At 44.4% G+C, this 144,179-nt stretch overlaps 1 protein-coding gene across 1 annotated transcript; it reads left to right on the top strand.

Moving 5' to 3' along the window:
- Positions 1 to 46,701: 46,701 nt before the first annotated feature.
- Positions 46,702 to 138,961, top strand: SERPINF2 (serpin family F member 2). Its single transcript, XM_073616623.1, has 8 exons — positions 46,702 to 46,798; positions 46,881 to 46,938; positions 89,739 to 90,138; positions 96,406 to 96,549; positions 100,298 to 100,501; positions 113,415 to 113,557; positions 115,425 to 115,629; positions 138,287 to 138,961. Exons 1-8 carry the CDS (start codon positions 46,749 to 46,751, stop codon positions 138,610 to 138,612), a joined length of 1,530 nt encoding a protein of 509 aa, XP_073472724.1. The 5' UTR covers positions 46,702 to 46,748; the 3' UTR covers positions 138,613 to 138,961.
- The last annotated feature ends 5,218 nt before the right edge of the window (positions 138,962 to 144,179 follow it).

The following is a 144,179-nucleotide window of genomic DNA, read 5'->3' as shown; positions in this document are numbered from 1 at the left end:
TTAGACACGCCCGGACTCAGTCCGAGAGAACTAGTCATGACAAGACTCTTACAGGGTCCTTAGATAAATAATATAAATGAATATGGAAAGGAGATACAATACATGCGAATTGGAAGAAGGATGGGTGTCAATTATATTTCTAAACATGGTATAATGGAAAATAGAAGGCTGTGTAGTAGCAATATAAGAACCTATGCTCTACATTGTATGATTATAACACTGAAATGTAGAAAATTGTACACCGGAAGATGTATTTATTTAAAATGTTCAATAAAAACCTTTTTGATTTAAAAAAAAAAAAAAAAAAAAAAAAAAAAAGAGGGGCTAAATACAAATGCAGGCCACAGTTTTCAGATATTTATTTGTTGAAAACCATTTTTCATTTATCAATTATGTGCAACTTTGTGGTAATCTACCACATAAAATTCCAATGAAATACATTTACGTTTTTGGTTGTAACATGACAAAATGTGGGAAATTTCAAGGGGTACGAATACTTTTTCAAGGCACTGTAAGTATTAGGGGAGGTTAGGAGCAAAATCAATGCTTAAACATTTTTTACCTTAATGAAAGGAATGCATTAAGGTAAAAAATGTTTAGGCTTTAGAACTACTTTAAGGAGCAATGTCCTTAACAACCAGTGAATAGCTGATTGTTAAGGAACCAGCGCATGCCGTCTTCTTTAACAATTAGCGGGTATGTAAACAGTGCCCTCCTGTCCCCTTGGGGCTCACTAGTAGCTTGGCCTGACCTTCCCCTGCCCTCTCCACTCAGATTCTGGTAGCCGATGCTCCCTGCTGTTCTGCCCACTGGCTCTCCGCCTCCTCCCCCCTCTGATGGTAGCATTGCTCCTGAGCTGGAGCATACAGACTAAGTGGAGGCATTATCACTGGCTGTTAAGGATGCCATTGGGTTCTGGTTCCTTAACGACCCCACTGTACTTTGCCCTCCTCACAACCTGCACTGTGCCCTGTGCTTTCCTGACCACCTGTACTGTACCATGCATGCTCCTGACCCCACCCCGTACTTCACCCTGGTGACCCCTGGCCTCTGCCCTACTGACCCATGTCCTTTGCCCTGTTGGTCCCGGTCCCCTGGCCTACTGACCCCTATCCACTGCCCTGCTGATTCCCAGACCTCTGCCCTGCTAATTCCCAGTCATTTGCTTTGCTGATGCCCAGTCCTCTGTCCTGCTGATGCCTACATACTACTGACCACAGTACACTACCCTAAATACTACGGTCGGCCCTCTGGACACTGCTCTACATACTACTGACCCCCCCTGTACACTGTCCTACATGCTACTGACCTCTGTACACTGCCGTACATGCTACTGACCTCTGTACACTGCCCTACATGCTACTGACCTCTGTACACTGCTCTATATACTACTGACCTCTGTACACTGCTGTACATACTACTGACCTCTGGACATTGCCCTACATAGCACTGACATCTGTACACTGCCCCACATACCACTTTTCTCCATACACTGTTCTACACACTACTGACTGTGGCCCTGAAATGATGGCCCAAAATTAGCCTGCCCAGCACCCTGCAGGGCACTGTGGCAGGCTAGACAAGAGAGCCTGATGTGCTAGCCTGCCCAGTGTCTACTGCTCTGTCCTGCTCCTGCTTGTCACTCTGCAGCGGCAGGACAGAGCACTGTAGCAGGCTGGGGGGGATGTCCCATGCCGATGCGCTAGCCTGCAAGCATGCATTTGGGGGGGGTGAAACCATGTTTTAGTGCACCAGGCGACTGAACCCCAGCCAAGAGGACTGCATGGAGGATGACTGATCACTGGGAGGGAAGGAAGAGGCTGAGTCTACATAGGGACCACTTTAAGCCCCGCATCCTATAGTAATGCCCTCCTAGTTCTATCCATGTATTACACTGAGCCATGGTACATATACGGACACTATGTATACAGCTACATTATAGATGTCTTATTGTTATACAGCTGTGCTCATAACTTTACATACCCTGGCAGAATGTATTATTTCTTGGCCATTTTCAGAGACTATGAATGATAACACAAAAACATTTCTTTCCCTCATGGTTGGGTTTGACTGAAGCCATTTATTATCAATCAACTGTGTTTACTCTTTTTAAATAATAATGGCAACAGAAACTACCCAAATGACCCTGTTAAAAAGTTTACATACCATAGTGATTTTGGCCTGATAACATGCACACAAGTTGACACAAAGGGGTTTGAATGGCTATTAAAGGTAACCGTCCTCACCTGTGATCTGTTTGCTTGTAATTAGTGTCCTGTGTATAAAAGGTCAATGAGTTTCTGGACTCCTGACAGACCCTTGCATCTTTCATCCAGTGCTGCACCGACGTTTCTGGATTCTGATTCATGGGGAAAGCAAAATAATTGTCAAAGGATCTGCGGGAAAGGGTAGTTGAACTGTATAAAACAGGAAAGGGATATAAAGAGATATCCAAGGAATTGAGAATGCCAATCAGCAGTGTTCAAACTCTAATCAAGAAGTGGAAAATGAGGGGTTCTGTTGAAGCCAAACCGCGGTTAGCTAGGCCAACTAAAATTTCAGCCACAAGTGCCAGGAAAATTGTTTGGGATGCAAAGAAAAACCCACAAATAACGTCAGGTGAAATACAGAACTCTCTGAAAACATGTGGTGTAGCCGTTTCAAGAGGCACTTAAGATGGGCTGCATGGTCGAGTCACCAGAAGAAAGCCATTACTACACAAATGCCACAAATTATCCTTACAATACGCCAAACAGCACAGAGACAAGCATCAAACCTTCTGGCAAAAAGTCATTTGGAGTGATGGGACCAAAATTGAGCTTTTTTGGCCACAACCATAAGCCTTACATTTGGAGAGGAGTCAACAAGGCGTATAATGAAAGGTACACCATTCCTACTGTGAAACACGGAGGTGGATCGCTGATGTTTTGGGGATATGTGAGCTACAAAGGCACAAGAAATTTGGTCAAAATTGATGGCAAGATGAATGCAGTATGTTATCAAAAAATACTGGAGGAACATTTGCATTCATCAGCCAGGAAGCTGCGCATGGGATGTACTTGGACATTCCAACATGACAATGATCCAAAACACAAGGCCAAGTCGACCTGTCATTGGCTACAGCAGAATAAAGTGAAGGTTCTGGAGTGGCCATCTCAGTTTCCTGACCTCTATCATTGAACTACTCTTGGGAGATCTCAAATGTGCAGTTCATGCAAGACAGCCCAAGAATTTACTGGAACTGGAGGCTTTTTGTCAAGAGGAATTGGCAGCTTTACCATCTGAGAAGATAAAGAGCCTCATCCACAAATACCACAAAAGACTTCAAGCTGTCATTGATGTTAAAGGGGGCAATACACGGTATTAAGAACTGGGGTATGTAAACTTTTGATCAGGGTAATTTGGGTGGTTTCTGTTGTGATTATGATTTAACCCCTTCCCAACCAGCCGTCGCAGTTATACTGCAGCAGTATGGCTCCCCTGCGCGAGCCGTTGTAGCTGTACTTCGGCTCTTTAAGCTGCTTTTGCAGGCGTGCGCACGCCTGCAGTGTTTCCCCGGAGCCGATGCGCGTCCCGGTGGGCGCAATGACCGTCGGGCACCCACGATTGCTCTTGACAGAACAAGAACTGGGATCTGTGAGAATCCAGGTTTTCTCAGGGCAGAGGACACAGATCGTGTGCTCCTACTAAGTAGGAACACCGATCGGTCTCCTCCCCTAGTCAGTCCCACCCCCCCCACAGCTAGAACACACTGAGGGAACACAGTTAACCCCTTGATCGCCCCCTAGTGTTAACCCCTTCTAATTACATTTATACAGTAATCAGTGGCTATTTTTAGGTCCGATCGCTGTATAAATATCAATGGTCCCAAAAGTGTCTGATCTGTCCGCCGCAATGTCCCAGTCATGATAAAAATCCATGATCACCCCCATTACTAGTAAAAAATAAATAAAATAATAAAAATGCCATAAATCTATCTCCTATTTTGTAGACGCTATAACGTTTGCGCAAACTAATCAATATACGCTTATTGTGTTTTTGTTTACCAAAAATATGTAGAAGAATACATATTAGCCTAAACTGATAAAGAAATTTTTATTTATTTTTTTAAATTTGGGGATATTTATTATAGAAAAATGTACAAAATATTGTGTTTTTTTTTCAAAATTGTCGTTCTTTTTTTGTTTATAGCGCAAAAAATAAAAACCGCAGAGGTGATCAAATACCACCAAAAGAAAGCTCTATTTGTGGGCAAAAAAGGAAATCAATTTTGTTTGGGTAAAACGTTGCACGACCACGCAATTGTCAGTCATTGTCACGAGTAAAAGAAAAGTTTTATGCCCTGTACACAATGAAAATGTGTGATAGAACCTTGTTGTCGGAAATTCCGACTGTGTATGGGCTCCATCACACATTTTCCATCGGAATTTCCGACACACAACGTTTGAGAGCTTGCTATAAAATTTTCCGACAACAAAATCCGTTGCCAGAAATTCCGATCGTGTGTACACAAATCCGACGCACAAAGTGCCACGCATGCTCAGAATAAATTAAGAGACGAAAGCTACTGGCTACTGCCCCGTTTATAGTCCCGACGTACGTGTTTTACGTCACGGCGTTTAGAACAATCGGATTTTCCGACAACTTTGTGTGACCGTGTGTATGCAAGACAAGTCTGAGCCAACATCCGTCAGAAAAAATCGATGGATTTTGTTGTCGGAATGTCCGATCAATGTTCCGACTGTGTGTACAGGGCATAAGTGTTATCATTCATATTCTCTGAAAAATGACCAAGAAATCATAAATTCTGCCATAAGTAAACTTATGAACACAACTGTATATATGATATATACCTATGTTATGTATTACTGGTTTGTATGAGCTTTATCACATTATGAGGAACAATGTACAATAATGGGGCAAATATACTCCACTGTATGCTACAATTTATATAGGACTTTTATAGTCCCTACATGTAATAATGACCTGCATTATATTCTTTAATCATAACCCTCCCTGTTACATGATGTTACCCATGTTATTACCTTTCCATAGACCCCCCATTATACTCTGTGACACCCCTGTGTCTTTTTTTCGCTTATTGTACACACTCAAACATAGGGGGGTCTTTTGATGGGCGTGAATTTTTTTTTCAGGGGGGGCAGCATTTTATTCTTGGGCCAGCCCTGCCCCAGTGTAATGAGACATTCTTCCCACTGACCATCAAACTAAGGATTCATAGGACCAACCTCCAATGACCCACATAGTAATGGGGAATCCTTCCAACTGACCATCAATTGAAGGGTGAACCTAGAACCAAAATTTCTACCTTGGGGAATTCCCACCACATGTGTAAAAATTTACCACGATGGACAAAAGCAGAAGCATGAAAATCCCACTGATTATCATTTCCAAAATATAATGAAAACATTTTTTGAACATTTTCAAGTGGTTTGCAAAAAAAAAGTTGGAATGGGACCTTAAAATGGATGTAAACCCGATTCATGAAATTTGAGTTGGGCACATCTATCTGCAGTGTTTTCTTATCTCTCTTTAAAGCACTGAGTCCCCTAGCTTTCTTCTGCTCAGTTCCTCTGTTATCAGCCTGATAACTTCTGACAAGTTCTCTGAGACGGCAGCCTGAAGTGTGTGTCGGGGGAGGTTGCTATAAATAGATTAGCAGGCAGCTTGCCGTCTCGGAGCAGAGCTCTGCACATTCCTTTCTTCCTTTGCCAATGTTGAGTGGGGTTGTGTGCGCCTTTCCTCCAATCAGCTGTCTTGGCTGTATGCCAAAAATCCACTCTCAGTGGTGACCAGGAAGAGAAAATCTCGAACACAATATGCACTTTCCAAAGAATATATAAAGATAAAGACAGCAGATATATAAACTTATGTAGGAAGATTTGTTTCAACCCTGTGTGTCATCTTAGGCTGTTCACTCCATTGGGTATATTTGGGGGTATACATCCACTTTAACCACTTGCCGCCCGCCATATAGCAAATTGAGGGTGGCAAAGTGGTTGCGATATCCTGACCGGACATCATATGACGTCGACCAGGATATCAAGCCGCTGTGCGCACCCGGGGGTATGCCACCCATGGCCACCAGGGATAACAATCAGTGCCCACAATGGATGCCAATCAGTGCCCACAATGGTTGCCAATCAGTGCCCACAATGCCTGCCAATCTGTGATGCCCATCAGTACCATCCATTAGTGTACATCAGTGCCACCTATCAGTGCCCATCCATGCCCAAACGTGCCAACTATCAGTGCCCATCTGTGCCACCTATCAGTGCCCATCCGTGCCACCTATCAGTGCCCATCAGTGCCGCTTTTCAGTCCCGCCTATGTGTACCCATCAGTGCTGCATACCAGTGCCCTCTATCAGTGCCCCATCAATACCACTAATTGGTGCCCATCAGTGCAGCCCCATCAGTGAAGGAGAAAACTTACTTATTTACAAAGTTTTGGAACAGAAACAAAAAAAAAATGTTTTTTTTTCAAAATTTTCGGTCTTTTTTTAATTTTATTTTTATTTATCTAATACCACTAAAAGAAAGCTCTATTTGTGGGAACAAAATGATAAAAATTTAGCTTGAGTACAGTGTAGCATCACCGCACAATTGTCATTCAAATTGCGACAGCACTGAAAGCTGAAAATTGGTCTGGGCAGGAAGGTGTATAAGTGCCTGGTATTGAAGTGGTTAACATATGTAGTAACAGCCTCGTACACACAGGGACTGATTTGTGGGGAGGACTACTGTGTCTATTTTTCATTTTTGCCTGCACATGTTTAAAGTGTTTAGAGTGAACACCTTACCTGAATTCACAATATTGTAAATCTGGAGCTAGAGTGTTTTCTCAGACACGACAAGAGCAATTAATAATACTTAACCGATTGCTTTATTCCTAACATTCCACTTACTGTATTCTACTAATTAACAAAATAATCAGCACATCATATTTTATTATTTCCATGTTGTAAAGTTCCCTATTTCCTCGTCATTATGTTTATTAACAATAACATGCTTAATTAGACCGCAGCAAAGTAATTAAACTAAAGCACATAATTAAAGAGCAGATCACCAATCATCATCACTTGTATAAAAGTGTCTGAAGGAAAGTGCGTAGCCTTGATCAACAAAATGATTCCTGTTCTTTTTTGTAGCCTGCACTAGAAAATGGATTTGTTTATGCAGGCAACATGTACACTTTCCTTTCAGCCACTTTTTTTGCTCAATATGTCCCAATTTGGAACAATATGAATATTGAACTACCTTACTGCATCCATACTGCTCCTTTAAAAAAAGGTCACCTATAAAGTACAGCAGTTTTTTTTTTTCATCTCAGTGCTGCTGACCACCCGCAGCCTCTTTGTAGTCACTTCACATCTACACACATGCGCTTCTGCCATAGCTGCATGGCATTTCTCAGAGCAGGCTTCCTGCTGCTGAAAACAATGCACCATGCCTGCCTACTGTTTCTTCAAATGGCTCCTTGCAGTCTTCATTAAATGCCCCTGTGGCAGGGTGACAATGCAGAACCATAATTGAGAGACGAGGACAAAATATTGGCACCCTATAACAGGAAGGGCCTGAGCAGGAACCTTCACAGCAGACTGACCAGTATTATTTTAATGAAATTTGGAGGTATGAAAATATTAATGTATGTTTGAAAGGTCGTTTTATATATGTTAAAGGATACTTGGACTTACATATACTTTGGTACATGACGAGATATACACAAGAGGAACAACTCTTCAACATGGGTGCAAAAAGCAGAAAAACAAAATGGCAGGAGCAATGCTCTGCTTTTGCTTACTAAGGCTCTGTTCACACTTGGTCGCTTAGGAATCTTGGGAAGAATTAGCGTGATTCCAAATTGCGACAATGCATGTTTGTGTACCATTGATCTTGAATGGCATCCCAAACGTGGTGCGATTTTGCAGCAACAGTCAGAGCTGTAAGCAACACCACTGGATTTTGCGTTTAGGGGATAAAGGCCTGTATTAAGAGACATTGACAAATCCAACAGTTCTCAGAACTAAAAGTGTTAAAGTGACCAGGCAGATGGCGGCATCATAGAACAATCACATTAATCGTCCTTATTAAGTGAGCTTTACAACAAATTTGCAATATAAAAATGCAACTTAACTTTTTGGGCCTATTCATGGTCCCCTTCATCAGGCATAGAAAACATTTAGAATCACACATATTGAGATGGTAGAAGAGGTGCTGCCACGAATGTTTAAGAGTTCCATATGATGCACGACTGGTGTGCATTGTGAAGGGAGGTGTGATGTATTAATTAGCACACTAATTTTTTTTAAGGCGGTTGTAAACCGTTTTTTTTTACCTGCAAGGTAAAGCCATAATGTGCTAGAATGCATCGCATACTAGCACATCCTGTGAAACTTACCTGCAAATAAGTCATTCCAGCAATGCAATGTCATCGCTGGAGGGCTGCTTTCATCTTAACCCATCTTGCTTCCGGGTTCGCAGACTTTGGCTCTGTGACTGGTCGGAGCCACAATGACATCACTCTCACACATGCGCATGGGAGCCACTGGTCACAGCAGAGGACTATGAATGAACGGCACGGCTGGCCGTTCCTTCTGAGCGCATGCGCCAATGAAGTCACTAGCTGCTTATACAGTAAATATCTCCTAAACGGTGCATGTTTAAGAGATATTTACACTGTAGGTAAGCCTTGCTATAGGCTTACCTATAGGTAAAATTGAATGTTGGAAGTTTACTTCCACTTTAACTTTATTGAAATGTCACAAAAAGCGTGTGAACAGGGCATAAAGAAAACAATTGGAGTTGCTTTATTTATATATTAAAAATAATGTTGATAATTCTTGTCAAAGTGGGCTTTTTTAGGTGCTCAGTGATCATTCTTATCTGACTTGTGTTTGGCCCCTTTTAGATGGGCCAATTCAATTGTGTGCATATGTCTGTTTCCCAGGTGGACCTGATCGGACCCCCCATTCTCCTATATGGGCAGTCGGATGTAAATGGACTTGTGTCCGTTTACGCTCGGCTACATCCGATCTGATCCAAGCCAGCAAAAACAAACAGAAGGGGGATCCGTTCCTTTCTGTCTGATCAGATTGAAGGACAGTCGTGTGTAAATGGACACCCTGTCTGGTTCACATCTGACTGCCCATAGAGCGAAGCGAGCTGTGTTTATGTCCGCTCTGCATAAGCACAGAGAGCAGGGGCCTGTTATCCAGCAGCTCTGCTCAGCTCAGCAGGAGATCAGTGGACAGATCCCCTGCTGAGAAAGACTGGATTTGGCCCATGTGAAATGCAGGTGGGCTTTTTTCAGGTTAGCTGGTATTAAGAAACATTTTCTAATAAACAACAAGCATGATGCAAGTTGGGTCACAGTAAAGTCCAAACTTCTCATCTGCATAATTCTGAAGGTACTGAAACCAGTGCATCAACTTGACTACTAGGCAACTATCATTTTTAGAAGGAATTTGGGAGGGGTAGCTGTTTTTTTCATACATGACAAGCGTACATTGAGCAACAGATAAAAGTGTGTATAAGGGCACTCTAAGTAACAGACCAAGCAGATATCAGTCTATGTAGAAATAGAAGAGAGTCTTCATGCACTTCTGGAAGTACTTGAAGAGAGAAGCAAACTCTGTGCAGAAGCAAAACTTTATTTTTCCCAAAAGGATTAAAAACACTTACAAAAGGGTGGATGGGTAGGAGCACATCATATTAGTAATATGGCAGGTGGTCCGGCGTTCTGGTAGTCCCAAGGAGTCTCAGGGATATCCAGAGGTGTAATTCTATGGTAGCATATTCTGAAGTGGCCGGCAGATGGAAGCCACAACTTGCCTGGATACTGGGAAGACAGCTAGGCTGTTTGAGACAGCATGGAAGCCAAATCCAGGAAGTGATGTCAACAGGAAGGGACCAACAACCAGCGTGGACAGCAAACCGGAAGTGAAGTCATCTACATGCAACGCGTTTCGGAGCAGCAGCACACTAACAAGCATGAACCAGCATAACAACCAGGCAATTATCATTTTTAGAAGGACTTCGGCAAGAGCAGCCTCTTATTTATCACATGACAGGTGTACATTGAGCAATACTACTTGGTCAATGACTCACTGCAGCCTGTAATTGGACAATAATCAACAGCACACTAACACAATGGATTAGCATGACAACCAGACAACCAAACAGCTAGCAAAGGTCAGCAGATGTAGCCATGTTCCTTTCAGTAAAGGTTTTCTTTAACTTGCTAAGTGACGTTTTTGCTTTTGTCCTGAAACCCACTGCAAAAAGTACTCCCTGAAGGTACAAATTAGTTACACAGAAGTTTTGAGAACTTTTTTTTAATAATCAGAAACCCACTGCACGTAATGCTTCTAAATGGTCTCTCAGAAAGGTAATCAACACACAATAACGTAGGCAGATTAATATACACTTTAGAGATTTATAGTGTATATTTTTCTGCTGACGTTCAATGCATTTTTCTCCCCGAGCGCTATGCCACAGATGAATAGGCTGCTGATTAGGTGCAGTTATTTAATTATACTTTGTGATCCAGATGTGTTCCACACTGCACAGAACCTTTAGTACTCTATAATATTAGACAGAAACTGCTATTAGCACAGGAGAGCATATGATTTTTGGTAGTGTGATTAGAGACATGAGACATTTCATAGTCTGGAACTTTCTACTGTAAACCAAAGATGGTTTAAATCTTTTTACACAGCTGACTAGACTGAAGAAAGTCTTCATCAAGACCAACGTCTCACAAAGGTGATCAGCTTTAATTCAGAAGAAGGTAACTAAAGCTGGAATACACATGAAAGATTTTAAAAATAAATCTAAGCAACTCCCCTATTCACACTATATATCACATGTAACGATACCCCGAAGGAGCTGCGTAAGTCTGTTCAATCCGTTACTCTGCCTCTCATCCCCAAGAAGCGTCTCAGCCCCTACTGCCACACCTAGCAATATGTAAATAGGATAGTAGATTAATGACACACAGACAGAGTTCAGCTCTCTCAAGTTTATTTGGTCAAGAGAAGAGGTTTAAAATGATATTAGTCAGCCAAGTCCTGTATAAGTAGCCAAGACTTGGTTGAAACAATTTCTATTAAAGCAATAATTGGCAATTAGCAACAACAAAAATAACACCAGTGTGTACAGTGTTAAACAGTAATAAACAAACACACTGCCCCCACCAAAGAACCTTTGGTCCTCCAAAGGAGGTAAAGAGTCTGTGACCTGTTACATGCTTTGTATATACATGCGGAGGAAAAGCAGGTTAATGTACATAGGAAAACAAACCATTTGCATAAGAACCTGGCAGAGGAACCTCCCACCAATGAGCATAAAAAGGAAGGTTGTCCTGCCTACAGGCCACCTGAATTGGTATGGCCCAGCTAGATGTGCCAGGGGGTGAGTTGAGGTTGTCCTCCACCAAACATGTGGTGGAAGAACCAGGCGCCTCAAGAGTCTTTTTTGAAGTGATAATAGCTTCCTAAGAGCTTTCACCCAGATTATCATAGGTCAGTGTCTTTGGTGGGTGAATAGCTCTTCGCTCTCTCTGTTCTTTAGGCTCTGGAGTTGCAGACACACTGATCTCTTCTTCATCCACAGCTTTTTCTTCTTCCTGCATATCAGCCTCAGCTTCCTCTTCAATGAAGGATGGGAAGTCTTCAGGGTCTGCTGTCAGCAAGGAAGATTGAGGGTCTTCCAACCCTTCAGAAGATGGACTTTGAGGCACAAACTCAGGAGCCTCTGGCCTATAAATCCCTTTGTCAGTCACTTTGGGAGGAGATGAGGGGGGGGATGCCAGGCCCTGGCATTTGAGATGGCCACAGCCAATCCATTCCAATTTCTTTATCCTCACTATTCTCATCCTCTTCAGCAAGGGGCACAGAGAGCTCTAGTCACTGGTTGGGATCTCAGAGAGGTCGTGGGTGTGGACTGTGAATCTGGCTGTGGTGGCAAACGAACTGCTTCTGACAGAGGCAATAGATGGTTGCAGTGCCAAGTCTTCAGCGTGTCTGTGCTCCCTTCTGGCTGGATGACATAGGGCTGCAACTTCCAGCGGTCAGCCAACTTGTGCTTTCCAGGGACACCCAGGTTTCTCAGCAGTACCTTGTCACCCAGTTGTAAGTCCTGCACCCGCGCCCTGAGGTCAAAGTTTCTTTTGTTTCTCTGTCCTCAGGCATCTGAGGCAGCTTGGGCCTTGTCATAGGCAGTCTTCAGACTTTTCCCAAAGTGGTCCACATACCCTCTGTGGGAGGTTGCTGAGGTATGGTCCGAGGACGTGCCAAAGGCCAAGTCTACTGGCAGACAGGCCTCCCGTCCGAACATCAGACGATAGGGAGAGTATCCTGTGGCATCATTTGCGTTGCTGTTATAAGCATGCACAGTAGCAGCTATATGCTTGCTCCAGTGCTGCTTTTGTTCTGAAGTCAGACTCCCAAGCATATTTAGGAGGGTTCGGTTGAATCTCTCTGGCTGAGGATCCCCTTGAGGATGGTATGGCGTGGTTCTGGACTTCTTAGTGCCCATCAGGTCTAAAAGTCTCTTCATGAGGCTGCTCTCAAAATCTCTCCCTTGATCAAAGTGGATACGTTGGGGCAGGCCATAATGCACAAAGAACTTCTCCACTAAAAGCTTGGCCAACGTGGATGCTTGTTGGTCCCTCATGGGAAATGCCTGGGCATACCGAGTGAAGTGGTCAGTCACTACCAGGATATTCCCTTGTCTGTTCAGATCAGGCTCCAAGCACAGAAAGTCAATGTACACCAGCTCCATGGGTCCTTGGCTCTGAAGATGGCCCATTGAGGCAGCTCGGTGAGGCAGAGTCTTCCTTTGGATGCACCTGATGCAGGAGTGGCAATAACCCTTGAATTCAGCCCTCATGCAAGGCCAGTAGAACTAGTCCCTCACCAGGTGAAAAGTCATCTTGGACCCTATGTGGCCATGGTTGTTGTGTAGGGCGGTTAATACTGTGTCTCTATGTTTTTCTGTCAGAAATAGCTGCCATCTCTCTTCGGGATCATCAGAGGGGCCCTTTCAGTAGATCACCCCTTGATGCAGATGAAATAGATCCCACTCTCAGTACAGTAGGTGAGCTTCCTTTGGGGAATCAGTAAGGAGCAGGTCAGGGTGTTGGCTCTCCAAAGCCTTTAATGCCAAACCACATAAGGGGTATTCCAACTGGTCCCGTAGCAAGTCTTTCTTCGAAAGCTTTGGCAGACCTTCATCCCTGACCTGGGTGACATTGCATTAACTTCTGGGGACACCAGCGGCTGATACTCCAATGTCTTCGGCCCTGGATCCACCTCCAGCTTGACGTTCTGCTCCTTGACATAAGGCTTGTACCCCTTCAGGTGTCAGATGGGCCCATTCTTCTGGAGGGTCTCTGGAGCAATGGAGCCTTCTTGGCAGAGCCTCCGCATCTTTTTTCCCAACCCTGGTCGATACTTCAGGCTGAAAGTTAACCCCAATAGGACAGCCAACCATCTGTGACCCGTGGCATCCAACTTGCCAGTAGTGAGGATGTAGGTGAGGGAATTTCTGTCAGTCTTGATCACAAACTCTGCTCCATACAGGAAATCCCTCAACTTATCCACCACTGCCCACTTCAAGGCCAGGAACTAAAGTTTGTGCGTGGGATAGTTCTTCTTGGCGGATGCCAAGCTCTGACTCACATAGGCAACAGGCTGTAGGTGGCCATCATGTTCCTGATACAGCACCCTGCCTAACCCATCTCGACTGGCATCAACATGTAGTTCAAATGGCTTGGTTGGATCTGCATAGGCCAGGACTGGAGCGGTTGTTAAGCTCCATTTCAGCTGCCTAAAGGCCTCTTCCCATTGGGCAGTCCATTGTTCCTGAATGGACTCTCTGGGTTTTCTGGGCCCTCCAGCTGGTCTGACGGCTTAGTCAGATCTGGATTGTCGTCTTCCTCTTTGCTTTTCAGTAGTTCATTGAGTGGGTGAGCTATTTTAGCAAATCCTTCAACTAATCTTCTGGAATAGGAACAGAATCCCAGAAATGACCTGAGCTTGGTCACATTAGTGAACTTCGGCCAGGAGGTGACCGCTTCCAGCTTTTGGGGGTCAGTGGCTACCCTGTCGGCAGACACGATGTGACCAAGGTAGGGTTGATAAAACTGGCACTTCTCCAGGGACAGCTTCAACCCCTCGTCATGGGGTCCAGCACGCTGAACCATTTTGCCCCTGACAGGCTCTGCAAGGAGTCTTCTATCCGTGGGGTGGTGTACTGTGGGAATGGTCCTTCTGTTCAGCATTCTGTAGTCGATACACAGCCTCAGCAACCCATTCTTCTTCTGAACCACCACTATCGGAGAAGCGTATGGACTTTGGGACTCTCAGGTGATACCTGCTCTCTTCAATTCTGCCAGTTGTTCACACAGGTCTTCCAAGTCCCCTAAAGAAATCTGTCGGACTCTTTCTCTGAACGGATTATCTTCTTGTAGACGGATCTGGTGTTGGGGCGCTCTTTGCACACCCCACATTGAATTCACTCTTCAAGAATGCAGCCTGCCATCTCAGGAGCTGAGTCTTGGCTCTTTCTTTCCATTTGGGTGAGAGAGGAGAGTTCTTCGGATAGAACTCCTTGACGCGGATCCCATCCTTTTCTCCCCCCCACCAAATCAGATGGTGAGACTGGGGTAGCTAGATTCACTTGTCCCAGCAACTTCCAAGCCAGGATCTTCACTGGCGAGGCTGTTTTGTTGTGGACACTGACCAAGATCCTCCCGTGACTTCTTTGCAATGCTTTGGTTGAAACCACTTCGGGAATCATCTCCACTCTCATGTCTTCTCTCTGTCCGCTTCAAGGACAATGAAAGAACCTGGTTGTTTCCAATTTAGTTTGACAGATGCCCGTAAACAGGCCACTTCACTAGGTTGTAACACTTTCTCACTCTGGTCCAAGCACCAGATCTTTCCCACTCCTTCAGGTGGGGCGATCAGGGTATTTTATGGACATAACACAGGCAGAGGTCTTCAGCTGAAGCCAGACTGGGGCAGAGCGTAAGGCCTCCTTTAGGATTTGCTGTATTCTGGCCTGGTCTATGGCAGAAGGCATCATCCCCTTTTTTTAGCACAATCTGGTATAGCATCTTGTTCAGCCGTCTGATGTATTCAGACAGGCGTTCCCCTTGGCATTGAAGAGCATGTTCAAATTGATAGATCAGGTCAGCTGCTTTCTCTGTCCACCCAAACTCCTCCTGTAACATGGGCAGGTAATCATAAGCCTTACAGGTCGTGTTACTAAATCTCAAGTTCCTGATAGTCTCAGCAGCGGCTTCCCATAAACTCTCACTGATGCGTTGCTTCTTTTGGGCCTCTGGCAGGTCCCAATCTTCTAGGGCCTGCATTGCCTGTTTCATCCAAACTGCATACGCTACTTGTCCAGTGGGCACGGGCTTCTTTCCTGAGAAGATCCTCAACTTCCAGGATCCAGCCCCAGAACACACTGGATTGCCCTTCTGGCATTTTGATACAAATTCCATTTCACCATGCTCGACTCTGAGCGGGCGCCTTCTTCCTCACACCACCGGATCGCAGCGGCAAAGTCCATCCTGGCGCTTGTAGGGATGCGAGGGAGTTGATTGCAGAGTAGCAGAAAGCCCCGGACAAGCCCCCACATATATACCACCAATGGCGCTGCTTAAGTTTGTTCAATCCGTTACTCTCAACCCCAAGAACCGTCTCTGCCCCTACTGGCAAACCTAGCAATATGGTAAATAGGATAGTAGGGTAATAACACACAGACACAGTTCAGCTCTCTCAAGTTTAAGTTTAGGTTTGTGTAGCAAGGTCCCAGGCCTCCTTCAGTCTAATGAGAACCTCCAGGGCCAGAGATAGCTGACATCCTTCTGAATATGGTGGGATGCAAGGCATAGTGGGTATAATGTAAGGTAGATTCATGGGCACCAGTCACTTCTTGAATGCCAAAGAGATTTTATTTCTCTTAACAGAACTTTGGGAGAGAAGGTTGAGGCCAGGATACCCTTAGGAAGCTGCAATGTCAATTAGCAAACTCCGAGACTTCTACAGGAGGACAGCCATGCAGGGAAAGGCATTCAGCAAGATGCCACATCTGCATGTCTAATGCCCCGTATACACGATCGGACATTGATCGGACATTCCGACAACAAAATCCATGGATTTTTCCCGATGGATGTTGGCTCAAACTTGTCTTGCATACACACGGTCACACAAAGTTGTCGGAAAATCCGATCGTTCTAAAACACGTACGTCGGGACTATAAACGGGGCAGTAGCCAATAGCTTTCGTCTCTTAATTTATTCTGAGCATGCATGGCACTTTGTGCGTCGGATTTGTGTACACACGATGGGAATTTAACCGATCGTATTTTGTTGTCGGAAAATTTTATAGCCTGCTCTCAAACTTCGTGTGTCGGAAATTCCGACGGAAAAAGTCCCACGGAGCCCACACACGATCGGAATTTCCGACAACACAATCTGATCGCACTTTTTCCGTCTGAAAATCTGACCGTGTGTACAAGGCATAAGAATGCTGTCTGCTATGGCAACAGACTTTAACAGTTTCTAACCCAACAGTTCCTTCACTTCCACTACAATTACTTCTTGTATTTCTTCAGCCCACTGAGCTCCCAGTCTCTCTCACTAGACTAGATGATTCACTGCCACTGAATCCCTTGAGCTCCTCCAATCTTCACTGTAGTATCTTCCTCAAGTGTCACCCCCGCTTCTCTGCTGGGTCCCTAGCTTCTTGGCACTCCAGATACTTCTCAAGCTTCACCCCACTGGCCTGCTCAGTCCTTGGGTTAACACACAAGGCTGCTCTGCAGGCATCATCTCCGCTGGCTGGGTCCCTGGCTTGATACCAGCTGAAGTTTCCTGATTCTTCACCATCCCTGGTTGGTGAGAATTCTGCTCCGGTACTTGCTTCAAGCTACTCACTGTGGTCCCTGGTAATAAGGTGGTTGGTCCCTTAGTGGCAACAGCTTCCCCTCTACCTCCGACCTCGGCAGGTTCTCCGACTGGCAGAACCGTCAATTCTGGTTAGACTGCAAGCTGCAATTTCAACCCTGCACTGCTCTCTTGTTTCTGGATAGGCCCTCAGACAGCCTAGCAGCCAAATGTGCTCGGGCTAGGCCCAAACTCCAGCCTAGCAGCCTGGACAATACAACCCACTTCCACCCAGACAGCCATCCAAGTGACACAGAACAGTGATCACCTACCTCCAGCCAAATATATAGGCTCTCCACGCAGGCCAAGAGATTTAAGAAAACCCCTGCCCATTGGCTGAGACACCCCATATACCCATAATCTGACCTTGCAGTGCCCTTGTCTTATCTAATGCCACCAAGTGCCGGCCACCTAGCGACAAGAGAGAATTGCAGCAATTACAGACTTAGAGTGAAATCAATTGATTCTCAACAATTAGCCAAGGTAGCTATAACTGGCAAGTCAATTTAGGAGCAACCCTGCTCATGGCCGGTGCAAGGATTTTTGACACCCTAGGCGAAAGCTAATTTTGTCGCCCCCCCCCCCCCCTGGCTCCACCCCTGACTCCACCCCCCTTTGCCCTGCCTATGTATTCTCCAACTTTTTAATGAAGTGCCCATCAAATGCAGCCTCACCAGCATCCAACAAATGCAGCCTCACCAGCGCCCATCAAATGCAGCCTACCAGTGCCCATCAATGAATGTTTGCTTGCTTCCATTTATTCAGGGGTCGGGACACAGTCCTCTGCCGCCACTGCGCCTCTGACACTATGTGCGAATGGAGCAGCGGCTGCCTGCTGATGCTGAGACCTAGTTGCTTGCTGCAGAGAGAAGAGAGTAGGAACACCAGTGGCTGGGCGCCCTAGGCAGCAGTGCGCCCTAGGCGGCTGCCTAATTTGCCTAGTGGTAGGCCCTGACCCTGCCTAAACACCAGGGTGCTACACTTGGTCAAGAGAAGAGGTTTAAAATGATATTAGTCAGCCAAGTCCTGTAGCCAAGACTTGGTTGAAACAATTTCTATTAAAGCTATAATTGGCAATTAGCAACAACAAAAGTAACACCAGTGTGTACAATGTTAAACAGTAATAAACAAATCTTTAAGAAAGCTAATGATAATTGTAGATATTAATATTACTAAAAGGGAACCCCAGGCCATCCTATCATACCTCAAGGTCTATTGAGAATAATACACTATAGGTATCAGTAGCGTGTCCCCTTTAAGAATGACAACAATAATGTTCTAAAAGCAAGGCTTTTAATTTTTTTATTTTTAATATTCTATATTTTTTTCTATATTCTCTTCACCAGCATATTGGAGCTCTATGGACAAGGCTCCCTCAATGTAACAGAGTGATGAGGAGCAATGTAAAATAGCTGGTGCTGTGATATAGCACTCCTCTATGTGATCCGGATAACAGGTGTCTGTGCACAGTGTTCAAGTGTGGTATTTATGAAAGGCAATAGGATTCCTGGGCAAAGCCCCCTCATCAATCCTGTACGCATTCAGCAGTCTTCCAAAGAGCGATCATATGATTCTCCTGGCTGCAGACGTGTCGCAATGGCTTTCAGTCTGCTGACCCGGTGAACCGGCCGATTCTGTGATGTGGCTACAGAGCGCCCTTCTGGAAGCAGGTGACCTTCTGAGGCTCTTAAAAGTCAGTGAGCAGTTTTGTGCTGGGACTTCATATTCCAGACTCCTTTTCAGCTGCTGTTTGTTAAAGCCCCATTGATTGGTTCCTGTAACTGCTCCTTTAATTGGCTTTCTTCTTCCTGCCAATAGGGACACAGGGGAGGCTGCAAAGTGAACAACTCTGTGCGAGTCAGCTCCTATTACATTAGATTCAGTCAGTCAATGAATCAGGAAGAAGGAGGGGGGAAGAAATTCCCCACAGACATGACAGTCAGCTCTCTCCCTCTTTCAGGCTGAAAAGCCTGTGTACATCGTGGCAGCAAGCTTGGCATGGTCACAGATGACCGAATGAGGCACCTGCTACACACAGATGGACAAATCTGACAGTTGGCCTCGACAGCTTCGAAATACCCAAACAGTGCCTAATGCGTGAAAACACAGGAGCACAATTTGGAAACACTTGCTACCCCATAATGGTAAGTGCCTGAACAGGAACCCTCATGACAGGATCACCAGGGTTCTTTTAAAGTAGGATTCCAGACTCAACCTAACTAGTCAGTCAGTCATGCCAGTGACAGCTGCAAGGGAAAGGAAAGGGCGCTCGACAATGGGTGAGAATACCTGGGAGCGATGATGTTACCCATAGGCCCCCATGGACCATCAGTCCCTTCTCTCCCCTGCAGCCGCCACTTGTAGGCAGGTTAAAATGTGTGTACTTAGTTCAGCAGCTGGCCCAGGCTGGAGAAGGGGTTAAACATTTTGACTTCCTTTTTGGTTCTGGCAGGTCCACCTGTGATATATAAAGAAGGGGACCACTTAGACCGGGGTCGGAGTGGAAAACATCATTGCGCACCTGTGAGTGCTATGATTGCGCTAAAGATACCGAGAGCCATGGACAGCATCCAAGTCATGAATAATGCTTACATGGACTCTTACCTTACGAAGGTATGCTTGGGCCACTATGTTACTTTAGTTAGATTTATGAACAGGAAGTTATTCCTTTTGTATTGCCATGATGTCTTTCTACAGTAAAGTTATATTAACCGCTCTAAGCCTGGTCTAAAGTAATTCAAAGGGGTGCATGTTGGTTCTGTCGTATTCCAAAGCACCTGGGTCTGGAATTGCACTACTGGTTATGAAGTTACACTACTACAAAGTGTTAACTCATCAAGACAAGGAAGAGAAGTGTAGTTGCTATGGGTAACCAAGAGAAGGAACAAGCTATAGTAACCAATCCAAAAGTGGCTGGTAAGGTGATAGGTCCACCGGTAATCTGGTTTACGTGTTCTTTTAGGGTTCCTTTACACCACAGCACATGCAATAAAATATATTAAAAGAGAAGTTTGGATTAAAAAAAAAACAAAACATTTATACTCACCTAGGTGGATGCAGCATTCATTCCCTGCCGGCTCTAAGAACAAGAACTGAGCTATTAAACACCCCTGGTCACTCAGTTCTTCAGGCTGCAGAGAGCTGGTGACTGTCAAATACATTGTTAATGTATTCAAATCTGCTAATACATTTAACAATACCCATTACAAGTGTTTTTGGCTCCATAGATCTCAATAGAAACGCCTGACTTGAGCAGAAAAACGCTTGTAAAACGCTCAAACAGCAGCTCTCCGCCTCTAAATCCCTCTCCCTCTTCTCCCCCTAGTGCTTTCTATTGGCTAAACAAAAATGCCTGAAGATGTAAAACATTTGTAATACACTTCTAAAACACTTTGAAAAAGCTTGTAAAAAGCTGCAAATAAAGCTTAAAAAAACGCCCGAAAAACGCCAGTAAATCAATACACTCAGGTGTGAATGGAACCTTAAAAAAAGCTAATTTCTCTCCATTCAGGAATTTTCCATTGAAAAGAAGTTCATGTACTTTTTTGAGCAACAGGCATTTTACTACAGGTGACAAAATGCCCAAACGTGAACAGAGACCGTTGAAATGAATGGGATTTTGCTTGTTGAGCGTTTTTAAATGTTTCTGAGCGTCAATGCTCAAATGTAAACAGGGTCTTAGGTTTGGTTCACATATATGCAAATTGGATGCGTTTTGAACCCTTCTCCAAATAAGCACAATGTATCGCCATTTCCAAAGGCTTGCCACCTGATATTGTCAGATGCAGTGGCGGCCGCTACATCAGAGGCGCAGGGGCGCCGCCCCCCTAATCCATGCGCCCGGCCCCTAATCTACATTCAGGGTGCCGGACCCATGGATTTCAACCCATGGATTTATACCCCGGCATTCCTGCAAAGGTAGAGTCCATGTATGATGAACAGGATCCATTAGTGGCATTTCCCAGTGCTGGAATCTTCGGGGACGGGCCCCAGGTCCTGATGACCTTCTACATTACGGTCGTACTAGCGGTGGGCAACATTCTTTCACGCCTCGCGAGTGCAGTTCTCTGGGCCCCGGGCCTCTTAGGGGACTCTCTTTCTTCTCCATTTGTGGGCTCCGAACCACTGTCCCCCTTTTATAACACAGGACCAGTGAGTCAGACCCAAAGAAAACCCGCCAAAACCAAAGAACCAGAAAAGGCATTAACTCTCACCCTCCCATCTAACTAGCGTAACTTCAACCCATTTACACTCTCACCCCAAAGTTTATAAAACTTATTAGGACGCCCACGGGTTTCATAAGTGATTCTATAAAGAGTAAGCATCTTCTTCACCACACCTTTCAAAGCGTTAATATATATAACTTCAACAGATGTATGAAGCACCAGACCTTCCATTGCATGTTTTTTTTCTGGTAACCTGCTGGGGTACCCACTGTTGTGAGCAGCCTAACCTAAGCCAGTGAGCTCTTCAAATGTTTTTTTCCTCTCACAACTTTGAACTCGCATTAAAGTCCCAGTGCCTCTTGGATGTTTTTTTTTTTTTATTTTTTATCTTTATCTTTATGTTCACAATTCTGACAAAACAGTAAAAAAAAAAAAAAAAAAAAAAAAAACGATAGCAGTCAAGTAGCAGACATTAAAAAAAGAGAGAAAGCAAAGCAACCCAAGGGGGATTTTGAACATAACATGAGGACCGATTGACCATTCAACATAGAGAGTGTTAGAGACCATTAGTTTGTCTCCTGCCCTACTATCAAACTTAGCAGTAGTAATGAGTAAACACCACTGATTTGGGCAGAAAAACTAGAGCCCAGAGGGCAGACAGATATAGGGAACATGAAACATTAAAACCAAACAAAAAAGAAGAAAAGAAAAGAAGCAATCTATTAAGATGTACGAGCAGTCATATATCAAATACCTCAGAGGATCAAGTCATGTCTAAAACATCTGACAGTTAAACTTCACCCACAGAAACGGTACCCGTTGGTTGTGTGTTTGTGTGGGCCTCGTCTGCATAATGAATCCAAGTGGCCCAAATCCCATACCATTTATCGTGTCTGTCCTTACATGTCGCCATCCACTTCTCTGCAGCCCTAATCTTGCTTGGAACTTGGCTTCTTTTCCAGTAGATGGGGACCAATCTCCTAGCCGCATTCGGGAGGTGGGTCAATACCGACTTTCAATAGAGGCTGAAAGGGATAGTGGTGACATGAAGGAGGAAACCCATTGGAGAATCAGGAAGGTCTATATTCAAGATGAGGTTTATTTGGGTTCTAATGTCCTGCCAATACGGCTGTAACTTAGGGCAATCCTAACCCCTATGACCCTGCAGTCCCGCCAGCAAGCATCCGAGGAAGCTGGGTATATTTTAGCAAGTTTGGTGGGGACCCTATACCATCTAGCTAATACCTTGAACCCATTATCCTGCATTTTCGTGTCAACAGAACTAGAATGAGTAAGGCGGTATAAGTGGTCAAGTTGCAGCTCAGTAAACTCATGTTGCAGGTCTCTTTCCCAGTCTCAAATGTATATTGGCTTCCCCTTGGGTCCCAGCCCTAGTAGCATCTCATACAGGACAGATATGGAGTGCGGGATTGCATTGGCTGACATGTACAGCTTCTCAAAAGGAGTGGAGGAGGCGAAGAAGTGTATGGCTTGAGGTAAACCACGTGTAAAATGTTGAAGTTGTCTATATCTCCAATTGTATAAGGGGAATCTACCATATTGAGCTCTGAGTTCCTTCAATGGGATTATTCCCTGGTCTTGGAAGAATCTACCACACCTCACCTTGCCATCTGAAGTCCAAGTACGGAAGAAAGATGGGTGTTCCCCTGGGCAAACCAGGGGAAGCCTCCCAGGGGATCTAGGGGGGAGAACCGGGGGCAAGCTGTCCTGACCTGTTTAGGGCATCCCATTGATGTAAAGCGTGAACAGTAGCTGTAGAAACAGATGATGACAGACCTCTATGTGCCTGGGGTAGACATGGGGCATGGGATAAGTTGCGGCCAGCCAGAAATTTTTCTAAAGATACCCACACCTTAGTGTAAACCCCATGGTGCCAGTCCAATATCTGCAGAGCGATCGCCTCATAATATTTGCGTATATCTTGGACGCCCAGGCCTCCCAGCCGCTCAGGTCTTTGTAGGGTGCGAAGAGCCAACCGAGGGCTTCGCCCTTGGGGGCCAGATATATTTTAGCAGAATGTAAATGGGGGTATGGCGCTACCTTGTGGGGGGTATATAAGTGGTTACAGTAAATACTGATATGGATATTATAATGAATAGTATATTGACTAGTATATACCATACGCAAAAAGTGAGAAAGTGCAATAGCTCATAAATGGATTAATACCATAAGTATATACCATACGCAAAGATTGAAAAAGTGCAAACTCATAGATGGATTAATACCATAAAAAATAGTGAGTCCAAAAAAATGTGATGAAAACACCCCATACACATATAATACATTCACATATAATAACAAGTGTGAGATATTGGTCAGTTGCAAGTGATGACCACTAGGTGCTACTACTATATATAAACTGTGCAACTCTTCTGATGAGTCCAACGTGTTCCAGAAGTAAATGACAAATGCAATCCAATCGGAAAGATAAAGGAAAAAATAATAAAAAATAATAAATAATAATAAAAAAATATATTAACCACTTGCTGACCGCCTAACGTATATATACGTCGGCAGAATGGCACGGGCAGGCAGAATCACGTACCTGTACGTGATCTGCCTCCCGCGGGCGGGGGGTCCCATCGGACCCCCCCCCGGTGCCAGCGGCGGTCGGCATCTGACTGGGAGCGTCGGGAGGCGAGGGGGAGACCATCCGATCGTGGCCCCCCCCCTCGCGATCGCTCCCAGCCAATGGGAATCCTCCTCTGCCTGTGTGTAGTTTCACACAGGCAGAGGATGTGATGTCATCTCTCCTCGGTCTGGCAGTTTCCGTCCAGCGCCGAGGAGAGAAGACATGTAAGTGCACACAACACAAACACACACAGTAGAACATGCCAGGCATACTTTACACCCCCGATCCCCCCCCCCCCGATCCCCCCCCAATCACCCCCCCCCCCTGTCACAAACTGACACCAAGCAGTATTTTTTTTTCTGATTACTGCATAGTGTCAGTTTGTGACAGTTACAGTGTTAGGGCAGTGAGTATTACCCCCCTTTAGGTCTAGGATACCCCCCTAACCCCCCCTAATAAAGTTTTAACCCCTTGATCACCCCCTGTCACCAGTGTCACTAAGCGATCATTTTTCTGATCGCTGTATTAGTGTCGCTGGTGACGCTAGTTAGGGACGTAAATATTTAGGTTCGCCGTCAGCGTTTTATAGCGACAGGGACCCCCATATACTATCTAATAAATGTTTTAACCCCTTGATTGCCCCCTAGTTAACCCTTTCACCACTGATCACCGTATAACCGTTACGGGTGACGCTGGTTAGTTCGTTTATTTTTTATAGTGTCAGGGCACCCGCCGTTTATTACCGAATAAAGGTTTAGCCCCCTGATCGCCCGGCGGTGATATGCATCGCCCCAGGCAGCGTCAGATTAGCGCCAGTACCGCTAACACCCACGCACGCAGCATACGCCTCCCTTAGTGGTATAGTATCTGTACGGATCAATATCTGATCCAATCAGATCTATACTAGCGTCCCCAGCAGTTTAGGGTTCCCGAAAACGCAGTGTTAGCGGGATCAGCCCAGATACCTGCTAGCACCTGCGTTTTGCCCCTCCGCCCGGCCCACCCAAGTGCAGTATCAATCGAACACTGTCACTTACAAAACACTAAACGCATAACTGCAGCGTTCGCATAGTCAGGCCTGATCCCTGCGATCGCTAACAGTTTTTTTGGTAGCGTTTTGGTGAACTGGCAAGCACCAGCCCCAGGCAGCGTCAGGTTAGCGCCAGTACCGCTAACACCCACGCACGTACCATACACCTCCCTTAGTGGTATAGTATCTGATCGGATCAATATCTGATCCGATCAGATCTATACTAGCGTCCCCAGCAGTTTAGGGTTCCCACAAACGCAGTGTTAGCGGGATCAGCCCAGATACCTGCTAGCACCTGCGTTTTGCCCCTCCCCCCGGCCCAGCCCAGCCCACCCAAGTGCAGTATCGATCGATCACTGACACTTACAAAACACTAAACACATAACTGCAGCGTTTGCAGAGTCAGGCCTGATTCCTGCGATCGCTAACAGTTCTTTTGGTAGCGTTTTGGTGAACTGGCAAGCACCAGCCCCAGGCAGCGTCAGGTTAGCGCCAGTACCGCTAACACCCACGCATGCACCGTACACCTCCCTTAGTGGTATAGTATCTGAACGGATCAATATCTGATCTGATCCGATCAGATCTATACTAGCGTCCCCAGCAGTTTAGGGTTCCCACAAACGCAGTGTTAGTGGAATCAGCCCAGATACCTGCTAGCACCTGCGTTTTGCCCCTCCGCCCGGCCCAGCCCAGCCCACCCAAGTGCAGTATCGATCGATCACTGACACTTACAAAACACTAAACACATAACTGCAGCGTTCGCAGAGTCAGGCCTGATCCTTGCGATCGCTAACAGTTTTTTTGGTAGCGTTTTGGTGAAGTGCCAAGCACCAGCGGCCTAGTACACCCCGGTCGTAGTCAAACCAGCACTGCAGTAACACTTGGTGACGTGGCGAGTCCCATAAGTGCAGTTCAAGCTGGTGAGGTGGCAAGCACAAGTAGTGTCCCGCTGCCACCAAAAAGACAAACACAGGCCCGTCGTGCCCATAATGCCCTTTCTGCTGCATTCGCCAATCCTAATTGGGAACCCACCGCTTCTGCAGCGCCCGTACTTCCCCCATTCACATCCCCAACCAAATGCAGTCGGCTGCATGAGAGGCATTTTCTTTATGTCCTCCCGAGTACCCCTACCCAACGAACCCCCAAAAAAGATGTCGTGTCTGCAGCAAGCGCGGATATAGACGTGACACCCGCTATTATTGTCCCTCCTGTCCTGACAATCCTGGTCTTTGCATTGGTGAATGTTTTGAACGCTACCATGCACTAGTTGAGTATTAGCGTAGGGTACAGCATTGCACAGACTAGGCACACTTTCACAGGGTCTCCCAAGATGCCATCGCATTTTGAGAGACCCGAACCTGGAACCGGTTACAGTTATAAAAGTTAGTTACAAAAAAAAGTGTAAAAAAAAAAAAAAAAAAAAACACATACAAAAATATAAAATAAAAAAAAAAAGTTGTCGTTTTATTGTTCTCTCTCTCTCTATTCTCTCTCTATTGTTCTGCTCTTTTTTACTGTATTCTATTCTGCAATGTTTTATTGTTATTATGTTTTATCATGTTTACTTTTCAGGTATGCAATTTTTTATACCTTACCGTTTACTGTGCTTTATTGTTAACCATTTTTTTGTCTTCAGGTACGCCATTCACGACTTTGAGTGGTTATACCAGAATGATGCCTGCAGGTTTAGGTATCATCTTGGTATCATTCTTTTCAGCCAGCGGTCGGCTTTCATGTAAAAGCAATCCTAGCGGCTAATTAGCCTCTAGACTGCTTTTACAAGCAGTGGGAGGGAATGCCCCTCCCCCCCAACGTCTTCCGTGTTTTTCTCTGGCTCTCCTGTCTCAACAGGGAACCTGAAAATGCAGCCGGTGATTCAGCCAGCTGACCATAGAGCTGATCAGAGACCAGAGTGGCTCCAAACATCTCTATGGCCTAAGAAACCGGAAGCTACGAGCATTTTATGACTTAGATTTCGCCGGATGTAAACAGCGCCATTGGGAAATTGGGAAAGCATTTTATCACACCGATCTTGGTGTGGTCAGATGCTTTGAGGGCAGAGGAGAAATTTAGGGTCTAATAGACCCCAATTTTTGCAAAAAAGAGTACCTGTCACTACCTATTGCTATGATAGGGGATATTTACATTCCCTGAGATAACAATAAAAATGATTAAAAAAAAAAAAAATGAAAGGAACAGTTTAAAAATAAGATAAAAAAATAATAATAATAAAGAAAAAAAAAAAAAAAAAAAAAAAAAGCACCCCTGTCCCCCCTGCTCTCGCGCTAAGGCGAACGCAAGCGTCGGTCTGGCGTCAAATGTAAACAGCAATTGCACCATGCATGTGAGGTATCGCCGCGAAGGTCAGATCGAGGGCAGTAAGTTTAGCAGTAGACCTCCTCTGTAAATCTAAAATGGTAACCTGTAAAGGCTTTTAAAGGCTTTTAAAAATGTATTTAGTTTGTCGCCACTGCACGTTTGTGCGCAATTTTAAAGCATGTCATGTTTGGTATCCATGTACTCGGCCTAAGATGATCTTTTTTATTTCATCAAACATTTGGGCAATATAGTGTGTTTTAGTGCATTAAAATGTAAAAAAGTGTGTTTTTTCCCCAAAAAATGCGTTTGAAAAATCGCTGCGCAAATACTGTGTGAAAAAAAAAAAATGAAACACCCACCATTTTAATCTGTAGGGCACTTGCTTTAAAAAAAATATATAATGTTTGGGGGTTCAAAGTAATTTTCTTGCAAAAAAAAATTATTTTTTTATGTAAACAATAAGTGTCAGAAAGGGCTTTGTCTTCAAGTGGTTAGAAGAGTGGGTGATGTGTGACATAAGCTTCTAGATGTTGTGCATAAAATGCCAGGACAGTTCAAAACCCCCCCAAATGACCCCATTTTGGAAAGTAGTGCCACCTGGGCATTCCATGGCCTCCGAAACTGTGATAGGCAGTGAGGAGTAAAATCAAAAATGTACGCCCTTAGAAATCCTGAAGGCAGTGATTGGTTTTCGGGGTCCCGTACGCGGCTAGGCTCCCAAAAAGTCCCACACATGTGGTATCCCCATACTCAGGAGAAGCAGCTAAATGTATTTTGGGGTGCAATTCCACATATGCCCATGGCCTGTGTGAGCAATATATCATTTAGTGACAACTTTTTGTAATTTTTTTTTTTTTTGTCATTATTCAATCACTTGGGACAAAAAAAATGAATATTCAATGGGCTCAACATGCCTCTCAGCAAATTCCTTGGGGTGTCTACTTTCCAAAATGGGGTCATTTGTGGGGGTTTTGTACTGCCCTGCCATTTTAGCACCTCAAGAAACGACATAGGCAGTCATAAATTAAAGGCTGTGTAAATTCCAGAAAATGTACCCTAGTTTGTAGACGCTATAACTTTTGCGCAAACCAATAAATATACACTTATTGACATTTTTTTTTACCAAAGACATGTGGCCGAATACATTTTGGCCTAAATGTATGACTAAAATTGAGTTTATTGGATTTTTTTTAGAACAAAAAGTAGAAAATATCATTTTTTTTCAAAATTTTCGGTCTTTTTCCGTGTATAGCGCAAAAAATAAAAACGGCAGAGGTGATCAAATACTATCAAAAGAAAGCTCTATTTGTGGGAAGAAAAGGACGCAAATTTCGTTTGGGTACAGCATTGCATGACCGCGCAATTAGCAGTTAAAGCGACGCAGTGCCGAATTGTAAAAAGTGCTCTGGTCAGGAAGGGGGTAAAACCTTCCGGGGCTGAAGTGGTTAAGTAAAAATCCAATTGAAGTGAAAAGACAAGATGCAAAAAGTCTATTCAAAAGTGATATATTCCCAAAATGTAAATATCATGACAAAGTTCCAAGAGCTTTAGTGACTGTAGTGCCCACAAAGGAGAATATCCGTGACTTCTGTGCTCCCCCTTTTGGCTCCCCACTCACCGGCTCCCAATACCCCTGCAGGGGTGACAGACACTTTAAAATCCCAATGCCGTCCTCTTGGTAGGTATCCCGTGGTTGCTGAGATATGGTATCCTCTCTCCCAGGATTTCCAGGTCACTCCTCCATACCACCTTATTACCTTACTCCACGTCCAAGAAGGGGAATCGCCAGAGGAATCCTGTCTCCATGTGTTAATTTCTAGAGCTATTTTGGGAATATATCACTTTTGAATAGACTTTTTGCATCTTGTCTTTTCACTTCAATTGGATTTTTACTTAATATATTTTTTTTTATTATTTATTATTTTTTATTATTTTTTCCTTTATCTTTCCGATTGGATTGCATTTGTCATTTACTTCTGGAACACGTTGGACTCATCACAAGAGTTGCACAGTTTATATATAGTAGTAGCACCTAGTGGTCATCACTTGCAACTGACCAATATCTCACACTTGTTATTATATGTGAATGTATTATATGTGTATGGGGTGTTTTCATCACATTTTTTTGGACTCACAATTTTTTATGGTATTAATCCATCTATGAGTTTGCACTTTTTCAATCTTTGCGTATGGTATATACTTATGGTATTAATCCATTTATGAGTTATTGCACTTTCTCACTTTTTGCGTATGGTATATACTAGTCAATATACTATTCATTATAATATCCATATCAGTATTTACTGTAACCACTTATATACCCCCCACAAGGTAGCGCCATACCCCCATTTACATTCTGGTACATACGTTAGCCCTCTTTGAGGACTTAACTAGGGGAGGCAGCACACCTTCTCCTTAGCTATTTCTCTCTTTTCTTGCTATCTCTCCTTACTGACCTCTTTTCCCTCATCTTTTCTCTCTCTTTAGTGGGCTTTACACCCCCTTGTTTCTTTCATCCCCACCTCTCCTCCCCCCCCCCCCCCCGACCTCTTTCTTCTTCTTCTTTTTCTTCTTCTTCTCTCTCCTTTGTTTTCTGTCCTAAGCGCAGAGATTTTGTGGCTTTCAGATATATTTTAGGACCGTACTGTTAAGGATCGAAAAGAAAGACTTGGGTAAAGAGATAGGCACCATTTGGAGATAGAACAGGATTTGAGGTAGCACATTCATTTTTAACACACTGACTCAGCCCATCTACGAGAAGGTCTCTCTGTCTCAACTGTGTAAGTCTGCTTTTATAGTGGAGAGTAGCGGGGCGCAATTACTGTTATAAAGCTAGGAGCAGAGGGGGGTAAGATAGACACCCAGATATTTAAGGTGAATGTGGCACCAGGTGAAGGAGAAAGAGGATTGCAACCGTGTACGCAAGCTCAATGCGATATTCAAGGATAGAATTTCAGAATTATTATAATTGATTTTGAAATGTGAGAATAAGCTGAAATTCTGTAATTCATCCATGATGTTGGGGAGAGAAATCAAGGGATCAGCCACATAGAACAGGACATCGTCTGCAAAAGCTGAAAAATTATGCTCCCTTGGCCCAACGCCAAAGCCCTTGACATTTGGATTTAAGCGGATCCTATTGAGCAATGGTTCCAGGCTGAGGGCAAAAATAAGGGGGGGAAGTGAGCAGCCCTGCCTAGTTCCGTTTAGGATAGGGAAGGTGTCCAAGTCCCAATCTGGTCAATACAGCTCGAAGGTGTACCCAGTCCACCCTGTCAAACACCTTTTCAGCGTCAGTAGAGAGCAGGAGACAGGGTGGTTGGCCGGTCTGTGTTTGTGCCCAGTGGATCAATTGAACCGCCCAGTTAGAATTGTCCCTAGCTTCCCTTCCAGTAATAAACCCCGTCTGATCTGGATGTATGATAGATGGCATTATGGGATTAAGATGGTTTGCTAAAATCTTTGCTAATATTTTTATATCGGTGTTGAGAAGTGATATTGGTCTGTAGCTACTAGGGACAGTGTGGTCTTTCCCTTCTTTGGGGAGCACCGTATTATGGGTCAGTAGTCCCTCTTTGGGTATAGCGGTACCCAAAGCCAAAGCATTAAAGTAGGCACACATTGGGTTAGACAATAAAGGGAGGAAGGTACTGTAATAGGAGTTTGTATATCCGTCCGGACCTGGGCTTTTCCCTTTCGGGAGCTCTTTTACCACTGTTTCCAGTCTCCGTTCTGCCAGATACTCCAGTATATGGCCCTGCTTCTAATCTGCCATCGAGCCAGGCAGTGTAGCAGGGAAATGGTAGAGCTGGGCATAGTAGTCCCGAAAGGCCGCCGCAATCTTAGAGGAGTGAACTACTGGGGAACCCGTCGTAGTATGGAGTTTATGTACATGGCCCGAGGCCTGTTGTCTCCTTAGGGCCCTGGTTAGCAGTTGCCCGCATTTTTTCCCATACTTATAAAATTTGCGAGAGGTGTAACGTAGGCGTACCCGTATCCAGGTATCAAGCAGGTTGGCAAGCTCCAAGCGGAGGGACTGGAGTTCTGCTGCCAGCTCCGTGATCAGACAACCTTTATGTTTGACTTCCGCAGAATCAATTTTCTTTAGAAGGTTTTGGAGATCCCCTTCACATGCTTTTTTTTAATCTTGAGCCCTGTGATATGAACTCCTCCCTGACCACTGCCTTATGCCCTTCCCATATGGACGCCAGCCCTACATCATCCGTTGAATTCTCGGCAAAGTACAGGGAAATAGACTCTGATATGCTCTTTGATGACACTACATCATCCAAGATGTTCTCATTCAAGCGCCAAGTCCATGACTTAGCGTCGGAGGACAGCAGATGTAAAGAGAGGGATACCCGGGCGTGATCCAAGAGGGTGATAGAATCGACTGATGCACTAGATAGGGTCTCCAGAGAGAACTGATCCATCAGTAACAGACCTATTTGAGTATACACGGTATGAGTGGCCGAGTAGTAGCTGAAATCTTTGTCGGTGGGGTGGAGTACCCTCCAGCAATCGACAAGATGGTGGGAGTGCAGATATTTTCTGAAGTGCTTGAGGAAAGCGAAAGAGTGGGTAGAACGCTCCGTAGATTTGTCCATCCGTGGGTCTGGGCTGACGTTGAAGTCTCCCCCCAAGATCAGTTGGCCCACTCTAAAGGTGGAGAAGGAGTCTAGGAATTAGAGCTGTTGAGTGTTCGGTGCATACACGGTTGCAAAGGTAAATTTATGACCTAGAATGGTGCCTTTAAAGTAAAACGTATCTACCATTAGCGTCAGTAAGCTGGTCCATCAGGACAAAAGGACATTGTTTATGTATAGCTATAGCAACCCCGCTCGATTTAGATCGCGGAGAGTTGCTGAAAAACCATTGATTTTACAGGTGGGTGGGGAGGCAGGGGACCAAGTCAGTGTGAAAGTGTGTCTCCTGTAATAAAAGAATCTGTGCCCCCAAGCATTTGGTTTCGAGCCACAACTTACTGCGTTTATTAGGCAATCCTAGGCCACGGACATTGTACGATACAACTTTCAGGGAAGCCATGATGTACGGAAATCGTGGAAGTATCCCAAGTCCCCGTCAGGAGGGAGAAGAGACCTGCAAGCAACTGATCCATGAATCAAGGCGTTCTGAGAAAATAGAAAACAAAAAGTAAAAACCTAGAAAACAGAAAACCGTCAAGACATACAATACATACCAACCACTACTAGTCAAGAATCTCCACTCGGCCTTCTGGCCAAAAATAGAGTGGAGGTCAGCGAGTGGCGTGGGGTCCCAAATATGGGACATAACTCCTAGGAGTTGGCCTATGTGGGGGAAGTGGCAAAGCACTAGGTGTGAGACCACCAGAGAATAGAACCCCGTTCGGTATAAAGATCACATCAGCATCAAGGATGTGAAAAACGAAATTAACACAGCAGCAGTAAAAATCTTCAAAAGAACCCAGGGGGGTCCCTGTAAAAGGAAACAATATCAAGTTAGACAGTCACTTCTGAACCTCCTCTGAGGGGGGGAATGTTGGGGAGATTGTGATATAGCCGGGGGGGGGGGATCATCTCTAGACCTGTGCCTGTTCCGTCCCATGCGACGTACAGGGCACCAAGGTTGTGGGCGTGCAGGGAATGGAATCTCCGGTGAAGACCTCCAGTCTAGAACATCAATGGCAGGTAAGCCCAAGTATTGCATGAACTGAGGCAACTCATCTTTATTGCGCAAGAATAATTGGCAGTCATCTTTGGTCACTGACAAATTAAAAGGGAAGCCCCATCTGTAGACCAGCTTTGCATCCTGAAGGGCCTCAAGTAGTGGCTTGAGGGCACAACGTTACATTAAGGTGCGTCTGGAAAGACAACTTTGCGCCATTAAAGTCCATGCGGCAGACACCTCTGATGTGGAACATTATGCGTTCCTTCAAGGAATATTTGTGCAGCTTGCAAATGATATCCCTTGGTTTATCTTGGTCATCTGAAGGTGGACAGAGGGCTCTATGAGCGCGGCCTATTTCAATGTGATCAGGTGCTTCATGGGCGAGAATCTGTTTGAAAAGACCTTGCAGGGAAGGAACTATATCTCTGGGAGCAGTAGCTTCTGGCAAGCCTCTAATAGGGATGTTAACTCTGCGACTTCTATTCTCAAAGTCATCCACCTGATCTATTAAAGAGTTAGTCCATCGGTTTTGGGTCTTGCAGCGTTCATTAAGTGGTTGCAGGGCAGGTGTAACCACTTCCCACTTTAACTACAAATCCTACACTCTGCCCCCAATGTGTGCTGTATCAGCCTGGAGTGCTTCAATGTCCTGCCTAACTGCCTTCTCAACCCTGTGAGCGAATAGCTCCAGATCAGCTTTAGTGGGGAGGGAGAGAATAAGAGCCCACAGATCCTTGTCCCCCATGTCATCTCCCAGCGCTGAGTGAGGCACTGGGCTGGCTGTGCTGGAGGGTGAGGTGGGGGAGGGAGTGAGGGAGATGGGAGTTGTGGAGAGGGGTTTGGAGAGGCTGCACGTGCGTCCTGGTATTTACCAGTCAGCGCCATCTTGGAAGTCCTGGCTGTGGTGCGGCGGGGCTCCGAAAAATATTGATCCAGGGACCCAGAATGGTTCCGGGAGGTCCGTTGAAGCTGCAGAGATGTCCGCCATCTGGATGGCATGATTCAGTGCCAAAATCTCCCCAGGAGAGCTGCTGTGGGTGCGAAATGTGTGGTGGGCTCATAGAGCTCCTCTAACAAGCATCCTCACATGCTCATGCCGTTGCCACCCCCCCAACCCCCCGGGTTCTTTTTGATTCACCAGATGTCTATTAGAGCCCAATGTCTCCCCTGCCTTCCCCTTAAAGTATCTGTGAACCCTCACACTATAAAACAACCCATTTAGTTTAAAATAAAAGTGAAAAGTAAAACATGTGTGTATAGATAAAGAAAAATAAACATTATAATACCCTTTTCCCCATCTTCATAAATGATCACATAACCTCTGTTCTCAGCTGCATAAGGAGCCCAGAGAGCTGGGGGAGGAAAAGCAGCGGCACACTGGTCTTCCCAGTGAATGGCTGTGCAGGGGGGCATATCAGCACAAGTCTGATCACTGGAGGAGGGTGAGTTCCAGCACAGCTAAAGAACAGACCACTGTGTGTTCTCATGCTTAGCGTGGTCAGTTTTGAATAGGAAAGCAGAGGGATTGACAGGAACACCAGGGATTTTACTCAAAGGAAGCAATGTAAAAGTACATGGTACAGCAAGTACATAACAGGAATATGAAACGTTGGGTTTACATATTCTTTAAGCTAATGGAGTACAGATTGTGTTCTGTTAGCTTCTTCACCGACAGCCGAACTTGGAAGTGACATAATGCATGGCAGGGGCAGTCAGGTGAGAGGATGGTACCTTTAGTGGGTTGTGGCAGTGATCGAGTTGCTACCCACAATCTTTATCGAAAGCCCATGTGACATCACAGAGTATAACTGATAGACAGGGACTGGGATAATATCTTACTTTAACACAGAGCACATCTATGGTATTACAAAACATGCTTAGCTGCTAATAAATGTACTATTTAACCACTTCAGCCCCGAAAGAATTTACCCCCTTCCTGACCAGAGCACTTTTTGCGATTCAGCACTGCGTCGCTTTAACTGACAATCGCGCGGTCGTGCGACGTGGCTCCCAAACAAAATTGACCTCCTTTTTTGCCACAAATAGAGCTTTCTTTTGGTGGTATTTGATCACCCCTGCGCTTTTTATTTTTTGCGCTATAAACAAAAAAAGAGCGACAATTTTGAAAAAAACACATTATTTTTAACTTTTTGCTATAATAAATATCCCCCAAAAATATATAAAAAAACAATTTTTTTCCTCAGTTTAGGCCGATACGTATTCTTCTACATACTTTTGGTAAAAAAATCGCAATAAGCGATTATTGATCGGTTTGCGCAAAAGTTATAGCGTTTACAAAATAGGGGATAGTTTTATGGCATTTTTATTAATAATTCTTTTTTTTTTTAAATGGTGGCAATCAGCGATTTTTATTGTGACTGCGACATTATGGCGGATACATCGGACATTTTTGACACATTTTTGGGACCATTGTCATTTATACAGCAATCAGTGCTATACAAATGCACTGATTCCTGTGTAAATGACACTGGCAGTGAAGGGGTTAACCACTAGGTGGCAGTGTAGGGGTTAAGTGTGTTCTAGGGGAGTGTTTCTAACTGTGAGGGGCATGGCTGTGTGTGTCACTGATCTCTGCTCCGATAACAGGGAGCAGAGATCAGTGACACTGTCACTAGGCAGAACGGGGAGGTACTTGTTTACATTACCATCTCCCCGTTTTTCCTCCCCGTGAGGCGATCGCGGGTATCCCCGTGGCGATCGAGTCCACGGGACCCGCAACCCGACTCAAGGGGCTTGCCGCAGGCGCGCGCACCCGCTGGCCGCCTCTTAAAGGGGAACGTACAGGTATGTGATTCAGCCTGTACAAGCCCTTCTGCCGCAGTATATCTGCGTGAGGCGGTCGGCAAGCGGTTAATGCCCAAATGAGTCCAAATTCTGCCTTATATTGCCCCTTTTCCTTTAACTCTTGAATTACTGAATGACTGACGCCACCGGTCAAAGAGAGGAGGGGGAGAACTTCCACTCAATTCGCCTAGGAGGTCGGAGCGGGTACCTGATAAAACTAGGTACCTGCTCCCCCTCAAAAAAAAAAACCCTACAAAAGTGGGAGAGGAGGGGGGAAGTAGGTGGTAAAGTGGAACTTCCCTTTTAGCATGAAGTTCCCCTCTATGTTAAAGTGTAAAGCTGGCTATACATTGATCAAAATTTGGCTGGTTCAGCAGGAATCAGCCAAACTTTGGGTCCATGTATGGCTTATCCTGTTCATGAAGACTTTCTCATAAAACCAGTATGTTGGTAAATGTTTGCTCTATCAGCACTGCAGCAAATAGGCTGCCATGCTGATCAGTGTATTCTGACAGCGGAGGAATCCCGGGGGAATCCTGTCATAATACAATGATCCAGCAGGGAGGATTCTTGCATCCATCTTGAATGTGTGGATTGCGGAATTGGTTCCGTTTTTTTTTCATTCAGTCGACTGAATAGCGTGAACAACGCATCCACACCACACCTGTTCCAGTAGCACCTGTAACATTTTGAAATGGTATGCTCTACTGGTAGTAAGGGCCACTGGGATAAAGAATGAAGGTAGATATCCCTAACCAGTCACACAAACTGCAACAAAAACCTGACAGAGGTTCCAACCTTTTCTCAAAATAAAAGAAAATCAGATTTGTCTGGATTGTAAAGCTGAACTCTGAACACATAAACATTCATTTAAATATGTTCCTCGATTGCCAGAGAGGATATAAATCCACTTTGCGTTCACCAAATGCTTTAACAAACCAAGATATTATCTTGTAAAAGTAGCAGTGACGGGGCGTGGCCTGGACGGAGACCAAGATGGCAGCGTAATCTGTGAGCTCCTGTGTACCGCAGTCCAAACTCAGCTTTTAGGGGAGCCTGCACTTCCAAAATAGCATGAGCAGAACCACCAGGAGCTCTTCTGCATCCCGAGCCATCATGGATACAGGTACGCAACTGAGCAAGAACATCCCAGAGATATTCCGGACCCAGCGCCAAACGGCCGCGGCCTTGCAGGCCAAGACCACGTTCTCGCCTATCACACCATCCGGCTCTCTAACGATGGCCCCTCCTGATGCAACCCCGGGCCGAGACTTACTGCCGAGCATCCTAGACTTAGAGAAGTTTGCTCTAGATATCAAGAGCTCAATGACAGCAGCAATAGCGGACCTGAAAAATGACTTTCAGGCGGTGGCACACCGCATCGAGAATGTAGAGCAAACTTCTAAAACACAAGCGGCCGCCATTCGCCAAGTACAATCTGTGTATGACTCCCAGCTCTCCCAAATGTTTGACCTACATAGACATGTTGAAGACCTTGACAATAGGGGCCGAAGACATAATATTAGGGTACGGGGGATCCCTGAGAGTGTGGACCCTGGAGCTCTGCAACAGAACATCTGCTCATTGTTTAATGATCTAATAGAGCGCCCGGCTGATTCCCCTATTGAAATGGAGAGGGTACATCGTGCCTTACGCCCACAACCGCGGGAAAATGAACCACCTAGAGATATTGTGTGCTGTGTAGTTAATTTCCAACTTAAGGAAGAAATTCTACGCAAAGCAAGAGAGCGAGGACAGATCTTGCACAATGGAGCGGAAGTCAAACTATTTCAGGACTTGTTGCAAATCACGCTCCAAAACAGAAGAGCTCTGCGCCCCCTGTTGGATGCTCTAAGGGCCCGCAATATCACCTATCGCTGGAAGTTTCCGTTTGGTTTGTCAGCGTCATCCAGGGGTCGCTCGGCACTACTACGCACGCCGGAAGACCTGCAGACATTCTGTGAGCAGCTGGATCTTCCACTTATAGAAGTACCGGATTGGTACGCGCGGTTCTTTCCAGCGGAACCTTGGCTCCCGGTGTCTCTCAACCCATCCCCAAAAGCTCAGCGACACAGAACACGCAGACGCAGGGGTGACCTGGACTCTCCAAATGCCCGTGCATCACGACGCGACCTTTACCCACGCAGCCCGGGATCACCTCCCTCACCATCAGCGAGGAGAGGTCGTATGGAAGCTTAGAGTTGGTGGGCATATGATGGTCACGCTGTGTGGTTCCCCCCCCCCCCCTTTTTTTTTTTTTTTTCTGTTCTTTTCGCTTTTATTTTTGGAGCTACCTGATATACACGCATTGGATATAGCATTAAACCTGCCTGTGACTTCTGCCGAATATCATCGAGAACGTTATCCTCCGACACTTCTGTTAACCCTATTCTCTCAGCCCTTTTACGTACTTTAATGCAAAAGATCTCTGATGAGAGGAAACCTCTGAGAAGGAGCAAAGATAAGAGGAGATAGAACGTCGGACTGTCAATTAGGCCCTCCTTCGGGGTGGTCGGTGAATGACCGTGATCTGCAATCAAGACATGCACGAGAGTAGTCATAGCTCCCATGATGTAGCTTGCAATCAAAGAACACTCTCCCCCGCAGACATCATCATCGCCTCCTCCAACGTTTCCACAGAGGAACTGCAACGCACACTGTGAGGACTTCTCTGGAGCACTTGGAACCCTGCCACTACAGCTTCTGGCCTTTCACAGGGCTATTTGGGTTCGCCATAACACTAATGACACTGAAGACGAACACAAAAACAGGTGGATCCGCGGTGATAGAGGTTTGAGAAGCTACCTGTTTTTGTCTGATCTCTGGGGATTCAGCGGGACTCATCCCAACATCTCGAGAACCCAAACTAGGGGTGAAGTAACTTAACTTAGTTAGGATGTTAGTAATTATATGTAGCTTATGTTGCGGTTATACTCTAGCTGACCTAGACATGAATAGACTGCAGAGGGTTTTAAGTATCTACTGTAGGGTAGATTAACAGGTGGGGATTATGTAAGCTCAAGTTAGTTTAATTTCTTTATCATATTAAGGTGTGTATCTCACCCACTTGTATACCCTGACCTGCTCTTCCTCACTTCCCCCTGGGTATCTGTTGCCTTTATATTACAGATCTTTCCCTCCTCTCTCTTATCCCATTAACTACCCTCTTTCTATCCTCCTCAGGTTTCTCTACCACGCTATTCTGCCTACCAACCCCTTCTCTCTTTTCCAAACCTAATTGCCTTTCCCCCCCTCTCTCTACCCCGAGATTAAGGAAGGGCCGCTGAGGATGCACAGGGGGTTATAATGTATATTTATCATATGCTCACATGCAAAGCTCGATGGTGTCTAATATTAGGCTTTTGTGTTGTCCAATGAGTGAGTTATCATTACGGTTCTTGTCTCTTTGACGAGTTTTTGGGTTTTTCTTCTTTTGTTTTTTCATTGTTATGTTTATTTTTAAGAACAGGATGCAAGTACGCTCTGTCTGTTGCCCAATGCAGGCTCCCCGCCCTCTCACTTGTAGTGGGGTGCACTGACATGCACAACCACTAGACGATCTTCTTGGACCAAGACGGTACACACACCCTGTGGTTTCCGTCCGTTCTCTCTACCCCACACAGCAGTCCTGATAGGACTTAGGCTGACACTCCAGAACTGTTTCTCCCTAGGTGGATTAGTATTCCTATATCCATCTCTGGTTTGATTTATCTGTCCCTCTATCTCTTTTCTACCTGCTTTTCCCTATCAATTGTTCTATCCCTTCCTTTTTTACCCCCACCTGCTTTTCTGCTCCTCTTAGTCCTCTCCACCTTCATACGCTGAGATACACCTCTTGTCTGACCCCCCCCCCCCCCCCCCTTTTTTTTTTTTTTTTTGTTAGCTCCGCCCTCGTCCTCCCGTCTGAGGGGGAAAGGGTCTTAAAACTAGGGGAGGCCTATATTGTCCTCTGCTGGTGGGTCGGCCCGATTTCCCTGCCCGCCTGCAAGGATGCAGCATAGCAAGGCTATCAGTGCTCCCCTGTCACTGAAGTGCATTTCTTTGAATGTAAAGGGTTTGAATTTGCCTGAAAAAAGATCGCAAGTCCTTTCATCTCTGTCTAAACATAGAGCTCACTTCATATTTCTTCAAGAGACCCATTTTCGATCGGATGCCGTGCCCAAATTATCTAACCACATATATCGCCAGGCATTTCATGCCACTAATGCTGAAGCCAAGACCAAAGGTGTCTCTATACTAATTGCCAGACATGCTAACTTCCTCATTACAGACTCCCTTATTGACCCAGAGGGTAGGTACATTTTTCTCAAGGGTACTTACGCCTCAAAACCACTGACGTTAGCTAACATTTACAGTCCAAACGACCAGCAGGTCTCATTCTTTCAAAAAGTATGTGACCAATTAGCAGCCTTCCAGAAGGGAGTGGTCCTAATGGGGGGGGGACTTCAACATACCATTAAACCCCCTGCTAGACTCTTCCACGGGAGCCTCCAACGTAACATACAAAGCACTGAGACGGATCAAGCTAAACTTACAACACCTGACTCTACATGACACTTGGCGCACTATGTCACCTTTGGTAAAGGATTATACATTCTACTCGGCACCCCATCAAAAGTACTCAAGGATAGACTACTTCTTCCTCTCACAGGCAGATCTATCATATCTAAAGGAAGCAACAATAGAACCTATGTTCTTATCAGACCACCATCCGATCACGGTAACTCTCACCTTCCCAGAAGTAGAAACAAAGTCGAAAATCTGGCGTCTGAACCCATCCCTAATTAAAGAAATCCCTACAATAGAACACATTCACACGTGCATCCGTCAGTATTTCCAGGAAAACACAAGCCCAGAGGTATCTCCAATCTCTTTATGGGAGGCTCATAAGTGTGTAATCCGGGGCGAATTTCTGGCCTTAGCATCGAAACTTAAAAAATTGCAGCAAGAGACCATCAACTCCCTTATCCAATCGATTAAAACGCTGGAAACAACCCACAAACAGACTCAAGCCCAATCTACACTTCAGGACCTAACACGTTCCCGGTCTCTCCTTTTGGAGGAGCTGGGTAGACGTACGAAAAGACGTTACATTCTTGGCCAGAGGATCTTTTATGAGCATGGCAACAAGTGCGGCCGTCTGTTGGCCCGCTCAGTTCAAGCCTCTAAATCTTCCTCCAAGATTCACTCCTTGCGCAACAACAGGGGAGATCTCCTGGTCAAGAATGAGGACATTGCCAAAGAATTTGAGAGATACTACTCCAAACTTTATAACTTAAAGACCGACCACATCTCCCAAACCACACCCGAAGTACGCGCACATCTAATTAAAGACTTTCTTTCCTCCTTCAGCCCCTCTCCCATGAGATCTCAACAAGCTTTAGCCCTTGAAAGTGAAATATCCATCACGGAAATAGAAATAGCTGTTAAACAAATGAAGGCTGGGAAAAGCCCAGGCCCCGATGGCTTTCCACTTTAATATTACAAATCCTTCTCAGAGAGTTTATTCCCCAGACTTTTGACGACCCTCAATAGTTTTTCAGATTCGCACTCCCGACCGAATGAGATGCTTAGAGCGCATATTACCGTAATTCCCAAAGAAGACAAAGACCCATCATTAGTGACAAATTATAGACCAATTTCCCTACTAAATGTAGATATAAAAATTTATGCAAAGGTCCTAGCTAATCGATTGATGCCCCTCATCCCAGAACTCATCTCCCCAGACCAGGTGGGGTTCGTCCCTGGAAGAGAAGCCAGGGACAACACGATTCGTACCCTTAACCTACACCATTGGCTTGCTTCAACTAAATCACAAGGCTTCTTTCTGTCACTGGACTCCGAGAAGGCGTTCGACAGGGTGGCCTGGGATTATATGCGAGAAACTCTCCTAGCCATCGGTCTGGGAAGCCGTATGCTTGCGTATATCATGGCCCTATACTCGAATCCCACAGCGGCGGTGAGGACCAACGGCTACCTGTCGAGCGCCTTCTCCATCAATAATGGCACACGCTAGGGGTGTCCGCTTTCCCCCCTAATCTATATACTAACCCTGGAACCTTTTCTTAATAAACTTAGACTAAACCCAGACATCCAGGGTGTAACGGTGAATAAAAGGGAATTTAAAGTAGCAGCGTTCGCCGACGACATTCTACTTTCCATGAGAGCTCCCAGAACGTCCCTTCCGAACCTGCTTAGAGATCTATCCGAGTTTGGAAAAATTTCAAACCTTAAAATAAATTACACAAAATCCCATGCCCTTAATGTGACTTTGACAACTCAAGAAGTTGACCACTGCCGGGAGTCATTCCCATTTCACTGGGAGAAGAGGGCAATTACCTACTTGGGAATCAAGATCCCCACGAAAATGTCCGAACTTTATCCTTTGAACCACCACGCGGCTCTTCTTAGAGTCCAAAAACTCCTAAAAGAGTGGGCAACTTTAAATGTGTCGTGGTTCGGGCGAGCAGCGTTGCTCAAAATGATGATCCTGCCCCGATTGCTATACATGATGCAAGCGGTCCCGATCCTCCTACCAGCTGGCTTTTTCTCTTCCTATAGAAAAGCGTGTTCTGCTTTTATCTGGAAAGACGCTCCTCCCCGTATCAAATTCACACGTCTGACACTGGCCAAACAGAGAGGAGGTATAGGTTTGCCAGATCTACATAAATATTATTTAGCCTGCCACCTTACCAGGATCGCAGATTGGAACATCCATGCTAGTGAGAAAGCGTGGGTCTTCCTAGAGAAAGCCTTTTCAACTCGTCCCTTGCATTTACTACCTTGGCTGCATCCAAGCAGCTGGCCACAGATCCTATCTACACACCCACTTATCCATCCTTCTCTCAGTGCATTTAAGAGGACGAGCCGGACCGCGAATCTCACTACTACCCCGGGCCCTCTGACAACATTAAGAGGGAACCCGGCATTCCCACCTGGGGAGCTTAACTCTTTCCTGCGTAAGGAATGGCCTTTTGATGAGGTTCTGGCCCAGCAGTTCTATAGCGATAACAAACCCATCACATTAGAGAAACTCAAAACAATGTCAGTGTCGTCCACTTTCTCGTTCTGGACCTATAGACAAATCAGGCACTTCTTAGAAACTCAAGCACACCAGGCGTGCTGGTCGCGACCCCTAACCCCGTTCGAGACCCTTTGCCAACACAAAACCCAACAACGACATCTAATCTCACTCATCTACTCGCTTCTTTCAGAAGACCTTGATCATTCCCCAGCCCCGTCTCAGACATCGTGGAACAACGAAATGCAAGCACATTTGACAAATGAGGACTGGACCACAATCCATGAATATGCTCATAAGAGCTCACTGAATGTGGCCATTCAGGAAAATGGCTACAAGTTTGTCACTAGGTGGTATAGGACCCCCTCCTGGCTCCACAAGTTTTCGGCCGATATTCCTGACACCTGCTGGCGTTGTGAACGGGAGGTGGGTACTATGCTCCACGTATGGTGGACATGTGAAAAACTTCAACCGTTTTGGAAACAGGTCCATGACCTCATTTCTCAGGTCACCACATTTTCCCTCGATTATACTCCAGCTCAATTCTTCCTACACCACACCTCACTTTCCAGGAAAACATACTACAAGTCCCTAGCCATGCACATGGTAAACGCAGCAAGATCATGCATCCCTAAACACTGGCGCTCCACGAGCATACCGACAATCAGAGAATGGTTCTCAAGAATATCTATGATCAGGGATATGGAGGAACTGATCCACATAGCTCAAGACAGAATGCACAAATTTTCAATTATATGGGCTTGCTGGTCCCACTTCACGACCACAGACAAATACCGTCATTACACCCAATAAAAATATTGGGGGAGGTGTACGCCGAACCTTGGGTGGTCCACGGCGGGTGGGCGAGGAGCGGAGAATTCCTAAGATCTTCCCCGTGTCTGTGTCTTCCCCCTCTACTTTTCTCTTTTCTTAGCTCTAATCCCCTGTCTTTAAGTTTATAGCTTCTCTCTACCCCCTGACTGTTTGGAAACGTGGGTAAATCATTGGTTTCCCTCTGGAAACAGACACTTAGTCTAATGAGGGAGCTCGGTACTACATACACCCTCCAGGACCCGAGCGGACTGATGGGGTTCCTGCCCGGTAATGTTGGTTTACAAGCACTGGTTTAATAGGCTCTCCTGCCCCCTGTATTTCGCAGGGGGCGGAAGAGGGGGGAGGTGAAAATTGAGAGTACGATCCTTCGCCCTCAGGCGCTATGTATGCACTAACTAATGGAAAGAGCGCCTTGATAAACCGGGAGGAGGCCTCTAAGCAATTTCAAACTTGATTGCCTCACATTTTGATATATGTACCCCATTGTTTCCCCCTTTTCCTTTGTAATGATTCCTTTTTGTTTGTACTTATTTTCGTCTGTACAAATACATGTAAACTTAAACGTGATACAGTTGTTTATCTTGCAAATTTTGAATAAAATCTTTATGGAAAAAAAAAAAAAAGTAGCAGTGACATCATCACTGTGCTGTACATAGCCTGTGCAGAGAGCAGTACTGTGGGAGAAACCCAGCAGACAAGCTGCCTGCAGAAAATGACAGAAAGGGGCGTAGACAAGACTAGTCATCCTGCACAAGGAGAGAGAGCAGTAGAGACTGGTCTTTATTATAGGAAGTTCCTGCACAGAAGGAACGTTTCACACTAGATTACTGTACAGCTCTGAAAGAAATACACAGAGCACACCAAGATTTAAGGAAGAATACACATGCCTCTTGTATTTAGACAATATTTGCTTATCCTGGAGTTCAGCTTTGAACAAGAAAAGCTTCAGAGAATGGGGCGAGGTGGTCAGAAGAAAGCTGTCTCTGGCTAACAATTAGAGCTGAGCTTGGGCATTTTCTGTAGTCATCTTTATCCTAAATTCTGAACTCCTGTTTTTTTTTGCACTCCAATAAGCTGCATGCCAGGTGACAAGACCCATGAGCAGCAGGGTGGAGAAGTACCTGGACCTGCAGCTCATTGGAGTACACAAAGGCTGGCGTTCAAAAGGCGCCCAAGCTCATTTCTAGAGCCAATCTACCAGCAGTTTGGAAGGAAACCCATATAAACTCAAGGATGAACCTGCAAACTCCATGCAGAAAGTGTAATAAGAAATATGCCACTGCTCCAGGTGGGCCTGCCAGTACAATCCACAATTTCCATGCAGATAGTGACTGAGATTTGAAGCAAGACCCTGATGCTGCAAGGCAATAGTGCTAACCACTAAGCCATCGTGCCACCCATTTTCTGATAAACAGTACCTCTTCAGAATGTTTAGTTAAATTATAACCAAAGACAAAACTTTTTTTTTTGTCTTGGGTAGAGTAGAGAGGGATTAGAACCCCTATCAGGTTTTTATTGCTGTCTTTGTTCCTGTTAGGGAAGTTCACCCTCTCTATTTGTCCTATTTACCTATTTGCCTCTTACTTCCTGTTTTGGCTATGGGACAAGAAGTGAAGGGAAATCTCCACAATGGCACACAGATGGCAAAAATAAAACTAAAAGGGGTTAAAACCCTCCCTTACTCTATCCAACATGAACAAAAAAAGTTTTAAGCTAAAGAGCCTTCTGTGTGCAGCAGTCCCCCCCCCCCCCCCAATACTTACCTGAGCTCCAGCTAGATTCAGCGATGTTGTAGGAGTGTCTCTGCTGTCCGGGACTCCCCTCCTCATTGGCTGAGACAGCAGCGTGGCTCCATTGGCTCCCGCTGCTGTCAATAAAAGTCAGTGATCCTATGAGTAGAGAAAGGGGGCGGGACCATGCTGCTGCTCTGTGTCTGAATGGACACAAGGAGCTGTGGCTCGGCTCGGGTGCCCCCAAAGTAAATGGCTTGCTGTGGTGGCACTCAACAGGAGGGAGGGGCCAGAAGCACAGAAGAGGGACCCCAGAAGAGGAGGATCTGGGCTGCTCTTTGCAAAACCACTGCACAGAGCAGGTAAGTATGACATGTCTGTTATTTTTAACTACAATAAAATGAGAATTTAGTAGCACTTAAATTGCAGGGTCACTTTAAGGCCTCTTAACATGGGATGCCTAAAAAATTCCACTTTTGGGGCATTCAGGCAGTTTTTTTTTTAGAATGATCTAAATGCAGATCATTGTGTTTAATGAGCTTATACACACAGATGCGTAATCTTCCACTGCTTATAGATCAGTAAGAAAATGCACAAAAATTGCTTTGCTGATCAGTATTCTTATACTTGTATACCACCTTCCCTTGATTAAAAAAAAAATAGAATTTTTCTTTACGCGTGTGTACATGTACATGTGAATACGTGTAAATATGTGCAAGTGCTATACAGCCCATCCTCGCATTTTTTTTTAGTCAGGAATATCTGATGTTTATACATTAGTACCACGTGCAAGAACACAATAGCTTTCCCCCACCAACCTTGATTGTGTTGATAGGGGGATCGAGCAATTTTCTTTGTGTCATCTATGGCCTACTTAAAGCGGAGTTCCACCCAAAAGTGGAAGTTCCGCTCATCTGATTCCTCCCCCCCTCCGGTGCTACAATTGACACCTTTTGGGAGGGGAGGGGGGAGCCTCAGCCGCGGCTATTGACGTCACAGCTGGGGCTCCCTCCTCCTTCCACTGTTGCCGGGCCAGTAAGAGAGAGGAGCCTCGCGCATGCGCTGTAGGGTTCCCAGCGTGAAGCTGAAAGGCTACACTGCTGGGTTCCCTTACCCGCAATGGCAGCGGCAGCACCTCGACAGCTGATGGAAACATCAGCTGTGGTGCCGACATTGCTGGACTCCAGGACAGGTAAGTGTCCGATTATTAAAAGCCAGCAGTTGTAGTATGTGTAGCTGCTTGCTTTTAATTATTTTTTTTGGGTGGACCTCCACTTTAATACTAAACGCCATGAGCTCCTGATAATGATCTCAAGCCAGGTAATTGCAAGTGGTCACATAATCAGGAAAGTCAGATCCTGATTTCATGTGTATCTTATAATCACAAAATTAGCAGCTGTGTCCAGACCCATAACCAGCATTCATGACTACCTGGTGGAATGGTAGCTGCTCAGACTGCTATGGATTAAGCCTCCATGATCTGCATTGCATCACAATGGTGTACCTGTCAGAGAATTAGACTGTTTACCTAAAATCTCAAGTTGTAGATGTTGTAATGGAGGAACTCACTGGGTGACGTCATAGGGGGTGGGGCCAGGGCAGACATCCAGCAAGGCAGATGCTAATCACCTTGCTGTGTGCAGACAGTGCAGGACATCGGAGGATCAGGTGGGTGAAGAGGACTTCACATCTCCTATACTTGTATATAATGTATGCCCATTGATGAACTTCTGATTGTTGTCCTTTTCAGAATCATGGGGAAAGTTCTGTTCTGGTTTTTCCTGGCTGGAGTTTGCTGTTCACTAGCTGTAAGTTTGTTTAATGTTTGTTGTAACTTGTTCTTATGTTTTCCTAGCAATGCATTGTGCAAAAGAACATTTTGTAATAACCAACTTTTAACCATTTCAGAGCAATCAGGGTCCAGTTACACTGGTGAATGTGTGTTATACTTAGTGTAGCATGCATGTTCTGGTGTGTGCTGTTTGATCCATTTTTAACTTTTTTCTTTCTTCCTTCTTCCCCTTCCCTTTTATTTTTTTTTATTTTTTTTTTCTCATGAAGTGCATTGCAAACATTTTTTTTTTTTTTTGCACACAACAATGCAGCATGTTGGTGGGAACTGAAACAATAGGACATAAGGAAAATCACCTTGTCTATGTGTTGGGCATTTGGTACGAAATGGGCCCTAAATGTTACACACTGTCCATTTTTTTTTTTTTTTTTTTTTTTTTTTTTTTTATTAACCCTTCCATGCTCTATCAGAAAAAAAAAAACTATTTTGTTATTGACTATGTTCTGCTGGGGAGATTTCCCTTTTATTCCTGCCTTGGAGACATAACTGGAAATGGGAGGAAATCATCCTAAAAGTAAGGAGAATGCCCTCTTAGATGTCACAGAATGAAGTGTCCCCATTGAAAGTTTTACCCTCAGATGAGCGCTCTAAAAAACATGGATTTCCAATTTCTTTCCATGTCACTCATGGTGGTAACCAGAAAAAAATAAACAAGATGAATTTCCTCATTAGGTATACCGCTATTAAAACTTGACAGGGAGGGGTTCTAACCCTTCTCCACTCCATCCAAATCTAAAAAAAAAAAAAAAAAAAAAGTATGCCTTTTGAATATAATTTAAAGTGAAACCAATAAATATTGCTGCTTTTTTGTCACCAGATTCACGTGTACTGTAGGATTCCAGTCCATGCAGCATCGATTTTATTTATTTTCCACCTGGTGCCTCCATGGCAGCATACATATGGTGTACTCTGCCATGGATAGGCACCAGGAAAGGAAAATTACAGAAAGGCGAGTATTCCATTTTCTGTTATTGCCGATGACCAGGAATAAGCTCATGCGTGTTGGGATATGGGGTGTATGCGGAATGCCTCCACCGCCTATGACTGACCACCCACTTTGAAGGCTTCTCGGTAGAATAGCTCCTCAGGCAGGTTCAAAATTGTGTCCAAACACATCTCAGCTCATCCGTACTAATGGACCCCCCAACTCTGAAAATGGTTGTCAATAGTGTTGTGCCACCAACCTGGTGACCAATTCTGTCAAATTTGTTGTGCTTGCTATGTTACAAGACTTTGGCTTGTTAGGGGAGGTTGTAGGTTTCGTAGTGACATATTATTTATTTTTTATTTTTTTGCAGTAGGTCCAATAGGTGATGCTGCATTGGCCAGATGTGCTTTCTCTCAGACCACAAGACCCTGCAGGGAGATGTGGACGTGGCATCTGCCTATATTTCACTTGCTCATGACCTGTAAGATCAGAAAGGATCCCACATTTGGGCTGGTGAATCTTTTAATACAAAAAATGCTGCAAAGCATTTTGGGTGGTGATTGCTACAGATCAATGGGAATTCAGAGGCTATATTTATGAACCTAGACATCCACTGCAGATATTCTAGGTGTTTTATGTTAAATTATATTTGTGTGTATATCCATACATTTAATACAAAGAATAGGATACTCTAATAGCTTAATTTAATGATAAATTGCAGGGCATAGCACTGTGCAGTAAGCATGTTTGCCTTGGGTTACTGAACTTTATTGCTGTTTATGTTAGTGTGTGTGTGTGTGTGTGTGTGTGGTGAAAATGTAAGTCCTGGAATGGACTGTTAAAAAAATGCTCAGGAGCACTGTTTTAGTGGAGAAATCAGTTGTCAGGCCACAGTGCTGGTCTTTTCCTCCAAACAGATTCCCATAACCTTTTCAGAATTTCCATGTAACAATGTTGCTTGACCGTTGTACAGTGTTCTATGAACTCGTAGTGAACTATCCCCTTGTTATCAAAAAACACACCAACATAAGCATTCCAAGGTTCTCACTATATCATCAGCATTTGCATCCGTCCTTCGCGTTTTTGGCTGCCCACTTGCGTCATCATGGACATCTTCCCGCTCTCCTTAAACCGCCTATGCAATTCACAACACTTGATTTCATCATGGGATGTTCACCATAACCTGTTGTAACAGAGATAAAGTTTCACTCGCACTTTTGCCAATTTTTACACAAAATCTGATATTCGTTTGTTGCTCCATATTCCTTAGCCAACTGGCCTGCATCCCAGGCTAGTGCAAGTTAGAAAATGTCAGAACACGCTTCAGTGCGAACAGCTGTGTGACTCGCTACCATAGTGCTATACCGCAGACATTCCGGGAATTAAATTGTCACACCGTGTGCGCGCACACACATTACAATTTTAAATTTGCAAACCTTTATTGTACCTGCAGCCTACCAATCCTTAGATGTGGTGGCTGTATCAGGTTATTTTTTTTTTTTTTTTAGGTTTGCTTTCTTCTGTTTTCCTGGTCACCCAGCCAGCAAGTGCATTGTGTTGCTCAAGCTCTCCAGCAGAATGTTTCAGTTTACTTGCCAGGTCACCAAGTTTAAAACAGAAGTGAAAAATCCAAGGAAACAAAACAAAAAAACAATGCAGCCACCATGGCTTGGCTGCAATATAATACATTTTTCGTTTTAGGGTTTAATACCACTTCAATGATGTAGACTGGTAGGTTAGAATGATACTAAAGGGTTTTTTTTTTGGGGTGTGTGTGTGTGTGTGTGTGTGTGTGTGTGTGTGTGTGTGTGTGTGTGATTTATTTTTTTTTGTTTAACCACTTCAATACCAGGCACTTACACCCCCCCCCCCCCCCCCGTCCTGCCCAAGCCAATTTTCAGCTTTCAGCGATGTCGCTCTTTATATGCCAATTGCGCGGTCACATTTTTTCCTCCTTCACTGATGGGCACTGATAAGACAGCACCAATGAGGTGGCACTGATGGGCATTGATAGGTGGCACTCATTATGGGCACTAATAGGGGACACTGAGGGGTACTTATGGGTGCTACTGGGCACTGATACGTGGCACTGATGGCACTGGCAGGCATTGCCATCTCCAGGGTGGCATACCTTGTGAGGTACTTTTTTTTTTTTTTTTCTTGTGTGCATCCCTGGTGGTCCTAGGCGGGCATCCATGGGGGGGGAGCTGCGCTCATAAACAATCAGCGGAGAGCCGCCAATTGGCTCTCCTCTACTCATGTCTGTCAGACGCAAGTGAGGAAAAGCCGATTAACGGCGCTTCCTGTTTACATCGTGATCAGCCATGATTGGACACAGCTGATCACGTGGTAAATAGCCTCTGTCAGAGACTCTTTACCGAGATCAGTGTAGCGGTGTGTCAGACTGACACGCCATACCACTGATCACCGGCAGTTAACCTGCTGGACGTCATATGATGCCCAGTCAGGCTAACTGAACCACCGCCTGGCCATCATCCTGCTATAGGCCGGACGGGAAGTGGTTAAAAATAACCTATTATACTTACCTGCTCTATGCAAGGGTTTTGCACAGAGCAGCCCAGATCCTTCTCTTGGGTCCCTCGCCAGTGCTCCTGCCCTCTCCTTTCTGCAGAGTGCCCCCACAGCAAACTGCTTGCTGTGAGGGCCGCTGCTCTGTGTGCATTCAGACACGGAGGCTTGGCCCGCCCCCTCTCTCTTCTCATTGGCTCACTGACTTTGACAGCAGTGGGAGCCAATGGCGGCTGCTGTGTTTCTCACCCAATCAGGAGGGAGAGTCCTGGACAGCCGAGTCTCTCGTGCAACATCAATGGATTGAGATGGGGATCAGGTAAGTATTAGGAGGGCTGCTGCACACTGAAGGGTGTTTTTGGGTTTTTTTTTTTTTTGTTTTTTTCTTGTTGTTTTTGTTTTTATCCTCATGCCTAAGTCCATTAAGATAAAAGGGGAACAAAAAAAAAACTTCTGCCTTTAGAACCCTTTTAAGTTTATTGGCTTCTATACACGGATAACATCAGGGCCATGCAGATTTTCCACACTACTTTTCTAAATTTCTACATTCAGCTGGAGCTAGATGCTATGCTCCTTATTCCCTCTTCTCTTTTTTTTTTTTTAATATCTTTACGTTCTTGAGATGTCTGTAAAACTCAGCAAAGAAATAAATATAGTATTTAAATTTTGGGATGCTTTTTTAAATTTTGGAAATAATATATAAATACTATTAAAATACACGGCCATGGGACTTGTTCTTGTGCATTTTAATTGGTAATAATTGAGTGTTGTGTTTGTAGCGGCAACTCAATTATGGCAATGGAGCTGATATATTTGGTTAATGATAATCTGAGTACAAAGTTTGGTGCAAGCTTTATGTATTGACTATGCTACAAACTTTTACTTGGTGGTGATGATAGCGTTGCAACCCTTTCTGCTATTTCGAGTAGGTTTTCAGAATAATGCAAATATTTGCATGTTTCACCGAAAATGTGCTGAAATGCCAAAGAGTAAAGGGCACTGATACCAAATGACAGTCTCATCAGGGTTTTGTATGTAGGCAGCAATATATGCTTTTTATAATCTGTTTGCTAAAGACTTTTAGGCTAAGCTTTGAAAAGTTCAGACCGCAGCAAGCTTCACTGCAATCTTTACATAAAGTGTTTGTGGAGTATAGTTGAGTAAATCCAGTTTGACTTTAGTAGCTTTTGAGACAGACTGGTATGCCCCGAGGACTAAGTAATCCACTAGTAGAGGGGTCTCCAAATTTTCTGAATAAGGGGCCAGTTTACTGTTCTTCAGACTTCCACTGTGGTCAGCGTGAGTAGAAAATGCCCTGGCATTAATGGGAGTAAAGAATGCCCCATCATTGGTATTAGGGGAAGGAATAGTGCCTAATCATTGGTGTCAGTGGTAAGAATAGGGCCACACAGTTGGTATCAGTGGAAGGAATAGTGTCCCATTGTTGGGGTCAGTGGTAGGAATTTTTTGGTATCGGTGACACGAACTGTGTATAAGGCAAACACAGTCTATGGCAGACGTTTGAAGTGAAGTATAGTGGGTTCAGCCACACGTTTGTTCTGGACGTCCATCCCTACCTTTTCCTCTCAGGAGTCTTTTTAACTATCCATCTTTTGTAACTGTCATCCTGGATAAGTGGATATAAAGTGTTTTGAGATATGTAATCCCTAAACAAAAAAAACAGACCGCACAAAACCAAATAGATATAAACTCAGCAGCTGAACACTGTAGGCCAATATGCAAAACCTAAAAGATGATTCACAAAATATAGCAGTGCAGCACTCAATAAAACATATATGCATGAAGTGTAAATATATAAAAAACGTATGAGGCAAAGTCCCAAAAATATCTCAGTCCGAGGTGATAAATAACTGCCCACTTGTAGAAAGGGAATCCCTCAGTTGGTAAAAAAGGGTGCAGTGATGGGATAAAATAGCGAGGGGCTTTGTGACGTCAGTACAGCCACCCATCTGGTTCGATTTTTATGCTTTACACTCCTGCACTGGGAATCAGTGCTATATTTGTTTTATTCAATAAATTTTATATTTTTCGTATGGAGAGCACTATGTCCTGTTATTTTGTTTCAACGTGACATATATCTACCGATGAGACTAATCTTGGGATACTACAAGTGGACCTTCATCTCCATAATTTACCCTGTGGAAGGGAATGCATTAGTGACCTTGCTGTTAGCGCAGAAGGTCTACTCAACAAGGTGAGCAGCCTAGAACCCTGGTGGAGGTACACAGTGGTGGTGATACACGAATGCATATTTTATCCTATCATTGCACCTTTTTTTTTTTTTTACCAACTGAGGGATTCCCTTTCTACAAGTGGGCAGTTATTTATCACCTCGGACTGAGATATTTTTGGGACTTTGCCTCATACGTTTTTTATATATTTACACTTCATACATATATGTTTTATTGAGCGCTGCACTGCTATATATTGTGAGATATGTAATCCCACCTTCTTGGCCAGTAAGTGTGGGGCTTCTGGGCAACTTTACAGGTTATTACCCCGGGATTTTGTCTTTTTTTTTTTTTTTTTTTTTAATTTTAAGACACTTCACTTGGCTGCCATCTTTAGCGCATGTACACTGAAGAAGCATAGGTTGCAAAACTCATCGGATTCCACACGCTTGCTATACCTATGTACAGCGGTGCTCAAACCAGCATCTGGTCTGCAGGGAGAGCAATGAAGAAAGCAATGAAGCTTTCCCATACAGTATGTACAAGAGAGGAGTGTGGAAGATATGACAGTGGGCAGTATGTACAGGAGAGGAGGGTATGACAGTGAGCAGTATGCAGTAGAGCAGTGTGGAGTGTATGACAGTGAGCAGTATGTGCCGTAGAGGAGTGTGTAGGGTATGACAGTGAGCGGTATGTACAGGAGAGGAGTGGGGAGGGCTTTAAAGCAAGTAGTGTGTGTGTGTGTGTGTGTGTGTGTATGTATGTGTGTGTGTGTGTGTGTGTGTGTATATATATATATATATATATATATATATATATATATATATATATATATATATATATATATATATATATAATTTTCACACACAGTATATCTATGTGTGTGGGAAATGCATGCAAAAATTGCATACTTTTGCAACATGCACAGAAATGCGCTGCCCTTTAGCAGTGCCATTAATCGTTGATGGCACCCATATATCTGCAAACGGTCATTCCAATCCTAATGGTGCCACAGCACCCTGTGGTTTAGTGTAGCACACTTTTGAAAATGATTCAAGGACTTCTTGTCTGTGTTGCTTGCGCGTAGGGCAGCCCATTGAACTGAACGGGCTGCCCCCTGTACGTGACAAATACATCCATGCTTGGTCGCACCTGTATTTGTGAACTGAGTCTAACAGAGTAAACACAGAATAACAATCCTCTATAAACATAAATTATTCGCTAAATAATCAGTGTTCATACTATAGTGCTACTATGCAAATAGCTGTGAACACTGCGTGCCCGCTCTGTTTATGGAGGATTGTTCTTTTGTATATAGAATGTTTAGTTTATGTGGTGAGTTTACACTTTTTATTGTACAGAGTTTGGATAACACAGGATTAATTGGAATGGTCATAAATTACATTCACATTATCTGGACATACACAGAGTGATTGGGGGATGCTTATGCAGTGATGTGTGCCTGATTGGGAAATAGGGAGACTGCAGACTTAGTCGGCTCCCCCCCATGCGCACACACACACTCACCTACTCTTCTGACCCTACTTGTCAGTATCTCATGTCCTGCAAACAAATCTGTTCTGTATCCTGACATAAAAGACTACCTGCTTAGCTGTACCAACTTTCCTCAGACCACAGCTCAGCTCACCTCCCTCACCTCCCATCGGCTGTGCTCTGGCTTCTCGGTGATCAGAGTGCTGGAGGGCATAGTGCGAGTGTGCAGGAGATCGCTGGGGGAGACTGAAAGGATATTCAGCTCTTCTAAATACATACACCGCCCGGCAGTGTATGTATTTAGATGCAATGATGTTGCTGCTGACAAAGCCCAGGACTGAGCTGTAGCAGGACAGATTACAGTTGGCAAACATTGGCCCGGGGTGACCGGGCCCCTCGTGACCCTGGGCCCCTTACATGTGTATGGGCTGTCCCCCTGACTATATCTGCGGAGGAGGAGTGTTATCCAACTAGGACAGGATATGGTAGGATTACAGTATATCTCCCCCTCTCTTCTCCATAGGTGGGAGGTGTTCTGTAGTCTGAGAAAGATTAGACTTGTGATAACTGATAAGTTCTGTCTGTACTGAACTATTTATGAGCTCCCTGGATTTTTGCCAGAATCAAAGGTATTTTGCACTTTTTTGTACTAATATAAGAAATTTTTAACAGAAGAAAAGAGAACATGTAATACACGTTGGGGTTTACATCTGTTTAAGCAATCCATGCCAATGTCACAATATACCTAGTTATATGTGAAGTAAGCCACGGGATTAAGCAACATAATGCACAAAGAAGAGAAATAAAACATTGCTTATCAAATGTCAAGGTTCTTGTTTTTCCTTGTGGCTCAGTCCCAGTTTAACTTGGTTTACAATCTAATCTACAAAACAGATGACACCCTAAATATTACCTTAGATTCATAGCTTTGTGACATAATATTTACTAAAGCAATGTAAAGGGCAATAGTGTGCACTTGCACATATTAAGCAGATTGCAGCTTTCAGCTTTAGTGTAGTCAGATCAGTTACTGACCTTTTGCAAACTGATGTTTGACTTATTAAAGAACCTGATCTAAATTGAAATGTGGGATTGAGAGGTAGATGGAAGAGTAGTTAATGTGCAAATTGGAAGCCCTTGCATCAGATACCTTTTTACAAAATCAACAATAACTTTTTAAAGTGCCTACAACCCCAAAAAAGGCTAGCTGCTTGGTTTGGCAAAACATGTGTTCACTCTGCTGAATTGCTAACCAGCAGTATCCTTCTGCATTTGTAGCCTCAACCCTCTATCTATTAAAGGCCATCATAGTGGAAGTACTCTATTGCACCTAGTCCAGTAGGGGATGTAGTGTCTGTCATGTGATGTGATTTCATATAAATGCTGGCAATTTTATCTTGTATTGGGAGATTCTGCACTGATGTATGGATAGGTGTATCGGCCAGTTATTCTGTAACCTGCAGATTGTGATTTGCAACTACCAGTATTACAAATTTAACTATTCTGTGCGTGAGTAAGATGGAACTCTATTGAATACACTACATATATCCTGCAGCATACCTCCCAACTTTCAAAGTTGCTTGAGAATGAGGGACGCTTTGGGGAGGTAGAAGCCTACGGTCTCCCCATCCACGACTTACCTTTTGCCTCCCCATTCCCTTTTTTTTTTTTTTTTTCACTTCTTCGTTACAGTACAGTAAAGATTGCTGGCAAGCGGTGTCTGTACCTGGGGCACCAGGTGAGAGATGCAGGGCATGTGCCCCAAGTATCGGGAGCTCTGCAGAGAGGCGATGCCTCAGCCACCAGAGCAACCCGGGAGGGGCACCACTGAAATCTGTGAGGGAGCGCACTCTGAGCCTTGATTCGCCGAGACTTGCATCAAATCCCGGGACAGTCCTGCCAAATCTGGCAAACCCTTGCATGATGAAGGCACTTGGTGCCCTGAAATGTTGCATACATTGTAAACAATAAATGGCTTGTAGGAGTCTGTTGCCCTCCTACTGTCCTGAATTTGTAAATGTCTAAATATATTATGCATGCACTTCCTGCCCCAAGTTTGTTGGCTTTGAAACCAAAGAAAGAGGAAATCGAGAGAGAGGGACTCAGCCACATATCCTGTCCATGTTGCTAGATCTTTGACCAGAAGAGACTATTAAAGTATTTCTATGATCTAATGGCATACCTGTAGCTGCTGAGTGTATATTTATGTTTATTACAAACCTATCTATAAATATGAACCAACCATGATGTTATAATGGCTAGCAACTGCATGGAAAGTATTCACCTAGACAGTTAACATCTATATAAGGGACACTAGATCCCACTGCTTATGCCCAAAGCTTTTTCTAAATGGCAGACCCCACCCAGCATTCTGCCAGCCACGATTTTCCTGGACACCGCTGCTGACCTCTTCACACCACCTTCTTTTGGTTTTGGCATATTTGACCATCTTTATTTACCAGGATGATGTAGTCCTGTGCATGCATCAAGAGGTTGCCGCCAATGCTCAGTGTTTATTTAACCTGCAAATTTCCTAAATTTTTACTCGACCATAAAGTTTATTTTGTTAGGGCTCACAGACTGATTCATACGTAAAATTGTGTAATTTGTAGGGGGCCATACAAACCCTGATCGCAAAGGGCAAACATGATCTCAAAAGAATGAAATTACCAGAGGAAGTGGAATATTTTGTTGAATTCAGTATTGTTTATTGGGTAGTTGATTGCATTTTTAAAGAAAGTGAATTTTAAAAATGTCCACATCCCGAGAAAGGATGATTAAATGGTTACTGATCACCACTGAAAGTTGTATTTCAGGGGTCAGCAACCTTTTTCCACTTGAGGGTCGGATACAATGTTTGTGAATGCATGGAATGCCGCGTTCACCTGCTAATAAATGAAGATAATATTAATCCTAACATAGTAATGTAGCAAGGTCCCAGGCCTCCTTTGATCTAATGAGAACCTCCAGGGCCAGGGATAGCTGACATCCTTCTTTATGTAGAGGGTTGTGAGGTATGGTGGGTGCAGAGTAGTTAGTTATTGGGAGCCACACAATTCTTGAATGCAAAAGAAAGTTTATTTCTCTTAACAAACTTTATTTGGGGAGAGGAGGTTAGGGCCAGGACACCCTTTAGGTAGTTGCAAGATTAATTGGCAGACTCTGAGACTTCAATAGGAAGACAGCCATGCAGTGAAAGGCATCCAGCAAGACGCCACATCTGCATGTGCAGGAAGGCTGTCTCCTATGGTAACAGTTCCTAACACAAATGTAACAGTTCTTTCACTATCACTCCTTCAGCCCACTGAGCTCCCGGTCTCTCACTAGACCCACTGATTCACTGCCACTGAATCCCTTGAGCTCCTCCAATCTTCACGGTGGTATCTTCCTCAAGCGTCTCCCCCGCTTCTCTGCTGCATCCATAACTTGGCACTCTAGATACCTCTCAAGCTTCACCCTGGTTGGTGAGAATGCTGCTCCAGTACTTGCTTCGGTTACTCACTGTGGTCCCTGGTAACAAGGTGGTTGGTCCCTTAGTGGCAACAGCTTCCCTTCTACCTCCAACCATGACAGGTTCTCTGGCCGGCAGAACCGTCACTTTTGGTTGGACTGCAAGCCGCAATCCCAACCCTACGCCTAGCAGCCTGGGCAGTACAACACACTTCCACCCAGACAGCTGTCCAGGTGACACAGAACACACATCACCTGACTCCACCCGAATATATAGGCTGTCCCAGCAGGCCAAGGGATCAAAGAAACCCCCTACCTATTGGCTGAGATACCTCGTATCTAGTACCACCAAGTATCCGGCCACCTTGTGGTAGAAGGGAAAAGTTCAACAAGGCCAAACTTAGGGAGAAATTACTAGCTCTCTAACAACCAACCAGGATAACCATTCCTGGCAAGTAAATTTGTGAGGAACATCCCTGCCTAAACTCCAGGGTGTTACAGTAATAACCATACAGGTTTATCTCACTTTAAGGTGCTTCACTGATACAAAGCCAGTTCACCCTGAGGGAGCATGTGGCTGGGGATTTTACTGCCCCTCCCCCATCCTGGCACCCAAGAGTGGCTGATGCCAGCCAGCATGGTCTGGAGATGGGGTCCCTGTCCCCTGGAGTGAAGGGGTTCCTAATGGCTCCCCCCACCTATTGCAGTGCCCTCTGTACCCCTATAGCAGTGTCCTCTGTCCCCCTTCACATCACTCCCAGTGTCCCCTCTGCGCCCCCCAGCAGTTTCCTGTGCCCCCGCCCCAAAGCACTGTCCTCTGTTCCCTGCAACCCCCCCTCCACTGTCCTCTGTACCCCCATAGTGTCCTCTGCACACACATCCATTCTGTGCAGGTAGAACTCTCCTACCTTACACAGGTGTACTGCAGAGATCAGCCTGTATCACTGGGCTGGATGGGGGCGGGAAATCCTGAAGTTAACTTTTTACAATTACCAGGCTGGTGATTGCTTGCTAGGATCGCCTGGCAACCAATCGCCTACTGGGTTTAATGTGAACAGTTACAATAAAGAGGAGAGCGTCAAATGTCCAAGGGCCGGGTGCCTGAATTCTTCACGGGCACTGATGGGCCAGACATTTAGCGGTGGCGGCCCGTGGGCTGTAGGTTGCCAACCCCTGTTGTATTTATTAACGCCAGGGGGAAAGTCAGGGATAGAAATTGATTGGTTAAGGGTGGTAGGATTGTCTGACTAGTTATGTAAATCTTGTGTCCTCCAAGCGTTAGGAATTGAGTAGCAAATTGGGGATTATTCAAACAGTTTATGAATAGGTAGACTATGTAAATGCTGGGAGAGAAAAGGAAGCAAGAACGTTTGACACAAAGGAGGTTCATAATGGTCAATCTAATATAGAGAGCGATGTGGAACAAAGATCTCCTAGGCATTTGTAAATCTACATAAGTTAATAGTTTGCTTCTACCACACCAAATAAATCAGATATCAAAAGCTGAACCTTTGATTAAGTCTGTCTGCAACAAAGGAATTGGGGAGACACTGAATTTGGGTAACAAAAGTTGACAGCTTTAAGTTGCTTATTATGCCATTCAAGAAACTGGGAAATTCCACATCCTCAGATCACCCTAAAGTTGTTCATAGGCCTGTGAAAATGCTGGGCCCTGCCACTGTGAAAAAAGAGAAACAAAAAGGCATTCTGGGTTCTCGCAAATACAGATTGGTGTCTACAGAATAACAGAAGTTTTAAAGAACTCTTAAGAGGGGAAAAAGCCTCTACCCCAGTGTCAAGGTTTTACTAGAGACTAGCAGGCTGTATGTGTGTGCAAGTATGCACACCCTTTATAGTAATGGGGCTGGCCATAGAGCTCCACCCGGGAGACATGAGGTCCCCTAGCCAAGGCTTAGGTCAGTGCAGCAGGGAGCTGTAAGAGAAGCAGGGAACAGAGGTACAGAAGTGTATGTGAGCACAGTGGAACTGTGAGGGACAAACCAAATGTCTAAACTTGAGGCCTAAGCAACGGCACTGTGAAAGGATAGCCAGGAGGCTTGAGGACGTGGTGGGTTTTTTTTTTTTTTTTTTTTTTGTTCTGAAGTGTTGTTGATGGAAACGCCTATGAAGACAACCATTTAATTGTGGAACTTTTACTTTCTTTTCAAACAAGAAAGCCAACAAGCCAGACTGAACTCATTACTAAGCACTACACTTGAGCAATATCCCTAGAATATCCTAACTGGGATAAACTGTTGTCTGAAAACACACCCCATGGAATTTGACTTTTTAAACGCAACTGAAAAACAAACATTAGATCTTTCACAAGCCAATGCCTACAAATAAAGGTGATGCACTTAAATAAAAATGCAAGGACGAGTTTGTCTTTTCAGTAATTTATTTTCCAAAATTATCAATAGATGTAATGGAGTACTGTGGTAGAAGTACAATGTTGGCCCCAGAAGCTGGTATTGCCCCCTTTAGCATAAATTACTTTATTGTAAACATTTTTGAACAACTGCCCACCAGTTATTTATTTTATTTATTATTTTTTTACCTCTTCTCCATGCAAATTTTCTTCAGTTGCACAATGCTTATAGCTTTTCTTGCACTAATTTCCTCTTACCAATCCCCCCCACAACATTTCAATGAGATTCAAATCAGGGCTTTGACTGGGCCAATCCATTTCTTGTTCAAAAAAAAAAAAACAATAGTTCTTATTGAAATTTTCATTTTGGCATACACACAACTTAACAAACAGAAAATAAGAAGAAAGAAATAATAAAAGGAAAAGGGCCATTTCCAAAAAAATAGTGGTGTAAAATACACTTATTAACATGTCACATGCTGATACATTATGTAAAAATACGTTAGCATTAGTCTTAGTCTCACACCCAAACACATAATACTCTGAAAGCACTTATTTAGGGTTGCAGAACGGCATTTGTTATTTAGCATCATGTCTGTCTCACCAGGGCTTGCAGACCTCCAAATTCTCTACCTCCACTGGTTATAAGACCCTGGATGACCCATCGCAGATGATCCTTATGTTAAGATCCATTTGCAGTTTAATTTTAATTTCGGCATGATGGCCTGACATTTTTAAAAAATGAGTAGAAGGCTATATATAGATACCTCATCCAAAGATTTTAGAGAAAAGGAGCAATTTTATGGACTTTAACAGCATCGGAAAGAGACGCAGCAACCAAAATGATATAAAAAATTATTTATTACAAAATTTGTTAAAATAACATAGATAAAACAAGAGCAAAAGCTCATGTATAAATATAAGCCATTGGCCAAGCTATGTTGGCTTGTACTGTTCTGTCACGAGGTCGACATGTTTCACAATCTGCTTCCTCAGGACCGTTATATCTTAACAGACAACATTAGGCCTATCCAAAAGAAACACAACAACATTAATTACATCCAAACATACAAGGTGAACAGCATTGCATGTATAACATAATCTCAAGGGTTGAGAAGAGAGGGAAATCACCACTTACATGCCCTCCAGCTTAGACAGAGTAATGGCGCCCCATGCACAATGCAGATGCAGCTCATGATAGATATGATGCCATCAACCATTAATTGATCTCAAAATCTTCTTAGCGACAAACAGGAAAAAAAAATGGGTTAGCTGTCTTGTTTTGTATATCTTCTATTTTTGGCTTGGTCAGAGCCATACAAGGAGAGGGGGAGGATGGGCAGCAGGCAACACTTAGAAAAAGGGGTCTCACCCCAAATCTAATGGAAAGAGGTACATGGAAAACAGCCAGGTCAAATAGTGAAATAACCTTATATGCACTGATAGAGAATCTCTCCTATGATAGTAAAAACAAAATGACATATCAATAGCAACATCATGCAATAGAACATAGAACCCCAATCTTAAAATTGCCTCTCATAATTACCATAGTCAATAAGTCAGTCAGCTCACAGGGTGTCCTCAAAATATTTTCCTTGACATTTTTGTTAAGCACTCTTTGATACAATACAGAATTCGTTGCACACATCTCAGGAGGGATTTTGGTCAACTCTTCTTGCTTTTTTTTTTTTTTTTTTTTTTTTACAGATCTTCTCTAAATCCTTAAAGGAGCTTCTCCTATAGGTCACAGGAGTGCAATTCGTTTTGCATTTCTGTGACCTGTTTTCAGCAGAAAGTGGTCTGAAGTCCGCTCTCTGCTAACGCCACAGGAATCAGTCCAGGCACCACGTCATCATGACAAAGTCTGGATCCACCAGGTGCCTGGACTGATGCCCATCTCAGCGAGCCGCTGAGAGCCTGAGATGGCCACTCCCTGCCCCTCCACAGCTCAGCACTCCAGTGAGCGTGAGGGGGAAGGGGGGCGCAGAGCGGAGAGCTGCTAACTGACAGGCAGCAGCTCTCCACTCGGGGAGCGGAGAGAACCCAAGCCATTGGCGGTGTTCGATGGCTTGGTTCTCAGTGCAGAGGCGCCAGGGGACAGATACAGCATCGGTCCGATGCTGCATCCACCTAGGGAAGTTTAAACGGCAAAAAAAAATAAAACACCATACTTCTCTTTAATGTAAATGTAAACCCTCACATATACCCAGTGAAGTGAACAGCCTCAGATGATACACAGGGATGAAACAAACCCTCTTACATAAGTTTAACATGTATATCTGCTGTCTTCAGCTGTATATATCCTTTAGAAAGTGCTCTTAGTGTTACAGACTTTCTCTTCCTGTTCACCACGGGGAGTGGATTATTGGCATACAGCCAAGACAGCTGATTGGAGGAAAGGTGCACGCACCCCCACTCCACATTGGCAAAGGAAAAAAGGAATGTGCAGAGCTCTGCTCTGAGATGGCAAGCTGTATTCTAATTTATAGCAACCTTCCCCGACACACGCTTCAGGCTGCCGTCTCGGAACTTGTCAAAAGTTATCAGGCTGATAACAGAGGAACTGAGCAGGAGAAAGATGGATACGGGACATAGTGCTTTGAAGAGAGATGAGAAAACACTACAGATATGTTGTATTCAGTATTCAGCTCAAATTTCATAAATCGGGTTTACATCCACTTTTAAGGTTTCTTGGCTGTCGCTTGGCAACTCGAAGTTTCAGCTCCCTCCATAAATTTTCTAAAGGATTAAGGTCTGGAGACTGGCTAGGCCACTCCATGACCTTTTTTAATGTGATTTTTCTTGAGCCACTCCTTTGTTGCCTTGCGATGTGTTTTGAGTGCTTGTCATGCTGAATGACCCATCCATGACCAATCTTCAGTCTTCTGGCTGAGGGAAGAAGGTTCTCATCCAAAGTTTTACAATACAGGTCCCATCTATTGGCCCCTCAGTGTGGAAGTTAGTCTGTACCTTTAGCAGAGAAACGGCCCCAAAGCATAATATTTCTACCTCCGTGCTTGACTGTAGGGATGGTGTTTGTGATGAACCCTGTATTCCTGAGGAGTATGTCCGGCCGTATTGGCTTCCCTTGCCTGGTACCAGCACGATCCAAGATCCCTCAGCTTGCCCAGTCACTACCCGTAACTCAGTGTAGGGTGAATAGCATAAGACTTTATTGAAGATCAAACTCCAGTATACATCTCTGGAGACAACCCCTCCCCCCCCCCCCCCCCCCCCCCCCTCCCTTACTGGCAGAGACACATGGTAGGATAAACTTTACATCCAACCAGATGAGGCACAGGTACATTCAAACTTATCAACATATCTATAAACAAAATGTGGGCTTGCAGCCAACTTTGTTAGCGGTACAGAAACATATTTAGCCTTTCAACAATTAAAACATTAAATGGGCATGCAGACCACTTATTTTATGGAGAGACCTGTTAAAGGAGCTTCTCCTCTCCTAAGACTTGGACATGCGTGCCTGCACACAGTTCAAATGTCCAATGTCAGTGTTCTAATCCTAGTGTAGACAACCTGGATGGTTCAGGGGTAAAATGAAATGCCGAGTCCAGTGTGGTTGTACTGAGTATGGTTAGTGCAGATCAGACTGGGCTTCTCAGGTCACCCGTCACAATTCTCCCCTATTGGCAGGAGATTAACACAGGACTTTGAAGTTAGTCTGTAGTACCAATCCCCCAATGACCGTACCCCAAACAAATTGTCCCGAACATAGCATTACTCACCCCGCCAACCTTACGTAGAACATACCCGGCCCTGGGAAGAAGTGTGGACTGGTCCTTCCCCCTGGAGTCCTTTCAGACACTGGAAAGAAGACAGGGTGACTGGGTCCACTCCATTATGCTGTTGGGGATCTGGGCCGACTGCCCAGCAACCCTGGGATATACAGGTGGAGAACGTTATCCCATCCACTTTTGCTAGATGAAAATCCCCCAGTGTTGTGAGAGCAATCCTCCTGTCCCAATGCTAGACCTTTTTCTGGGGTTGTGCCAGTGGAGACCGCAGTTCCATCTTCTGTTAGTTGAGGGCAGAGGCCAGCAGCACTCTGCCCTGTTGCAAGGTCTTCTGTGGGGTTGCTGTCAGTGGAGACCGCAAACCTATACAAAGATGCCAGCACAAGCTGCAGTTGTGAGGTGCCGATTGCAATCCTCTTTCTGGAGCTCCTGCTGAGTTGATTGATGTGTGTAGAGGTCAACAGCGCCAGGCTCTGAAGCCAGCTCTTCTGCTGGAAGATCACCAGGTTGTTCCTCCTCAGCAAAAAAGACTATTAAATCCCCAGTTTCTGGAACTGGTATCTGGGGATAGAGGTTCTCCATCTCCTGTCTGTGGAACCCAGAATATGTTATCTATGGAGGGCAGCAAGGCCATTGACATTCTTTACTGAAGGGTTGACTGCACCACACATTCTTAGACCTAGCACCCAAGCGCAGGAGAAATGTTTTGTTTTATGTTCTCCGTGCTGGGCAGAGGCTAGCAGAGCTCTGCCCTGTTGTCAGCACTTCAGCTTTGGGGACGGCCATCTCCAGAGTTTCCGCTGCTAATTCTGGCACATCCTGCTGAACGTGTTCTAGCAGTTCCCTGTATGCCCTTTTCCAGGTTCTGTTCTTTCCTTAGCAAATATTGCAGATCAGGTTTAACCTCCTAAGACCCCTGCGAGACCGAGCATAGCCTTTCTATATTCTCACAAGTCCTCAAGGGTAGGTTCCCCTTCATCGCCAAACACAAAACCATCTGTAAGAGTCTCCCACAGCAATCCAGGGCCGCCAAAGTCATATCCCTCTGGAAGGCATTCTGTTGTCTCCCCTATATATTCATGCTCTGCATGCCATTGCAGAGCCTGATATCGATTGTCAAGCTCTGTCTCCTGCTTGACCAGCCTGTGCAACTCGGACAACCCTTGCTCCTAGGGCCGCTCTCCCAGGAATGGCATTCGCAACTTACGTTGGTCACTGGCCAGTTCCCCTGGGGATGGAAAGCATTTGCCCTGGTACATACCAGCGACCTGGAGGGCTCCAGTCCAGCGCTCCACCCGAATCTGCTGCCTGAGCTCCAGGTAGTCATCCGCAGACACAGTCTTGGAGTATGTTGAAAGAACAATGCGCAGAACCCCCTTGAACTCTGATGCCAGATCCATATCTCCACTTGGGCAACCAAAGTCTGCTATCCTGATCTTGGATATCTATCTTTAGTATCTTTAGTAAAAATAACCCTAATTAGTGTATATTATTTGGTCTTTGTGAAAGTTAGTCTATGAGCTATGGTGCCAATCATCGAAAATTGACACCTGATCACACCTGATGTACTGAAGACCTATCTCATTTCTTGAGGCACTAACAAGCCAGGAAAGTACAAATACCCACAATATGACCCCATTTTGGAAAGCAGACACCCCAATGTATAATCTATGAGGCATAATGAGTCTTTTGAACTGTTCATTTTCCAAAAACTTCTGGAAAAAAAATGAAAACACATTTTTTTCCCCGACAAAGTTGTCCATTTTTAAGATATTTCCAACACATAGCATGTACATAGCAAAAATGACACCCCAAAATACATTCTGCTACTCCTCCTGAGTATGGAGATACCACATGTGTGAGACTTTTACACAGCCTGACCACATACAGAGACCCACCGTTTTAGTAGCACCTTCAGGCGTTCTACAAACATAAATTACACATCTAATATCCGACAACCTATTATTTTTGAAGGCCCTTATATTTCTAACACATAGCATTTACATACCAAAAATGCACTCCAAAATAAATTCTATTGTGGAAAGGGTAAAAAAAAAATATTACCTGTGGTTTTAGTAGTGTCCCCAAAGGAGAGAATTGATCCAGGCACCAGGCATTATTTCCATAGTACAGGGAGCAGGCAGAGGTGTGGTCAGTTTATGCTGCAGGCAGGGGGATGGCGGCAGTAAGTCAGCAGCAGGCTGAGGGCCGCAATTAGGTAAGACCTGTGCATAGTGGTAGAAGCTTCGACCCACCCAAATCTCTATGAAGCCTCTGGACTCCAGACCCTAATCCGGAAATTACGAAACCCGGAGACAACAAAAAAAATTGTTTTCTCCATTTGGAAAAACTTTTCTGGAGCCCCTCACATGTGATACCCCTGTGTACTACAGTAGCAGGGCAACAGATCAGTCCAAGCGGTAGGCAAAAGCATAATCCATAAAACAGGCCAGGGTCAGTTCACATGGAAGCAGTCCAAGCAGTAGGCAGAAGCTTAGTCAAAAAACAGGCCAGGGATAGTTCTCGTGAAAGGCAGTGACGTGATTATTTGAGGAAGCATGTGAAATGGTCAGCACAGATGAATGGGGAAATGGTTAAGAATATCGGCTAATATATTAGGGTTGTGTGATATAGTCTGAAGCATTCACCAATGCAAAGGCGGGTTCGGAGGGACACTGGGGACATGGTAGCTGGTATCTCTTCGAAATGCTTTGTTGCTGCATACTCGACATCTTTTTTTTGGTGTCTCCGGCCTGCTTCAGATGGTGGAATGTGATCCGGGAAGTGGCGTTCATGAAGTCAGCTAACAGCATCAGAGCGAAGGTTTTCAAAATTAGAGTGCTACTTTCTTGTACCAGAAACGGGACCTCCTTTTTGATAGGGCTGAAGCATTTGGTCGTTGAAATCCACCCCCCCATGTACAGATTGTAATCTTGTACACGTTGGCTTTACAATGGGACCTCGTCTTCTCTGAACTTCAACTGTAGTGTCATCATGGATGGTGGACGTAATGTACACATTTCCTCGTATCCTTCCACCTCAAGGCCAGCACTTCATTGCATCTCCCCTTACTTTTTCTCCCCTTCACAATTTCTTATTCACTATGGCTTGTGGGAAGCCCTTCCTATTCTTTCTGGAGGTTTCACAGGCCAGGGTTTCTGCGAGGTATAGGTGTTTGAAAAGGGGCAGGCTGGTGTAGAAGTTATCCAGGTATATGTGGTAACCTTTCTTCAGCAGTGGGTATGCCAGGTCCCATACAATTTTACCAGTTGTGCCCATGTAGGCCGGGCACTCGGGGCTGGAGCTGGGAATCTCTTACTTCGTATATGCGGAACGCGTACAGATATCCCATGACTCTCTCGCAAAACTTTTATAAAATTTCACTCCGTATATGGCCTTTTTGCTAGGAATGTATTGTTTTATTCCTAGCCGGCCTGAAAAGGGTACCAGGGACTCATCTACACATATATGCTTATCGGGGGCATAGAGTCTGCAAATCGTTGGGAAAAGAAATTAATGAGTGGGCGAATTTTATGTAGTTTATCGTAATTTGGATCATTGCGGGGAGAGCAGTGGGTGTTGTCACTGAAATGAAAAAAACGCATTATCTCATGTCAGGACCTGGACATTACGGAAGAATAAATAGGCATGTGGTTGTGGTGGATGGGGTTGGTGGACCAATAGGCATGTCCTTCATTAACACTTTGAACTCCTCCAGAGTCAAATCCTTCCACTCAAATGGATGGGCGTATGATGATCAGGGGTTGTTGGCAATATGCTGCTGGGCATATAAATTGCTCTGGTCCACGATGAGTTGCAGCAAAGTGTCGGGCAAAAATAAATAAAAATAATTTCAGAAAAATTTTGGATATTGGCCTGCCCACCTGGCTGTGCGGTAAAAGGGGGAATTCTTGCTGATCCTGAGTCGGGTGGCAGCCATGTTGGATTGGCAAGACCAGCTGGAAGATGTGTAGCGGCCCTGGCTCTTGGGGGACGTGGCACTCCAGTGCTGGTAGTTGAGGGATTTGAGATTCCTCTGCTGGCATTTGGGTGTGATGCTGCGGCAGTGCTGGAACTGAGCCTGGGCATTTCTTGTGGCCTTTTGCTGGCGGCAGCGCTGGTAGTGGGCCTGGGAATTTGATCCTGGGGTATATTGCTGGTGGCTGCCTGGTTTCCAGAGTGCCCAGTGCTCTTTTAGGAGGGATCCATTCTACCTCTGATTCATTTGCCGATCCATTACTATCGATCGGTTCAAATGCTGCATTTGATCCACAATTGGAATTGGCATTTGAATCTGATGAGAACTCCCCACTGCTCTCATCAGTCATGGAGAGGATCTGGAATGCCTCCTCACTTGTATAGAATCTTTTGGACATTTTTTCTGATGGGCTGTGCGACGGGTGACAAATGACGGTCACTGATGGGAGACAGATGATGGGTGACAGGTGACTGTCACTGATGGGTGACGTGCGATGGTCACTAGTGGGTGACAGTCACTGATGGCAGTCTGATGGCGACTGATAGGTGACAGATGAGGGTCACTGGTGATGGTCACTGATGGGTGATAAGTGCACAGCTGATGGCAGTCTCTGACAGGTGCACTTTGTGGGCACTGGTGGGTGACAGGTGCACTTTGTGGGCACTGGTGGGTGACAGGTGCACTTTGTGGGCACTGGTGGGTGACAGGTGCACTTTGTGGGCACTGGTGGGTGACAGGTGCACTTTGTGGGCACTGGTGGGTGACAGGTGCACTTTGTGGGCACTGATGTGGTGACTGTTGGGTGACAGCTGTAATGGGGGGGGGGGCGCGATGTGACAGGTTCTCTTTAGTGTGGTGTTGGTGCAGTACACTACAATACATCGGTAACTCACTGCTCCTGGCTCTTCTCTCCTCACACTGGAAACAGTGTGTGAGCAGAGAAGAGCTGGTAACAGCTAGTAACCGGTCTCTGTTTACATTTAGTGATCGGCTGTGAATGGATCACAGCCGATCATGTGGTAAACAGCCGCCAGCCATTGGCTGTTTACCCTTGGTGACGAGCAGTATTCCTAGGAACACACCGCCACTGACATGACTGCGCTGCACGCTCCCGATCGCGTGCATGCGCGGTCTAAAGTGGGGAATACTCATTTGTGATCGGCCGTGACTTAATCGCGGCTGATCGCATGGTGAACAGCCATGCCCAATGGCTGTTCACCCCTGTCGGTGACACGCTGTGTCTCGGGGACACGGCGCCACCGACAGTGCAGGGCTGCGCGCCCGTGATCCCACGCGTGGCCTGTGTGACCGTTTTTATATATATATATATATATATATATATATATATATATATATATATATATATATATATATATATATATATATACACATACACACACACACACTCAATTTCCTAACACCCTAGAGAATAAAATGGCGGTCGTATTTGCGCAGCCAGGCAACAGTAAAGTTAGCCAAATTTTTTTTTTTTCTATATTGTGAAAGATTATGTTATGCTGAGTAAATTGGTCATGCTTCAAAGTTGTGTCCGCTCGTGGAATGGCGACAAACTTTTACCCTTAAAAATCTCCCTTAAAAAATTCTACATGTTGCATGTTTTGAGTTACAGAAGAGCTCTAGGGCCTTTTTTTTTTTTTTTTTTTTACACTGTTCTTTAGAAACAAAAAAATTTCACTTTTATTCCTATTACAAGGAATGTAAATATCCCTTGTAATAGAAGAAAAAGCATGACAGGACCTCTTAAATATGAGATCTGGGGTCAAAAAGACCTCAGATCTCATATTTACACTAAAATGCAATATATTAAAAAAAAAAAGTTGTTTGGGGAAAAAAAATGAAAAAAATTTTGCTTTAATAGCTATGGGCGGAAGTGATGTTTTGATGTTGCTTCTGCCCTGCAATGGTATGGAGACGGGTGTGGGCCATCTTTGATTCTCTCTCCCCCCCCCCCCCCCCAACTCGGCTCCATACCTAACACGGAAGAGGACCCGATCGCCTCCGCTCGCAGCTCCGGTAAGCGGTGGAGGCCACTGGAGCGCGGCGGGAGACCACTTTTATCTGAAAGTGGACCACCCGCTGAAGAAGTGGATAACCTGGGTTATGGCAGCTAGCTTCTGCCATAACAACTATATTCCTCTTCAAAGTACCGCCATATGACGGCGGGCAGTCCAGAAGTGGTTAATGAATGGAAGATGATTCGATGGTGGTATGCAGAGCTGCTGTGCATTGTCCCAGACAGAGCGTCGGGGATTCTGCAGCCTCATAGGACAGTCAGAGTAGAATGAAAACTCCACTTACAAGCTTTAACCGGACACTGATAGAAGTCACTGCTATATATTGCTGGTGAGGAAAGGTATTTAGCAGTTTATATTTACTAAAATAATTGCATTCCAATGATCTGTGTACTGTGTGAGACCAGATATAGTGAATGCAGGGTCCTGAGTTTAGTAACACTTTAAGGGCTTGTTCACACCAGAAACTGCACATAACTGTTTTTGACTGCATGCTTACGTGCATTTGATGCGTGCTTGAATGCATTTTGCGCTGCATTTGCAGTGCATTTTTTCTATGTTTTTGGGCTTGGCTTTCTTGGCTTAAAGAGGTGCGGTGGGTTTGTAGGGCGTAAATACATTTTCCCTCTTTAGTAACAATAATAAAGAAGTAGGTACACCAGAATTGATTAAACCAATTAACTTGTTTTAGTGAAATGAAATGATTGGAAAGTCAACTCAAGTTTACAATTTAAAATGGATTTTCGTTATAGGAATGTTATCAATAACTTAATGGCAATCGCATATCAGATTTAAACATTCAACAGTGAGGACTATCATCTCTGTACACAGCAAGGCACAAGCAATGCCTATGTGAACAGGTTACATGAAGGCAGAGGAATGGCTCTTATTGGTGTCAGACCCCTCTCTTCTGTTGCTCAACACATAAAAGCAGAAAAGAAAATACAATGTTATAACCTTTTGATCTTCAGCTAGCCCTTGATAATTTCATGCAAGGAATTTTTAAATGGCAAAGCAAAGCAACCTGAATCACTTGGTTGTGAATAAACAAAGAAGCAATCTTCCTGTATGGAACAAACTGCAACTGGATTCACAGTAATCACTGACTTAAAGATGATGCCCTCTGTAGAACTACAAGTAAAAGCAGGGTGATAGAAGGTAGAGATGTCTGTATATAGTGTCTATGATGTTAGGCCTAGATCCTTGACACTAAGACTGATAAAGTGCAGGATGCAATGGTGTCTATAAGGTTGGGCTATTGCCCGCTCACCACACTGGAACAAAAGATGGTGATGATAATGGTGCCTGTCTCATGAGAATGTGGCTCAGGGGATGATGTCTGGCCTCCGCTGCACCGCGCCACAACTCGCCCTGCTCGATTCTGATGTCACCGCTGGACAGATGGAATGCAGGCCGCGACTCAACTGCAGCTCACACGGTCACAGAATCCTTGCACTCAGATCCAGGCCGGGTCTCGAGAGCAGGCCAGGCCTCAACCCATTCCTCTTATAGTCCCTCCCAGCGGTCTGTTCTTCCTCATCAGCCATCTGGTAGTTGTGGTTCCTAATGATTCAGCAAGAGGGCTTATCCATTTGGACTACATGTCCCAAGATTGTTTGCTCTGCCCTATTTCTGTATCAATGAGGCAACAGGTCATTCTATGCATTAAGGTGAAAAACCTTCTGTGGTGCTGCAGCCCCCCCGAGCCCCCATTTTACTTACTTGACCCTGATCCTTCGGCCGGGAACGAGCATCCCAGCTCTAGCTGGTGTCTCGTGTCCTGATTGGGTAGATTGATAGCAGCGCAGCCATTGGCTCCCGCTGCTGTCAATCAAATCCAATGACACGGCGCATAGGGGGCGGGGCCGTGTCTTGCGTTCTGTGTGAATGGACACAGATGCTGGACTCGGGAGCATGCCCGCACGGGTGTCCACCTAGGAGAGCGATTCTCCAATGTGGACACTCGATGCAGAGAGGAGCCAGGAGTGCCACTGAGGGACCCCAGAAGAGGTAGATCGTGGCCACTCTGTGCAAAACTAACTGCACAGTGGAGATAAGTATGACTTGTTTTTTGTTTTTTTTTTTTTGTTTTTTTTTTTTTTTTTTTAAGAGGGTTTACAACCCCTTTTAAGGGTTTCCAAGTTCGTCCAAACCATTTATTTTTGTTTTATTTTTTTTTAGCTTGAAGCGGTTCTAAAGGTAAAAGGTGTGTGTGTGTGTGTGTGTGTGTGTGTGTGTGTTTTTTTTGTTTTTTAAACCCTAATGCATTCTCTACATTAATGTAAAAAAACTTTAAATAGTGGCTTCCTCCAGCTTTCCCTCTTAAACACTTGCCTAAGTCTTCTCTCAATCCAGAGCTGTCCCATCTGCAGAAGCTCTTCTATCCTCTTCCTGTATTCATGGGAGGCCCTGGCAGCAGTGGGAGCCATTCTGCTGCTGTCAATAAAATCCTGTAAGGGGGGGCAGGGCTGTGCCACACTGTTTTTCTATGGATGCACACAGCCTGGCTCAGGAGCATGGCCCCATACCAAGTTGCTTGCTAGGGCCATTTAGAAAAGAATAGCAGGGAACCCAGAAGAGGAAAGAAGGTAAGTATGAACTTTAATTTTCTTCCTAAAATAATTTGAATTAAAAAGTTTATAACTGCTTTAATGAATATAAGGAACATACCACTGTAATTATAGCCGTGCAGGTCAGTCACAATCCAGTCACCGTGGATTGTGTCAGAGTGACTGTCCAAGAAGAGGTGGGAGTTGTGTCAGAAACACCCTGGTCCAGTTACATAATCCAATCTAGTGGTGTCAGGGAGTCAGTAAAATGTGTTAATCCTTACATTTACATGGCTAAATGTGTAAATTGTTATGTTGTTGGGGTAGAGATTTTAACCACTTGCTTACTGGGCGCTTAAACCCCCTCCTGCCCAGACCAATTTTCAGCTTTCAGTGCTCTCACACTTTGACAATTACTCGGTCATGCAACACTGTACCCAAATGATTTTTTTTTGTCCTTTTTTTCATGCAAATAGAGCTTTCTTTTGGTGGTATTTGATCACCTCTGGGTTTATTTTTTGCGCTATAAATGAAAAAAGACCAACATTTTTGGAAAAAAAGACGCATATTTCTTCATTTCTGTAATCAAATTTTGCAAAATAGTAATTTTTCTTCATAAATTTTGGCCACAATTTATACTGCTACATATCTTTGGTAAAAAATAACCCAAATTAGTGGATATTATATGGTCTGTGTGAAAGTTAGAGTCTACAAGCTATACATTCTGCTACATTCAAAATACATTCTGCTACTTCTTTTGAGTATGGTGATGCCAAATGTGTGAGACTTCTACAGAGCCTGGCCAGATACAGAGATCCAACATCCAAGGAACACCATCAGGTGTTCCAGGGACACATAGCATGCTCATATCAAGAATTACATCCCAAAATTCACTATGTTGAGCAAGGGTAAACAAAAAATTAGTTGTGGTTTTAGTAGTGCAGTTGTCCACAGGAGGATAGCACTGATCCAGGCAGCAGGCGGGGACTTGGTCAGCAACAGCGAACACAATTGTCCAGGCAACAGGCAGGGATCCTGTCCATATACAGTCCTGGTAGAGATATTGGTCCTGGTAGTAGGCAGGAACATGTGGTGTGGTCAGCACGACAGCTAGAGACATGATGGCAGTAAGTCCTACAAGCGGCAGGCAGAAGTAGGGGCTCGTTCAGGACAGAATGAGGACAGGGGTAGAGGTTTCTCCCACTCAAATCCCTTTGAGGTCTCCGAGTCTCCAGACCCTAATCTAGGAAAAAAAAATGTTTTCTTCATACAGAAAAAATATTCTAGAGCCCCTCACATATGTGAGACCCCTGTGTTGAATCCCACTAGTCCAGCAGCGGGGTACAAGATCAGTCCATGAGGCAGGCAAAAAACATGGTCTAACAGTCCAAGGTCAGTTCCAGATCAGGCAGAGGTACAGTGTGTACAGACTCATTAGGCAGAAGCATGGTTGAATAACAGTCCAGGGTCAGTTCCAGATCAGGCAGAGGTATGTACAGAATTGGCAGGCAGAAGCGTGGTCGAATAACAAGCCAAGGTCAGTTACAGAGCAGGCAGTGGCATAAGGTGTGTGAAGGCAGGAACTGAGGGTTACGTTTACCATACTTCACTAATAATTTACTGAAGTATGGTAACGGCGAAATCAGTCACCTATGCAGAGGCCTGGTTGGGCAGGACAATGGGGACAATAATAAGATGTGTCTTTTTTCTAACTCCTCCGCACCTTACTTTTTTTTTTTTTTTACGTCTTTGGCCTGTTGGTTTGGGAGGGATTTTGTTGAGAAAGTGGCGTTCGGCGAGTCGACTAAGAACATCTGATCGGATGTTTTCTAGTGGGCCGTTCGGGAATATAAGAGCAGTGAAAATTTCCTACTGGTAGCTAAGGAAGGGTTTGGGGTTTTGGGTGGAGTTGCGGTAAATGATATAGGAGTTGTATATGGCCAAATGAAAAAAAAAAATTGCTACTTTTTTATACCAATAGTGTGTCCGTCTTGTGGCAAGGTAGGGTTTTGAACATTTGGTCATTGAAGTTGACTCCCCCCATGAGCAAATTATATTGGGCACATGTTTACGTTTTGGGTGGGGCCATTCCTTCTGGGGATTTCCACAAAGTTATTATTGTGGATCGAAGACAACATGTAGACATCCCTTCTGTCCCTCCACTTCACTACCAGAATCTCCTTGTTTTGCAGACTTGCCATTTCTCCTCTTCTCAACTTCATATTGACAAGTCTTTGAGGAAAGCCCTTCCAGGACTTTCTTACGGTGCCACATGCTGGCGTCTTCTTCGGTTGTGGAACAGGGGCAGACTTGCGTAGAAGTTGTCTACATACAAGTGGTAGCCTTTCTCCAGTGGGGGGGGGGGGGTATATAAGGTCCCAACTTTCCTGCTTGATCCCAAGTAGTCTGGGCAATTAGGGGGATGCTGCTGGGTGTCCTTCCCTTCATACACTATGAAGATATATGTGTACCCTGTGGCTCGATCACTTAATTTGTACACCTTCACCCCATAGCGGGCCCTTTTGCTGGGGATAAATTGTTTGATTTTAAGCTTGCCGCTAAATTTAACAAGGGACTCATCCACACATGTGTTGGTCCAGGGGTAATATTTCTGAAAAATAATTTAGTAGTGGCTGAATTTTGAAAAGCCTGCCATAATTTGGGTCATTTCGGGGAGGGCACTGGGTATTCTCATTGAAAAGTAGGAATCTCATGATCATGAGATATCTGGTTCTGGGCATTACCGCGGAGAAGATCGGCATGGGGTGGGTTGACCAATAGAAATGCAATTCATTTTTCCCCAGTTGTCTTCCAGGACAGCCCTTAAGAAATGGAGTCCCTCCCATCGACCCAGGAAACACATTGCCACAGTTCAAAAGGCGGCCCCTCAAGTCCCTGGTCAGTCATTTGTGTTTCCTCCATCAGAGAAACAAGTTGCCAGGAACCAGGAGAAGGACTCTATCTCTCAGGGGCTGCCTGAGGGGAGCGGAGCCGCACAGGGGGACCGGGTCCTATCCAGCGGTCTCCAGGTTAGTCCTACCTTGTTTTTTGGGCTCAGGTACCATCCAACTGACAGGAGCAGACCCGTTACCCCCCCCCCTCTCTTTCCAGTGCCGAGGTGTGCCAGTGGCAGGGTGATGCAGGTTCCCTCCAGGAGCAGTATAGATTGATTCTTCCATCCCAGCTCCTTGCTGTTATGGCGGTGGGGGTCGGAGACGCCGAGCGTCATTTCCGGCGGAACCACGTCATCGCTGTTTGCCGAGACTTCCAGGTCTGGGTCTCTAGAGGCACAAGGAGGAAGGGGAAAGCCCACGCTGGGCCTACAAATCCCGACCAGCGTCCAGCTATACCGGACTAGCGGTGGGATCCAGAGCTCGAGAGAGGGACCATGGAGGCTAATCCCCAGGACTCTCCGGTGGATGCAGGCACCAGCCAAACCCAGGTAGGCTGCTGAGCAAGCCCTTACTGTGTTTTTTTCTGGGGTTTTGTTGTAAGGCTGGGATTTGTAGTACCCCATGGTGGTGGTTACCTCACAGTCCCGGGTATATGCAGTGGTGGTTGCAGCACAGGCGTTTTTTAATGAGGGTTAAAGGGATTTCTGCTGCTAAGATCGTTTATTCTTTATTTCAGGCTAAGGAAGCCACAAGGGAAGACAAGTCAGGCCGCAAAAAATGCCCTAATTGTGGAAATAAGTTGTCCTCAGGCTCTAACAAAGCCTTATGCAGACAGTGTATTGCAGGCTTACTTAAAACAGAGGCAGACTCTCCCTTGGCAAAATTCCTTGGCTCCTTTTAAAGATGAGATGGCATCAACCTTTAAATCTCTCCGGGAGTTAATCGCAGATGTAAACACGTCTGCTTCCACCAGTAAAGCAGCTGCGATTCCCTCCTCACCATGCCTTACAACACCTAGCTCTGAGGAGCCCCATACAGTCAGGGAGCATAGCCCCGTGTTAGTCAGCCCTGAATCCTCTGACGTGGACTCAGACCAGGATGAGGATCAGGTTGTAGCTAACAAAGCAGCAAAATACAAGCTGTCTCTTGAGGAAGTAGATGAGCTGTTGAGCGCTATTTATGATACGCTGGAAATTGATGAGGAAGAAACTCAATTGACCAGACATGATAACATGTATGAGGCTCTGGGGAAAAAGAAAGCTAAGGTATTCCCTATACATCAAATGCTTTCTGACCTTGTCTGCTAGGAGTGGGCCGAACCAGATAAAGTCTTCTTTCCTAATTCCCTTAAAAGAAGATTCCCCTTTGATGAGATCCCAGAGGCGGTCTGGAATAAAAATCCTAAACTAGACGCCCCCTCTGTCCAAAGTCTCAAAACAGTCTGACCTTGCTTTTGAGGATATGGGTCATTTAAAGGACCCAATGGACAGGAAAACAGACATAGTCTTAAAGAGGGCCTGGGATGCTTCTATGGCAGGCTTAAAACCAGCTCTAGCCACTTCTTGTGTTGCTAGGAATCTGGAGTTCTGGTTATCTCAACTAGAAGAACACCTAAAAGCAGGCACGCCTAGGGGGGAGCTCTTGAAAACCTTCCGTATGCTTTTCAAGGCGACAAGTTTCATCTCTGACGCTTCTACTGATTCCGTAAAATTTACGGCTAAAACTGCGGCACTTTCTGTCACAGCCAGGAGGTCAGTATGGATGAAAACTTGGGGGGGGGGGAGAGACACGGCGTCCAAATCACGCCTGTGCAGTGTCCCTTTTACAGGAGACTTGTCTTCGGGCCTGAATTAGATACCGCCTTAGAAAGGCGGATAAAAAGAAAACCTTTACCACTAAAAAGAAAAATTTTCAAAGAAAATTTTTTCGTCTCTCAAAGGAACCCTCCAAGTCAGAGGAGGAGTTCAAGCCCAAAAAACACTGGTCAGGACAAAAAGGTAAAGGGGGCATACTTTTTAACCGCCCCAATCTAAACCCTAAACCCCAGTGACATCAGGGTTCCTGTGGGTGGAAGGTTAGTGAATTTTCTCTCACAGTGGGAAAAGATAACCTCAAATGAGTTTGTCCAAAACATTATAAAAAGAGGGTATGCGCTGGAATTTCACAGCGATCCACCCTCAAAGTTTCTTGTGACAAAGCTTCCAAGACACTCATAAAAGGCCAGGGCCTTACCTTTGTTAATAGGGGAAATGGTGGATCAAGAGGTATTGACACCATACCCTATTCAGGAACAGGGGAACGTTTTTTACTTGCACATTTTTGTGGTAAAAAAGCCGTCTGGAAAGTTCAGACTAATCATGAACCTCCGACCTCTGAACTGCTACATCCGATACAAAAAATTTTGGATGCCCATTTACTCGATAAGGAATCTTCTCCAAAAAGAGGTGTTTATGGCTACCCTGGATTTAAGGGATGACTATCTACATATCCCAAAAAGGAAGGAATGCCAGAAATTTCTTCGGATTGCGATTCAGATAGACACCAAAATTTATCATTTTCAGTGCAGAGCACTCCCCTTCGGACTGTCGTCCTTCCCTGAGAATCTTTACCAAAGTTCTTGGGGAGGCACTAGTTCCGTTAAGACTACAGTCGGTCTCGATCATTCCGTATCTAGACGACTCTACTCCTCACGGCCCACTCGGAGAAACAACTTCATCAGGACTTAGAGTTAACAGAGCTCAGCCTGAGTCAATTGGGGTGGATTATCAGTCTAGGAAAAGTCAAAAACTACCGCAACACAGGAAATTCTGTACTTGGGGTACAAGATCCTGTCGGTAGAACAGAGAATAGTACTTCCAGGAAGAAAAGATATTGAATCTGTGGCAGAGAATGTCTTTTCTTCAAATCAGCACCAAATGTACAGTGAGGGAGGTGATGTCAGTCTTAGGACTTATGACAGCAGCCATTCCGGCCGTACAATGGGCCAGGTTCCACCAAAGAGACCTTCAGAGGTTCTTGTTGGAACAGTTAAAGGACAGCGATCTGGAAGAAGAGATTTCAATCCCCACCAGAGTAAAGCGCTCCCTCTGGTGGTGGAAGGACACAGAGAATTTAAACTAGGGGGTTCTCTGGATCTCTCCTATCACATCCATACTAACTACGGATGCGAGCAGCTGGGGTTGGGGAGCCCATTTCAACTCAGGCTGGGCCCAGGGCAGGTGGATGTCAGAGGAGAAACTTCTCTCATCCAATTGGAAGGAGCTAACCGCTATCCTCAGAGCTCTACTAGCGTTTCCCTTTTCGTCATTTCAGGACAGCCACAATAGAGAGAGATAGTCTCCTCCCCTTCCTCTGGAAACACTACGCCAGCCCATAAATTCTCTCCTCCCCTGCCGGACCTCAGTTATTAGTGTTTCCTCCGGTGGGGAGACACTGTGCAGAGGAACCAGGCCGGGTGCAGTCAGGGAGATTGTGGCCTTTCTTTTTAAAGAAACATCCCTAGGGAAGCAGGGGCTTCCAGGATAAAGAGTGGCGGTACATACCGCAGCTGAAGCCACCCCTTCCTTGCTGAGCGCGGCATTAGGTTGTGGGGGACCCCTATCGCGTCCACAGGGCCGCAGCATGGAGACAGTCCACTCTCCCTGTACTCTGTACAGGCCGCAAAATTTGGAACCAGCGGGCCGGACGACGGGTGACGTCATTTCCGGGGGGGGGGGGGGGGGGGCGGCGGACGGACGCTTTCCCTTTGACCCGCGACTTCCGGTTCCGGGTCGCGGTGCTGATAGGGGGCCGGGCTCAGGCTGGAGTGAGTCGCTACACGTGGAGACAGTGTGAGACTCTACACAGGCAACCACCTGCAGTCATGTCTGAGGCAGATGCTGCAACTCATACGGACGCTATCTCCAGTCTTCCAAAGGTAAGAGTTCCCTGGGGAAGGGTCCTCTCTATCTAAGGATTGCTCCTCCTCATGTATGGTTCCTTACTTAGAGGGGGGGGCAGACCCCCTGGGTGGTCAGGGGGTGGGGGGGTGTGCGCAGTTCCCTTAAGGTGGTTCTGGTACACTCCTAGGGTTGTTTCCACTTAAACATGCTGAATGTAATATGTGGTTTTTGTATGTAATTTCAGAAATCTACAGAAAAAACAAAGTCCACTCATGTCTCTAAAAGGAAGTGTGCCTCTTGCAGAGACAGTTTAGGGGAAGCATGGACTAAGGTTTTGTGTAAAGAATGCATAGACTCCCTGGTTAAGGAAAGGGAATCTGAACAGCAGTCTGGTTTGGCAGCTTCTGTGAAGGAGCTGTCATCCACCTTTTCATCCTTTAAAACGTTTTTTGAGACGTTTCAGCTTCCCTCTAAACCCATTCAGCAGGATACAACCCCGCCTCATGCTCAGGGCTCTGCACCTGCCAGATCTTCTAATTTAGTGATGGCAGAGGAAATGTCAGGCCCTTCCGGGGTGGAGCTGAGGCAACCGGACAGTGGCACGTCTGACTCCCATGAGGAGTCAGAAGGGGAAGACCAGGACGGGGAGTCCAGGAAAATCTCCAGGTATAAATTGTCCCTGGATGAGGTGGAAGACCTCTTAGGGGCAATATATACAACCTTCGGTATACACGAGGATAAGAAACCTCTATCCCTCCATGACCTTATGTATAAGGGCTTGGGAGATCAAAAAGAAAAGTTTTTCCAGTACATGAAGTTCTGGTGGAAACGATTAAAAAGGAGTGGCAGGATCCTGAGAGGAAACCCTTTTTTTTCTAGCTCCCTTAAAAGAAGGTTCCCATTTTCAGAGGATCCAGGGTCCATTTGGAATAAAAATCCCAAATTGGACGCCGCCTTCTCTCAGGTCTCTAGACACACAGACCTGGCATTCGAGGATATGGGGGCCTTGTCGGATGTCATGGACAAGAGGATAGACTCACTTCTAAAAAAGACGTGGGATTCAACTGTGGGTAATTTAAAGCCAGAAATGGCTGTTACGGTGGTAGCCCGCAATTTAGAACATTGGCTTTTCCAGATTCAGGAGCATATTGAAGCTGGCACAGCAAGGAAACTATCCTAGCTTCTTTCCCCACGATTCTGCGAGGCATTGCAGGCGCCTCGGCAGAGTCAGTCCGTATGTCGGCCAGATCAGCGGCGCTGGCAAATTCGGCCAGAAGAGCACTCTGGCTGAAAACTTGGCCGGGGGGACACCGCCTCTAAGGTCAAATTGTGCGGGATACCCCTGACAGGTGATCTACTCTTTGGCCCTGGGTTAGAGACGGTCTTAGACCGTACAGCGGACAAAAAGAAGTCCTTTCCGCTTAAACGGAAAGCCCCAGCTCAGGCAAGGAAGGGGTTTCGTCCGAAAAAAGGCAAGGAATCTCCCAAACGAGGGAAGAAAACGGAAGAAAACTTGGGGCTAAAGAGGCAAGGGCAGAGGAGGGGCGATTTTTCGCCCTCCTGAGAAAGCCCGCAAAGATCAATGACTCTCTAGGCACGGTGGGAGGAAGACTGGGGGCCTTCCTTCCACAGTGGGAGACCCTCTCACCCAATCGATTTTATCCTGGGGGTCATAAGAAGGGGGTATCTCTTGGAATTCTCAAAGCCCCCCCGCAAAGGTTCCTTGTTACGCAGCTTTCCACCTGCACAGCAAGGGCCGAAGCTTTGGTAGAAGCCCTGAAGGAACTGGAGATTCAGAACGTAGTTCACAGAGTACCAAAGGGGCAGGAAGGAGAGGGGTTCTATTCCCACGTATTTGTGGTGAAAAAACCCTCAGGGAAATTCAGATTGATTCTGAATTTAAAACCCTTAAACAGGTCAATTTGCTACAAAAGATTCCGCATGGAGTCAATTTTTACGGTCAGGGCCCTGCTGCCACACAACTGTTACATGGTGTCTCTGGACCTCAGAGACGCGTATTTACACGTCCCTATCGCAGAAACCTCCCAAAAGTTTCTCCGGTTAGCAATAGACCTGAAAGGTACAATACTGCATCTACAGTTTCAAGCACTGCCTTTCGGGCTATCCTCCTCGCCCCGCATATTCACAAAGGTACTGGCAGAGGCGTTGGCCTTCCTGCGACTCCAGGGGGTGTCAGTCGTCATAGCCTATCTGGACGACCGGCTCATATTTGCAGTATCCCCAGAACAGTTGATCAAGGACCTCGATCTAACAAAGCGGGTGCTAACAGGGTTGGGGTGGCTGCTGAACTTAGAAAAGTCCAGTCTCATTCCCTCACAGCGCATTGTGTACCTGGGATACCTGCTGGATACTACGCTTTTGAGAGTTTTCCTTCCAAGGGAAAAGATTCTAAAGCTGGACAGAGCAGTTTTCTCCCTCCAGTGCAATCATCTGGTGTCAAAAAGGTCCATAATGTCAACGTTAGGCCTTCTAACGTCTACTCTTCCAGCGGTGCAGTGGGCAGGATTACATTTTCGTGCCCTGCAGTCATATGTACTAAGAGTATGGGACCACAGTCAGAGGGATCTAGACACCTTAGTACAGGTTCCCCATCAAATAAGATCTCTTTGGTGGTGGCGGAAGGAAGTGAACTTGTCACAGGGACGTCTGTGGCTTATCCCAGTCCCGCAGATCGTAACCACGGACGCAAGTGGCAAAGGCTGGGGGGCACATTTGGGATCCCTTCTAGCGCAGGGCACATGGAAGGGCGACGAACTGCAAAGGTCTTCCAACTGGAAAGAGCTGAGGGCAGTAGGCCTAGCCCTCAGATTTTTCAAAAAGGAACTCCAGGGCCACCATGTACAGGTACGGTCGGACAACTCATCCACCGTGGCCTATATAAACAAGCAGGGAGGCACCAGGAGCGGAAGTCTGTTGGCCCTAGCAAAGGATATTCTAAGCTGGGCCGAGTCCAACACTCTCTCACTCTCAGCGGTTTTTTTGAGAGGGGAGAGGAATATAATCGCAGATTTCCTCAGCCGGAGGAGTCTAAAGGAAGGAGATTGGGCCCTCAACCAGGAGGTCTTCAATCTCATAACCAAGAAATGGGGACCCCCGGAAGTGGATCTTTTCGCTTCAAAAGACAACGCGAAAACCCCCTGGTTTTTCTCCCTAAATGCAGGGGAAGGAGCACTGGGGGTGGACGCATTATCTCAGAATTGGCATTTCAGGACATGCTACGCCTTCCCTCCTCCGGTGCTGTTACCGGCGGTTCTGAGGAAGTTTCAACTAGAGAGCACCTCTCTCATTCTAGTAGCTCCACATTGGCCGAAAAGGGCATGGTTTTCAATCCTCAGTTAGCAGCGGAGCCGCCCCTTTTCCTTCCACCTCGAAAGGATCTTCTGTCGCAGGGTCCAGTCCTCTGCCCACAGGTGCAGCAGTGGAAATTAGCGGCCTGGCTACTGAGGAGGGTAGATTAAGATCCAAGGGGGTTTTCAGAGAGCTTAATCTCTACCCTCCTCAACAGTAGGAAAAAGGAGACACGTAGGATTTACAAAAAGGTCTGGCTCCTTTTCAACAAATGGTGCATAGAAAACTCCTTCTCGGTGCAGAGTCCCGTAGCTGTGTTGGAGTTTCTGCAGTGTGGAGCGGACAAGGCCCTTAAAAGTCAGGTTTCAGCACTCAGTGCTTATCTGGAGAAGTCTCTGGCTACCAATCCATGGGTGGTCAGATTCTTTAGGGCACTGTCAAGACAGAGACCTACCAGAGGTCCTCCCTTTCCCGGGTGGGACCTATCTCTGGTTTTACAGAGCCTTACAGGAGATCCCTTTGAGCCATTGGACAAGTGCCTGTTAAGGGAGCTTACCCTAAAAACAGTATTTTTAGTAGCAGTGACAACTGCCAGGAGGGTCAGCAAAATTGAGGCGTTATCAATTAGACCTCCTTTTTGTGTTATTTTGCCAGACAGGATAGTCCTTAAGACTGATCCAGCTTTTTTGCCTAAAGTGGCGTCAGTCTTTCACAGAAGCCAGGAAATAGTCCTGCCCTCGTTTTGTCCCAATCCTTCAGGTGAAAGGGAACTAAAATTTCATTTTTTAGATGTAAGGAGTTGTATCCTACAATACCTAGAGATGACTAAAACAATAAGGAAGTCTGATTCTCTATTTATTTTGTTTTCTGGGGCCAGAAAGGGTCTCAGAGCGTCCCGACGCACGATTGCCAGGTGGCTTAGATTAGCTATTGGGCAGGCATATTCTTTAGCAGGGAAGGAGATCCCTAGAGGCATAAAGGCACACTCCACCAGAGCAGTGGCAACTTCCCAGGCAGAGAAGGCTGGAGCAACGCCAGAGCAAATATGCAAGGCAGCGACGTGGTCCAGCTACTCCACTTTCGTTAGACATTACAGAGTGGACCTGGTGGCGGCAGGTGAGCAGGCTTTTGGGCGAAAAGTTCTGCAAGCTGTAGTCCCACCCTAATTGGTAAGTGCTCGATTATCCTCTCTAATGTGGCTGTCCTGAAATGACAAAAAGGGAAAATTAAAGTTACGTACTGGTAACGTCTTTTCCTGTAGTCTTTCAGGACAGCCCTAGTTACCCACCCTAAGCTTGGGGGGGTCTTATTAAAGACCAGAACGCGATATGGTAATGATATTGATTGGTATGTTATTAATGTGTTCTTGTGTCTCCCCAGCTGGCCGGAGGTACTCTTGAAAGAACTGAGGTCCGGCAGGGGAGGAGAGAATTTATGGGCTGGCGCAGTGTTTCCAGAGGAAGGGGAGGAGACTATCTCTCTCTCTCTATTGTGGCTGTCCTGAAAGACTACAGGAAAAGACGTTACCGGTACGTAACTTTAATTTTTAGAACACAATACGGGGTCACCATCTAAAAGTCCGCTCAGACAATATGACGGCTGTAGCTTATATAAACAAGCAAGGAGGCACCAGAAGTCCTGGACTAATGTTGGTGACCAGTCGCGTATTTTAATGGGCAGAATCCAATCTAGCATCCATTTCTGCAATACACCTGAAAGAGGAGCTGAACAACACTGCAGACTTCTTGAGTCGACAACAAGTTTTGAATCAAGAATGGTCTCTACACCCGGAAGTGTTCGACTACAGCAGCTTACTGGGGAAAACCAGTAGTGGACCTATTTTCAAACAAACAGAATGCAAAAGTTCCCGATTTTTGCTCCCTTTACCGAGGAGATCAGCCCTTGGCAGTAAACGCCTTACAGACTCCTTGGACCTTCAGTTTGGCATATGCGTTTCCTCCGCTTCACCTCATCCCGAGGGTTCTTGCAAAATTTCTAGCGGAAGAAACGTGTTTAATCTTAGTAGCACCGTTTTGGCCCAAGAGACCATGGTTCACAACGTTGCTGCGGTTGACAGACCAACCTCCTCTGAGACTTCCCTGCAGACAAGACCTTCTGTCTCAGGGACCTCTCTTTCATCCGCAAGTAACCATGCTGGACCTCTCAGCGTGGTTACTGAGGAAGAAATATTGAGGAGCAAGGGCCTGACGGAAAGAGTGATTCAGACCTTGCTACAGAGTAGAAAACCTGTCACCCAAGCTATTTACAGGAAAGTCTGGAGAAAATGTAACAGCTGGCTGAATAGCCGAGGTGAGGTAAACCTGGATACAGCAAGTATCCTACAGTTTCTCCAGGAGGGGATAGACAAGGGGCTAACTTCTAGAACTATTAAGGTTCAGATAGCTGCTTTAAGTGTATACTTAGAGAAAAGGTTACAAGAAGATCCTTTTATTGCTAGGTTCTGTAAAGCAATCTTCAGACGCAAACCAGTCAGTTAACATGGCTCCATCCTGGGATCTATCAATCGTTCTAAAGGCCTTTTTGGAGTCACCTTTTGAACCTATCTCAGAGGCCTCTCTAAGACTGATTACATTCAAGACAGTACTTCTTGTGGCAATCACTTCAGCCCATAGAGTTAGTGAAATCCAAGCTCTCTCTGTCAGAGAGCCATTCCTCCAAATTCTAGAAGACAGAGTCATCCTAAAGACAGACCCTGGGTTCTTACCAAAGGTGGCATCTAGTTTCCATAGGTCACAAGATATTGTCCTTCCTTCTTTCTGTCAGAAGGCTTCAAACGAGAAAGAAAAACAATTTCATTTATTAGATGTGAGGTGGTGTATCCTAGATTATCTGAAGGTAACCAATCCATTCAGAATTTCAGATTCACTTTTTGTTCTTTTTTCCGGACAACATAAAGGTCAAAAAACTTATAAAGTCACCATAGCTAGATGGATTAGGCTAGCTATAGCAGAGGGGTATAAGACAGTAAACAAAGATCCTCCTGGGGGTATTAAAGCCTACTCCACAAGGGCATTGTCAGCATCCTGGACAGAAAGAGCTGGTGCCACCCCGGAGCAAATATGTAAAGCAGCCACTTGGTCAAGCTTCTCCACCTTTACAAGGCATTATCGACTGGACTTAATGTCCAGTCAGGATCAGGCTTTTGGGAGGAAAGTTCTCCAAGCCGTGGTCCCCCCCCTTAATCTGGTGAGTACTTGGGGATCCTCTCAAGGGCTGTCCTGGAAGACAACTGGGGAAAACTGGAGTTAGACTTACCGGTAACTCCTTTTCCAGTGGTCTTCTAGGACAGCACGATCTCACCCTTTTTTGATTATGTTGATGTACTAACGTTATTGCCTGTTATGGTTATATTTTTCAGTTCTATCCTTCGGTTCTTGGTAAATGACTGACCAGGGACCTGAGGGACCACCTTTTGAACTGTGGCAATGTGTTTCCTGGGTCGATGGGAGGGACTCCATCTCTCAAGGGCTGTCCTGGAAGACCACTGGAAAAGGAGTTACCGGTAAGTCTAACTCCAGTTTTTTTTGATGAGTCCCATGCAAAATGTGAGGCCCAAAAAAACCTTCAACTCCTCTGTTAGGTCTCTCCACTCGTAGGAACGGGCATAATAGGATGTTGGATTATTCAAAATAAATTGTTGTGCATACAGGTTGCACTGGGCCACAATTGATGAAAGCATGTCCTCCATAAAAATTAAAGAAATTGGGGAAAAATTCTCCGTGTCCACCTGGACTCCTGGCTGGGCAGTGAAAGGGGGGATGTTAGCTTTTCCTGAATTAGGAGGAAGCCACAAGGGGTTCTGAAGGGCATAGGGAAGGCTGGCATGGGTTCTAACCCTTTGGGGCTGACCCACTGGTTTTTGGCCTTTCTTGCCGAGGCACTGCGGTGCTGGTGGATGCCACTGCCTCCTCACCAGAACGCCTTCGTTTGGCGGGCAGAATATCTTTCTCCTCTGAGTCTCAGTGTTCCACTACTGAGGACTGGCTCAGAGCGAGCTCCCCGTCATCTTTTGGACATGGTTGCTGGTGGTGATGAGACTGCACAGGTGTGTGCTAAGCCTGCACTGATGGGCACTGATGAGGTGGCACAGATGGGCACTGATCACTGATGCCTCAGATGGGCACTAATGGCACAGATGGGCACAGGTAGGCACTGATGGCACAGACTGACACTGATGATAATTGGCAATGTGGTACTGATTGGGCACTGTTTGTCAGTTGCATATTCATTAAATAAAAGGCCTTGGGCCTCCTAAACATAGGCGCTTTTGGGACTGCATTGTAATTTGTGAGTTTATTTTTGTGTATCACTAGCCACACCTAGTAATGACTAACGTCCGTAAAATCACTCATGCAAACAGGCGTACAAACCCCCCCCACATACACCCACACACACAGTCTGCATTTGAGGCGTGCGGCTTCACACATGTGTAGATTTAACCTGTGTATAGTGTGTGTTTTTTTTTTTTTTTAATTCAATATTAGATCTTCGATTGGATACTGGGGGAAAGTGATCAAGCTTAGAGCAGGGTAGAGTAAGGAGATAACTACTTCTGCTTTTCCTTCACTGTCCAATTGCAGGCTGGGGTTGGACGGTGTATTTGGTGTATTGCTTAACATGAAAATACATGCAGGCTGCGGCTTCTTACCTGAACAAATATAAAGTCCTAATTCTTGATGTGACTACTTGTTCTAGGCCAGTAAGGCAAAAAGTATGGAAGCCAAGGAGAGAGATTGGGGTAAAAAGTGGGAAGGGAGAGTGGGTGGAGTGTACAGTAGGTTCACTCACCAATTATATGTTGCGCACCTTCCCATACAAGGCTTAGATAGCATCTCTCCACTGTTGCTCCTGCTTGTAAAGAACCATGTGGAACTTTAAAAATTTAAATCGCCCTGCTGCCTGTCTACTTTGGTTACCTTTTGGTCATCGAACTCTCAGCTGCTACCAACTTGGTTTTGTGAGTAGCGCAGCTTTGCCTTTACCTCGAGTCTTGTTTTGACTTACCGCTATGTGGCAGCAAAATGTCTGATTACATGAACAGGGAGAAAACTGTGCCTTTACCTGGTGCTCTCTGCTCTCACTCTAATGGATTCAGGCTGCTTACAGCACACCTGCAAATGATGCTGACATCTGCAGCTTGTAGTCATGCTGTTCTCTGCCCCTAAAGTCTATCCCATCATTTAAATAATTTTTATCTTGATAAGGTATGGATGGACCCTTGCCATTTCTGCCGAGGGGTTTACTACTGACCTGTAAGTCTTTATGGCTCAAGTCACCCAGTAATTTTGCTGATTTTGAGCACAGAGGTCATAAGCGTGCTTCCATACCTTCTGCAGATTCTTTCTCTTTTTCCCATGGCCTTAGCAACTTCTGAGCCATTGGCCACAGAGACTTTCTGATTATGAGTTGCTCCTGTCCCTGAATGAGGAGCTTGCCCCTGCGGGGCTGAAGTGTACTGCTATTACAAATTAAAGGAGACTGTTTAACATTTTGATGCAGTGTGCGCCACTCTGAAACTTGGGGCTCAGCACTACCAGTACTGTTTAGTCTTGGTCATTTAAGGTCCCAATGTCTTTCCCGTTGCACCCTCTTTTCAAACTCTTTATACAGAGATTGGAAACACTCTGAAAAGTTTTTGGTTCAATGAAAGTGCTTAGTAGCCCTGTACACATTTTAGGGAGGATTTTGTACAAAAGGGTCTATTGCCATTGCAGATCTGGCTGAACAAAGTTCTTATCAAACATTAGCCTATCTTTAAGGACCCAACCAAGAATCCACTGGAAGCCCTTTCCAGAGCTCTGTTCTCACTGTCCTTTTACACCATCCTGGAGGTGACTATGCCTTGTCAAAACATGTCTGACTGGTCAAAATCCCCCAAAAAAGATTTCCCCACTGCTGCTGTTGATCACTTGATTATTGAATGTGTGGAACAAATGGCTGTAGCTTTAAATTTCATTAGCAACAGTCTTCTGGAAGCTTCCCATTTTCTCTCTGGCATAGGACCCATGTCAGTACAAATGTGTAGGAGGTTAATGGCGAGCATCAAATGATATCTCATTGGCTAAAATATCAGAAGGGCGGGAGGAATATGACAAAAGTAAAACTAAGGCAAGGGGCCCAGATCTTATTGTATTGCATTCCATCCTATAGACAAATTTTATTCCTATTCAGGAAAATCTGATGGTCAAGGAGGTGGGACAGAGCTAAGGAGTTCTGAAGGACTGTGTGATGGAACTTGCAGAAGAATGGACAGCATGCATCTTTTGACGCTTTGGTTCAGTGGAATCTTTCATGTGTTCTTTATTTAAAAAAAAAACAAAAAAAAAAAAAAAACTTTGAAACAAAAAAGGGTCAGTGCCCATCAATGCAGCCCTATCATTGCCCATCTGCAGCCTCACAATTGCCCATCAATGCAGCTTGATCAATGCCCATCTACAGCCTCACAATTGCCCATCCATGCAGCCTGATCAATGCCCATATGCAGCCTCCCTATTGCCATGAATGCAGCCTGATCAATGCCCATCTGCAGCCTCACCTCAAATTACTGCTGCCTCGGAGGGGACAGGGAGAGGTGCGGAACAAGCGCCCTCCGATTACATACAGCGAGAATCTCCTGTTTACTCAGCGGCCTCTTTAATACAAAGTCCTGCCTCCTGGACCGGCTTCTATGATAGACAGAACAGTAGTCCAATGCTGGCCCAGGAGACAGGACTTCCTATTACAGAGGCTGCTGAGTAAACAGGAGTTTCTCGCTGTATGTAATCTGACGGCGCTCGTCCCGCCCCCCTCCCCGTTCTCTCCTAGGCAGCCCAAATTGCAGTATCGGCGTATAACACGCACACACTATTTGCACTCGATTTTCAGGGTGAAAAAGTGCGTGTTATACGCCAATAAATACAGTATTTAAAACCTCATGCATTCTAATCTTCCCCGTCCCTCTGGGTCAAAGAAGTAAAAAAAATACATATTCCATACAAAGTATTATTCCAGCATTCCTGATTTTGTAACCTCTCAATTATTCTAATTCTGTTCAATTTGGTTCCAAACTGGGTACCTAAAGACATTCCTCCCTAAAGCTTTTGAAATTTAAAAATGTAAAGCTCCCTATGCTGATAAGTCAGCTGCACTAAAAGTACAATCAGACACCACCACATCCTATTATAGCACTGTAGTTTCATAATATATTATAAACATAAGTGTTTTCTTATCCCGTGAGTCCATTGCACGATGCAATTGTAAATACTAGTAAAAAAAAAAAAACCTCTTGTGTAGCTGTTGAAAATGTTACTACTCGGTGGGCTATATTGTAGCAATATGGTAAGATCTGTGTGCCCCATATGTGAAATTTACTGATATGTTTTATTATCTATGCAGGAAGTTAATGATGAGGAGGAATTGTCTGCAACTGAAATAGGAACAACGCTTGCTAGTACAACTCCATTAACCACAAAAGCAACACACTCAAACATTGTAGACTCTACCTCAGACACTCGGTCAGACCTCTATCCTGGGGCAACAACAGAATTTACAACCACTTCTACACCAGAAACACAAAATGATGGAAAAGTGGCTCCTACAAGTCGAGACTCAATTAATTCATCTTCAGAAAACACGTGTAATGGAGACTTGTCTCAAGCAGAGATGAGAAAATTTGCTGATGCCATGATGAAATTTAGCACAGACCTTTTAAAAGAAGTTCACATGGGATCCAAAAGCCCCAATGTGGTTGTTTCACCTTTAAGCATTGCTCTGGGGCTCTTACAGTTGACTTTAGGTAATGGACATGCTGCTTGCTTTCTTTATTTTTTCCTAAATAAACATCCTGTGCTTGAGCTGTATAATTTGGCCCCCTGCATAACCTTAAAAACCCTGCTGACCCTGCCTGGTTCTGCCCTCCCTCTGTAAACTGACCACAGTTATCATGGCTGCTGAGCCCTGACACCGTTGTCAGTTTACGTGCCTCCATCATTAGCAGCTCCTCTTTGTCCTCCTCTCCCCCCTCCCTCCCTGCCTGTCAACTGTGTGAGTGCTGATCTGCTCCCCTCCTGCTGCTATCAAACTGCAATGACACTCCTACAATCTGCTCTGCTATAGTAAATAATATCCCCAGTGTATTTGTTTTTTTTTTTTTTTGTTGTTTTTTTTTTTTTTGTTTTTTTATGCAGCCGTGTACCTCAATTCATAGCACTGATCGGCGCTCATGTGACCAGCCACCTCTCTCCTCCTCTCCTCCTCTCCTCCTCCTGGCTAATGTCAGCGGGGGTTTCTCAGCCCCACTCGCTTTGCTGTCAGATCGAGAGAGGAGAGAAGCTGCCGGTCATGTAAGTGCCAAGCGGCGCTATGAAATGAGGTACACAGCAGCATTTTTTTTTTTTTTTTTTTTTTTAGAAATACGTACACTGGGGACATTTTTTTAATATAGCAGAGCTGATAAGAATGTCATTGAGTGGCTTAACAACCACTTTAAGCAAATAATTTTTTTTGAATTTGTTACCTGTAGATGTTGTTGCAGGCTGACAACACAAAGCCGTTACTTTGCAATCAGCAACAATATTGTCGTCCTGTCATACACTCACCTTTATTTGGCCTGTGGGCTACCTGTCATGCCTTCTGAACACACGATGGGTAGCCCACTAATGGAATGTGCACAAAAGGCTGACATCTCTGTTGCCAAATTGGGAGGTTGTGGATTATCCATGTCAGCCTGTGATGTTACGGAGGATGTCCAAGTAAGAGACTGAAAACATGCTGAAAAATATCTTTTGGCTTTTACACCCATTAAGTGTCCCGTGTGGTCACCTATCTGTGTGGTTATAAAACCCAATTTGGGTTTGCCAAGGCACAGAAACCCCCAAAAATCTGATTGCCGTTCATTGACATAGGATTGGTACTCCATAGAGCTCGGTGGATATTTTGCTAGGGCCTCTGTACGTGGGCTTTTTGTTCATGCCAAAACTGCTTATCTTCTCATACAAGTCAATGTGAATGTAAAAGCAGCTGATGCAGATTCGGAAGTCAGCAGCTCCAACTCCGAAGCATTTCACACTGTTTTGAATGTACCTGCAATCGTGTTGTATTTGACAGTGACCCACAAGCTTAATTGTGCCAAATCAAAATTGCATATATGATGCAGATCATCATCAGCATAAACCCTACAGTTTGTTTTTCTCTGCCCCTGTAACATTTTGAACTTTTACAATATTATTACATTTTGCACATTCCTGAAAAATGTTATTTTCCACTTCCTGTAATAGGGTAACAGCCTAGGACTGAGTAATCTTAGATGGACATATAGTTTCAAATGGCCTTAAGAGACAAACTAAAATCAGGCAAATTCAAGCCTACCTCCATCTAACGCACTTTAACCACCTCCCACCCAGCCTATTATAAAAATGCTGCTGGGCGAGAGCACTGTTATCCCAGGTGGCCATCATATGATGCAATCTGTGACCTGCTGTGTCTACCAAAAACAGCAGAACACAGAATGTTGAAAAGGGCTGGCCCTGGTGTGATCGCTGTGACTAATCTCAGCGATCACAGGTCAGTTGTACACAGTGGCTTTCATTTATAGACATTAATTGTGATCTATGTGATTGGTCACAGTAATCACATGGTACAGGGCCAATCACAGCGGACCTTTACCATGTGATAGCTGTGATTACCCACAGCAATCACAACAGTACACAACGGCACATGAATGGATGCCATTCACAAAATGATTGCTTACTACAGCAATTATTACTCCACAAGCAATCAGTGTTTTAAAAAAAAATCCTGATCACCTCCCCAGAGAGTAGTAGTGTTGCTATGGTGACACTACTGCTCTGGTGATCGTATGTTAAAAAAAAAAAAAAAATTCATGTTCCAGAAATTGTGACAAAAAATTACAACTTCAAATCACTTACCTTGCCTTGGGGTGTCTACTTTCCAAAAAGGGGTTATTTTTGGGGTATTTGTTCTGTTCTTGCATTTTAGGTCCTCAAAAATGCAAGAGGTGGTTAGTAAATCAGGATTGATCAATTTTCAGATATATACCATAGATTGTAGACTCTAACTTTCACACAGAGTAAATTAATATACACTTATTGGGTTATTTTTACCAAAGAAATGTAGCAGAATACATTTTGCCCTAAATTTATGAAGAAAGATTTATTTGCAAACTTTTATAACCGAAACTAAAACTTTTTTTGTTTGTTTTAAAGCGGAGTTCCAATTAAAAAAAAAAAAAATTTAAAAGTGAGCAGTTACCCCGCTCGCAGGGCAGCCATCAGAAATTTTTGGGCCCCCCACCCCCTCCCACCCACCAACATTTCCCAGTGCCATCCCACCGAATACACACTCAGCCACCCTCACACCTGTATGCACTCAGCACCCCCCTCACATCTGTATTTATGTCAGCCCCCTCACACTTGTATATGTCAGCCCCCCACTCTCACCTGTACATCACCCCCCCACTCCTGTACACACTCAGTACCCCCCCTCACACCTGCATATATTTCAGCCCCCCTCACACCTGTACACACTCAGTCCCCCTCCTTAAATCTGTATGCATCAGCCCCTCTCCTCACACCTGTATATATGTCAGCCCCTCTCTTTACACCTGTATATGTCAGCCCCCCTCCTCACACCTGTATATGTCAGCCCCCCTCCTCACACCTGTATATGTCAGCCCCCCTCCTCACACCTGTATATGTCAGCCCCCCTCCTCACACCTGTATATGTCAGCCCCCCTCCTCACACCTGTATACATTTCAGCCCCCCCCTCCTCACACCTGTATACATGTCAGCCCCCCCTCCTCACACCTGTATACATTTCAGCCCCCCCCTCCTCACACCTGTATACATGTCAGCCCCCCCTCCTCACACCTGTATACATGTCAGCCCCCCCCTCCTCACACCTGTATACATGTCAGCCCCCCCCCCCTCCTCACACCTGTATACATGTCAGCCCCCCCTCCTCACACCTGTATACATGTCAGCCCCCCCTCCTCACACCTGTATACATGTCAGCCCCCCTCCTCACACCTGTATACATGTCAGCCCCCCCCTCCTCACACCTGTATACATGTCAGCCCCCCCCTCCTCACACCTGTATACATGTCAGCCCCCCCTCCTCACACCTGTATACATGTCAGCCCCCCCTCCTCACACCTGTATACATGTCAGCCCCCCCCCTCCTCACACCTGTATACATGTCAGCCCCCCCCCCTCCTCACACCTGTATACATGTCAGCCCCCCCCCCTCCTCACACCTGTATACATGTCAGCCCCCCCCCCTCCTCACACCTGTATACATGTCAGCCCCCCCCCCTCCTCACACCTGTATACATGTCAGCCCCCCCCCCTCCTCACACCTGTATACATGTCAGCCCCCCCCCCTCCTCACACCTGTATACATGTCAGCCCCCCCTCCTCACACCTGTATACATGTCAGCCCCCCCTCCTCACACCTGTATACATGTCAGCCCCCCCCTCCTCACACCTTTATACATGTCAGCCCCCCTCTTCACATCTGTATGTCTGTCAGCGCCCCACATATACACACCTGTAAACACACCCTGGCCCCTCCCTGTACACAAACAGCCCCTTCCCTTTCCTTCACAGCCCCTACTTGTAAAGGAGATCTTCCTACCTGGTCCCAGCTCCTGTTTTCACAAAGCTAACATGTTGCTGAGACACAGAGGGGCTGCAGCCAATCACACTACATAACACAGTAGTACATGCAACACAAGAGTGGTGCACATGCGCATAGTAGCCAGAGGTGGAGGTAAAGAGCTTGATGTCTGAGCTCAATGCAACAGAGAGCAGACGATGTAGAGATCATTTCTGCACTGCACAACACGGCTCCCCTTCACCCGCTCCTGCCTTCTGCTAGCCTGGTTGGGCCCCTCCAGACGCTCAGGCCCCTTACAGTTGTATCGGCTGTACCCCCCTGATGGTGACCCTGCCCGCTCGTCTCCCCCTCCTCTCTGCGGCCGGCATTGTCACTGTGGGTGCCCGGCTGTGGCTTCACAGCCGGGCATGCACTGCGCTGTGACTGGCCAGGCAATAATCTGGGGCCTGTGATGTGTCCCAGATGATTGCCGAGAGGGAGGGGGGAGAAGTGATCTTCCTTCCGGCGCCATGGGGGCACCAGGAGGAACTGGGAGCTGGAACCCTCTAAAAAGAGGGTTTCCGCTCCCCCCCCCATTTTTGGGTGGAACTCTGCTTTTAAATAGCAAACAAAAGCACAAACCCATTGGCAATTTTAAATATTACCAAAAGAAAGCTCTATCTGTCTCAAAAAAATATAAAAAGTTTGGGTGCAGTGTTGCATGACTGAGTAATTGGCATTCAAAGTGTGACAGTGCTGAGAGTTGAAAATTGGCCTGGGCAGGACGGGGGTAAAGGTGCACCAATTTGAAGTGGTTAAACAGTTACAGCAACATTTTTCTTTTTTTTTTCTTTTGGGGAGGAAATAATAAACTGAATAAAAGCTGACCATTGTAAAGCACCAAACAAGCATTAAATGGTTTGTTCTAATGCCTGTAACTGAAACATTTCCTGGACAGATCGGCCTGTTAAAGGAACTGGAAAAATGATGGATCAGCAGATATTATGTTATGGGGAAAACCTAAACTGCTGTTAACACCAGTGACCGACTGCATCATATGTCATTTTGATTGTCCATAGTTGTACTTTTTAAAAACAAAAAATATTATGTTAACAGCTTATTAATTGTTTGATGAGGTGGCTGAATTGGTTTTCTTTGCTTTTATTTTTACCATGTAATTCTGGGAGGATTACACGCGCACACTTTCTTAGGCTGGCTACACTCCCTCACTGCATTGCATCTATGGAGGGAGCCATGGTTGTCACTAGGCTGTTCTCTTGATATGGACTACATACATGTTCCTCTCTTCTCCATTTTATGGCGTACAATGGAATCAGTAGTTTAGAGGAGGGAGAGAGAGCTTGGAAGAAAGAAGACTTTGGTTCTGATTTGAGTTTATTTCACAGGAAGTGACAGACACTGCATTTCTTACCATATCAACAGGTGTTTTATATAGTTGCTGGAAATATTCTTATCCTGAAAAATTAAAACCATGCAGCCCCCACATCTAAGGACTGATAAGCTGCAGAATAAAACTTTTATGGGTTAAAAAAAAATGCTTTTATGGCCACAAGTTAAATCCTGCTTTTAAAATGGGTGTTGAAGACTGAAAGTTTGAAACTGACTGTTCAAAGTTTCAGGCATGTCTTATTAGACACTGAAATAAAACCATTCTTGATTGGGCTTGAGTGAGAATCTGAATATTCACATATATACCTTCATATTAATATGAATTGTGAAGCAAACCTATCATGACATAATGTCTATTTGAAGCACGTGAAATAAACCTCACCCCCTAAAGGAGTGCAACAAAAATTAATTCAATGAACATATAATCCAAAAAGTCTGTAATCTTGGTTATATCAATATCCTCCACCTCCGTGCCCAAAGTACCAAACAAGGGTTTACCTGGAGGAGAGAGGGTATTGAATGTGTTTTTGGACAGCGAGATGTGCAGCAGAGGCCCTGCCCTTTTGGAGGAGGAGGAAAGAAAGGGGATAAGCGTTCTATAACCTTCTTAGAAATATGGGGTCATGCAAATCTGGTGAGCTTGTTTTGGTGCTTTGAGAGCGGAGCACGGAGGTAGAGGATATTGGTATAACCAGGATTTAAGCATTTTTGGACTATATTTATGGACTTTTAGTTCACTGAATATATTTTTGTTGCACTAGTTTAGGGGTGATGTTTATTTAATGTGCTTCACAAATGTGTATATGTTTGTTTGCTTCGCAATTCATATTGATATGAAGGTATAGCTCTTGACTTAGTCTGAATATTCAGCCTACCTTAGGCCATGCGGGTTTCCCAAGATAATTGTAAATGTGCCACTCCCTCCTAATTAGCATTGCTAACTTACTAACACCTATTTGTTTAAGGGTCTGGGGTCAGAATTCCCCAGAATAACAGTTGCTGTAAAGTCCTCCTGTTTGATCTTTGTTTCTGGTTTAGGTGCAGAGAAGGAAACTGAAAAAAAGCTGTTGGAGACACTCCATGTGGAATCCTTGCCATGCCTTCATGAAAAGATGCAGAAAGTTACAAAGCGGCTAGTACAGACTGCGCTAAGTATAGCTTCTTGCATGTATGTCGACAAAAGTGAGTTCAGAACACCCAATACCTGCCCTTTGGGCTTCACATGGATTTATTTGAATTTTCATGCATATTTCATGGATTTATTTTCATGCATATTAAAAGTATAAAAGGAGCACAGAGAGGGCAATCTGTCATAAAGACCGTGGTTGCTGAACAGTATGTTGTTTACCGGGTGCTTGGGTTCGGCACATCGTGGAGCAGGTGGACAGATGATTGGGTAAGACTGGGGTGGACCCAGCTGTCATGGTACATGTTAGAACCAATGACAAAGTGAGAGTCCTAAAAAATGATTTCAGTGACTTGGGGAATAGATCGAAGAAAAGGACCTCCAAGGTGGTTTTCTCAGAAATACTACTTGTGCCTTGAGCCACACCAGAGGGGCAGCAGGAGCTTAGGGAACTGAACAAGTGGCTGATGAAGTAGTGTAGGAGGGAGGGGTTCGGGTTCCTGGAGAACTGGGCTGACTTCTCAGTCGGTTACCAACTCTTTAGTAAGGACGGCCTGCACCTCAATGGGGATGGTGCAGCTCTATTGGGAAGAAATATGACCACAAAGTTGGAGGGGCTTTTAAACTAGGTGTTGGGGAGGTTCCAAGGAAGAAACAGCCAGCAGTGAGCAAAGGACAGAGGATAATAGTGGAGTCAGTAATGATGATATAGACGTAACGTCTAATCCCGGGGTGAATGAGTGGACAAACCAAGAACAAAGCCTGAGAAAACATAAGGAGAAATTAATATGCACCCATACAACATAGAGGAGTATACACGGTCATGTTTAGTTATCCGTGCTAACTAAATTCAGGAACTGGAGCTACTATTACACAAGGAGGATGTAGACTTTGTGGGAATAACAGAAACTTGGTTTGACAGCTAACAAGACTGGCAGACAAACATCCAGGGGTATTCCTTGTATCGGAAGGACAGGGAAGGTAGAAGAGGGGGAGGGGTGTGTCTATTAAAAACTATGTAAGGGTGGTAGAGAGGAGTCGCATTGTGAATGCAACAGGGAGGGGGGAGGAGGTGGAATCAGTGTGGGCAGAACTTCAAAGAGCAGAAGTAGTGAATTAATTGTGGGGGTATGTTATGTTAACCTATGTTAATCCTATCATAGTTAGAAATAACGGCGAGGCAGGGAAATGTCGTCATGATGGGGGATTTCAATTATCCCAATATTGACTGTGCAGAGGGGACAGCTCACTCATTAAAGGCCTGTCATTTTCATGAATGTCTTACAGAACAACTTCATGTCCTAATTGGTGGATTCCCCGACTAGAAAGAATGCATTGCTAGATTTATTACGAACGACCCAAGTCTGATCTCCTAGAAATCCTAGCAAAAGGAGGCATGAGGGTAGCACAAGAACTCTAAATTTCAAACGGGCAAACTTTTCTGAACTGCGTTCAATACTACAAAACCTCAATTGGGACCAAATACTAAATAGATTGAACATGGAAGGAAAATGGGAATGCTTTAGGAAAATATTAAACAAGGCTATCACACAGTGCATTCCAATGGGCAATAAATTTAGAAGGGCGAAGGTTAAACCTGGGTGGCTAAATCATAACGTAAAAAGTCTTTATGAAAGAGAAAAAATGGCCTTTAAAAACTATAAAGCGGTGGGTGCATTTACAGCATTCCAACACTACAAGGCATGCAATAAGTGGTGTAAAAACGTAATCAGGGTGGCAAAAAGACTACGAGAGACACCTAACAACAGAGGAGAGTTAAAAAAATCCCAAGGAATTTTTTAGTTATATTAACAGTAAAAAAGTGAGATCAGAGCACTTTGCCCACATAAAAGACAATGATGGGAGGATGGTTACAGATGACACAGAGAAGGCAACTGTGCTAAATACTTTCCTCTCCTCAGTTTTTACACAGGAAAAGGAGGGGTATACCCACCACAGTATTGTTAATAAAACGTCACAGGATGTAACCTTGTGGCTAAAAGCGGCCGGAGTCAAGGAAAAACTAGATGAGCTTAACACAAATAAATCACCAGGACCAGATGGCTTACATCTGAGAGTCCTCAAAGAACTCAGTCAGGTTAAAGCCAGACCGATATTCCTAATCTTTGTGGACAGCATACTGACGGGATTGGTACCAGCTGATTGGAGAAAAGCCAACGTGGTACCAATATTTAAAAAAGGGCAGAGACATATTCCTGAAAACTACAGGCCAGTCAGCCTAACATCAATAGTAGGTAAATTTTATTGGAGGGGATGAGAAGGGACTATATACAAGAATTTGCTGAAGATAACAGTATCATTATTAGTAACCAGCATGGGCTTACGGAGGGTCGTTCTTGCCAGACCAATCTCTCTTAAAATTCTATGAGGAAGTGAGCTGCCATCTAGATAGGGGGGAGGCCTGTGGATGTGGTGTAGCTGGATTTTGCAAAAGCATTCAATACAGTTCCCCATAGAAGCTTAATCTACAAGCTGAGGCCTGTTTGCGTGGACCATAAAGTTTTTGTTCTTTGATAGAAAACTGGTTACAGGGGCGTGTCCAAAAGTTAGTGATAAATAACATGTACTCAGACTGGTCTGGAATGGTAAGTGGGGTACCCCAAGGCTCCGTCTTGAGACCAATTCCGTTTAATTTATTCATTAATGATAGAGGTTTGGATAAATGGCTCAATCTCCGTTTTTGCGGACGACACAAAAATAAGCAGGACAATAACTTCACAGCAAGATATAGAACTTTTACAAAAAAGACCTGTACAAAATAATTGAGTGGGCAACTAGATGACAAATGAGGTTTAATGTGGAGAAATGTAAGGTAATGCACTTGTGGGGGCTAAAAACACAAATGCAAACTACTCACTAGGGGGAGAACCTCTGGGGGATCACGAATGGAGAAAGATCTGGGGGTCCTAGTAGATAGGCCAAGCTGCTGCAAGCAAAGCAAACAGAATTTTGGCATGCATGAAGGGAATATACTCCAGAGATCAAACTATAATCCTGCCACTTTATAAAACTCTAGTTAGGCCACATCTGGAATATTCAGTCCAGTTCTGGTCACCAGTCCTCAGATGGGATGTGTTAGAGAGAGAGTCCAAAGAAGAGCAACAAAATTAAAATGGGGAAACGAGGAACGAAGGACTGCAAGCACTAAATTTATTCTTGCTGGAGAAGACGCTTGAGAGGGGATATGTTAGCGATTTACAAATACCTTAATGGTGATGCCAGCATAAGAGAAAAGCTATTCAGTCTCAGGGTTTGTAAGAGGACACGTGGCCACACAATGAGATTGGAGGAGAAGAGGTTTAACCTAAAGCTAGGCAGGGGATTTTTCACTGTCAGGGTGATAAGGACGTGGAACTCTCTTCCACAATTGGTGGTGTCAGAGGGGAGTATTGATATTTTTAAAAGGCTCCTGGACGTGCATCTTGATGAACAAAATATACAGGGATATGGGAAATGAATGACACTGACCCACGTTCACCAACATAGGTTGAACTGGATGGACTATTGTCTTTATTCAGCCTTATCTACTATGTAAACCTGTCATGAGAGAAATATAGGGCTGCCATTGCCGACCCCCTTCTGCAAATACAAGCTCCTTGACAATTCTGTTGACCCAGCTTTAATACTGTGAGTCCCTAAACTAGGCCAAATATATAGACTGTAATATTTAAAGAAAAATTTGTGATTTTGCACTTTCCAGTTTTATTAAATCAACTCCCATGTGTCCATCTGCTTATTCTGTAATGTATGTGATACTTACTGCAGTTACAATCTCTTTTGTAGGTTTTAAAATTAAAGAAGAGTTCCTTAGGAAGTCTGAGAAACTTTACGGATCAAAGCCGGTATATTTGGGCCCAAGCATGAGTCAGAATTTGGAATCCATCAACAAGTGGGTCAGTGATGCAACAAAGGGAAAGATCACAGACTTTCTCTCGAACATCTCGGAAAAAGTTATACTAATACTTCTCAATGCCATACATTTCAAAGGTAAAAGCATCTGTATACTATTTTAGTCTGTTTTATTTTATGTGGTGCTGTTTGTTTTTGCGAAGTAGAGCGTTTAATATCCCCATAGTAAAGGGTTGTCGGAACTTGGTGCTGCAGACAGTCCAGGGTTAGACGTCTGACCATTGTTATTGTATCATCCCTATCCATACATAGCGCTAGTACTGTACAGTACTATACATTTCTTATAGAAGGACTATAATTATTTTAAGGTTTGATGAAGTATTTCTTATTGGCAGTACTGGAAGAAATCCATGCATAGCCCAGGGCAAGGATCTCATAACTGCGCCCCCTGCTGCTATTGTATGGTGTAGAATGGGTGAACCACCATGTATCAAATCTTTGCCCCCTTGTTTAGGATGTACATGTTGGCATGTAGGGTACACCACACTTACGTGGCTATTCATTTGCCTTCCAGCAGCTAGAACGTAGTTGCACATGCATTGTTTTTTTCATGTCAGCTGTGGGTGGACTGGGTGAGAGTGGGTTTAGTCGAGTACGGTGCAATAGCAGTAACTGCAAAGCTGTCAAGAGCGTCTAGCGCTCCTGCTCCTCATTCCAGCATCTTGGTTTTGCCTATGGCATTCTCCCTGTCTTTGTCCACCTTCTGGGTGGAAAACAAACCTTCAGTCTCACTCTTGTGATAGTGATACTTGTGTAATTCCTGATCAAGCCCCCTGTCTTGCTCTGCTTGTTGGATTTCCCTATGTATGACCTTGGACCAGATTTTGGACTATTCCCTGAACTCTGCCTGCCTTTTTACCTGGACTGTCATAGAGCCACTCTGCTTGTCTGCCAACCGCAAGTACCTGTTTGCTTCGCTCAGTTTGCGCTTGCCCTGGCGTGGTAGCCAGGCACTATAGCATTGTGTATATAAAATCTGGGGGCAACCAAGTACCGGTAGGCTTGCTTGCCTTATGGGAAAGGGGGCTGCGGTAGGAAAATGGTTACAGGGGCGCGTCCATAGGGTAGTGATAAAGTGTACTCAGACTGGTCTGGAGTGGTAAGTGGGATACCCCAAGGCTCCGTCTTGGGACCAATTCTGTTTAATTTATTCATTAATGATAGAGGATTGGATAAATGGCTCAATCTTCTTTTTTGCAGATGACACAAAAATAAGCAGGGAAATAACTTCACAGCAAGATATACAAAATTTTACAAAAAAGACCTTAACAAAATAATAGAGTGGGCAACTAGATGACAAACGCGGTTTAATGTGGGGAAATGTAAGGTAATGCAGTTGGGGGGGCTAAAAACACAAACACAAATTGAAGAACACAGTAGCCAGCTGTAGTGTCTGACCACCTGCGTTGTGGTAGACGTGACATTATCACAAGCCTTTAACAAAAAAAAAAAAAAAATAATTTCTGTGAAGATGCTCTACAGGCTCGTTTATTTGCTTGTAAACGCACTGCTGAATACTACTGTTCTGATTTCCGCCGCTGGGCTCCAGAAGCCAATTCAGGTTAGGCTTATCAGACTCCATCAAAGACTCCTTAGTACACTACCCTGAACCAAAGTCATTGAATGAAGCCATGCAAGTAGCCATCCGTATAGACAGGCGTTTACGAGAAAGGCGAACAGAGAGGTTTGTTTCTTTGCCCCCCAGTACACCCTCTACTTCTCCTCCTTCATCAACCCTTCCTGAGCCCGCTCCAATCTCTCCTGCAGGATGAGCCCATGCAAATTGGTGCTACCAATTTATCCTCTGGGGAAAAGGCTAGAAGATCCCAGGGACTCTGCTTATACCCACGGCCACTTTGTCACCAGCTGCCCTAATAAGCCGAGAAACACCAAGAGTCTAGTGTGGGTGGGGTCTGCTTCTATAGACTATACTGTGTCAAGTTTCCCTCAGAAATAAACTATTTGTTCCTGCAAAACTTAGTTCTGCCAAGTTTTCTCATTACCTCTGGGCTTTCATAGATTCTGGTGCTGCTAGCAATTTTTGATGGGGACCTAGCATACCGTCTACAGATTACCGTGACTAAGGTACACAAACCCTTTTCAGTTTTAGCTGTTAACGCCCTTGTCCATGGGCCTGGTCACCTTGTGCACTGTACCTGTTACTCTGACCATTTGGGAATTTCATAAGGAGTAGGGATGAGCTTCAAGTTCGAGTCGAACTCATGTTCGACTCGAACATCGGCTATTCGCCAGTTCGTCGAACAGCGAACAATTTGGGGTGTTCGCGGCAAATTCAAATGCCGCGAAACACCCTTTAAAAGTCTATGGGAGAAATCAAAAGTGCTAATTTTAAAGGCTTATATGCATGGTATTGTCATAAAAAGTGTTTGCGGACCTGGGTCCTGCCTCAGGGGACATGGATCAATGCAAAAAAAAGTTTTAAAAACGGCCATTTTTTCGGGAGCAGTGATTTTAATAATGTTTAAAGTCAATATAATAAAGTCAATAAAAGTGTAATATTCCTTTAAATTTCGTACCTGGGGGTTGTCTATAGTATGCCTGTAAAGGGGCGCATGTTTCCCGTGTTTAGAACAGTCTGACAGCAAAATGACATTTCAAAGGAAAAAAGTCATTTAAAACTACTCGCGGCTATTAATGAATTGCCGGTCCGACAATACACATAAAAGTTCATTGATAAAAATGGCATGGGAATTCCCCACAGGGGAACCCTGAACCAAAATTAAAAAAAAAAAAAAACAAACAAAAACAAAAAAAAAAAAAAAAAGTAGGGGTCCCCATCAAAATTCATACCAGACCCTTCAGGTCTGGTATGGATTTTAAGGGGAACCCTGCGCCAAAATTAAAAAAAAAAAAATTGGCGTGGGGTCCCCCCAAAAATCCATACCAGACCCTTATCCGAGCACGCGACCTGGGAACCCTGAACCAAAATTTTAAAAAAAATGATGTGGGGGGTCCCCCTAAATTCAATACCGGAGCCTTATCCGAGCACACAACCTGGCAGGCCGCAGGAACTGTACCAGGCCTTATGCCCTCAACATTGGGAGGGTGCTTTGGGGTAGCCCTTTCTTCTTTCTTCTTTCGGTTTCTTCCTCCATCTTCTTCTTCTTCTGGTTCTTCCTCCGGTGTTCTCGTCCAGCATCTTCCTCCGCGGCGTCTCCTTCTCTTTATCTTCTTTTCTTCATCTTCTTCTCCGGGCTGCTCCGCATCCATGATGGCATGGAGGGAGACTCCCGCTGTGTGACGTGTCTCCTCTTCTGATGGTTCTTAAATAACGGGGGGCGGGGCCACCCGGTGGCCCCACCCCCCCTCTGACGCACGGGGACTTGACGGGGACTTCCCTGTGGCATTCCCCTTGACGTCAGAGGGGGCGGGGTCACCCGTCCTCCGTTATTTAAGAACCGTCAGAAGAGAAGTGTCACACAGCGGGAGCCTCCCATCCAATCGTTGATGCGGAGCAGCCCGAGAAAAGAAGATGAAGAGAAGAAGGCGCCGCTGAGGAAGATGCTGGACGAGAACACCGGAGAAAGAACCAGAAGATGGAGAAAGAAACCGAAGGAAGATAGAAGAAAGAAGAAGCATTTAAATAAAGGAATTGTCAAAAACTCTCGTCATTTTTGACACTTTTTTTTTGTGAAATGGTAGGGGTACTTTTGTACCCCCTTACCATTTCACACAGGGGGGAGGGCCGTGATCTGGGGGTCCCCTTGTTAAAGGGGGCTTCCAGATTCCGATAAGCCCCCTGCCTGCAGACCCCCATAACCACTGGGCAAGGGTTGTGGGGATGAGGAGGTGTTTTGGGGGGCTACCCCCAAAGCACCCTCCCAATGTTGAGGGCATATGGCCTGGTATGGTTCAGGAAGGGGGGCGCTCTCTCATCCCCCCCCCCCTCTTTTTCTGCAGCCTGCCAGGTTGCGTGCTCGGATAAGGGTCTGGTATGGATTTTGGGGGTACCCACGCCATTTTTAAAAAAAATTGTGGCTTGGGGTTCCCCTGAAGGGCCTGGTATGGAATTTAGGGGGACCCCCCACGTCCTTTTTTTTTTTTTTTTTAATTTTGGTTCGGGGTTCCCCTGTAGGGAATTCCCATGCCGTTTTTATGGCGACTATTAATGAATTGCCGGTCCAACAATACACAACAGTTCATTGATTAAAAACGGCATGGGAATTTCCCACAGGGGAACCCCGAACCAGAATTTAAAAAAAAATGACGTGGGGGGTCCCCCTAAATTCCATACCAGGCCCTTCAGGTCTGGTATGGATATTAAGGGGAACCCCGGCCAAAATTAAAAAAAAAAAATAGTGTGGGGTCCCCCTCAAAATCTATGCCAGACCCTTATCCGAGCAAGCAACCTGGCAGGCCACAGGAAAAGAGGGGGGACGAGAGAGCGCCCCCCCCCCTCCTGAACCGTACCAGGCCACATGCCCTCAACATTGGGAGGGTGCTTTGGGGTAGCCCCCCAAAACGCCTTGCCCCCACAACCCTTGCCCGGTGGTTGTGGGGGTCTGCGGGCGGGGGGCTTATCGGAATCTGGAAGCCCCCTTTAACAAGGGGACCCCCAGATCCCGGCCCTCCCCCCTGTGTGAAATGGTAAGGGGGTACCCTTAAAAGTACCCCTACCATTTCACAAAAAATGTGTCAAAAATTACAAGAGACGGTTTTTGACAATTCCTTTATTTAAATGCTTCTTCTCCCTCCTCCCTCCTCCCTCCTCCCTCCTCCCTCCTCCCTCCTCCCTCCTCCTCCTCCTCCCTTAAATAACGGGGGGCGGGGTCACCGGGTGGCCCCGCCCTCCGTTATTTGAGAAGCGTCACACAGCGGGAGCCTCCCTCCATGCCATCATGAATGCGGAGCGGCCCGAAAAGAAGATGAAGACAGAAGCGTCACACAGTGGGAGCCTCCCTCCATGCCATCATGGATGCGGAGCGGCCCGGAGAAGATGAAGAAAAGAAGATAGAGAGAAGGAGACGCTGCGGAGGAAGATGCTGGACGAGAACATCGGAGGAAGAACCAGAAGAAGATGGAGGAAAAAACTGAAGAAAGAAGTTAGAAGAAAGAAGATGGAAAGAAGAAGCATTTAAATAAAGGAATTGTCAAAAATTGTCTCGTAATTTTTAACATTTTTGACAGTTTTTTTTGTGAAATGGTAGGGGTACTTTTGTACCCCCTTACCATTTCACACAGGGGGGAGGGCCGGGATCTGGGGGTCCCCTTGTTAAAGGAGGCTTCCAGATTCCGATAAGCCCCCTGCCCGCAGACCCCCACAAAGGTTGTGGGGATGAGGCCCTTGTCCTCATCAACATGGGGACAAGGTGCTTTAGGGGGGACCCCAAAGCACCCTCCCAATGTTGAGGGCATGTGACCTGGTAAGGTTTGGGGGGGGCGCTCTCCCATCCCCCCCCTTTTCCTGCGGCCTGCCAGGTTGCGTGCTCGGATAAGGGTCTGGTATGGATTTTTGGGGGGACCCCACGCCAATTTTTTTTTTTTAATTTTGGCGCAGGGTTCCCCTTAAAATCCATACCAGACCTGAAGGGTCTGGTATGAATTTTGATGGGGACCCCTACGTCCTTTTTTTTTTTTTGTTTTTTTTTGTTTTTTTTTTTTTTTTTTTAATTTTGGTTCAGGGTTCCCCTGTGGGGAATTCCCATGCCATTTTTATCAATGAACTTTTATGTGTATTGTCGGACCGGCAATTCATTAATAGCTGCGAGTAGTTTTAAATGACTTTTTTCCTTTGAAGTGTCATTTTGCTGTCAGACTGTTCTAAACACGGGAAACATGCGCCCCTTTTACAGGCATACTATAGACACCCCCCAGGTACGAAATTTAAAGGCATATTACACTTTTATTGTTTGACTTTAAGCATTATTAAAATCACTCAGAAGGACAAAGAGGGCAATCTGTCACAAAGACCTGGAGCACCAAACTGTATGTTGTCTACCGGGCGCTCGGGTTTGGCACATCATGGATCTGGTGGACAGATTACTGGGAGGAGCTGGGGAAGACCCGGCTGTCATGGTGCACGTTGGCACCAATGACAATGTCAGAGGAAGATGGAGTGTCCTAAAAAATGATTTTAGGGACTTGGGAGCTAAATTGAGGAAAAGGACCTCCAAGGTAGTATTCTCACAAATACTACCGGTACCTCTAGCCACACCAGAAAGGCAAAGGGAAATTAGGGAAGTAAAAAGTGGCTGAGGAGCTGGTGTAGAAAGGAGGGGTTTTGGTTCCTGGAGAACTGGGCCGACTTCTCAGTCAGTTACCAGCTCTTTAGCAAGGACAGACTGCATCTAAATGAGGATGGTGCAGATCTGCTGGGAGTTAAGATGGCTGACAAGTTAGGGGGGCTTTTAAACTAGGCAAGGGGGGTAGGGTCCAGAGGTAAAGATAGTCAGCGCTGAACAAATTCCAGAGGGTAGTATTGGGGGCATTGGTGGTAGGTTGACTAAACCACCTAAACTCGGCTTTTGAACAGTGAGAGCCGCTGCCGAGTGCTATGTAGCACATGCTGGCCGCCGTCTGCCTGCATGACACGCTGATCATGTAGGCAGACGGCGGTGACTCGTGTATAAGTTGAGGGGGGCACTTTCAGCCCCAAAAAAGGGGCTGAAAAATTTGACTTATACAGGAGAATATACGGTACAGTAACAAGTCCTTTTTGCAACCTCAGAACACCCAATAAGAAGATAGTATGTGACAGGTTTAAACTATGTGGCATGTTCACCAATGCCAGGAGTCTGGTGGACAAGATGAGTGAACTAGAGCTGTTATTGTACAAGGAGGATTTAGATTTTTATTAATTTCAGAGACCTGGTTCAAGAGCTCTCATGATTGTCTGGCAACCATTCAAGGGTATTCCCTATATATGCAGGTATAGAGGGGGTAAAAAAATTATGTACAAGTGAATATGAGAGACGACACCACTAAGGGAGCAAGGGAGGAGGTGGAATCCCTATGGGTAAAGCTACAAATGGAGGAAACTAAGGGAAAACTGGGAGTATGCTATAGACCCCCTAACCAGAGGGCGAAGGGAGAGGCAGACCTCCTATCACAATTTGGATTAACCGCAAGGATGGGAGGTGTCATTATTATGGGGGATTTGAATTATCCAGACACAGACTGGGCGGAAGGAACCGCACATTCATCTAAAGCTCGCCATTTCCTAAATGTCTTGAAGGACAATTTCATGGGTCAGATCGTAAATGCACCAACTAGAAACCAAGCGTTAAGAGACCTACTGATTACCAACAATACAGGCCTCATCCACCTCCACGGATGTGGAAATACATGGCAATTTAGGAAACTGCGATCACAGGTCAATTCGTTTCAGTATAAATGACACAAATAGGAAACCTCAGGGGAATACAAAGGCACTGAATTTCAAAAGAGCCAACTTCTCTAAACTACAATCCTTGCTAGACGGTACTAAATGGGATAAAATCTTAGGAACAAAGAACACGGAGGAAAAATGGGTATGCTTTAAGAGCATATTAAATAAGGGTATTAGTCAGTGCATCCCAATGGAAAATAAATTTAAAAGCTAATAAAAGTCCTGGATGGCTTAACTCAAACATAGAAATGCATATAAAAGCAAAGGAGAAGGCCAAAAAAATACAAGGCTGAGGGATCATCGTCGGCTTTCCAACTTGACAAAGAATGCAACGAGAAATGTAAGGGTGCAATCAGGGCAGCTAAGATAGAACACAAAAGGCATATAGCGGAGGAGATTAAAAAAAAATCCCAAGAAATTCTTTAAGTATATAAATAGTAAGAAAGGGAGGTCAGATCATATTGGTCCCATAAAGAATAATGAAGGGAATCTGGTTACCAAGGATGGAGAGATGGCGAAGGTATTGAATTTATTCTTCTCAGTCTTCACGAGGGAAACGGGGGGGGGGGGGGGGGGGGGCTTCAGTAACAAAAGCTGCAATGTTTATCCCCCATGACACGTCACAGGAAGCACCCTCATGGCTAACCGAGGATAGAATTAGAAATGGACTTGAAAAACTTAACATTAATAAGTCACCGGGACCAGATGGCATGCACCCGAGGATCCTTAAGGAACTTGGTCAAGTAATTGCCAGACCATTGTTCCTAATTTTTTTACGAACAGTCTACTGACTGGAATGGTACCAGCTGATTAGAGAAAAGCCAATGTAGCACCAATATTTTAAAAAAGGGCCAAGATACATCCCTGGGAATTACAGACCAGTTAGCTTAAGATGAATAGTATGCAAGCTCTTGGAGTGGATAAGGGACTATATACAAGATTTTAGTATCAGCAGTAATCAGCATGGATTCATGAAGAATTGTTCTTGCCAAACCAATCTATTAACCTTCTATGAGGAGGCGAGCTGTCATCTAGATAAAGGAAGGCCCATAGACGTGGTGTATCTGGATTTTGCAAAGGCATTTGATACAGTTCCCCATAAACGCTTACTGTACAAACTGAGGTCTGTCGGCATAGATCATAGGGTGAGTACATGGATTTAAAACTGACTACAGGGGCGAGTTCAGAAGGTAGTGATAAATGGGGAGTACTCTTAATGGTCCGGTGTGGAAAGTGGGGTCCCCCAGGGTTCTGTTATGGGACCAATCCTATTTAATTTATTCATAAATTATCTGGAGGATGGGATAAACAGCCCAATCTCAGTATTTGTGGATGATACAAAGCTAAGCAGGACAATCATTTCTACATGGCTAATGAGGTTTAATGTAGAAAAAATGTAAAATAATGCATTTGGGTGGCAAAAATATGAATGCAATCTACTCACTAGGGGGAGAACATCTGGGGGAATCTAGGATGGAGAAGGACCTGGGAGTCCTAGTAGATGATAGGCTCAGCGGTGGTATGCAATGCCAAGCTGCTGCAAGCAAAGCAAACAGAATATTAGCATGTATTAAAAAGGGGATTAACTCCAGAGATAAAACGATAATTCTCCCTCTCTACAAGACTCTGGTCAGGCTGCACCTGGAGTAAGCCATCCAGTTGTGGGCACTGGGCACCAGTCCTCAGGAAGGATGTGCTGGAACTGGAGAGAGTCCAGAGAAGGGCAACAAAGCTAATAGAGACTGGAGGACCTTCGTTGTGAGGAAAGGTAGCGAGCACTGAACTTATTCTCTCTGGAGAAGAGACGCTTGAGAGGGGATATAATTTCAGTGTACAAATACTGTACCGGTGACCCCACAATAGGAATAAAACTTTTCCATGAAAGGGAATTTAAAAAAGACACGCGGCCATTCACTAAAATTAGAAGAGAAGTGGTTTAACCTTAAACTGCATAGGGTTCTTTACTGTAAGAGCGGTAAGGATGTGGAATTCTCTTCCACAGGCAGTGGCTTCAGCAGGGAGCATCAATAATTTTCAAAAAACTATTAGATAGGCGCCTGAACGACCACAAATTATTATTATTATTATTATTATTATTATACAGGATTTATATAGCGCCAACAGTTTACGTAGCGCTTTACAACTTGAGGGTAGACAGTACAAATACAATACACTTTGATACAGTAGGAATCAGAGGGCCCTGCTCCTTAGAGCTTACAATCTAAGAGGGAAGGTCAAGAGATACAAGAGGTAATAACTGTGGGTGATGTGCTGATTGAGAAGATAAATGTACAGTTGTTAGGTGGGGGCCAGATAGGCTTCTCTGAAGAGATGAGTTTTCAGGGATCGTCTGAAAGTGGATAAAGTAGGAGAAAATCGGACGGATTGGGGTAGAGCATTCCAGAGGATGGGGAGGCTCTGGAGAAGTCCTGAAGGCGAGCATGGGATGAGGTGACAAGGGAGTTTGAGAGCAGGAGGTCTTGGGAGGAGCAAAGAGAACGATTAGGTTGGTATTTTGTGACTAGGTTAGAGATGTAGCTGGGGGCCAGTTTGTGGATGGCTTTGTAAGTTTTATAGTTAGTATCTTGAATTTAATTCGGTGACTGAGTGGCAGCCAATGGAGGGATTGGCAGAGGTGTGTAGCAGACGCTGAGTGGTTTGTGAGGTGGATGAGCCTGGCAGCAGCGTTCATGACGGACTGAAGTGGGGATAGCCTATTTAGAGGTAAACCAATGAGGAGGGAGATGACCAGGGAGTAGATTAGAAGCTTTGTGGTGACATTGGTTAGGAAGGGGCGTATCTTAGAGATGTTGCGGAGATTGAGGCGGCAAGTTTTGGATAGTGATAGAATGTGGGGTCGAAAGGTTAGTTCAGAGTCCAGGATTACACCTAGGACCTTGGCGTGGGGAGATGATGGGTTGATAGTTGAGCCGTTGATATTGACAGGGAAATCAGGGGAAGTGGCACCTGAGGGAGGAAATATCATGAGCTCGGTTTTGGATAGCTTGAGTTTGAGGAAGTGATGTGACATCCAGGCTGATATGTCTGCTAGTAAGTTGGTAATGCGTGAGGAGACAGATGGAGAGAGCTGGGGGGTGGAGAGATAGATTTGGGTGTCATCAACGTAGAGATGATATTTAAAGCCGTGGGAAGCAATCAACTGACCCAGGGAGGTGGTGTAGGTTGAGAAAAGGAGGGTCCAGGAACAGAACCTTGGGGGACCCCAACGCAGAAAGGAAGAGGAGAGGAGGAAGTAGAGTTGTAAGTGACACTGAAGGAGCGGTGGGATAGGTAGGATGAGAACCAGCGAAGAGTACAGTCACGGAGATCAAAGGAGTGGAGTTTTTTGAGGAGGAGGGGGTGGTCCACTGTGTCAAAGGCAGCAGAGAGATCCAGGAGAAGTAGTACAGAATAGTGTCCATTGGCTTTAGCCATTAGTAGGTCATTTGAGAGTTTAAGGAGAGTAGTTTCCATGGAGTGTTGAGGGCGAAAACCGGACTAAAGGGGATCAAGAAGTTTATTCATGGTCAGATGGTCGCTTAGTCGGTTGTAGACCAGTCTTTCAAGAAGTTTGAAGGAGAAGGAGAGTAAGGAGATGGGACGTAAGTTGTTGAGATTGGTGGGGTCCAGTGAGGGCTTTTTAAGTATGGGGGTGACTAGCGCATGTTTTAGAGAGTTTGGGAAGATGCCACAAGAGAGGGAGAGGTTGAAAATGTGAGTTAGAGAGTGTAGAATCGAGTCAGAGGGTGAGCGTAGCATTTGCAAGGGAACAGGATCCAGGGGGCAGGTGGTTAGATGAGTGTTAGATAAAAGTTTAGCAACCTCAGTAATAGTAGCAGGGTTGAATGAGGGAAGTAATGATTGTATCTGTGGACATGGTGTGTTGTATGGGGGAGGTTTTTGCGCATTGGTGATCTCCTCATGAATTGTATCAATCTTAGTTTTGAAGTGATTGTATTACAATGTAATACAGACATAAAAGCACACACAGGTTGGACTTGTGTCTTTTTTCAACCTCACCTACTATGTAACTATGATCATGACAATTTTTCCAAGTGTAACTCCAGTTTGCATAACCATTTGCCTTTATCAGACTCTGTTAATGCAAAAGACACTGACCAGTTTATTGAATTCTCTACAGGCCAGCTCTCCAGCCAATTGCCACAGCCCAAATCTTTTCCACCCGGAAGCCAAACTTAACGCTGTCTCGCAGCCTTGATCCCTGTTTTAAAACTTTGAAATTTCACAATATCTTACCTCCAGAACAAGTAATGGAGGCCTTTTCTTCTGACCTTTTGGACTCTGCTTTAAAGGCTCAGTCTTGTGTTCCGCCCAATCTATCCCCTGGAAAGCTGTTTGTTCCCCACCACCTTAGGGTTAAAGTGCTTTCAGAAGCACATGACGCTAAGATGGCCAGGCACCCAGGGATTACTAAAACTTTTTCTTTGGTTTCTTGTGGGCTTTGGTGGCCCTCGCTCCATAATGACACCTGTTCCTATGTAAAAGCTTGCAAAACTTGTGCTCACTCTAAGCCCTCAGAAGTCAAGCCCCCTGGATTACTCCTACTTGTGCCTGTCCGTAAACTCTCTTGGACCCACATCCAGGCTAACTTGTCATCCAGTTCCGCTGGCTCTACATCTGCCAATGCGGTCCAGTCAGTCACTACACCTGCCGATGCAGTCCAATCAGCCTCTGCACCAGTTATTCTGGTTCAGACCATGTCAATTGAGCCTCCTGCTTTTTCTTATTCAGAACTTTCTGTAACCTGGCCTCGCCCTGCTGCTACTACAACCACTAAAAACCTGAATAAGAAGTTCAATCCATCCTTTGGATAGACTGCCTCATTCGGCTAGGTGGGGGTTTTCAACCTTTTCTTTCAAACCTCTCTGCAATCTGCTTGTGTTTTCAGCTGTCCGACTTGACTCTTGTGACATGTTACCTGCTGACCAGTAATAGTATAGCACTATTAAAACTGGGAGAGAAAGAGGATAGAAGAAGTCAATCAGGTTCTGCAGCATGCACATGTGCAAGGTAGTGCAGAATGAGTAGACTTTTATGAGCAGTGTGCTTTTACTGTTTCATTATCCTATCAGCAGGCTGGGAGTGTGTTTTTTACCGAGGTATTCAGCTGCAGTGAAGGCCAAGAACCTGGCTGTGCTCTTGGTCAAGAGTTCCCGCATATGTATTTCAACCAACGTATTTAGCCTCTTGCTTGACATTTAGAGTTAGAAATTCTGTCACTACAAATAATAAACACATCATTGTAAAAGGCATTTATAATACTGTACTTGCTATTTAACTGCTATGTCACTATTATGTCCCTGAGCTATTGTATACAGTATATTATGCCCATAGTTCTACCTTCATCTTATCAGTAAATTGCACTGTTTACTATATTCAGCCAAGCCATGCTTTCACATGCACAATCCCTTGTTAAATGGGATGAATTCATGTAAAAAAATGGCAGAAAAATTAGGCAAGGTAGGAGAAACGAGTCATGGCCTTAAGGATAGTCACGACAATATTTATTAAAGGAGATGACGCTAACTGAAATGTATGTAGGTGCTAATAAAGTTTCAAAGTACTGATTCTGTAATTCAGACACATTTCCGCTTCCTCTTAAAATACCTTTTGTGTGTACAGGTGTCTGGAAAAATAAGTTTGACCCCAGTAAGACTTCTGAAGATACATTTTATGTAAACGATGAGGAGACCATACATGTGGATATGATGCAGGCAAATAAGTATCCTTTGAGTTACTTTACGTTTGAAAAGTTAGATAGCCAGGTAAGTGTGCGTATATTGGTGCTTTACTTAAATATACTGGCCATTGGATGAAGGGGTATCAGAACTGGACCCAAATACTGTTCAGACCAAATGTGACCAAATATGATTTATTGCCTTATAAGAGCCATACACACTAGACAGATGAAAATGCCAGAACCTTTGGCAGAAACATCAGCATAAAAAAACGTGTGTAGTGTCTTGTATCGCACAAAAGTTTGAGCATTTGCTTTTTGTAAGTCTTTTTTCCAAACGCTTCCCCTCTGCTCATTTTTCACTATAATCATTGTACACTTGAAAACGCTGAATGCCCTAAACACCGTGTTTAGGCGCTTTTATGTGCTAAAAGTATATTTTCTGCCACTAAAAAACTCACTTGTAATGTGGGGGTTTTTTTCCCCCCTGAAAACGCTCCTCTGCAAATATATGCCTGTAAATGGCCAAATGTGCATGAACAAGTAGGCTAACAAAGTTGCTTATACAGGTTGAAGAAAAAGAATTCCAAAAGAATGTATAAGCAGAATTTTTTTTTTTTTTTTCTGCTCAATGTTTTTATAAAGCCTAAGTGTTATCCAGGTCATGGCTATTCAGTTTCAGTGAAGCTGAGACTTCCGCCATCCAATTTTTTTTTCTATTCTGCTTTTCCTTTAATTTGCTCTGTACAGCAAGAGCATATATTTGCAGTTGCGTTGGCTTTTCATTCACAAAATATGGCACTGCAGCGCACCACTGCACATGCTTTACTGTAGTACAGTCTTTAAATAGGCTCTCAAACTAGTCAGGTTCAATGCAATGCTTCTAATGGCTTAAACATGTTGCATTAAGATGGCTGTTCATTTGAATAGACTGCCTAACGCCCGAGAGTGAACCTAAAATCATACCCGCTACCATTTTTTGTGTCACAGTACAGAGCAATACAGGTAAGTTGGGGTACCATCCAAAATAAATCAACTTTGAATTAAAAATGAATGGCACCATGGTGCACCAGTCCATGTAACGTGCATTGCCATGTGTAGTGGTAATGCAGCACAACGGTGTGAATGATTCTAAATTGTGAAAGTCAAAACAAAAGTGAATTAATGCAGAGATAAACTAGAAAGAATTTTTTTTAAATTTCTTACCCATTACTGATTTACAAGATTCTTTAAGTGGATGTAAACCTGATTTTTTTTTTTTTTTTTTTTTTTTAATTAAATAGAGACTTCTGTCTGGTACAGTAGAGGATGTCAAGTCATCTGTGCCCAGTCTTGCCACGAAGAGTTAATCCAGCTCTGAGCAATTCTCTTGTGTTTTTTTTGTAGTAAGATAAAAAAACAGCACACAGATAAGTCTGTCACCACTTTCCCCACTGCTGTGACTGACATCTCATTTCTTTATCTCATGAATGGCCTGAGAGCAGAAAATATGTTACAATTCCAGATTCACCCCCCCCCCCTTTTCTTCTCCAGCTCTCCCAGGATTAGCTGCTCCACACCTCAGCATGATTGGGCATGCTGAAGTCATGTGGTGCCTTTCCTGAGTTTTGACTTGATGTTATTCAAAACTCAGGAATAAGAGTAGGCGTAGGAGAGTGTAGAGGTGGGCGGGGAGTCTTGTGACATCACGACTCAGCCCATGAGCTCCGGCAAAGAGACCCACCCACCAATTCCAGAGTTTTGTGGGGCTCCTACTGCTGAAGGGGGTGACATTTTCAATGTAGGGATATAGGCAGGAGGCTTGCATGTGTGTGTGTATATATACATTAATACTGTGCCATTAGTTTATACTGGGTGAGTAGTGGGTTTATATCCACTTTAACTTTACTGTTGTATATGGGAAACTGGGAATGTTGGATGGATGACCTCCTTTTTTTTTTTTTTTCTTCAACAAGGTGGCCAAGCTGCCTTTTAAAGGAAACATGAGTTTTGTCATAGTGATGCCTCATCAGATCGAGTGGAATGTCTCAAATATTCTGGATAAGCTGAATAAGAGTGAACTTTACAGTCGTTTGCACAGGGAGAAACCAACTACGTTGAAAGTGCCAAAGTTGAATCTGAACTTTAAACTGGAACTTACAAATGCTTTATCTAGTCTCGGTAAGTATGCTAGGCAGGACTGTGCTGTGGGGAAAAGCTGTGTAAATCTGAGTACTGGATTCATATGACTTGTACAACTGTGTTGTTGTTAATAATAATTTATTTTTTATTGGTGTATTTAGCTGTTTATCTGGGGTTCAGCTATATTGAAAAATAAATAAATATATGTGTATGCGCTAAAGGCTATAAATACGTGAACAAAGAATATAATAAATCTATGCAATATTAAAAATTATTATAAATTATAAACAGTGTCACACACCTGTGAAGAAAGTGACTATAATCCACAATTGAATATATGAAAAATGGTAACATGCACCATGCAAAAAAATGTGAGAAAAAAAAAAATCCTTTAAATGATTAAAAAAAATATATAAGTGCTACTTGATAAATAAAGTGTCCGAAACCAATTCATACAAATGAATATATCTCAGTCCAAGCCATTCATAAGAGTATATAAATCAAAGTGCACAATAGTGTCCAAACAAATAGCAGGCAATCCTCATGCTGGTTTTTTTGAAAAAGTGCTAAATATTCCTCATGCTCTTCTTATGAGATGTGCACATTAAGGCATGCTGCAGTGCTCTCCAGTGATCCCCAATGGATAATGCGCTCACCTTAGAGCATGTGACACAGTAGCTAAACAGTGTCAAAACACGCATTAGAGCCACTCCAGGGCTCACACAGGGTATGCTGGTGATGATCTGTATCTCGCTCAAATGGTGACATATATGAAAGAAAGGAGACTCATAGCATAATACTGCCAGGAATTTATTTGAAAAGCCCTAAAAACAATCCCTCCAGGAGGGTACTCACAATGCTTGGGTGCGTCAGTACACCATCCTATCCAAAACATGCAATACAGATGAATCCTGTGGCGTGCGGTGCGGTGTTCAATCCTCTGCCTGTCTGTGTGTAGAAAGCTCCGTCCTGCCCCTCCCTTACGCGTCTTCGGCACAGGGTATACGTGCCTTCATCTGGGGGATCTAATAGGACGGGCGCTCTATGTGTAATTTATACTATCACAGCGGCCATTTTGCCTGGGACCGCTGACATCCTAGTGTTCGGCTCCAGCTATGTAAAAGATAACAGCGGCCATTTTGCCTAGGGTCGCTGACATCCTAGTGTTCGGCTCCAGCTATGTAAAGAACAACAGCGGCCATTTTGCCTAGGATCGCTGACATCCTAGTGTTAGGCTCCAGCTATGTAAAAACAACAACAGCAAATGACGCTGTGTGCCAGCCTTGATATTTTAGAGAAAGCAGGAAATGAAAAGCTATAGTAAGCGATGTTTAACCCTATCTACATAAATATAATCCTAATCCAGGACAGAGCCACACATCAGAGTAGACACCATATCGCACACCACAAATAACGGTAATTGCACTAGCGATTAATATATGGAACAACAAAAAACTACAAATGTATAAATCTCATGGCATAATCTATAACAATATAAAATATATAAAAAAATATATATGTTTAAAACCATACTGAGGACTAAGTATGTTTCTCACATCGGTACAATCATCATTGTGGGATCCTAAAAACCCTTAAAGGGACCTGTAACTTTTATTGCTGTATGATAGGAAACTCACAAATAAAAAATAAAAAATATGAAATATATTTAAAATAAATACAAAAAATTTTATTTAAAAAATCCTATACCTAAAAAATATATATATATCTGGAATACAGTAGATACAATAAAATTTCAAATATAAACGAAAGTATTCCTGAAAATGCATATTAATCTTGGAATATCACAATTATTATCTAGTAATGACACCTAACAAATATATAAAAAATATCTAAAAAATATATATATTAATCACCTCCCCAAATGGTAAGAGGGGAAAAGTAAATCCATATGAGCCATACCATGCATATTGATCAGGCGATCATTTAAGTACCAAAAAAGTGCTAAGTAATCCAGGAGTACGTTATACCAAAAAACAATAAATATGGGGGAGTGCTTCGTGAAAGGCACTAGGTAAGCTTGACCGCTCCCTGATGTGCAAAAATATTATTTTAGTGGCTAGAGTGAATCCAATAAAAATCAAGTAAATCATCATAATCTACTACGTATACCCATAAAAAACCTGTAAAAAACTTATTAGGTACTGTAAAATGTGGATATCTAGGTGGGATACAAAAAAGCTAAAGTCAATAATTACTCAAACATCTTAAATCGAACTCCTTATTGAGCCCCCCCCCGGGGCCATGGAGCCGAGCTGGTGTATCCACCATGATTCACGTTTACTAATTTCTCTTACAAAGTTGGAACCCCTCCAGTGGCGTTTGGGTACCTCTATCCCCCAAAACTTCATCCCAACCGTGCTTTGATTATGTACACGTTTGAAATGTATGTACAGATGGTGCTTGTCAGACCCCTTACGTATATTCCTTACATGCTCCTCTAAACGGTCTTTCAAAGCCCTAATAGTCCGCCCCACATAGATGTAATTGCATGGGCATTTTAACGCGTAAACAACCCCTATCGTGTCACAGGATATAAAATCTCTAATGGTGTAGGAGTGGTTATTTCTAGGATTGGTAAACTCCTTTAATCTTCTGTTGTTACCAGGAACCCTAACACAGCTGTAACATCTCCCACACCCATAAAAACCTTTTAGGTCCCAGAACATTGAGGGTTTCTGGGGGGGTGGCCTAGTCTGTGCAATGCTGTACCCTACGCTAATACTCAACTAGTGAATGGTAGCGTTCAAAACATTCACCAATGCAAAGACCAGGATTATCAGGACAGGAGGGACAATAATAGCGGGTGTCATGCCTATATCCGCGCTTGCTGCAGACACATCTTTTTTGGGGGGTTCGTTGGGTAGGGGTACTTGGGAGGACATATAAATGCCTCTCATGCAGCCGACTGCATTTGGTTGGGGATGTGAATGGGGGAAGTACGGGCGCTGCAGAAGCGGTGGGTTCACAAATTAGGATTGGCGAATGCAGCAGGAAGGGCACTATGGGCACGACAGGCCTGTGTTTGTCTTTTTGGTGGCAGCGGGACACTACTTGTGCTTGCCACCTCACCAGCTTGAACTGCACTTATGGGACTCGCCACGTCACCAAGTGTTACTGCAGTGCTGGTTTGACTACGACCGGGGTGTACTAGGCCGATGGCGCTTGCCAGTTCACCAAAACGCTACAAAAAAAAGTGACAGTGATCGATCGATACTGCACTTGGGTGGGCTGGGCTGGGCCGGGCGGAGGGGCAAAACGCAGGTGCTAGTGGGATCAGCCCAGATACCTGCTAACACTGCGTTTTTGGGAACCCTAAACTGCTGGGGACGCTAGTATAGATCTGATCGGATCAGATACTATACCACTAAGGGAGGCGTATGCTGCGTGTGTGGGTGTTAGCGGTACTGACGCTAATCTGACGCTGCCTGGGGCTGGTGCTTGCCAGTTCACCAAAATGCTACCAAAAAACTGTTAGCGATCGCAGGGATCAGGCCTGACTCTGCGAACGCTGCAGTTATGCGTTTAGTGTTTTGTAAGTGACAGTGATCGATCGATACTGCACTTGGGTGGGCTGGGCTGGGCCGGGCGGAGGGGCAAAACGCAGGTGCTAGCAGGTATCTGGGCTGATCCCGCTAACACTGCGTTTTTGGGAACCCTAAACTGCTGGGGACGCTAGTATAGATCTGATCGGATCAGATATTGATGCGTTCAGATACTATACCACTAAGGGAGGTGTACGGTGCGTGCGTGGGTGTTCGCGGTACTGGCGCTAATCTGACGCTGCCTGGGGCGACGCATATCACCGCCGGGCGATCAGGGGGCTAAACCTTTATTCGGTAATAAACGGCGGGTGCCCTGACACTATATAAAATAAACAAACTAACCAGCGTCACCCGTAACAGTTATACGGTGATCAGTGGTGAAAGGGTTAACTAGGGGGCAATCAAGGGGTTAAAACATTTATTAGATAGTATATGGGGGTCCCTGTCGCTATAAAACGCTGACAGCGAACCTAAATATTTACGTTCCTAACTAGCATCACCAGCGACACTAATACAGCGATCAGAAAAATGATCGCTTAGCGACAGGGGGTGATCAAGGGGTTAAAACTTTATTAGGGGGGGTTAGGGGGGTACCCTAGACCTACAGAGGGCTAATACTAACTGCCCTACCACAGCAACTGTCACAAACTGACACTATGCAGTAATCAGGAAAAAAAAAAAAAAAAAAACCTGCTTGGTGTCAGTTTGTGACAGGGGGGGGGGTGATTGGGGGGGGGATCGGGGGGCGATCGGGGGGGGGATCGGGGGTGTTTAGTGTGCCTGGCATGTTCTACTGTGTGTGTGTGTGTGTGTGTGTGTGTGTTGGTGCTCTTACATGTCATCTCTCCTCGGCGCTGGAACGGAAACTGGCCAGCCGAGGAGAGATGACATCACATCCTCTGCCTCTGTGTACTATACAGAGGCAGGGGATGTTTCTCATTGGCTGGGAGCGATCGCGAGGGGGGGGCCACGATCGGATGGTCTCCCCCTCGTCTCTCATCGCTTCCAACCAAACGCCGACCGCCGATGGCACCGGGGGGGGGTCCGATCGGACCCCCCGCCCTCGGGAAGGCAATCACGTACCAGGTACATGATTTTGCCTGCCCGTGCCGCTCTGCTCACGTATATATGCGTGAGGCGGTCGGCAAGTGGTTAAATGATCGCCTGATCAACATGCATGGTATGGCTCATATGGATTTACTTTTCCCCTCTTACCATTTGGGGAGGTGATTAATATATATATTTTTTTAGATATTTTTTATATATTTGTTAGGTGTCATTACTAGATAATAATTGTGATATTCCAAGATTAATATGCATTTTCAAGAATACTTTCGTTTATATTTGAAATTTTATTGTATCTACTGTATTCCAGATATATATATTTTTTAGGTATAGGATTTTTTATATAAAATTTTTTGTATTTATTTTAAATATATTTCATATTTCACATTTTTTATTTTTTATTTGTGAATTTCCTATCATACAGCAATAAAAGTTACAGGTCCCTTTAAGGGTTTTTAGGATCCCACAATGATGATTGTACCGATGTGAGAAACATACTTAGTCCTCAGTATGGTTTTAAACATATATATTTTTTTATATTTTTTTTATATATTTTATATTGTTATAGATTATGCCATGAGATTTATACATTTGTAGTTTTTTGTTGTTCCATATATTAATCGCTAGTGCAATTACCGTTATTTGTGGTGTGCGATATGGTGTCTACTCTGATGTGTGGCTCTGTCCTGGATTAGGATTATATTTAGATATATGTAGATAGGGTTAAACATCGCTTACTATAGCTTTTCATTTCCTGCTTTCTCTAAAATATCAAGGCTGGCACACAGCGTCATTTGCTGTTGTTGTTTTTACATAGCTGGAGCCTAACACTAGGATGTCAGCGATCATAGGCAAAATGGCCGCTGTTGTTCTTTACATAGCTGGAGCCGAACACTAGGATGTCAGCGATCCTAGGCAAAATGGCCGCTGTGATAGTATAAATTACACATAGAGCGCCCGTCCTATTAGATCCCCCAGATGAAGGCACGTATACCCTGTGTCGAAGACGCGTAGGGGAGGGGCAGGACGGAGCTTTCTACACACAGACAGGCAGAGGATTGAACACCGCACCGCACGCCACAGGATTCATCTGTATTGCATGTTTTGGATAGGATGGTGCACTGACGCACCCAAGCATTGTGAGTACCCTCCTGGAGGGATTGTTTTTAGGGCTTTTCAAATAAATTCCTGGCGGTATTATGCTATGAGTCTCCTTTCTTTCATATATGTCACCATTTGAGCGAGATACAGATCATCACCAGCATACCCTGTGTGAGCCCTGGAGTGGCTCTAATGCGTGTTTTGACACTGTTTAGCTACTGTGTCACACGCTCTAAGGTGAGCGCATTATCCATTGGGGGTCACTGGAGAGCAATGCAGCATGCCTTAATGTGCACATCTCATAAGAAGAGCATGAGGAATATTTAGCACTTTTTCCAAAAAACCAGCATGAGGATTGACTGCTATTTGTTTGGACACTATTGTGCACTTTGATTTATATACTCTTATGAATGGCTTGGACTGAGATATATTCATTTGTATGAATTGGTTTCGGACACTTTATTTATCAAGTAGCACTTATATATTTTTTTTAATCATTTTAAAGGATTTTTTTTTTTTTTTTTCTTTTTTCTCACATTTTTTTGCATGGTGCATGTTACCATTTTTCATATATTCAATTGTGGATTATAGTCACTTTCTTCACAGGTGTGTGACACTGTTTATAATTTATAATAATTTTTAATATTGTATAGATTTATTATATTCTTTGTTCACGTATTTATAGCCTTTAGCGCATACACATATATTTATTTATTTTTGGCATATACACGGTATGGAACGTGGTTAGTGTGTGCAGCTGAATTAGGTTCATTTATTCACACTGAAGGCATTAACCCATTTGTGGCTCACAAGATTTTAGCACTATTTATGTTCAGCTATATTGCCCAACTATCTGCTGTCCTATGAACACGAAAACTCAGAACAGGAAATGAGGGAAATTCACCCATATGGCAGGAAAAGTTTGAACGACTTTCAAGATTTTATTGCTGAGATACAGTATGGCAGGAAATAGGGATGCACCAATACCATTTTCTAACACTGAGTACGAGTACCGATACATTTTTTTTTTTTTGTTTAAGTGCTCGCCACTACCAATTACCAATACGTATTGCTTAGGAAGAGTAGGTAGATGGGTGGTTTGGGAGGTGGGCTGAGTTCGGTGAGGCTAGGGTGAGGGCAGAGTAGGGGGGAGTAGAAGAGTAAGTGGGGGCTGGATGGGGGTCAGCTAAAAGGGACTCTGAGAACAAAAAGGACAGAGAGCAGCACCATCTAAGTGTAGTATGACCAAAATTGAATGTATTAAAGGTAAGAAATAAACTCTCACAAGGTTAAAAACAATCCTTCCCCCCCCCCCCCATCCTCGTGCCAATTACCCATCTTCTCCTGCCCCTGGTATCTTGCCAGTCCCCTTGTTCTCCCACGGTGTCAGACCCTCCTTAGCTTCCTTCCCCTGGTGTGGTGCCAGTCCACTGCTGCCCTTCTGTCCCTAAAACATTACCAGTCACCCCCTCCCATGTCACTTGTACCAAGCCAATCACCCTCCTTTTCTCTATGTCCTGCATCTGGTATAGTACAAGTTCCCTCCATACTGAGACTAGTATGATGCCAATTCTCCCCCACCTTTTTTGCCCCTGGTACAATACCCCCTCCCCGGTATGGTGAAAATCGCCTCCTGCCTGCCTGTAGTACAATGGCTGCCCCCGTCACCTGGTTCAATGCCAGTCCTGCTTCTGGTATAGTGGCAGCCCCTCCAACCCAACCTACCCCTGGTATAGTACCAGTCCCCTCCTACCCCTGGTATAATGGTATAGTCCTACCCCTAGTGACAGTCCTCTTGCCCCTTGGTACGGTGCCAGCTCCCCTTCCCCATATATCCCAAGTATGGTTCCATACCACCATCCATCTCCTGGTACAGTGCCAGTCCCCCTCCTCCCTGTGTTTGGATCTCTCTTCACCCCCTTTCTCTGGTTGGTGTCCATCACATGGAGCCCCAGGCAGATGTCGCTTACCCCTCAGCAGGCAGCAGAGCAGCAGGCTCCTCAGAACGATGCTCCACATATTGAGTTACTGGCCGGGCTCCCGGCTGTGTTACCGGTGGGGCTCTTGGCTGCCCATCTCTTGCCTCTCCATGATGTGTGTGAGCTTCTCCTCCTTTCCCCTCTCCCACCTGCCCCCCCCCCCCCCCCCCCCACCACTCCTGCCGCCGACTGATACTTCCCCCTGTTTCCACTCCAGGGGCTGGTGGCTTAAACTGCACTTCAAAACAGGCGGGTGACAGCTGGCAGGAGGGTAGGAGGTGGTCGGGGAGGGAAATCCCAGAGGAAATGTCATTAGTTGTTCAGGACGTGACAGCTCCGCTCCTTAACAACCAATAATTGCAAGCATTCTTTTCTTTACATTTCAGCTGTTAGCGGGGAAATCCTGCTATCAGTTTCGGGTATCGTGCATTTGCACAGGTACCGATATCCGTGCAAATGCCTAGTATCGGTGCAACCCTAGTAGGAACCTAGCTATTTCTAACCTTTGAAAACAAATGTTCTTATAAAGGATTTGATTGCTTGCTTGATTTCTTTGTCTGCAGAAGGGGGACTACTCTCACTTCCTGTCCATGGTATTGCACAGAGCAGCCCTGATCTTCATCTTTTGGAGTCGTCGGCGCTCCTGGCTCTTCTTCTGTGTGCCACCATAGGAAGCCGCTTCCTATGGTGGCAAACCTGCAGGCTCAATCCTGAGCCACGCAGCATGTGTCCATAGACACAGACAGCCCCAACCCCCCCAGAATATTAACCAAAAATCCCCAAAAAAACACATTAAACAAATGTTAAAAATTGAGTGAGTAAAATTACGTATTTGTTCCCCAAGAAAAGCATGACTTGGTACTTGCTGGTGAAACCCTTGTTGGCAAGCACAAAGGCAAGATGTTTCTTGTAGTTGGTTACCAGTTTTGCACACATGTCAGGAGGGATTTTGGTCCACTCTTCTTTACAGATCTTCTCTAAATCCTTAAGGTTTCTTGGCAACTCTAAGTTTCAGCTCCCTCCATAAATTTTCTATAGAATTAAGGTCTGGAGACTGGCTAGGCCACTCCATGACCTTTTTAATGTGCTTCTTAAGCCACTCCTTTGTTGCCTTGGCAGTAATTTTGGATTATTGTCATGCTGGAAGACCTATCCACGACCCGTTTTCAGTGTTCTGGCTGAGGGAAGAAGGTTCTCATCCAAGTTTTTACAATACATGGCCCTGTCCATTGGCTGTTCAATGCGGCAAAGTTGCTCTGTACCCTTAGCAGAGAAACTGCACAAAAGCATAATGTTTCCTCCTCCATGCTGGACTGTAGGGATAGTGTTCTTAGTGTCATAGTCAGCGTTTTTCTTCCTCCAAACACAGCGACTCGAGTTCATGCCAAAGAGCTCAGTTTTGGTTTCATCTGACCACAGCACTTTCTCCCAAGATTCAGCATTTCTCCCATAATGCTGAATCGTTTAGATGTTCATTGGCAAGCTTCAGATGAGTCTGTACATGTGCCTTATTGACGAGAGGGACCTTGCGGGCGCTGCAGGATTTCAATCTATGGCGGTGCATTGTTACCAATGGCTTGTTTGGTGACTCTGATCCCAACTGTCTTCAGATCATTCACATACTCCTCCCGTGTAGTTCTGGGCTGATTTCACACACATACACACACATACTACACACATACACACACTTTTCTCATGATCATCTCATCACCCCCCCCCCATGAGGCAAAATCTTGCATGGAGCTCTAGACCAACAGTGATTGATGGTTTATTTTCTATTTCTTCCATTTACAAATAATTGCTCCAACAGTTGTCTCCTCACCAAGCTGATGGTCTTGTAGTCCATTCCAGCCTTGTGCAGGTCTACAATCTTGTCCCCGACATCCTTTGAAAGCTCTTTTGGTCTTGCCCATGATCGTGAGATTTGAATGGAAGAAAACGATTCTGTGGACAGGTGTCTTTTATACACATAACGAGTTGTCGTTAGGAGCACCTTCTTAAATTAACAGGACCAATCTGTGTACCATGTGAGCAAATACTGTGGCCAGTCTGTGGGAGCCAGAACCGTAGGTTGATAGGGGATCAAATACTTATTTTACTGAACTGCAACTCCATTTAAAACATTTGCATCATGTGTTTTTTTTTTTTTTTTTCTGGATTCGTGGTTGATATTCTGTCTTTATCATGTAAAATACACCTCTGATAAAAAATTTAGACCCTTAATTTCTTTAAGTTGGTAAACTTACAAAATCTGTAGGGTATTCAATAATTTTTCTCCCCGTTGTATAGATAGATAGATAGATGCTGTGAAAAAGTATTTGCTCCCTTTCTGATTTTTTTTTTTTTTTTTTTCTTTTTTATTGCGTGCATATTTGTCACTTAAATGACTCCGGTCATCAAACAATTTTTATTATTACACAAAGATAACCCAAGTTAAATATAAAATGCAGTTTTTAAATGATGGTTTCATTTATGAAGGCAAAAAACTGTCCAAACCTGCCTGGCTTTATGTTCAAAAGTAATTTCCCCCTAAACCTAATAATCCTTGGCGGCAACAATTACAATCAAGCATTTGTGATAACTGGCAATGAGTCTTTCACATTGCTGTGGAGCCATTTTGGTCCACTCTCTTCTTTGCAGAATTGTTTCAATTCAGCCACATTGGAGGCTTTTCCAGCATGAACATAGTTACATAGTAGGTGAGGTTGAAAAAAGACACAAGTCCATCAAGTCCAACCTATGTGTTTGATTATATGTCAGTATTACACTGTATATCCCTGTATGTTGCAGTCGTTCAGGTGCTTATCTGATAGTTTTTTGAAACTATCGATGCTCTGCGATGAGACCACCGCCTGTGGAAACCTCTTTTCTAATTTTAATGCATGGCCACGTGTCTTGTTAAATTCCGTGCCGCAAAAAAGTTTTATTTATAGTGGAGTCACCAGTATGGTATTTATAAATTGAAATCCTATCCCCTCTCAAGCATCTCTTCTCCAGAGTTCAGTGCTTGCAACCTTTCCTCATAACTAATATCCTCCAGACCCTTTATTAGCTTAGTTGCCCTTCTTTGTACTCGCTCCATTTTCAGTACATCTTTCCTAAGAACTGGTACCCAGAACTGGACAGCATACTCCAGGTGCGGCCGGACCAGAGTCTTGTAGAGCGGGAGAATTATCGTTTTATCTCTGGAGTTGATCCCATTTTTGATGGATGCCAATATTCTGTTTGCTTTGTTAGCAGAAGCTTGGCATTACATGCCATTGCTGAGCCTATCATCTACTAGGACCCCCAGGTCATTTTCCACCCTAGCTTCCCCCAGAGGTTGTCCCCCCGTGTATAGATTGCATTCATATTTTTGCCACCCAAATGCATTATCTTACATTTTTCTACATTAACCCTCATTTGCCATGTAGTTGCCCACCCCATTAATTTGTTCAGATCTTTTTGCAAGGTTTCCACATCCTGCAAAGAAGTTATTACCCTGCTTAGCTTGGTATCGTCCGCAACTACAGCGATTGAACTCATCCTCCATATTGTTTATGAACAAAATAAATAGGATTGGTCCCAGCACAGAACCCTGGGGGACCCCACTACCCACCTTTAACAATTCCGAGTACTCCCCATTTATCACCACCCTCTGTACTCGCCCTTGTAGCCAGTTTTCAATCCATGTACTCACCCTATGGTCCATGCCAACAACAGACCTTATTTATACAGTAAACGTTTGTGGGGAACTGTGTCAACTGCTTTTGCAAAATCCAGATACACCACGTCTACGGGCCTTCCTTTATCTAGATGGCAACTCACCTCCTCGTAGAAGGTTAATAGATAGGTTTGGCAAGAATGATTCTTCATGAATCCATGCTGATTACTGCTAATGATACTGTTCTCGTTATTGAAATCTTGTGTATAGTCCCTTATCATCCCCCTCCAAGAGTTTACATACTATTGATGTTAGGCTAACTGTCAGGACCTTGGTAGGAGACCGAGTTGCTGAGAGGGCTCCCCTTGCGGGCGAGTGCAGTACAACCCTGAAGATGGCACAGGGATGTGGTGCTCACAGAAGCACGGGTTGCCTGGAAGTAGGAGCCGGTGATGGTGGCTTAATAGAGAAAGTCCGTAGAGGCAACGTGCTAGGGTCCAAGGAGGGGACCAATGGAAGTCCAATAGGAAAATCCGAAGCCAGGCCAGGGGGTCAAACACAGTAAGCAGACCGGGAATCAAAGCAACAAGTCCAGGTACAGGAGACAGAGGAATGCGGTGTCCGTTTAGCCAAGCCGGGGTCAGATGCAGGAAGCAGGCAGGGGAAGTCAGAAGCAAGCCGGTGGGTAAGCCAGGAGGTCCAGAGGAGTCGATAACAAGCCGAGTCGGTACACAGGAAGTCAGGACAACAGGAATCACAATCACAGGAACACAAGAAGAGCTGACGATAATCCAGCAATGTGGCACTGTCAGTGGAAGGTTTAAATAGACAAGGCGCAGTATCACGTCGTACACACACCGTATCGTTCGTGCGTTCGTACCATCGCGACGTTGCTACACACGCGCATTCGTCCGAATGTGGCGCCAGGCGTCCGCCTAGTAGAAACATTGCACACCCGTGTGCGTTGATGCGTGTTAGCGCGACCTTGCCTGTGCTGGTTTGCTAGCCTAATTCCCTGACACTAACTGGTCTGTAATTCCCAGGGATGTATTTTTGGGCCCTTTTTAAATATTGGTGCTACATTGGCTTTTCTCCAATCAGCTAGTACCATTCCAGTCAGTAGACTGTCAGTAAAAATTAGGAACAATGGTCTGGCAATTACTTGACTGAGTTCCCCAAGTACCCTCGGATGCAAGCCATCTGGTCCCAGTGATTTGTTAATGTTAAGTTTCCCAAGTCTAATTTTAATTCTGTCCTCTTTTAACCATGGAGGTGCTTCCTGTGATGTTTCATAAGGATAAACACTGCAGTTTGGTTACTGAAGCCTTGTGAAGACTGAGGAGAAGAATAAATTCAATACCTTCACCATCTCCCATCCTTTGTAACCAGATGCCCTTCCTCATTCTTTATGGGGCCAATATGGTCTGTCCTCCCTTTTTTACTGTTTACATACTTAAAGAATTTCTTGGGATTTTTTTTTGCTCTCCTCCCATGTGTCTTTCGTGTTCTATCTTAGCCGCCCTAATTGCACCCTTACATTTCTTGTTGCATTCTTTATAAAGTCTGAATGCTGATGATGATCCCTCAACCTTGTATTTTTTTGAAGGCCTTCTCCTTTGCTTTTATATGCATTTTTACATTGGAGTTGAGCCATCAGGACTTTTGTTCACTCTTTTAAATGTATTACTCAATGGGATGCATTGGCTAATACCATTATTTAATATGCTCTTAAAGCAAACCCATCTCTCCTTTGTGTTCTTTATTCCTTAGATTTTATCCCAATTTATGCCTTCTAACAAGGTTTGTAGTTTAGGGAAGTTGGCTCTTTTGAAATTCAGTATCTTTGTATTCCCCTTATGTTTCCTATTTGTGGGATTTATACTGAAGCCAATTGACCTGATCGCTGTTTCCTAAATTGCCCCGTATTTCCACATCCATGATCAGGTCTGTATTGTTGGTAATTAGTAGATCCAGTAACGCTTTATTTCTAGTTGTTGCGTCTACCATCTGAACCATGAAATTGTCCTGCAAGACATTTAGGAACTGGCAAGCCTTAGACGAATGCGTGGTTCTCTCTGCCCAGTCTAGGTCTGAATAATTAAAATCCCCCATTATAATACTTCCCATCCTTGCTGCTACTTCAACTTGTGATAGGAGATCCATCTCCCCCCTCCTCGCTCAGGTTAGGGGGCCTATAGCATACTCCCAGTAATATTCTCCCCTTAGCTTCATCCCTTTTGGAGCTCTACCTATAAGGACTCCACCTCCTCCCTAGCCCCCTTAGTGATGTCATCTCTCACATTCACTTGTACAATTTTCTTGATATATAGGCATACCCCTCCTCCTTTTTTACCCTCTCTATCCCTGTGATAAAGGGTATACACTTAAATGGTTGCCAGCCAATCATGAGAGCTGTTGAACCAGGTCTCTGAAATTCCCACAAAATACAAATCCTCCTTGTACAACAGTATCTCTAGTTCACATATCTTGTCCACCAGGCTCCTGGCATTGGTGAACATGCCATGTAGTTTAGACCGGTCACATACTATCCTCTTATTCTGTGTTCCGAGATTGCAACTAGGACTTGCTACTATACTTACCTTGGGTTTATGTGCTTTAGTCAACCTACCACTAATGCCCCAAATACTAGCCTCTGGAATATGTTCCATGCTGACTATCTCTACCTCTGGGCCCCCCCTCCCCCTTTCGCCTAGTTTAAAAACCCCTCTAACTTCTTGGCCAACTTTACTCCCAGCTGATCTGCACCCTCCTCATTTAGGTGCAGTCCGTCCCTTCTATAGTACTGATGATCGACTGAGAAGTCGGCCCAGTCCTCCAAGAACCCAAACCCCTCCTTGCTACACCAGCTCCTCAGCCACTTGTTTACTTTCCTAAACTCCCTCTGCCTTTCTGGTGTGGCTCGATGTAGCGGTAGTATTCCTGAGAATACTACCTTGGAGGTCCTTTTCCTCAATTTAGCTCCCAAGTCCTTAAAATCTTTCTTTAGGACACTCCATCTGCCTCTGACTTTGCCATTGGTGCCACGTGCACCATGATAGCCAGGTTTTCCCCAGCCGCCCAGTAATCTGTCCACCAGATCCATGATGTGCCGAACCCAAGCGCCCGGTAGACAACATACAGTTCGGCGCTTCAGTTCTTTGTTACAGATTGCCCTCTCTGTCCTTCTAAGAATTTAGTCCCCTACCACCAGAATCTGTCTTTCCTTTCCCTTTCGCTCCGCCCCCACTCTCACTGGAGGAGTTCTTCCCCCGGCAGCTAATAGTCCTTCAGCTCCAGCAGTGCTGGTCCCTGACTGATATTTCAACAGTGTCACTCAATGGAGTGTACTTATTGAGATGCACTAGCCCTTGATAGGCCTCCCTGGCACTTCCCCCTTCCTGACTGTCACCCATCTACTCTTCCTAGTGCCTGCACCTCTTTGTCTCCACCCGCCTCTGTGATGGTCCCTGCCGGAACCTACCGTGTACGTTCCTGGCTCTCCTTTAGTATGGAGAGACTTCTCAGTGCTGACAGTTGCTTCCCCAGATTCAGAACCTGGGCTTCCAGGGAAACAATGAGCTTACATTTTGCACAGCAGTATTCGCCCTCGATCGGATGATCAAGGAACGCATACATGCCGCAAGATGTACACCAAGTCGCATCTCCTCACCCACCAGGCATCGTACCTACTAATTTAATGAGGATTGGGGCTTATACTCTGTCCAAATTTACCTAACAGCTTCCTGACACTAATACTCAACAAGACAATACACAGGTACTCGCTGAACCAACGCGTACACACAATACACAAGTACTAACGATCCACACACACTACTCAGACAACACTCAGGTACTCACAATACACAGGTACTACCTGACACTAACACTCAATATAGCCACGTGCACTCGCAGCACTCATGTACGTACAATACACAGGTACACCCTCACCCTACACAGGTACTTGACCCTTGTTACAACCTCTTGTTTTCAACTCTGTTTTTTTTAACTCAACGCTTAGTGCAGTTCCACTTGGTCTAAATTCCAGCAAGGTCAAAGAAGAGCAGGCTCACAATGAGTTCTACAGAAGGTTGTATAGGCCTCAAGCACCTGTGACCAATTAACCACTCCCCTTAATTAGTAGGCTGGAGGCAAAGAAAAAAAAAGCTGTTTAAAAAGTGACAGAAAAGTTTGTTAAAAAGAACCTAAAAATGCAACCCAGCAATCACCAGCAGTCAAAAAGCAAAACTTGTTCACACTCTCCACTCAAGGTCCCCACTGTTTAGCTTCCAACCAGCAGTCTGGTTGAACGGCCTGTGTAAGGTCATGATACAGCATCCCAATTGGATTTAAGTCTTGGCTTTGACTAGGCCATAGACATGTGCATTTGTTTTTGTCCGAATGCATTTTCGACGGAATTTCAGGTATTTTCGTTATCGTTTTAACAAACGATAACGATGGTGCAGAATACGAAAACCGAAAGAGCCGACATAAATGCTTTATTTTCGTTTTTGTAGCAACAACAGTTCGATATAGATAGGAGATTCGACATGACACTGACAATAACAATCTGTGTCTATCGAACCTGTGGTCGAATGTGCCTAACCTTAACTCTATTAGTCCAAGATTATTCGACACAGAGAAAAGATTTGACACAGAGTGAAAAGATCGCTGCTGGAATTGAGTGGGGGGAGTAAAATAAAAATAATGATGATGAATGTTATTGGCCGATTGTAACCAAAGAGGAGGGGCAGTAAAATAGCTAGAACTAAGTACACACGTACAGCCAACTTACTTTCACTTACGATTTGCTAGCAGAGACGCACACTGAATCATTTCAGAAGAAAGTCAATCTTAGCTGGTCTGTTTGTCAGAGAACCTGAATTATTTAGCAATTAAGCATAAGCACAGCAGCAGAACAATAGTGAAGCAAGCTACAGTTCAACTTAACTTTTTCATAATAATCTGCTGCTATTGTGTTAGTGTTGTGAACTTGATAGTGATACTAGTGTTGCTAGTGTTGTGATAGCCTCAGAGGCTGCCGTGTTGTGGGGGGGGATTTATTATTATAGATTCTATATTATAATGCCATATCAATATCTGACACAACGTCGGATGCCGCGCCCGCCATTGCACTTGGAGATTGAGAAATGAATGTGAAAGTTGGCTGACTGTTGGGGTAGAGTAGACCATTCAACATGAACGACGAAGATTCGACAAAGCAAAGAAAAACATACAAATGTCGAATCTTTGGCTTATGGTGTCTGTCGAAAGTTCTAAGAAGATTCGACGGAGCAGCTAAACTGTTTGACGCTGCAATCGTACATTTCCGGTCAAATGCATCCACCCATAGGCTATAGAAAAATTCTAATATTGGTTGACTAGTAAAATAATTAATAAATATAATTACTAGTCATACAACATTAGAATTCTACTACAGCTAGCTAGTAGGCGGAAAAATCGACCGGAAATGTACACTTACAGTTTTGCTGCTCCGTCTAATCTTCTTTGAACATTCAACAGACACCATAAGCCTTCAATGACAGATTCGACCTTAATTTGGATTTTTGGACAAATGCAATTTTTAACGAAAAACAAAATAAATAAAAACGAATTTAGGGAATAACTAAATTATTTTTAGGACGAAAACGAAATTCCGAAATGAAATATTTCTGTGTGCACATGTCTACTAGGCCACTCCAAAATTTTGCTTTGTTTGAACCATTTGGAGGTGGACTTGCTGTTGTGCTTTGGATCATTGTCCTGCTGCATAACCCAAGTGCACTTGAGCTTGAGGTCGCGAACAGATGGCCGGACATTCTCCTTTAGGATTTTCTAGGAAGAGCTCAGAATTCATGGTTCCATCAATTATGGTAAGTCATCCAGGTCCTGAAGCTGCAAAGCAGCCCCAGACCGTCACGCTACCACCACCATGTCTGACTTTTGGTATAATGTTCTTGTTATGAAATGCTGTATTAGTTTTATGCCAAACGGTAACGGGAAGCACACCTTCCAAAAAGTAAAATTTTTGTCTCATCAGTCCACAGAATATTTGCCTAAACGTCTTGGGGATAATCAAGATGTTTTATTGGTAAATGTGAGATGAGCCTTTGTTTTCTTCTTGGTCAGCAGTGGCTTTGACCTTGGAACTCTCCCATGGATGCCATTTTTGCCCAGTCTCTTTCGTATTGTTGAATCATGAACACTGATCTTACCTGAGGCAAGTGAGGCCTGCAGTTCTATAGATATTGTTCTGGGTTCTTTTATGACCTCCTGGATGAGTCATCGTCATGCTCCTTGGAGTAATTTTTGTAGGCCGGCCACTCCTGGGAAGGTTCACCACTGTTGCAAGTTATCCCCATTTGTGGAAAATGGCTCTCTCCGTGGTTTACTGGAGTTCCAAAGCCTTCGATATGCCTTTGAAACCCTTCTTAGACCGATACATGTTTGTCTCTAATCTGTTCTTGAATTTTTTTTCGATTGTGTGGTCTGTTAGAGTGCTTCTGGCAGTAATCAGGCCTGGGTGTGGCAAGTGAAATTTAACTTGGCTTTCTAAAAAATTGTGGTTAATCACAATTCATTCATGATTCAGCATGGGAGGGGGCAATTACTTTTTCACATAGGGCCAGGCAGGTTTGAATAGCTTTTTTCCCTTCATAAATGAAATAATAATTTTAAAAACTGCATCTTGGATTAACTCGGTTTATCTTTATGTAATATTAAAATTTGTTTGATGATCTGAATCATTTAAGTGTGAGAAATGTGCAAAAACATAAAAATCGGGAAGGGGCATATACTTTTTCACAGAACTGTATATATCAGTAAAACCTAGGATTGCGAGCATAATTCGTTCCGGAAACATGCTTGTAATCCAAAGCACTTGTATATCAGAGCAAATTTCTCCATAAGAAATGATGGAAACTCAGATGATTCGTTCCACCACGATTCATTCATAAGTCCTTCAGTTTATAGTCCATATAAAAAGATTATAGCATGTGATAGGTTGTGTAACCTTAAAATGTTGATCCACATATGGCAGCCTCCACAAGGGGATTTGAAGCTAAATCCAGCAGGAGCTTCAGTGTATAAAAGCGAGGCACCTCTAAATTTATCAATATGGTTACATTTAATAAAGGTATAACATTTAGCAACTCACATCATCATGGTTGATTAAGAGGCACACCTAAAGTATGCAAGTGTTCAGGGTAAAAATAAAATAGGGGATACGGCACCAACTAATGCAATTCAAAAAATAATTGAATGGATAGATTGATATAGGTGAATAAATCAACAAAAAATAGACAAATTACAAATGTGATCAAATACATACAATTCAAAAAGTGCACAACAATCAGATATATAATAGATAATCATAAAAGTTCATAAAGTACTCCACTTCAGGTGGAGCACTGTTGGTTTGAAGCATTGGAGTACTTATAATTTCAGGATCCCGGTGTTGGAGAATTAATTGAGGAGTGACCAAACACAGAAATTTTATGTACTTTTTATGATTATTATTTGATTATTGTACACTTTTGTGTACAATTGTATGTATTTGTATTTGGTCACATAGTAATTTGTCTTTTTTTTTTTTTAATTTATTCATGCTTTTTATTCACCTATAGCAATTATATTGATCCATCCAGTCAATAAATATATAATATATAATATTCTAAAAATTTCTTTTCAAGCATCCAGGGTAAATCTATCCACATAGACCATCCTCTGCACAGCCGGCTCTCATCGCTCTGTCTGCATTCGTGACCGGGAAGACTACCCTGCAGTAGAGCGATTTTAAAGCGCTCGTGAAGCACAGTGTGGAAGGGATGGCATCAATGGAGGTGTGGAGGATGGTCTGTGGACAGCTTTACCCCAGGTGCCTGCATACTTACATGTGCCTGTTTAAATCTAGCCATGGGGGTTATTTACAAAAGGCAAATCCACTTTACAATACAAGTGCACTTGGAAGTGTAGTAGCTTTAAATCTGATGGGTAGATCTGAAATGAGGGGAAGCTCAGCTGATTTTATCATCCAATCATGTGCAAGCTAAAATGCTGTTTTTTTTCTTCCTTGCATGTCCCCCTTGGATCTACAGTGACTGCACTTATAGTGCAAAGTGGATTTGCCTTTAGTAAATAACCCTCCATATTGCTACACTTAGATGTGCCACTGTTCTGTTTTATACTCAGTTGTGACATGACGCAAGGGGCGGGCAGGAGGGGCAGCTGCCCTGTGCACTGCAGTATCATTTATGGGGGGGGGGGGGGGGCACCACGAGGAGATTGGGTGAAGGGAATTTGTGCTGGGAGGGGCAGTTTTGGGGGGGGGGGTGGCAGGGGGTAAGAATTGTTCTAGGAGGGGAAATTTCAGGAGATGTGCTAGGAGTGGTGATTTGGAAGGAGTTGTGTTTAGAGGGGGGATGGAGGAAGAGGTTTTGTGCTAGGAGGGGGTATTTGTGCTAGAAACGATAATATGGTGGGGGGGATTTGTGCTAGGAGGAGAAAATTGGGGGGGGGGGGATTTGGAGTGGGGGGGAGAATTTGTGCTAGGAGGGAAAAGTTTATTTTGGTTTTTTTTTGGGGGGGGGTCGGGGGGATTTGTGCTGGGGGCATATGAGGAGAGAGAGGATTTGAACTGGAGGGGATTGGGGGGGAGTAAGATGTGTGCCAGGAGGGGGGGATTTCAGCAGAGGGGCGGATTTGTACTGGGAGGAAGAGGGGATTTATGCTTAGGGGACAAGTATGCAGTTTAGTAGCCAATTGCTTTGGGGGGGGGGGGGAGATTTTTGCTGACACATAATGCTCATACATCTTGGCAAAGATGGGGCGCAATTTGACATGTTTGCCCTGGAATCTAGATGACCTTGTCCCGGCACTGCATGACGCTACTTGTATATCAAGACATCGCTTGTATATCAAGTCAAAATGTATTTAAAAATTTTGTTTGTCTTGCCAAACGCTCTTAAACCAAGTTACTCTCAAATATATAAATATATATATATTCTCCATCTAGGGTGTTGTCGGCATAATAGCATTATTTATTTATTTTTTATTAACCTTCCCATATCAGAAACCCATTATGTTCCCATTAGATCTGATCATAGCCACCAATGGCTTGAGCAAAGAAAAGTGGTGAAAGTGGGCTTTCCTGCTTTTGTTTCCCTGCCCAACTTAAATGTAGCGAACATTCAACCTATCTCCCTAATAGCCGCTTTCACGCTCTGAGATAGAAAACTTTCCCCAGGAAATGTATACTTCACAAAATCCAAATTTTGTTAACACTGCACAAAGATTGAATGGCAGTATACTATCAAAGGCCTGGGTGGCATCCAGAAAAAGAAAGGCCTGCTCCTCTATATTGTCTGCTGCGGTTTGCATATAAATGAATAACCTACGGAGATCAATAGCAGTTGACTTTTGAGGCATGAATCCTGCTTGTTCGGTATGTACAGGAGCAGAGATAACTTTGCTCAATCTGGAAGCAAATATTATAGCTAGTATTTTCACATCAATCTGTAGCAGTGATATGGGCCTATATGTATTGGGTCCTGTGGGTTCCTTGCCCAGTCTTAACAAAATAATGTTTTTTAGTCATAGATGTTGGTAAACACCTCCTCCTATGAAATTAGTGAGTCTAAGGCCTCCTGCATTTTTACAGCTGTTGTTTTGGGCGTCAGACTTTTTTTTTTTTTTTTTTTTTAACTGCCTATAAACTCCCCTACATGTTATCCTATGTGTTCATGTGCACATAGGCTTTATTTAGCCTTTTTTGGCAGGAGAGTTTAGTGGCAGAAAAAAAAACCCTGCTTGCACGTTCTGGAGCAGCAACGTTTTGGCAGAAAGAGCGCTGACCTCTATTAAACTCTGTAAGGCTCCTTCCGGGCTCACCTGCCCTCTGCCTATCCATTAAAATGCATGTGCTTCCATTGTGGAGACTCTCAGAAGTTAGGATTACAGAAAATGTGGTGCCATGACGGGGCCTGTAGCTTATGCATGTATTTGCAAATGTGTGTAGACTAAACCCATTTTAACGCATATTGTTAGACAGGTCAATTCGGTTGGTACGTTTGAGCTGGGAAATCTTTGTATTTGTTTGACATATGTCTCCCCTTCCAGTGCTTCTTGCTGCAAAGACCAGTTATAGGTGGGGGCAGTGGCCACTTGTTTGCACCTTATCTAAGCACGCAGCCATATCCTGCCCTTCCCACATGTGAATGAGTATGGAGTACATCATACCCCTACTCATTCACCAAAAAAGTGTAAAAAGTAAATAAAAACACAACACAACACAAGTTTCATTAAAAAATAAAGAAAAAAAAAAATTGTCCCCCGTTTGTAGATCCATCGTCAATCATGCCGCCCGCTGCCACCACCACTGACCCGAAAAACAACCTCCCGGTCCCGACAAAGGCTCCCACCGTCTGACAGCTCTTAAATAACTAAGGGGCAGGGGCAACCGGTGATGTCACCAGGTGGCACTGCCCCCTTGTGGCATCATCGGCCAAGGGTATGCTGGGCCCACCTCTTCGTTATTTAAGATCTGTCAGACGGCGGGAGCCTTAGTCTGTTGTGTTTATTTACTGTTTACACAATTTTTTGGTGAATGAGTAGGGTTATTATATACCGCCTGCAGACCCTCACAATCAGCGGCCAGGGTTGTGAGGAAGAGGCCCTTGTCCCCATCAACATGGTGATAAGGTGCTTTGGGGGGAGGGGTGTTTGCTCGTCCCCCACACTTTCCTGGCTGCATGCTCGGATAAGGGTCTGGTATGAATTTTGCCGGTACCCCTTGCCATTTATTTTATTTTTTTTAATTTTGACATGGGGTTCCCCTTAAAATCCTTACCAGACACAAAGGGCCTGGTATGGATTGGGGGGGACCCCCACGCCGTTTTTCTTTTTTTTTTTTTTTGTCAGCAATGGGTTGCGGGGTTTTTTTTTTTTTTTTTTCCTTTTTGCATTCAGCTGTCAGCAGGGAACCCCACTGAGTCCTCTCCCCCTCCTCATAGTAGACCAGTGTGTTACAGAAACTTTTACATTTAGCTGAGGGGGTTAGATGCCCAACACACCCTGTGTTTGCAGTAGAAATGTGTAATCTGCTAGTTCTGACTGGACTGATCCTCCTACATAATTTTGTTAGGATACCTGAAAATGAATTGTTTACTTTAACAGACAGCCTGTTGCTGGGGTTAGAAGTACTATTAGCAAGTTGATTCACTTGGGATGTTGTATCCAGAGATTAGACCTATAGTATATTTGTATGTGAAAGTAATGTGTATAGAGTACATTTTATGATGCCATAGTTTGTGAATCCTGTTTTTATCAGTTTTCCCTCTTTTGCTTTGTAGGACTTGGACAGCTGTTCAGAAAACCAGATTTGGGGAAGATCTCAGATGATCAGTTGGTTGTGTCCAGTGTAGAACATCAGTCTACTCTGGATCTCAATGAGGAGGGTGTGGAGGCTGCTGCAGTCACGGCAGTTGTGACATCTCGCTCTCTGTCATCCTTCAGTGTCAACCGACCATTCCTATTTCTTCTGATTGATGACAACACTGGCTTGGTCCTGTTTTGTGGATATGTTCGTGACCCCAAACCTTCCTCTCCTAGAAAGAAAAAAGACCATAGTCTCAACCCTGAAACCAAGCTCTTATCAAAGGGTTTTATACCAAAATAGGATGTTTTGGTTCTTGGAAGGAGCTTCAGCAATCCATGTAGGGATGTTTGACGTTGTCAGTAATGGATTCTGCATATGGAACATTTGGAAGGCATGTATCGGTCTGTAATGACAGCCAGCTCTTTTTTTTTTTTTTTTTTTTTTTTTTTTAGGTCGCAGGAGCTTCAGTTTTATCTGAAAGTCTAGAAATGTGGACAATCCTTTACAGTTGTGTACCCACGTGTTCTTTGTGTCTGTATAAATGGTTATTTTCATGCAGATGCAACATTTTTCAGACAATACTGATATTTATCGGTTTGTGTATCCTGCTGGTGTCTATTGTTGCATATTAAATTTTCATGAACATTCAGCTGGGCCATTTATTCCTTTCTAATACTAACCAACAAAGACTTGTTTCTGGTTCCACCAAAAAATGTGATTTAAAGCCTTGACTCCAGCCATTTTTTTTGTGTTTTGAGCCTAGTAAAAATAGTTAAAGTTCATGTTGTATTTGACTGTGGTCATACTGGGAAGATTTTCCCTTACTTCCTGTTTCTATGATACCAGAACAGGGGGGAGTAGTAGGGACAGGAAAGCACAGGCAACAATAATGACCCTGTCAGATTTTCTAACTGTTCTTCTTGCACCCTGGTGTTGGGCTTTAATTGGAAACGCTAACAGATCTCATTTTTGCAATGTGGCTAAGAGAATAAAGATCTGATATTGGTATGGGCAACACTCAGCCTTATGCTTAAACTTATGTACTCCTGTTTAACCAGTTCTCGCCTGGCCTATAGTCGATTGATGGCCGGGTAGGACCTTCGTCATTCTGGGTGGACATAACATGACGTCCTCCTGGAATGCGCCTTGTGCACGCCCTACAGGCTGCGCTGCTGTGCGATCTTTCCCCGGCTATGTATGGGCCAGTGCCATGTGATCACTGTGACCAATCACAGCAGATCATATGACCATATTTGTACTGTCCTGGCATTATCGGGCTTCAAGAAATGAGAGAGGCCGTCAGTACATCAGGTATGGTCAATTTACATCTATCGTTTGTGGACACTCTAACGTTCATACAGACTAAATAACATACACTGATTTGGGTTATTTTCACCAAAGAAATGTAGCAGAATACAGTTTGTCCTAAATTTATGAAGAGAGATTCTAAATATATATAAAAATGCAGCGCTAAACACAAATATGAATATTAGCTACCACAATACATATATGTGACAGCCAATCCTTCAACGTGATGGCATAAGAACCATGTGTGGGAAAAGGAAGGAGGAATAAACCTCATAGGGAAAAAAATGGAGTTCATAATCAAATAAATGTCCATCAGTTTAAACGACATGTGTTCTCCGATGTCAAAAAAAAAAAGAGAAGATGTATATCATAGGTGCAATGTGAATCGCAAGGGTGATCTTCCTATACCAGGCATCCACAGGTGAAAGTAGAAGAAGCAAATACGCTTACCGGAAAAGGTGGACACGTTCGCCGTATGGCTAGGTGTCATTCAGGCTTGTGGATCAGCCAATCCAGATGGGTGCTTGCGAAGAAGCGTGTGCGGCAGGTTCAACTGGTTCCTTTCCAACGACCATAGGCAGCCTGGGGACTTCTGATGTTCAAGGCGTAGATGTAGTCGCCTTCCCGGCGAGTGGATGGCCAGAAAGTGTGGCTTTCACTCAGCCAGTGTGGGGACATGCAAAAGGAGGAGAAGACTCCACATAGTGCGGATATGATGGATCTCAGATTATAGAGATCGTGTGTGCCTGGTGCATTAGCCTGCCGGCAGCGCTGGTTCCCACTCACACTCCGATCCAAGGACAAAGATATCCTCTTCTCATCTACGACCATAAGGTGAATGTTCTCTAGCCCAGCGAGTAGTATCGATGAGAAGAGGATATCTTTGTCCTTGGATTGGAGTGTGAGTGGGAACCAGCGCTGCCAATCTTAGATCCATCATATCCACACTATATGGAGTCTTCTCCTCCTTTTGCATGTCCCCACACTGGCTGAGTGAAAGCCACACTTTCTGGCTATCCACTCGCCGGTAAGGCAACTACATCTACAGCTTGAACATCAGAAGTCCCCAGGCTGCCTATGGTCGTTGGAAAGGAACCAGTTGAACTTGCTGCACACGCTTCTTTGCAAGCACCCATCTGGATCGGCTGATCCACAAGCCTGAATGACACCTAGCCATACGGCAAATGTGTCCACCTTTTCCGGTAAGCGTATTTGCTCCTTCTACTTTCACCTGTGGATGCCTGGTATAGGAACATCACCCTTGCGATTCACATTGCACCTATGATATACATCTTCTCTTTTTTTTTTTTTTTTTTTTTTTTTGACACCGGAGAACATATGTCGTTTAAACTGATGGACATTTATTTGATTATGAACTCCATTTTTTTTCCTATGAGGTTTATTCCTCCTTCCTTTTCCCACACATGGTTCTTATGCCATCACGTTGAAGGATTGGTTGTCACATATATGTATTGTGGTAGCTAATATTCATATTTGTGTTTAGCGTTGCATTTTTATGTATATTTAGGTTTTCTTCACATTGTCACTACACTGTTGATGCTGGCTACTATTCTTATTTTCTGTTTTTATAGTAACGCAACAATATTTTGTTCATTTTTTTTTTATGAAGAGAGATTATTTGCAAAATGTTTTAACAGATGAGGAAAAACGTGTGTGGTTTTTTTTTTTTTTTCTTTTTTTTTTTTTTTTTTTCTTTTTTTCATAATTCTCTCTCATTTATTTAGCAAAATATAGAAAACCCCAGTGATGATTAAATACCACCAAAATAAAGCTCTATTTGTGTGAAAAAAAAAAATGCATATTGGTACAGTGTTGCGTGACTGCACAATTGTCATTCAAAGTGTGACAGTGCTGAAAGCTAAAAATTGACCTGGCAGGAAGTGGGTAAAAGTGCCCTGCAAAGAAGTGATTAAGAACACGAGTTATCATAATACTTTCACATTTACGGCTCTTTCACACTTGTGTTAAGTTTTAAGGCAGCCTAAAAGTGCATTAACTCACCTATAGCGTTAATGACCTTTTTAGGATGTGTTGTACAGACGTTTATATTGAGTCAGGCAACACTTCTGAAATGGCCTGTGTGTTGTCCTTCTCCTTCCTTTTTTTTTTTTTTTTTTTTTTTTTTTTTTTTACAAGGCTAATATGGGAAATGATCGCTTTTGAAGCTCTGCAACCGCACCCTAAACCCCTAAACACACTGTAAATGCCATAGGCGTTTAAGGTGCATAAGTGGTGCATTTTCAATAGAACTGAATGGAGGCAGTTGCAAAGCATCAACACCTGCCAAACTCTGCTCTACTTATTTTTGCCTCGCCGCAATGTGCACACCTCCATCGGCTCCCTATTGTAACAATTCTGTGTGGCATTTGGGAAGCATTAAAAACACAACCCAACCGCCTATTTTCAGCGCCTTTGTAAAAGAGCCCTTAAACAAAATTGTACCTAGTATTCATTTGAATTCCATTCACGTTTTACTTGCATGATATGTTTTCACAATCCAAACTTACATATACAGTGCAGTCTTCTGCTTCTTTTTTTTCCCCTGTCCAGTAGCTACCTGTATATCAGACAATTCAACAATCGTCTCTTGTTGATATGATGCAAAGACTAATTATAATTGGACAAATGCAGCAGTTGGATTGCAGTATAGTTTTTAAGAAATCTGGTTGCTATGGGTTTCTGCAAGTCATTGCTTTTTTTACTCTTAAATAAAGCCCACTGATAGAAATCGCAGGGTTGACTTCCAATCCAGATTGTCTTCTTTTGCCCATCTCAATTCCTTCAACAGAAACTGTAAGCTTTTAAAATCAAACACTGTGCTTGGAAATCCCATGGGCAGATCTGAAACTGAAATTAAAATTAAAATAGTTTCACTGCAGTCAGTATATAATAGGACAGAACCATTTAACAGCTGTTGCTGCAGTTTGATGAATATTGTTGGATCATTATCCTTTTAGAAATGTTCTGTTCAATAAATTTTTGCAGGAGATGGTTAAATTTTGTTCTAACTTTTTTTTTTTTTTTTTTTTTTTTTTTTCCAGTCCTTGGAAAAAAAAATTCTAATGGCCCCTGAAGAAAAATAATCTATAAATTTAGATCGGTTAAGTCAACAACGATGCTGAGGGAGTGAAAGGGCAAAACACACTACTTAAAAGTTCATCATTTATTATGTTAATGGTTATTTTACAAAGTAATCATTAAAATCGAAATGCCAAGAGGGGTTACTGTAGATGGAAAAATAAATGATCCTGTTCTTAATAAACGAACTTCATAAACTTACAGGAAGCAATTGATGTTAATTTATGCACTAAATGTAATTATCACAAGTATAATTATGATTTTAATGGGAGCAAGGTACCTGATTGAGAAAAATAAAAAATACACTTAATGAAACTTGTGCATGGATTACATGTAAAACCAGTTCTCTCACTAGGTAGGGGACAAAAAAGGAAATTTGAGCGATAAATGTCTGTAAATGTCACTTGCCACCATTTAAACAGTCTGCGGCATGATTTTCCCTGGTTCACATATCTGTTTAAGAAAAGCTTGTAGCTGGGAAATAAGTTTAAGGATGAACAAATGACAGTTATTAGGGGGGGCTTGAAAGACAGTTCAGAGGTAAAACTGAAAAGGGCAGTGTGGAGAAGAACTCTGTATGGCCAACTAACCCAAGCAACAATTACTACTACTAGAGAGTCATTACTTCTCTCAAATCACGGGTAGGCTGGAGGAACACCTAAAGCCCAGAAAAAAGGAATCTCTCTTTTGTATGTCCTTTTTTCATTATAGCAATGAACAGTGGATGTTAAGGTAAATGATTCCAAAAACTAAGGTCTCTGATGTATGGTGGTAATTTATGTATACAGTATATTCTTAGGGCTAGCATTAGTATGGTAAAGACTGATTTATGACGACCTTCCAATCTGAAAGCTTTCACCTGGTTTAGGTGATGATCTCATGTTTGGGGCTGGTGTCTTACCACTGTAATATTAGTCTGAGGTGAAGGTTGCTTGGATAGGTTAGAATAGCTGCCCCCCATTGTCGTCTTCCTGATGAGGGGTACAGGCAGCATCTGCCATCATCTCTCCCCTCCCCACCCCCCTCCTATTTTTATATATGGTACTCATTGGCAACAAGCTACCCTTTTAGTGCATCTGCTGAGAAACATGAATGCAGTCCGATGGCCCTGGATGTCTACCATTATCTTAAGGCTTCTAAGAACTCCTTAAGCTAGATCAAGATGGTAATCTGTGCAGTGTGCACAGTCATGGATAAAAAGTCATTTGTCTTGTAGTGCACTGTAGAACAGGAATCTAAATCATTTAAACAAATATGCAGCGAACATACCCAGAAACATATTACATTGACAAGACTGAATGTGATGATTTATCAGAACCTGTCATTTGGTTGTATTGTCCCCTTGGCTGTGCTTTGCCTTATCTATCCATCTCACAAAGGACGCTTATTAAGGAAAATGAGTAGAAAGAATGTTAGACTAGTTCCTGACAGGTTGGGATGGTGGGTAAATGGAGGACTTT

This window comes from Aquarana catesbeiana, linkage group LG02 (genome assembly GCF_042186555.1).
Source record: "Aquarana catesbeiana isolate 2022-GZ linkage group LG02, ASM4218655v1, whole genome shotgun sequence".
Taxonomy (NCBI): domain Eukaryota; kingdom Metazoa; phylum Chordata; class Amphibia; order Anura; family Ranidae; genus Aquarana; species Aquarana catesbeiana.
Note: the sequence above shows the minus strand (reverse complement) of the source record. Positions and strands in the feature narration are given on the sequence as shown.

What these genes read in the sequence shown, in the direction of transcription:
- SERPINF2 (XM_073616623.1), top strand. Translation starts at nt 46,749, where the DNA reads ATGCTAATCACCTTGCTGTGTGCAGACAGTGCAGGACATCGGAGGATC. An exon ending in GCAGGACATCGGAGGATCAG is followed by an intron (nt 46,799 to 46,880) that starts GTGGGTGAAGAG and finishes TGTCCTTTTCAG; the next exon opens with AATCATGGGGAAAGTTCTGT. An exon ending in TTGCATGTATGTCGACAAAA is followed by an intron (nt 96,550 to 100,297) that starts GTGAGTTCAGAA and finishes TCTCTTTTGTAG; the next exon opens with GTTTTAAAATTAAAGAAGAG.